The sequence below is a fragment of the Ranitomeya variabilis genome, chromosome 4 (assembly GCF_051348905.1).
Source record: "Ranitomeya variabilis isolate aRanVar5 chromosome 4, aRanVar5.hap1, whole genome shotgun sequence".
NCBI lineage: Eukaryota > Metazoa > Chordata > Amphibia > Anura > Dendrobatidae > Ranitomeya > Ranitomeya variabilis.
Window position 1 is genome coordinate 534,727,053 of NC_135235.1, and position 144,179 is coordinate 534,871,231.

The window sequence follows — 144,179 nt, forward strand, 5'->3', positions numbered from 1 at the left end:
ACAGAATTCTTTTTGGTTAAGCAATTTTTGAAGGGCCTGAAGAGGGAGAGGTTTTGTCCGGATTTGAGGTGTCCTATTTCTATTTCTTTGCTAATTGATATTTGTTCTGCCCTCGTGCATGTTTGTAGGAATTTTGAGGAAGCGCTTTTGTTTAATTCCATATTTTCTATCTCCTTTTTTGGGGCACTAAGGGTCAGTGAGGTAGTATCAGCTAAGAAAACTGTTTCATCCGGGCTTATGCTTTCAGACGTCAGAATTTTTGAATCCTTTCTTCTCTTGTTTATCAGGAAGTCTAAAACAGATCAACTGGGGAGAGGATCTGAGCTAAGATTGAATTCGTTTCCTGAAGCTAAAATTTGTCCTGTGGCTAACTTGTCTAAATGGATTTCGTTTAGGCCTCCGGCAGAAGGCTCCCTATTTATTCATAGAGATTCTTCCCCGGTGACGGTTTTTCAATTCAATTTTATTTTGAAAAAGTGTTTGGCATTTTTGGGAAAAAGTCACCTCAAAATTACTTCCCATTCTTTCAGAATAGGTGCGGCTACAGAAGCATCAAGGGCTGGCCTATCTGACAATAGAATAAAAAGACTGGGAAGGTGGGAGTCTGTCATGATTCCCAATGGCAGGGAAACATCAAAACACAAAGATAACGGACGAGCTCTGGGTGATGGAATCTCGAGCTGACCGTGAGCTAAATCTACCACACAACTAATAGTAGCCAGGGAGCATACCTGATTAACCCTAGATGCCACGCGCCAGCCAGAGGACTAACTACCCCTGGTAGAGGAAGGAACAGACCTGGCTTACCTCTAGGAAAATACCCCAAAAGATGATAGCAGCCCCCCACATGTAATGACGGTGAGTTTAGAGGAAAAGACATACACAGTATGAAGGTAGATTTAGCAAAGAGAGGTCCACTTACTAGATAGCAGAAGGATACAAAAGAGGACTTCACGGTCAACTGAAAACCCTATCAAAAAACCATCCTGAAATTACTTTAAGACTCCTGTGTCAACTCATGACACAGGAGTGGCAATTTCAGCCCACAAGAGCTTCCAGCTACAGAGAATAACAAAACTGCAAACTGGACAAAAGATACAAAACAAAAGGACAAAGTCCACTTAGCTGATCAGCAGACTAGTAGCGGGAACATGCAACCGAAGGCTCTGGTTACAATGATGACCAGCAAAGAAATGACTGGAGAGCAAGGCTAAATAGGAAACTCCCAAACACTGATGGGAGCAGGTGAACTGAGACAGCAAAGACACACAAGTCACCAGTACCACCAGCAACCACCAGGGGAGCCCAAAAGCGGATTCACAACAGTACCCCCCCTTTAAGGAGGGGGCACCGAACCCTCACGAGAACCACCAGGACGATCTGGATGAGCCCTATGAAAGGCACGAACCAAATCCGAGGCATGAACATCAGAGGCAGTTACCCAAGAATTATCTTCTTGACCATAGCCCTTCCATTTAACCAGATACTGAAGTCTCCGTCTGGAAATACGGGAGTCCAAGATCTTCTCCACAACGTACTCCAATTCACCCCCTACCAGCACAGGAGCAGGAGGTTCAGTAGAAGGAACCACCGGTACCTCATACCTCCGCAACAACGACCGATGGAATACATTATGGATAGCGAAAGATGCCGGGAGGTCCAAACGAAAGGACACAGGGTTAAGAATCTCCAAAATCCTATAAGGACCGATGAACTGGGGCTTAAACTTAGGAGAAGAAACCCTCATAGGGACAAAACGGGAAGACAACCACACCAAGTCCCCAACACGAAGGCGAGGACCAACACGACGCCGGCGGTTAGCAAACTGCTGAGTCCTCTCCTGGGACAACTTCAAATTGTCCACCACTTGTCCCCAAATCCGATGCAACCGATCCACCACAGCATCAACTCCCGGACAATCCGAAGATTCCACCTGACCAGATGAAAAACGAGGGTGAAACCCTGAATTGCAAAAGAAAGGGGAAACCAAAGTGGCAGAACTAGCCCGATTATTAAGAGCAAACTCTGCCAACGGCAAAAAGGCAACCCAGTCATCCTGATCCGCAGACACAAAACACCTCAAATAAGTCTCCAAAGTTTGATTAGCTCGCTCCGTCTGGCCATTAGTCTGAGGATGGAATGCAGACGAAAAAGACAAATCAATTCCCAACCTGGAACAGAATGTCCGCCAAAATCTAGACACGAACTGGGTTCCCCTGTCAGAAACGATGTTTTCCGGAATCCCATGCAGGCGAACCACATTTTGAAAAAACAGAGGGACCAATTCAGATGAGGAAGGCAACTTAGGCAATGGCACCAAATGGACCATTTTAGAAAAACGGTCACACACCACCCAGATGACAGACATCTTCTGAGAAACAGGGAGATCAGAAATAAAGTCCATAGAGATGTGCGTCCAAGGCCTCTTCGGAATAGGCAAGGGCAACAATAACCCACTAGCCCTAGAACAACAAGGCTTGGCCCGAGCACAAACATCACAAGACTGCACAAAAACACGCACATCTCGAGACAGGGAAGGCCACCAGAAGGACCTAGCCACCAAATCTCTAGTACCAAAAATTCCAGGATGACCTGCCAGAGTAGAAGAATGAACTTCCGAGATGACTCTACTGGTCCAATCATCAGGAACAAACAGTCTACCAGGTGGACAACGATCAGGTCTATCTGCCTGAAATTCTTGCAAAGCACGTCGCAAGTCTGGGGAGACAGCAGACAAAACCACCCCATCCTTAAGGATAACATCTCTAAACAGGTGAGATCAGAGCCATTCAAGGATTAGAAGGAGAGAAAGGCAAAGGCTGTAATTAGAGCTGAAATACAACTGATCCAACTATGGAGCAAACATAGGAGAAAAAAAAAAAAAAACTCTACAGACTTCTTTTTCTCTCCTTTCTTCTGCCAGTAACTTTAACACGGGCCGGTCATACTGTCATGATTCCCAATGGCAGGGAAACATCAAAACACAAAGATAACGGACGAGCTCTGGGTGATGGAATCTCGAGCTGACCGTGAGCTAAATCTACCACACAACTAATAGTAGCCAGGGAGCATACCTGATTAACCCTAGATGCCACGCGCCAGCCGGAGGACTAACTACCCCTGGTAGAGGAAGGAACAGACCTGGCTTACCTCTAGGGAAATACCCCAAAAGATGATAGCAGCCCCCCACATGTAATGACGGTGAGTTTAGAGGAAAAGACATACACAGTATGAAGGTAGATTTAGCAAAGAGAGGTCCACTTACTAGATAGCAGAAGGATACAAAAGAGGACTTCACGGTCAACTGAAAACCCTATCAAAAAACCATCCTGAAATTACTTTAAGACTCCTGTGTCAACTCATGACACAGGAGTGGCAATTTCAGCCCACAAGAGCTTCCAGCTACAGAGAATAACAAAACTGCAAACTGGACAAAAGATACAAAACAAAAGGACAAAGTCCACTTAGCTGATCAGCAGACTAGTAGCAGGAACATGCAACCGAAGGCTCTGGTTACAATGATGACCGGCAAAGAAATGACTGGAGAGCAAGGCTAAATAGGAAACTCCCAAACACTGATGGGAGCAGGTGAACTGAGACAGCAAAGACACACAAGTCACCAGTACCACCAGCAACCACCAGGGGAGCCCAAAAGCGGATTCACAACAGGAGTCAAATAGATTCAAAATTTATGTTCGTCCGGATTTATATCCTGACTAATTGTTATTTCTCTTATATCCTGCAGTTGTTTGGATCGTTGGGCATTCATTTGTCTTCTGGGCTCAGAAGAGGGCCAGCCTTCGATCATATTCTGAGAATCTGTCGTTCCATTCTTCTAAAGTACAAGTTTTTTGGCACGGTATTCGTGGCCTGAAATGGCCTTCTTTAGTTTCTGAGGTAAAGAGTTGTTTGGAGAATTTCCCTTACCCGGATCTAATTATAGTGCACCTCGCTGGGAATGACTTGGGAAGAATTAACACTTTGAATTTGCTGGCCATTATGCGGTCAGACCTTACTTATTTAAGACAGACTTTTCCATTATCTGGTGTCGTTTTTTCAGAAGTCATTCCCAGGCGTGCTTGGCACTGTAAGCAACTTTCATTTTTGGATAAGATCCGGAAGAGGGTTAATTTTTCCATGAAGAAGTTTTTACCTCTTATTTCTGGGTTTTCGTTTAGACATACAGACTTAGAAGGTTTTTTACCAGGGATGTTCAGAAATGATTTGGTTCATTTGTCCGAGATCGGACTCGATATATTCAATCTTAACATGGGCAATATAATCGAAAAATGGCTGTGTGGTTTGGGGGGGGCCTCGGCTCTTTGAACCTTGGCCTTTTGGGTAAAAATCACTCAACTTTGAGTGGATTTGGTTTATGGAAGTTTATGGACATTTGGACTTATGAACTTATGGATATTATTTATTGGTTATTTATTCAATTAATTGGATTTTGTAACCCAAAATAAAACCTCACGGCCATTTATTCCAACCATTAAAGGTGTCTTGTGTTTTCTTTTTTATATTTATAGTTTTAGGCCTTATGGGGACATGTAAGCCCCCCCGCTCAGACAACAGAAATATAGCGGGGGTCCCATGTCCACATAGGCCTAGTACATTCTTTTTGCCATGGCCCATGATTTTTAAGGGTCAATTTGAGGTCAACGTATTTACAGTTGTTGTATGTAAAAGCAGCCAGATCTGGTTCTGGCTGGCTTTTTGCCCGCCTAAAATTTTGACAGATGATTGGTTGTCAATCAGTTGCTGGGCAGAATTTGTTATTATATATACCTGTGCACCGGCGTTAGATACTCAGTTCGCCGGTGCTTGAAGAAAAGAAGAGCCCGCCCTCCCTCCCTTTATGTTATCACTCACCTGTCGTTTGGTTTTATTTGTGGGTAAAAATCACTCAACTTTGAGTGGATTTGGTTTATGGAAGTTTATGGACATTTGGACTTATGAACTTATGGATATTATTTATTGGTTATTTGTTCAATTAATTGGATTTTGTAACCCAAAATAAAACCTCACGGCCATTTATTCCAACCATTAAAGGTGTCTTGTGTTTTCTTTTTTATATTTATAGTTTTAGGCCTTATGGGGACATGTGTCCTTAGGGTTACAAATCATAAAAGTATAGTATGTGATCTCCACAATATAGATAGAAGCCAAACAGTTACCTCTGATGGAAGGTGATGTTCCTAGACCGTTACTGTAGCTAAACTCACCACCGCAGTGCCAAGCAATTAAAATGTTCGCAGAGGAGTGTTTCAATTCAGGAGCTACTTCCTGAACCAAAATTGCTCGTGAATGAGGACTTATTGTGTTTTATAACAGTATTAAGGCTACGTTCACATTTGCGTTGTGCGCCGCTGCGTCGGCGACGCAACGCACAACGCAAACAAAAACGCAACAAAACGCACGCTAAAACGCTGCGTTTTGCGACGCATGCGTCCTTTTTCGCCGAAAGTTGGACGCAAAAAAAAATGCAACTTGCTGCGTTCTCTGCGCCCAATGCTTGCGGCCAAAAAACCGCATGCGTCGCAAAACGCAGCACAACGCATGTCCATGCGCCCCCATGTTAAATATAGGGGCGCATGACGCATGCGGCGACGCATGCGGCGCTGAACGCTAATGTGAACGTAGACTAACTCCCCAATTGCACCAACTATTTCTTGCCTTTATCAATCTATCTGTATACATCAACACCCACAAGTCTGTAGACATGGGTTAATGCCAGCTGGTAAAGAAATGTTTCATCGAATTCATTCCCCTTCAAAGAATATATATTTTTTGTATGAAAAAATAAGGGGTTTATGCTGGTGAATATTCTTCTTCTAGCTAAGTTTTCACTTACAGCTTCAATTATCCATTAAAAGGACATGGCATGCACCGTATATTGTTATCTAGTCAGCCCCTTCCTTGATCACTAGCAAAAGATTTTGGCCACTTGTCTACTGTTCTAAACTTTGCATTAGGTGACACCTTAAGGAACGTTCCCAATAAATCCTATATACTATGATATATGATGGTCCTCATTTTCCAGAGCCTGGTTCCTGGGATTGCTGAGGGTCATATGGATACTGTGATATATGATGGTCCTCATTTTCCAGAGCCTGGTTCTTGGGATTGCTGAGGGTCATATGGATAGGGGATAAATTGTTATTTTGCAAATAATTTTAAATAAGCATTTCTTAACCCTTAAATACTCAACCACTCCTTTGGTTCTTGCCGGTCCACCCATAAGTCATGTGGTCATAGTAGCCAATCACTAGTCTTAACAGTATGCAGATATCACTTCCAGTGATCAACTGCACTTGTCACATGACTGTTTGTCTTGATGTGATCACTTCTGGGGTCCCTTGGAGACGTGGGGAATACAAGGGGTAGGTAAAGGTTAGTTCATTATTTTAGAACAATGCCTATCCTTTGCCAATTAAAAAAAAAATCCAAGAAATCACCATCAATGACCTGTGAACACATGCACCTCCCCTATGGGGTAATCCTGTGTACTACATTAGAACATTCTGTTATGTCAGAGTAACAAAGGTGAAAGAATTACATAAATGCATGATATTCATACATGTTATACAGAAGGCATATAGGACTTCCCTGATGGTCATACCAGGTGCAGGAAATGTTACTTTCGCAGATGATTCCAAAATATGTCATAAAATAATAACTATAAATGCTCCATAAATATTAAAGGTTTAAAGGGCAGTAACAAAATTGGAAACCTTATTAAAATGTATTAAGTAATTAATAAAAAGAATGTCATCATATTACATGGCAACAGAATAAGACGTAACTATAGCATGTAATTATGATTAATATTAAGGTTAATTAAGAAGAAATTAATTAGCAGTGGTAAAGAAAATTATAACCTTAATGTTTTACAGTCACATGGAGGCTTACGTGAACAGCGGATGTCCCATTATGGTCTTAAAGATAGATGTGTCACTGTCTTTATCATTGTTGGCCACATTTAGATTGGCTCCATTATAATCAGTGACTCCAGCGTAGCTGCTCTGTCTGTAGGGTGTCTGAGGTTGTCTCAATCCACCTCCTGGTTTATCACAGGCTACTCTACTCCCCCAGATGTGTCCAACCGCCACACAAGCTCACCAGAAAGTCAGAGCATGGAGAGCTATGGATATATAAGCACATATAAAATAAACTGTTCAGAGGCAAAATGTAAAGGTGTTTTCACACTGTGCTTTGTCCTACCTTCGTTAGTCTTGTCAGGGCTTATGTGTGAACCCCCCGCAAAACAGGATTCAGACGTATACGCCTATTGAAAGTGGACACTCAAAAGTAGTAGGCTACGTTTGAGTGTCCGCCTCCAGTAGGCATATACACCTGAAAATGTTGCACAACAGAGCACACGTTGGCTCCTTCGGCACCATTATAGTCAATGGCCCCGTATACACATACGCCAGAATCCCGTTTTGCGGGAGGTTCAGACATAAACACCAACAGGGCCAATGAATGTAGGTTAAAATGCAGTGTGAAGGCACCCTAAGACAATATAATACAAACCTATACGTATAAGCACATACATGGCCTACATTCAATATTAAGTGCACTGCGCCAGTGTATAAATGGATTGCATAGCCAGGCAGGGAGTCAAATCTTTGGAATGGAGACAAGACAAAGTCTGACGATCTTTCTTCAACCCTTCTGCCAAACTGAGTCCAACGCTAGTGACAATTTCCCAGAAAGACATCTTGGGGCAAACTGTTTAGCTATTATGGAAAATCTATGGAAACCATAACCCCATACTGACGGCATATATGGATGTGAGACATCATCAGCTCTTCCACTACCATTGCCAGAGAATTCTTGTCTCCTTGTTAGATGGGTCCTTTGAATAAAAGTAAATTGAAGAAGACAGATCTGAATTCTGCATTCATATCATTTATATAAAAGCACAAAGGATCTTCTTCAGATGATGTTGCATAGGCGTCTCATGGCAAACATGTCATGCCATGTTGTCTCATTAGGACGATTCCTGTCCATAAGTCCTTTTAGAGCAAATGCCCATTGTTGATGGGGTCCTGAGCTCTACCAGAGGTTTTAAAACAAAAACAGATTGTAGTGGTTTCTGTTTAATAGAAGGTTGTCTCCAACTTCTAAAAACCAAGATTCATAGACCTAAAACAAGAGTGAAACCAGTAGCGCAGCAGCCATATTATCAGTTTAATCTTTAGGTCCTTAATAGGTGATTGAGAAGAGGCTATGAATAGAGAGTTCCTTGAAATGCATTTTTCTATACACTGATGAGCCTAGAAGCTCATGGAGAAAATTATGGTGGACCTGTCACTTACCACACAAATGTATACATATATATATAACCTGGTGTAAATGTTGCTGTTCTCTTCAATTTCGAGTTGTTCTTCTTTTGTTCCTCTGCCTTTTCATTCTTGAGATATACCCAACTCTTCTCTGTGTATTATCTGTCAAGTGGGTGTGTTCCTCAAGTCTTCCCTATGGAAGCCTTATTGAAGACCACACCTTGGATAACAAGTCTAACATTACAATCAGGGAAGAGGAGGCCATATCTCAGGAATCGAGAGGTGCAGGATTAAAAAAAGAAACAACAGCAGAACACCAGATTCAGGAGTACAGTGGCTTTTACACCAAGTAAAAAAATTCCATATAGTATTTAAAGAAAATGACAGGTCCTCCTTAGAGCTGATAATGGAGCAATTGAAGTGGACTGTAGCTGTTTGCAACAAATAATGAAAAAATATATTTTTTTAGGCTTCTACCTTCAGCTAAATTATAGGGAAACTGTAGGTGGCCTATGAATGGATGGAACAGCAAAAATAAATACATATTCGGTACATACAAATTCTAACACACTGCAATACTTGCATTAACAGTGTGTATTCATTTTCCTCCTAGATCCAACACGACCCATTGTCTTGATACTGTTAGCAATATTGCCACATTGTTACGTATGTATGATCTTAGCTGTTCTCCTTTTCTCTTTGGGTTGGTACTGTAGTTGTGAGGTCAAGGACTCATGGTAGGAATGCTGCACGAGCGTCTCATGATTAACCGGACCTCTATATCAGGTAGATTGTCCTTTTTGGTGTGGGAACATGCCTCGTCCGCAGCCGCCATGTGGAGGTCAAATCTTAGGGACACTGATTTCTTTCTCAGTTTAGGATTGTCCTTGAAGAAGGAGCCTTCCCACTGTCTGATCATCTCGTCCACTTTTTCTGTCCTGTAAAATAGATACCGAATACATGTATTTATACAATATCCCAAGAATGGACCTTATACATTTCAGCTGCATCCTTCAGGAATGACAACAATGGCCATGGCATTAAAGGGACAAATGTAGGGATTGCCTCACAAACAGACAGGAACATATTTTAGAGCCCTGCTTTATGTAGCACAAGCGATCGGATGATCGCAGCTTCTAGTCTCTCATGGAGACTATTGAAGCAAGTAAAAAAATGTTTTTTTTAAATATATAAAAAAAAATCAAAGTTCAAATTACCCCCCTTTTGCCCCCTTCAAATAAAACAATTAAAAAAATCTAATATACACATATTTGGTATTGCCGCGTTCAGAATTGCCCTATCTATCAATATAAAAAAAGAATGAATCCAATCGGTAAACGGCGTAGCGAGAAAAAATTGAAACAGGATTACATTAAATGCAATAACAGGAGATCAAAAGATCGTATCCACACCAAAATGGTATCAATAAAAACATCAGAGCACGCAAAAAATAAGCCATCACTCGGCCCCAGATCCCCAAAAAATGGAGACATTACGAGTCTCGGAAAATGGCAACATTTATTTTTACAAATTTTTGAATTTTTTTTCACCAATTAAATAAAAAGGAACCTAGACATGTTTTGTGTCTATGAAGTCGTAATGACCTGGAGAATCATAATGGCAGGTCAGTTTTATCATTTAGTGAAAATGATAAAAAATAAATAAAAAAAACAATTGTGGAATTGCACTTTTTTGGATTTTTTTTCCCATTTTCCAGTACATGATATGGTAAAATCAATGGTGTCATTCAAAAGTACAACTCGTCCTGCAAAAAACAAGCCCTCACTTGGCAATATTGACAGAAAAGTAAAAAAGTTATTGCCGTGGGAAGAAGGGGGGCAAAAAATGGAAATGCAAAAACGGAAATACTCCTGGTCCTTAAGGGGTTAAATTGCCCATTCCAAGACATGGACTGGAGGTAAGTGAGCAGCCAATTCTACCCAGCTCTATCAGCTGCTCGTAAAACCCAGACCCATAATCCGAGCCCATTAAAACACCTCTCAGCACTAATATTTTGCGTTTTCGTGCGGTTGCCGCACACATCAAATCGCCGCATGCGAATGGTCTTCCAACAATCTTGAAGGAGATCCCAGAGATGCTTAGCACTTGTTGGCCCTTTTGCCTTCACTCTGCGGTCCAGCTCACCCCAAACCATCTCGATTGGGTTCAGGTCTGGTGAGTCTGGAGGCCAGGTCATCTGGCGTAGCATCCCATCACTCTCCTTCTTGGTCAAATAGCCCTTACACAGCCTGGAGGTGTGTTTGGGGTCATTGTCCTTTTGAAAAATAAATGATGGTCCAACTAAACACGAACTGGATGGAATAGCATGCCGCTGCAAGATGCTGTGGTAGCCATGCTAGTTCAGTATGCCTTCAATTTTGAATAAATCCCCAACAGTGTCACCAGCAAAGCACCCCCACACCAGCACACCTCCTCCTCCATGCTTCACGGTGGGAACCAGGCATGTAGAGTCCATCCGTTCACCTTTTTTGCGTCGCACAAAGACACGGTGGTTGGAACCAAAGATCTCAAATTTGGACTCATCAGACCAAAGCACAGATTTCCACTGGTCTAATGTCCATTCCTTGTGTTCTTTAGCCCAAACAAGTATCTTCTGCTTGTTGCCTACCTTTAGCAGTGGTTTCCTAGCAGCTATTTTACCATGAAGGTCTGCTGCACAAAGTCTCCTCTTAACAGTTGTTGTAAAGATGTGTCTGCTGCTAGAACTCTGTGTGGCATTGACCTGGTCTCTAATTTCAGCTGCTGTTAACCTGCGATTTCTGAGGCTGGTGACTCGGATTAACTTATCCTCAGAAGCAGAGGTGACTCTTGGTCTTCCTTTCCTGGGGCGGTCCTCATGTGAGCCAATTTCTTTGTAGCGCTTGATGGTTTTTGCCACTGCACTTGGGGACACTTTCAAAGTTTTCCCAATTTTTCGGACTTGCTGACCTTCATTTCTTAATGTAATGATGGCCACTCGTTTTTCTTACTTAGCTGCTTTTTTCTTGCCATAATACAAATTCTAACAGTGTATTCAGTAGGACTATCAGCTGTGTATCCACCAGACTTCTGCACAACACAACTGATGGTCCCAACCCCATTTATAAGGCAAGAAATCCCACTTATTAAACCTGACAGGGCACACCTGTGAAGTGAAAACCATTCCCGGTGACTACCTCTTGAAGCTCATCAAGAGAATGCCAAGAGTATGCAAAGCAGTCATCAAAGCAAAAGGTGGCTGCTTTGAAGAACCTAGAATATAAGACATATTTTCAGTTGTTTCACATTTTTTTGTTAAGTATATAATTCCACATGTGTTAATTCATAGTTTTGATGCCTTCAGTGTGAATGTACAATTTTCATAGTCATGAAAATACAGAAAAATCTTTAAATGAGAAGGTGTGTCCAAACTTTTGGTCTGTACTGTATATACAGTGGGGCAAAAAAGTATTTAGTCAGTCAGCAATAGTGCAAGTTCCACCACTTAAAAAGATGAGAGGCGTCTGTAATTTACATCATAGGTAGACCTCAACTATGGGAGACAAACTGAGAAAAAAAAATCCAGAAAATCACATTGTCTGTTTTTTTTATCATTTTATTTGCATATTATGGTGGAAAATAAGTATTTGGTCAGAAACAAACAATCAAGATTTCTGGCTCTCACAGACCTGTAACTTCTTCTTTAAGAGTCTCCTCTTTCCTCCACTCATTACCTGTAGTAATGGCACCTGTTTAAACTTGTTATCAGTATAAAAAGACACCTGTACACACCCTCAAACAGTCTGACTCCAAACTCCACTATGGTGAAGACCAAAGAGCTGTCAAAGGACACCAGAAACAAAATTGTAGCCCTGCACCAGGCTGGGAAGACTGAATCTGCAATAGCCAACCAGCTTGGAGTGAAGAAATCAACAGTGGGAGCAATAATTAGAAAATGGAAGACATTCAAGACCACTGATAATCTCCCTCGATCTGGGGCTCCACGCAAAATCCCACCCCGTGGGGTCAGAATGATCACAAGAACGGTGAGCAAAAATCCCAGAACCACGCGGGGGGACCTAGTGAATGAACTGCAGAGAGCTGGGACCAATGTAACAAGGCCTACCATAAGTAACACACTACGCCACCATGGACTGCGATCCTGCAGTGCCAGACGTGTCCCACTGCTTAAGCCAGTACATGTCCGGGCCCGTCTGAAGTTTGCTAGAGAGCATTTGGATGATCCAGAGGAGTTTTGGGAGAATGTCCTATGGTCTGATGAAACCAAACTGGAACTGTTTGGTAGAAACACAACTTGTCGTGTTTGAAGGAAAAAGAATACTGAGTTGCATCCATCAAACACCATACCTACTGTAAAGCATGGTGGTGGAAACATCATGCTTTGGGGCTGTTTCTCTGCAAAGGGGCCAGGACGACTGATCCGGGTACATGAAAGAATGAATGGGGCCATGTATCGTGAGATTTTGAGTGCAAACCTCCTTCCATCAGCAAGGGCATTGAAGATGAAACGTGGCTGGGTCTTTCAACATGACAATGATCCAAAGCACACCGCCAGGGCAACGAAGGAGTGGCTTCGTAAGAAGCATTTCAAGGTCCTGGAGTGGCCTAGCCAGTCTCCAGATCTCAACCCTATAGAAAACCTTTGGAGGGAGTTGAAAGTCCGTGTTGCCAAGCGAAAAGCCAAAAACATCACTGTTCTAGAGGAGATCTGCATGGAGGAATGGGCCAACATACCAACAACAGTGTGTGGCAACCTTGTGAAGACTTACAGAAAACGTTTGACCTCTGTCATTGCCAACAAAGGATATATTACAAAGTATTGAGATTAAATTTTGTTTCTGACCAAATACTTATTTTCCACCATAATATGCAAATAAAATGATAAAAAAACAGACAATGTGATTTTCTGGATTTTTTTTTCTCAGTTTGTCTCCCATAGTTGAGGTCTACCTATGATGTAAATTACAGACGCCTCTCATCTTTTTAAGTGGTGGAACTTGCACTATTGCTGACTGACTAAATACTTTTTTGCCCCACTGTATACATACAGTGGCATGTAACAGTTTGGGCACCCCTGGTCAAAATTACTGTTATTGTGAACAGTTAGGCAAATTGAAGATGAAATGATCTCTAAAAGGCCTGAAGTTAACAAGGTTGTCTGAACCCGAAATCCCCAAAATCATCACTCCAGTATTGGATAGCAGAGCAGTGTCCTCATCTGTGGAAAGCAGCATGATCACTGCACTCCACACCACATCCACAGTGTTGACAGAGATTGACATCTGCCCCACATCACATCCACAGTGGTGATAGAGCATTAGGGTAAGTTCACACAGGGCATTTTGCTGTGTTTTTTATCCTAATTTTCAGCTGCTTTTTACAGTACCAGCAAAGCCTATGTGATTTCAGAAATCTCATGCACACACATTGGTTTTTTGTGTCATCAGGATTTTGTGCTTTGCTGCATTTTTTGGACATAGAGCATGTCACTTCTTTCAGTGTTTTTTCAGCGTTTTTGCAGCGTCTTTCACCCATTGACTTGAATGGGTGTTGCAAAAACGCAGTAAAAACGCAGGTATCATTATTTGCTGCGTTTTTGCTGCTGAAAAGTCAAGGACATTAGCATGGACAAAGAGAAAAAAAACGCACAAAAAACTCCGAACCCAATTCCACAACAAAAACGCACCTAAACCTGCGTTTTTGACACAGCTTCTTTCCTGACAAGAAGATCAGGTTTTGCTGCAGAAAAAAACCCAGCAAAAACGCCCTGTATGAACTTACCCTTACATGTCCCCACACTACATCCACAGTGGTGACAGAGATTCACATGTCCACACACCACATCCACAGTGGTGATATAGCGTCACATGTCCACACACCACATCCACAGTGGTGATATAGCGTCACATGTCCCCACACCACATCCACAGTGGTGACAGAGATTCACATGTCAACACACCACATCCACAGTGGTGATAGAGCGTCACATGTCCCCACACCACATCCACAGTGGTGACAGAGATTCACATGTCAACACACCACATCCACAGTGGTGATAGAGCGTCACATGTCCCCACACCACATCCACAGTGGTGACAGAGATTCACATGTCCACACACCACATCCACAGTGGTGATAGAGCGTCACATGTCCCCACACCACATCCACAGTGGTGACAGAGATTCACATGTCCACACACCACATCCACAGTGGTGAAAGAGCGTCACTTGTCCACACACCACATCCACATTTGCGATAGAGCATCACATGTCCACACACCACATCCACAGTGGTGATAGAGAGTCACATTTCAACACATCACATCCACCAGGGCCGGACTGGGACTAAAATTCAGCCCTGGCATTTGAAGTTACACAGGCCCACTTGTCACACGGTGACTGTATAATACCTTTGTACACTTGTAGGCAGGGCCGGTTTTAGGCAAAGTGGGGCCCTAGGCAAAGTTTAAAATGGGGCCCCAAATGCTAACATATTGCACATCACACAAAAGCATTTCGGTTGTATTTACTTACATGCGCTGATCTCAGGCCGCTAAATGAGTTTGATCGACCATACTGAAGTTGTTCAATGCTTGTTTCCCGGCCTCTTTCCACCGTCTGAGACAGAATGATGGGACAGAACGATCACTAACAGATCACCATACAGTATCATGTTATCAGCAGCACATCTACAGTTTACGCTGGCGATGTGCTGCTGAGAACAATGATTTTTGTTCCGGCAAAAACAATCTGAATATGCAGCATTTTACTTGTTTAGTAAAATATACCCCATAGTCCTCCATATATTATAATGTGCACCATAGTCCTCCATATATTAAAATACACTGCTCAGTCCTCCACAGAGCATAATACACTCCTCATAGTGCTCCATATAGTATAATGCACCGCCATAGTCATCCATGTAGTACAATTCACTTCCCATAGTATAATGCACCCCATAGTTCTTCATATAGTATAACGTATTCCCCATAGTCCTCGATACAGTATAATGCAGCCCACATACAGTATAATGCAGCCACCACCCTACAGAGTATAATGTAACCCCCCATAGAATATAATGCAGCCCCCCAATAGAGTATGATGAAATCACCCCTCATAGAATATATATATATAATACAGCCCCCCCATAGAATTTAATGTAGCCCCAAATAGAATAGAATACAGCCCACCTCCCCATAATATAAAATGCAGCCCCCCATAGTATAAGACAGCCTCCCCCATAGAATATAATATACCCCCATAGTATAACACAGCCTCCCCTACAGAATATAATATACCCCCGCAATAGTATATAACACAGCCACATAGTATATAACATGGCCTCCCCCATAGAATATAATATACCCCCTATAGTATATAGCAAAGCCCGCATAGTATATAGCACAACTTGCATAGTATATAGCACAGCCTGCATAATATAGCACAGCCCGCACAGGGGTATATAGAGCACAGCCCGCACAGGGGTATATAGAGCACAGCCCGCACAGGGGTATATAGAGCACAGCCCGCACAGGGGTATATAGAGCACAGCCCGCACAGGGGTATATAGAGCACAGCCCGCACAGGGGTATATAGAGCACAGCCCGCACAGGGGTATATAGAGCACAGCCCGCACAGGGGTATATAGAGCACAGCCCGCACAGGGGTATATAGAGCACAGCCCGCACAGGGGTATATAGAGCACAGCCCGCACAGGGGTATATAGAGCACAGCCCGCACAGGGGTATATAGAGCACAGCCCACACAGGGGTATATACAGCACAGCCCAGCTCACACAGGGGTATATACAGCCCAGCCCACATAGGGGTATATACAGCCCAGCCCACATAGGGGTATATACAGCCCAGCCCACATAGGGGTATATACAGCCCAGCCCACACAGGGGTATATACAGCCCAGCCCACATAGGGGTATATACAGCCCAGCCCACACAGGGGTATATACAGCCCAGCCCACACAGGGGTATATACAGCCCAGCCCACACAGGGGTATATACAGCCCAGCCCACACAGGGGTATATACAGCCCAGCCCACACAGGGGTATATACAGCCCAGCCCACACAGGGGTATATACAGCACAGCACAGGGGTATATACAGCCCAGCCCACACAGGGGTATATACAGCAGAGCCCACACAGGGGTATATAGAGCAGAGCCCACACAGGGGTATATACAGCCCAGCCCACACAGGGGTATTTACAGCCAGTGCAGCGGCCCACTACTGGCACCGGCCCTTCTGGCATTTGCCAGAAGTGCCCGATGGCCAGTCCGGCCCTGACATCCACAGTGGTGATAGAGCGTCACATGTCCCCACACTACATCCACAGTGGTGACAGAGATTCACATGTCCACACACCACATCCACAGTGGTGATAGAGCGTCACATGTCCCCGCACCACATCCACAGTGATGACAGAGATTCACATGTCCACACACCACATCCACAGTGGTGATAGAGCGTCACATGTCCCCACACCACATCCACAGTCGTGATAGAGCGTCACATGTCCCCACATCACATCCACAGTCGTGATAGAGCGTCACATGTCCCCACACCACATCCACAGTCGTGATAGAGTGTCACATGTCCACACACCACATCCACAGTGATGATAGATCGTAACATGACCCCAAATAACCCCTGACATATGAGTACTGTGAGGTGAAGAGTCTGTAGTTATGTGTGTATATATATCTACATATATACCACATAATACATTTCAGCTGCTGCAGAACCTCAGTCTATACTGATGTGTGTATGGATGTGTGAGTGGATGGATCGATGAGTGAACGAGGGGGGATGGATGGATTGATGAGGGAGCAATGGACGGATGAGGGAGGGATGAATGGATGAGGCAGGGAGAGATGTATGATGGAGGAATGGATGGAAGAGGGAGGGAAGAATGGATGGATGAGGGAGGGAGAGATGGATGACAGAGGGATGGATGGATAAGGGAGGGATGAATGCACACATCACATTATACTCACCTATATAGAAGCCTTTCCTTACTGGTTCCTCCAATCAGCTGAGTCATTCCTCTGCTGCCTTGTACTGTGTGCTGCATGGGGAGGCTGGAGTAGGAGGCAGGAGAGGGGGGGTCTGGCAGTGACTGGTGTCGGTTACGACCACTAGTCGATGAAATCTCTAGTCAGTGAGTGAGCAGCTTCTCCAGAATCTGGAGACAGCTGCTCACACGATTGCGTGTGATAACTAGGACACCATGCAGAATGCTGACAGGGAATATATTACAAACAGTCAGCATTCTGCATCCTAGGTGCACACACAAATTTTACAGAAAGCCCTAATAACCCTTTAAAGATTACAGATTTCATTTGTAATTTAGGGGAAAAAAATATTGTACTTTTTACATTTTAAAAATTACAAAAAGGAAAATGGGCAGATACAAAAGTTCGGGCACCCTTGGAGATTTGTATTTTCAAATAACTTTGACCAAGGTTTCAGATCTTAATTAGCATGTTAGGGTAATGGCTTGTTCTGTGATGCAAATTTCCCAGCTTTTTAAAAACCCAGGCTCCTCTAACCTTGTGCCAAAGAACAGCCAGTGGTTCTTCTAAGTAGCTGTCTAGCACTCTGAAAATGAAAATGTTGAAGGTCCACAAAGCAGGAAAAGTTTATAAGAAGATAGCAAAGCGTTTTTAAGTTGCCCTTTCCTCAGTTTAAAATGTAAATAAGACATGGCAGTTACCAGGAACAGTGGAAGTCAAAATAAGGTCTGGATGACTAAGCAAAAATTCAGTGAGATCTGCTCTTAGGATTGCTAGACAGGCAAATCAGAACCCTTGATTGACTGCAAAAGACCTTCAGGAAGATTTATCAGACTCTGGAGTTGTGGTACATTGTTCTACTCTTCAGAGACTCCTGCACAAATATGGCCTTCATGAAAGAATCATAGAATGATAGAGTTGGAAGGGATCTCCTGGGTCATCTGGTCCAACTTCCTGCTCAAAGCAGGATTCACTAAATCATCCCAGACAGATGTTTGTCCAGCATCTGGTTGAAAACTTCATGGAACGAGAACTCACCACCTCTCGTGGCAGCCTGTTCCACTCATTGATCACCCTAACTGTCAAAAAGTTTTTTCTAATATCTAATCCGTGTCTCCTCCCAATCAGTTTCATCCCATTGCTTCTAGTCTTTCCTTGTGTAAATGAGAATAAGGATGATCCTTCTACAATGTGACAGCCCTTGAGATATTTGTAGACAGCTATTAAGTCTCCTCTCAGTCTTCTTTTTTGCAAGCTAAACATTTCCAAATCCTGTAACCGTTCCTCATAGGACATTGTTTGCAGACCGGTCACCATCTGGTCGCTCTTCTCCGAACTTGCTCCAGTTTGTTGATGTATCTTTTAAAATGTGGTGCCCAAAACTGGACACAGTATTTCAGGTGAGGTCTGACCAAAGAGGAGTAGAGGGCAATAATGACTTTGCATCATCTAGACTGTATGCTTCTGTTAATACATCCCAGAATTGCATTTGCCTTTTTTGCTGCTGCATCACACTGTTGACTCATGTTCAGTTTATGATCCATTAGTATACCCAAGTCTTTTTCACATGTGCTGTTGCTTAGCCCTATGCCTCCCATTCTGTAAATGCTTTTTTCATTTTTTTTGCCCAGATGTAGTACTTTGCATTTTTCCTTGTTAAAAACCATTCTGCTAGTTGCTGCCCACTGGTCCTGTTTATTTATATCTTTTTGAATCCTCTCTCTCTCTCTTCTCTAGTATTAGCTATCCCTCCTAGCCTTGTGTCATCAGCAAATTTAATTAGTGTATCCTTCAATTTCTTCATCTAGATCATTGATAAAGATGTTGAACAATACATGGCACAGGACAGAACCCTGTGGTACCCCACTTGAGACATTCTTCAAACTGGATGTGCAGCCATTTACGACTACTCTTTGGGTCCGATCACTAAGCCAGTTATGAATCCACCTAACATTTGCCTTGTCCATTCCATACTTAGTCATTTTTTCAATAAGGATAGTGTGAGATACTTTGTCAAATGCTTTGCTGAAGTCAAGATATACTATATCAACAGCATTTCCCTGATCCACCCAGTCAGTGATTCTGTCATAGAAGGAAATTAAGTTAGTCTGACATGGCTTATTAGTTTCAAACCCATGCTGACTCTGGTTAATCACTTCATTCTTATCCAGGTACTTACATACATGTTGTTTAAAAATTTGTTCAAAGATCTTTCCTCGTATGGAAGTCAGACTCACCAGCCTATAGTTCCCTGGGTCCACCTTCTTCCCCTTTTCGAAGATAGGAACGACATTTGCTCTTCTCCAGTCTTCTGGGACTTCTCCTGTTCTCCAAGAATTTTCAAAGATTATGGAGAGTGGTTCAAAAATTTCTTCTGCTATCTCTTTCAGTACTCTGGGATGTAATTCATCTGGACCTGGAGACTTGAATTAATTTATGTTAGCTAAGTGTTTCCTCACTATCTTTCTGTTTATAGATATCCTGGATTATTCTACTCCTTTAATTGGACAGTGAAGATCAGTCGATGTTACATTTCCTTTCTGAGAGAAAACAGATGCAAAATAGGAATTTAAAAGTTCGTCCTTCTCAACATCCTTTCTTACCATTTCATCCTTTTCATCCTGTAAAAATCCTATAGCATCTTTGACTTTTCTTTTGACATATCCCCAAAATCCTTTTTTATGACTTTTGATGTTTCTTGAAAGCCTTAATTCATTGTCAGCTTTAGATAATCTGATTCTTGCACTGCAGGTTCTGCAGACAGCATTATATTCTTCTTTAGATATGCCTCCCTCTTTCCATTTGATAAACATTTCTTTCTTCCTTTTTAGCATGTGATTAAGTTCTGTGTTCATCCATCCTGGTTTCCTTAAATGCTTTGTATTCTTCCCTCTTTTTGGAATTGTTAACGATTGTGCTTTGAGAATCTCATTTTTTAAGCTTTCCTAACCTTCCTTGACAGTTTTGTCCCAAAGGATATCCAGCCATTGGATCCCTCCGATTCTCTTTCTGAGTCCCTTAAAATCTGCCTTTCTGAAATCTAACCTTGAAGTCTGAGTCTTCACAGGTCTTCCTCCTCTAGTTATCCAAAATTCTAAAATAGCATGTTCGCTACCTCCTAGGGTCCCAGCCACTCTTACCTCCTCAACCATTTCCTTCCTGTTTATAAGGATCAGAAGAAAATCACTGTTGCGTCCTCACCATAAAATTCAGCTTCAGAAGTTTGCAAAATAACATCTAAACAAGCCTGATGCATTTTGGAAACATTCTTGTTGACCGAGGAGGTTAAAAAAGAACTCTTTGACCACAATGATCAAAGTTATGTGTGGACAAAAAAGGCACAGAATTTAAGTAAAAAAAAAATCTCGTCAACCACTAATCATGGGGGTGGATCAATCATGCTTTGGGGCTGTGTAGCAGCCAATGGCACAGGGAAATTTTACAGGTAGAGGGAAGAATGGATTCAATGAAATTTAAACAAATTCTTGATGAAAATATAGCACCATCTGTAAAAAAACTGAAGTTGAAAATAGGATGACTTCTACAAATGGATAATGATCCTAAACACACGTCAAAATCCTCAATAGACTACATCAAAAGGCACGAGCTGAAGATTTTGGAATAGCCCTCACAATCCCCTCATCTGAACATCATTGAAAATCGGTGGTTAGACGTCTAAATAGCAGTGCATGCAAGATGACCCAGGGATCTCACAGAACTGGAAGAATTTTCCAAGCAATTGAAAGACTCTTGGCTGGCTATAAAAAGCGTTTACAAGCTGTGATAGTTTCAAAAGGAGGTGCTACTAGATACTAACCATGCAGGGTGGCAAAACTTTTGCATTGTCCCATTTTTCTTTTTAGAATATTTAAAATGCAAAAAAATTTCAAATTTTTTTTTGTGCCTAAAATACAAAGGAAATGTGTCATCTTCAACTTTAGTCGTTTTAGAGATCATTTCATCTTCATCTTGCTTAACTGTTCACAATAACATCATTTTGATCAGAAGTGCCCAACCCTTTACATGCTTACCGTATATATTATACACTGCTCAAAAAAATAAAGAGAACACTTAAACAACAGAATATAAGTCCAAGTAAATCAAACTTCTGTGAAATCAAACTGTCCACTTAGGAAGCAAAACTGTTTGACAATCAATTTCGCATGCTGTTGTGCAAATGGAATAGACAACAGATGGAAATTATTGGCAATTATGAAGACACAATAAAGGAGTGATTCTGCAGGTGGGGACCACATCTCAGTACCAATGCTTTCTGGCTGATGTTTTGGTCACTTTTGAATGTTGGTTGTGCTTTCACACTCGTGGTAGCATGAGATGGACTCTACAGCCCACACAAGTGGCTCAGGTAGTGCAGCTCATCCAGGATGGCACATCAATGCAAACTGTGGCAAGAAGGCTTGCTGTGTCTGTCAGCGTAGTGTCCAGAGGCTGGAGGTGCTACCAAGAGACAGGCCAATACACCATGAGACGTGGAGGGGACCGTAGGAGGGCAACAACCCAGCAGCAGGACCGCTGCCTCAGCCTTTGTGCAAGGAGGAACAGGAGGAGCACTGCCAGAGCCCTGCAAAATGACCTCCAGCAGGCCACAAATGTGTAGGTGTCTGCAGAAATGGAAACCAACGCCATGAGGATGGTCTGAGTGCCTGACGTCCACAGATGAGGGTTGAGCTCACAGCCCAACACCATGCAGGACGCTTGGCATTTGCCACAGAACACCAGGATTGGCAAATTCGCCACTGGCGCCCTGTGCTCTTCACAGATGAAAGCAGGTTCACACTGAGCACATGTGACAGACATGACAGAGTCTGGAGAAGCCGTGGAGAGTGATCTGCTGCCTGCAACGTCTTTCAGCATGACTGGTTTGGCAATGGGTCAGTAATGGCGTGGGGTGGCATTGTGGGGTGGCATTTCTTTGCTCGCCAGAGGTAGCCTGACTGCCATTAGGTACTGAGATGAGATCCTCAGACCCCTTGTGAGACCATATGCTGGTGCGGTTGGCCCTGGGTTCCTCCTAATGCAGGACAATGCCAGACCTCATGTGACTGGAGTGTGTCAGCAGCTCCTGCAAGATGAAGGCATTGAAGCTATGGGCTGGCCCACCTGTTTCCCAGACCTGAATCCGATTGAACACATCTGGAACATTATGTCTCTCACCATCCACCAACGTCACGTTGCACCACAAACTGTCCAGGAGTTGGCAGATGCTTTAGTCCAGGTCTGGGAGGAGATCCCTCAGAAGACCATCCGCTGCATCATCAACAGCATGACCAGGTGTTGTAGGGAGATCATACAGGCATGTGGAGGCCACACTCACCACTGAGCATCATTTCCTTGTCATGAGGCATTTCCACTGAAGTTGGATCAGCCTGTAACTTCATTTTCCACTTTGATTTTGAGCATAATTCCAACTCCAGACCTCCAGAGATTAGTTGTGATTTACGTTGATCATTTTTAGGTTTTATTGTTCTCAACACACTCCACTATGTAATGAATAAAGATTTACAACTGGAATATTTCATTCAGTGATCTCTAGGATGTGGGATTTTAGTGTTTCCTTTAGTGTTGAGCGATACCGTCCGATACTTGAAAGTATCGGTATCGGAAAGTATCGGCCGATACCCGAAAAGTATCGGATATCGCCGATACCCGATACCAATACAAGTCAATGGGACACCAAGTATCGGAAGGTATCCTGATGGTTCCCAGGGTCTGAAGGAGAGGAAACTCCCCTTCAGGCCCTGGGATCCATATTAATGTGTAAAATAAAGAATAAAAATAAAAAGTATTGATATACTCACCCTCTGACGCGCCCTGGTTGTAACCGCCAGCCTCCGTTCATAAGAATGAGCGCTTGAAAGTCCTTAGATGACGTCGCGGCCTGTGATTGGTCGCGGAGCGGTCACGTGACTGCCACGCGACCAATCACAAGCCGCGACTTCATCTAAGGTCTTTCAAGCGCTTGAAAGACCTTAGATGACGTCACGGCTTGTGATTGGTTGTGTTGCGGTCACGTGACCGCTCCACGACCAATCACAGGCCGCGACGTCATCTAAGGACTTTCAAGCGCTCATTCTTATGAACGGAGGCTGGCGGTTACAACCAGGGCGCGTCAGAGGGTGAGCATATCAATATTTTTTATTTTTATTCTTTATTTTACACATTAATATCGATCCCGATACCGATTCCCGATACCACAAAAGTATCGGATCTCGGTATCGGAATTCCGATACAGCAAATATCGGCCGATACCCGATACTTGCGGTATCGGAATGCTCAACACTAGTTTCCTTCATTTTTTTGAGCAGTGTATTTATATATACAGTACAGAGCAAAAGTTTGGACACACCTTCTCATTTAAATTTATATACAGCTGCCTTTACTGCAGGTAACGAGTTGATTAGGAGCGTCTAACTGGTCTGTAGCAGCCAGAACTCTTAATGGTTGGTAGGGATCAGTTATCACAGTTATTTCTCACTGCAAAATGCAAGTAAATATACATATATACTGTGTATATATATATATATATATATATATATATATATATATATATATATATATATATATACAGTACAGACTAAAAGTTTGGACACACCTCATTTCAAGATTTTTCAGTATTTTCATGACTATGAAAATTGTACATTCACACTGAAGGCATCAAAACTATGAATTAACACATGTGGAATTATATACTTAACAAAAAAGTGTGAAACAACTGAAAATATGTCTTATATTCTAGGTTCTTCAAAGTAGCCACCTTTTTCTTTGATGACTGCTTTGCACAATATGGTTTCACATAATTGTTTTCTTGTGTCCACAAGACTGGGGAGGTTTCCACCCCTCTTTTTTTGAGCTGTGCGCACAGGAGCCGTTCTGTCCAGCGTGTCCACATGGACATTCCTTTTCTGAATCCTGCTCATACAGGTATTGTACACATGACCAGGTTTTAAATACATCAGATAGGGATTACATACATTAGCTAGGACTGCTCTCATATGGGTATACCTTGACGTTTGGTAGAGCGGCTTAATATACATTTTTTTGCAAAAAACGTATCAACCAAATACCCTGTTTTTTCCATCTTTTTACCAGCACTTGCTGTCTACTTGGATTTTTTTGCAACAGAGTGCTTTTGGTTTTACTGTGCTTTTTTGTGTTTTCAAGTCTCTTGGTGGTGTGAACTTGTCTCTACGGGCTTGTTCACCGTGCGCGCAGCTCATGTGTTCTGGTTTCACATAATTGTTTTCTTGTGTCCACAAGACTGGGGAGGTTTCCACCCCTCTTTTTTGAGCTGTGCGCACAGGAGCCGTTCTGTCCAGCGTGTCCACATGGACATTCCTTTTCTGAATCCTGCTCATACAGGTATTGTACATATGACCAGGTTTTAAATACATCAGATAGGGATTACATACATTAGCTAGGACTGCTCTGATATGGGTATACCTTGACGTTTGGTAGAGCGGCTTAATATACATTTTTTGCAAAAAACGTATCAACCAAATACCCTGTTTTTTCCATCTTTTTACCAGCACTTGCTGTCTACTGTGATTTTTTTGCAACAGAGTGTTTTTGGTTTTACTGTGCTTTTTTGTGTTTATATATATATATATATATATATATATATATATATATATATATATATATAAATATACAGTACAGACCAAATGTTTGGACACACCTTCTTATTTCAAGATTTTTCTGTATTTTCATGACTATGAAAATTGTACGTTCACGCTGAAGGCATCAAACCTATGAATTAACACATGTGGAATTATATACTTAACAAAAAAGTGTGAAAAAATTGAAAATATGTCTTATATTCTAGGTTCTTCAAAGTAGCCACCTTTTGCTTTGATGACTGCTTTGCACAATCTTGGCATTCTCTTGATGAGCTTCAAGAGGTAGTCACCGGAAATGGTCTTCCAACAATCTTTAAGGAGTTCCCAGAGATGCTTAGCACTTGTTGGCCCTTTTGCCTTCACTCTGTGGTCCAGCTCACCCCAAACCATCTCGATTGGATTCAGGTCTGGTGACTGTGGAGGCCAGGTCATCTGGCATAGCACCCCATCACTCTCCTTCTTGGTCAAATAGCCCTTACACAGCCTGGAGATGTGTTTGGGGTCATTGTCCTGTTGAAAAATAAATGATGGTCCAAATAAATTCAAACCGGATGGAATAGCATGCCGCTGCAAGATGCTGTGGTAGCCATGCTGGTTCAGTATGCCTTCTATTTTGAATAAATCCCCAAGAGTGTCACCAGCAAAGCACCCCCACACCATCACACCTCCTCCTCCATGCTACACAGTGGGAACCAGGCATGTAGAGTCCATCCTTTCACCTTTTCTGTGTTGCACAAAGACATGGTGGCTGGAACCAAAGATCTCAAATTTGGACTCATCAGACCAAAAGCACAGATTTCCACTGGTCTAATGTCCATTCCTTGTGTTCTTTAGCCCAATCAAGTCTCTTCTGCTTGTTACTTGTCCTTAGCAGTGGTTTCCTAGCAGCTATTTAACCATGAAGGCCTGCTGCACAAAGTCTCCTCTTAACAGTTGTTGTAGAGATGTGTCTGCTGCTAGAACTCTGTGTGGCATTGACCTGGTCTCTAATCTGAGCTGCTGTTAACCTGCGATTTCTGAGGCTGGTGACTCGGATTAACTTATCCTCAGAAGCAGAGGTGACTCTTGGTCTTCCTTTCCTGGGGCGGTCCTCATGTGAGCCAGTTTCTTTGTAGCGCTTGATGGTTTTTGCAACTGCAGTTGGGGACACTTTCAAAGTTTTCCCAATTTTTCGGACTGATTGACCTTCATTTCTTAAAGTAATGATGGCCACTCGTTTTTCTTTACTTAGCTGCTTTTTTCTTGTCATAATACAAATTCTGACAGTCTATTCAGTAGGACTATCAGCTGTGTATCCACCAGACTTCTGCTCAACACAACTGATGGTCCCAACCCTATTTATAAGGCAAGAAATCCCACTTAGTAAACCTGACAGGGCACACCTGTGAAGTGAAAACCATTTCCGGTGACTACCTCTTGAAGCTCATCAAGAGAATGCCAAGAGTGTGCAAAGCAGTCATCAAAGCAAAAGGTGGCTACTTTGAAGAACAAAGAATATAAGACATATTTTCAGTTGTTTCACACTTCTGTACTGTATATATATATATATACACTCACCGGCCACTTTATTAGGTACACCTGTCCAACTTCTTGTTAACACTTAATTTCTAATCAGCCAATCACATGGCGGCAACTCAGTGCATTTAGGCATGTAGACATGGTCAAGACAATCTCCTGCAGTTCAAACCGAGCATCAGTATGGGGAAGAAAGGTGATTTGAGTGCCTTTGAACGTGGCATGGTTGTTGGTGCCAGAAGGGCTGGTCTGAGTATTTCAGAAACTGCTGATCTACTGGGATTTTCACGCACAACCATCTCTAGGGTTTACAGAGAATGGTCCGAAAAAGAAAAAAAATCCAGTGAGCGGCAGTTCTGTGGGCGGAAATGCCTTGTTGATGCCAGAGGTCAGAGGAGAATGGGCAGACTGGTTCGAGCTGATAGAAAGGCAACAGTGACTCAAATCGCCACCCGTTACAACCAAGGTAGGCCTAAGAGCATCTCTGAACGCACAGTGCGTCGAACTTTGAGGCAGATGGGCTACAGCAGCAGAAGACCACACCGGGTACCACTCCTTTCAGCTAAGAACAGGAAACTGAGGCTACAATTTGTACAAGCTCATCGAAATTGGACAGTAGAAGATTGGAAAAACGTTGCTTGGTCTGATGAGTCTCGATTTCTGCTGCGACATTCGGATGGTAGGGTCAGAATTTGGCGTAAACAACATGAAAGCATGGATCCATCTTGCCTTGTATGGAGCATCTTTGGGATGTGCAGCCGACAAATCTGCGGCAACTGTGTGATGCCATCATGTCAATATGGACCAAAATCTCTGAGGAATGCTTCCAGCACCTTGTTGAATCTATGCCACGAAGAATTGAGGCAGTTCTGAAGGCAAAAGGGGGTCCAACCCGTTACTAGCATGGTGTACCTAATAAAGTGGCCGGTGAGTGTATATATATATATATATATATATATATATATATATATATATATATATATATATAATACTTTTTGGACTTTTCGTATTCAATCATTTTTCCCATTCTTTGTTTATACGTGCTAGATTTCTTAAGGTTGTCACATCGGATCTCTACAAAATAGGTATCAATCTTATTGTGGGACATGTGTCTATTCGACTGTACTGCTACTTCCATGAAAGAAACATGCTGACGATTTCCATTTAACAATGTAATACTTACTGCACTGTGCCTGTGGCCTCTGCTCCATCTTCTGCAATATTTCCATTAAATATTGCTGGGTTTTTGTCTTGCTCTTCTGGTGATTCCCTGTAAACCTTTGAACTTTTATCCACATGGCCTATAATGGTAAAAATATTACACATTTAGCGACTTACTATGTTCTTTCTGGCTTGACTTAGTTTTCATGTTGTGAATGGAAAAAGACCAGATACAGAGGCACAGAACCATTGTGTCCCACACATCTCCTTTGACCTACCTATAGAACTCCTCTCACTCTTACCTGAAGGTAGGGTAAAGTCTATTTTGCTTGTGGATGATTTGGGTTCCTGAAGTTGTCTAGTGCCATATAACCTATGAATAAAAATAAGTCAATGAAGTTCAATTTGATGAATCAACCATTACAAAATTGTAAATTTTTTTAAACTGTTCACCAATTTACATGCCAAATGTTTGGCACCAACAAACATATCTAATTTGATGCTCCACTATTAAAGTGTTAATTTAGGGACCTTGTTTGGATCCGTAATGATATCTAGATTACTACTCTTAATTGGTTGAACAGTAAGTAATAGTAGATGTCTGTTTTGGAGAACCATATTTCAATTAAAAGGTCCCTTGATAATAATTTCACAAGTGTCTCCTCCTGAAACCTACAATGATCAGTTATATTCTAGGTAAAACCTCTAAGTAAGTGAATCATTTTCCTGCAGCACACCTACAGGGGAAATTAAGCATTACACAGTAGTTTGCCTTTGTAAAGCACAGTAAGTCTCTGTAACCACTCAGGCTGTATGCCCATGTTGCATTATTTAAGCCTTTCCCCTGTGTTTTTCTGCAGTGGAAATGCTTAAAAAACGCTAACAAAACGCATCCCATTACTTTTTGTTTCATTCCGCAATTGCTGTGCCCATGCTTCAGGTGCCCCCGAAGATTTGAATGACAACTGTGTGGCGTTTGCAGCAGGGGGGAAAGACAGGTATTTTGGAGAAGTTATAAAACGCTTTATTTTGGGACTACATGCACCACTAACTAAAAGAGCCACCTTGTCAGAATGCAGCATTACTGCTGCACAAGGTGGCTCTTTTAGTTTATAACGGCTGGAGGGGGTGACAGGTTCCCTTTAATCATATTCCTCTTTCTCATTTAGTTTATCCCTCCTGCGATTCCCACCTGGTCATTTTGTGAGTGAATTGTATAACTGTAGTTTTCTTTTATCCCTGTCTGTTTCCCCTGTCTGTCTGCTTTTTGTTAACCTATACCCATCTGTCCCATACTTCCCTGGGCATGAGAGGAAATATATCAGCATGCATTTAGGAGCATAACAAGGTACAAGACCCCATCTTCAGGGGTAATCTAGGGAACAGGGATAGCTTAGCGCCCTCCTAGCTTGAGGGACAGGGAAGAAGCCCATGAAATCATGCAATAGAATCGTGACATTATACTTGCATTTGACTAATTTGGGGTACAATATGTAATACAGCATAATCTAGTTTCCCCCTTTAATGGCTGCGTAGTTTAATTTAGATAGATGCACCTTAACTCTTCACCCTCCAGCAAGTTGCGATACGCTGAGATCTCCTGCTCCAGCTTCATGTTGGTGTTGAGGAGCATCTTGTGCTTCTGTAGCTGTGTCCGGACTCCTTCTCTCACCTCTTGGAGCTCTTGTTGTAAATCGGCAATCACAGCAGAAAGAGACTCCAGCTGCTTCTGGTGCTGCTGCTCTGTTTCATGTAGAGTGAACTTTAGTCGTCTTTCCTTTTGTAACGATAATAGAAAATGCATTAAAGGCATCCTCAGCAGAAACACAAATTTACGGTGTAAATATGTATAAAATGTCTTTATGTCACATTAACACCGGGACCTATGTTGGCAGCGTTTGCTTCTGTTGCCGGGCACCGCTATTTTCTCTCTGCTGGTGATGGAGGGAATGTCACTGTTAGTGTCTCTGGGAGGCAAACTAATGGGTGAGTGTGTTGTCCGACAGCCCAACTGAAGTAATCAGCTCTCTTCTGTGGCCTATCTCGCAGCGTCACACCCTACTTTATCTCCCATCATTCAGTTTGGAAATTCCAGATATTGAGCTTGAAAGCTCCCTGAATTTTTTTGTTCTTGGGTTCCTGAGATAGACCCAGCTTGTACCTTAACCTCGTCTGAATCTATTTCCTCTATTCGGACCTAGGCCTGATTGACTACTCTCTGTCGGATTACCTGACATCTGACCACTGGCATCTCTCTGATTTCTGCTTGTGATTTCTGCACCTGTCCTTTGTCTTGTCACTCCTGTTTCAAACATGGCTAGCTAGACTTGTCAATCATGCATTAGGCGTGCTGCTCCTGCCAATAGACACTGTGTGGAAACAACCCTTGTTGTAAGTAACGATCACTGTATAGGTCTAAGTGTGAAGGTTGGGGTTTCCACTGGGATTGGCCAAATGGAGTGGGCTAGTGCCAAGTCTGTTTGAGCTAGCCTTGAGCTAGAGTAACTCACTCTGCCAGACATAACACGTCATTTTTATGGCACTTTGCAGTTAGTTGGTCAATGGGGATGTATAATATTATACATGATATTATTAATATTATATCATCCTCCAGAATTATTCCTGAAGGGTATAAACCCTATGATGCAGTAAGTTTGGGTATCTGAATCCATGGTTTCTCCAAATTTGCAGCCATAATAGTTTTGTTAAGAAAGCCGGTGTCAAAGTTACCTTGCTGCACTTCTGCTCTGGCAGACACTCCTGCCCTGGTGTTCTTGGTAGAGATAATGTGTGCTCATCTGCACAGTCAGGTTGAAGGAAATTTATTCTGGTGAATGGTCAGGATCAGCTGCCTGACCAATCACAGAACAAGTTCAGCTGCGAATTAGGATCTCTGGAGTTTTGTAGGCTAAGGCCGAGGTCACACTAATGAGAGAAACTCGCGCATCAGTACCCGGCACTGCCGCCGACACTCAGGACCAGAGCGTTCAGCTGCATGTATTTCTATGCAGCCGCACGCTCTGGTTCTGAGTGGCGGCGGCAGTGCCGGGTATTGATGCAAGAGACTCGCGTGTGTTTCTCGCATTGCACTCGCAAGTGTGACCCCAGCCTTAACTAAATCCTCAAAAAAGTGTGTAGGAGTACAGTTTGATTCACAGAAGATACACCATATAAAACTTTACTTTCAGTGGTTAATAGTTAAAATTCAAAAAATATTCATGTTTCACAGATATACTGTATATGTAAACAAGTGGCCTAAATCTCAGGTCTGGCAGCAAGGTGGGTCAGTGGTTAGCACTGATACTTTGCAGTGCTGGTGTCCTCGGTTCAAATCCCACCAAGGACAACATTTACAAGAAGTTTGTATGTTCTCCCCGTGTTTGTGTGGATTTTGTCCCACCAGCCAGGGAATTTATATTGTGAGCCCCAATGGGGACAGTGATTGATGATGGTGTTTGTAAAGCGTTGCGGAATATGATGGTGGTATATAGATAAGTATAATGAATGCCTAATCTGAGAACAGCATAATGTAGTGGCAGAAACTCTGATTCTAGCGATGTTTAACTTACTGGATCATTTGCTGTAGTTTTGATAAAATCACAGTGTTATCAACAGGTGATCATCATTAGAGGACTAGTACACCTGCTGCCATGTAGTCCCTCATATTCATGAGCTCTGCATAACCTTGTCGCACCACTGATTGGCAGATTTCTGCCTATGCACAGTGTATGCAGAAAGCTGCCAATCAGTGGTGTGGGTGTTTGTGGCATGGGTTATACAGAGATCAGCATCCAGAGAACTGGTGAATTTGCTGTAGATAAAACAGTTTTTAATCAAAACTTCAGTACCCAGTAAATTAAATGATACATTGCTGGGATCAGTCCCTACCTCATTCTGCTCTCAGAGAGGATAGCAAAAACCTGATGATAGACTCCCTTTACGTTTTCTGTGTTTTTGTACCCTGTACCAATATTTGTATTCTATTTAAGTTGATCCACTTCAAAATCCATAACAAAAACCCTTAAAATGCTCTTTGAACACGCTTCCTATTGATTCAGTGGAAGTCCACATTGCTGTTTATACACGGCAAGAATATTTTGAAAATTGCCTTGTGGAATCTGCTCTGAACTTGACACTGTCTCGTCAAAAGCCCTCAACAAACCTTTTGATAGATAAAACGCTTCAAAACTACTTAAGGTGCGTCGTATCCGAAACCCTGTCAAGAATTGCATGGATTAGTGATGTATATTTCTCTTGAACACAACATCGGCTTCTTCAGCCTCAATACAACTCTTTGTGAACGTATCTGAACAATACCAGGAGGAACAGTTTTCCTGGTTCTGATCCTGGCTTATTTCATTTATTTCCTGAACACTCTCCAGTCTCCAGCAGTCAGCAGCTGCTCTGCAGATCCAACCTGGGAGCCCATGGAACGAAATCCACATCACTGTAGAGATCCTAAATAATGGCCAGCATAAACTTTGATGGTGGAAGCAAAAGGCATTTTGAATACTGCTTTTCTATACTAGGACTTCATTGAGATCATCAAGCCTCTACTGGACAAAAGCCCAATGTATCGGTCCACCTGTTTATACATGTCTGATGGAAACTGACCCCAACATATGAAGTAATCCCATAATTTAGAATCCTGCTGCTTTGAGACAATGTGCCACATTGAGATGAGAATGGCTCTGTTATTAGAAATACTCACCATTGCTTGCAGAGATTCGATTTCAGCCTGTAGGGTTTTCCATTGCTTCCTAGCTTCATAAAGATTGGCCCGGGCTTCCCTCAGTTCTTCTTCGTCTTTCTGCATTTTCCGCCGGGCTTCTTCTTCTTCCAGCTGGATGGAAATGAAGTGACAGAATCATAATGTATCTGATCTGCGAGCACGATAGGTCAGACGATAAGCGCTGTAGACTGACAGGGAAAATTGGACAATGACAGATGACACATATCATCTCAAGGACACAACTTCTTTAATATTTATATTGCTTCAGTCTTTACCACGGCACCTGCTTTGACAAATCAAAGAAGTATAGCAGACAGATCTACTGTATGTATGAAATGCCCAGCTTATGGGTGAAAAACCAATAATTCCCCACGAGGATCAGGAAAAAATACAGTAATATTGCTTTAGCGCGCATCTGTGTGACCACACATGGGAATGGTCATCAGATAGCCTAGATTATTGTACGGCTATAGACAGTGGAGTAACTTGAAGCTCATGTTCCCCAATGCAAAAGCTATAAGGAGGCCCCCAATTACTGCAAGTCTTTAAGAGTATTGGTCTTTTCGTATAAGCTAAAGAGACTTTTGGGGCTTCTTAGGCTCCAGAGCCCTGGTGCGATTGGAACCCCTGCACCTATTGTAGTTAAGCCCCTGTTGACTATCTATGGTAATTTATCTGCTTTTGCAATATATTGCAGCTGTTTGGCAGATCAGCAGCTTTAAGAGAGTTTACCGGTTTTAGAATATGGATGTACAGGCCATCAACTTTAAGTTGGTCGGTGTCCAATTCCTGGCAGCCCCACTGATCAGCTGTCTGAATGGGCCGTGAGATCGGTGTGGGCACTGCGGCCTCTTCAGTGTTTACATTGTATTGTCTACTTAGTAATGGCTGTGCAGGGTCGACTGCAATTTTGTGCCATTGAAGTGAATATTCTGGAAAAGTTGGATTGCAACCAATATGAGCACTAGAACAGAAATCACATGGATCGCCCAACTATTCCAGAATCCTGAATGGCTTGCTGATTTTGGTTCCCCCCCAGCTTTACCAGTCAGAAAACATTTTTTATATGAAGAATTTTCTCCCTGTAAAAGAGAGCAATCAGAACGATTTTGACGAAGGAGGTAAAAATCTCCTTAAAGAGAAAATGCCTGCTAATGTTTGTCAAGAATTGATATTAGATCTCGTCCTGCCAGGATCCTCCAGTATTGATGACGCAAGGTGATAAACAGAAATTCTATATACATTTAATTCTTCATATAAGATGTGACAATTCATAGAACATCTGCTGGTAAAAGTCCTAAAACTACTCACTGTAGACTATAGATTGTTACCTTATTCTTGAACTCCATTCAATAAGATCATATCCCAGTAAGCCCAGTTAATGAGTACCTATCATTTAATTTTTCTACTCCCTTACACATTCTGCAGATCAATGAGGGTCCGAGTCCTGAGACGGGCTATGTTAGGGCATAATATGGTGTGTGGAGTGTGGTGTTGGGGCATCATACGGTGTGTAGAGGTATCATACTAGGTGTGAGGACTGTGTTGGAGCATCATACTGTGTGTCTGAGGGGGCTTTGGGGACATCATACGGTGTGTGGAGGAATCATACTGTGTGTGGGGGCTGTTGGGGTATCACACCATGTTTGGAAGTATTATGCTGTGTGTGGAGAGAGCCATGGTCACAAAGGTCATGACCGCGACTGGGCCCGTACGGGTGGGGGCTAACCGATACCAGCACAAACTTCAGCTTAGGATTTGTGCCCGGCATTGCATGTTGCTTACCAATCAGAGGTCAGCAATAGACATGATCGAATATCGTCAGATCCCTCCTTTTTCAGCTCACTAATAGAGCTTACCGAATAGCTGCAGCGGGAACCTGACTTCCTGGATCGCTCCCGGGGATCAGATGTCCAGCCCGCAGCTGCATGTGTCGCGGCTGTTTGACAGTCACAACTCACAGGCTCTTCATGCATGTGTTGTGACTGTCACACAGCCATGACACATGCAGCTGCGGGGTCGGACACCTGAATACCGGGAGGGATCAAGGTATCCGTGTTCCCAATGCAGCTATTTGGTAAGCTCTATTAGTGAGCCGAAAAAGGAGGGATCCGATGATATTCGCTCATGTCTAGTCAGCAGCTAATGTCGATGTGCATGTGACTGGGGGCGTGTGGCAGTGACGTCATTTGTAGAGATGAGCGAATTTGTTCTGGTCCATGCTTATTCAACCATCTATAGCGTTTACCAAATAAACTGCAGAGGGAACTCGGATACCTGGAGTGCTCCCGATGATCAGCTGTTCGGTGCCGCAGCTGCATGTGTCACGTCTGTGTGAAAGTCACAATGTATGCATGGAGAGCCTGTGTGTTGTGACTGTGACACAGCCGTGACACATGCAGCTGCGGCACTCAACAGCTGATCATCGGGAGCGCTCAAGGAAGCCGGCTTCCCTCTGCAGCTTATTCGGTAAGCGCTATAGCTTGCAAAATAAGCACGGACCCGATCAAATCCGTTCATCTCTAGTCATGTGCTCCAGTCGCTTGCTCTCCGAAGTCAGCTGCCGGCTTCAGAAGAGGATGCTGTACGGCGGGGGAACGAATAGGAGGTGAATATAATTGTTTATTTTTTTCTGTGCAATAAAGAACAGCACCAGAACTGGAAATATATACCAGGATGGGGTATACTATGTATTTACCAGCATGGGGCTCAGGCAGGATAAGGGACATACAGGTGCTTCTCACTAAATTAGAATATCATCAAAAAGTTAATTTATTTCAGTTCTTCAATACAAAAAGTGAAACTCATATATTATATAGAGTCATTACAAACATATTGATCTATTTCAAGTGTTTATTTCTGTTAATGTTGATGATTATGGCTTACAGCTAATGAAAACCCAAAAGTCATTATCTCAGTTAATTAGAATACTGAAATGTATGTACAGTAAATGCACTCAATACTTGGTCGGGGATCCTTTGCATCAATTACTGCATCAATGCGGCGTGGCATGGAGGCAATCAGCCTGTGGCACTGCTGAGGTGTTATGGAAGCCCAGGTTGCTTTGATAGCAGCCCTCAGCTCATCTGCATTGTTGGATCTGGTGTCTCTCATCTTCCTTTTGACAATATCCCGTAGATTCTATGTGGGGTTAAGGTCAGACGAGTTTGCTGGCCAATCAAGCACAGTGATACTGTTGTTTTTAAACCAGGTATTGGTACACAGTGGACCTACACCAGCAGATGACATGGCTCCCCAAACCATCACTGATTGTGGAAACTTCACACTAGACCTCAAGCAGCTTGGACTGTGTGCCTCTCCACTCTTCCTCCAGACTCTGGGACCTTGATTTCCAAATGAAATGCAAAATTTATTTTCATCTGGAAACAACACCTTGGACTACTGAGCAACATTCCAGTTCTTATTCTCCTTGGCCCAGGTAAGACACTTCTGGCATTGTCTATTGGTCATGAGTGGCTTGACACAAGGAATGTGACACTTGTAGCCCATGTCCTGGATGTGTCTGTGTGTGGTGGCTCTTGAAGCAATGACTCCAGCAGCTGTTCACTCCTTGTGAATCTCCCCCATATTTTTGAATGGCCTTTTCTTAACAATCCTTTTAAGGCTGCGGTTATCCCGGTTGCTTGCGCACCTTTTTCTGCCACACTCTTCCCTTCCACTCAACTTTCCATTAATATGCTTTGGATAGAGCACTCTGTGAACAGACAGCTTCTTTAGCAATGACCTTTTGTGGCTTACCCTCCTTGTGGAGAGTGTCAATGGCTGCCTTCTGGACATCTTTCAAGTTATCAGTCTTCCCCATGATTGTTGAGCCTACTGAAACAGACTATGGGACCTTTTTAAACGCTTAGGAAGACTTTGCAGGTGTTTTTGTGAATTTTTCTAATTTACTGAGATAATGACTTTTGGGTTTTCATTGGCTGTAAGACATAATCATCAACATTAACAGAAATAAACACTTGAAATAGATCACTCTGTTTGTAATGACTCTATATAATATATGAGTTTCACCTTTTATATTGAAGAACTGAAATAAATTAACTTTTTGATGATATTCTAATTTAATGAGAAGCACCTGCATATACCAGGATGGGGGATATATATATATATATATATATATATATATATATATATATATATATATATATATATATATATATATATATATACACTAGGATGGGGCCCATGATAAGGGACATATATACCAGGATGTGGGATATATATATATATACCAGGATGGGGCCCAGGATAAGGGACATATATATACCAGGATGTGGCATATATATATATACCAGGATGGGGTCCAGGATAAGGGACATATATATACCAAGTTGTGGGATATATATACCAGGATGGGGCCCAGGATAAGGGACATATATACCAGTATGGGGGGATATATATATATATATATATATATATATATATATATATATACCAGGATGGGGCCCAGGATAAGGGACATACACTCACCGGCCACTTTATTAGGTACACCATGCTAGTAACGGGTTGGACCCCCTTTTGCCTTCAGAACTGCCTCAATTCTTCGTGGCATAGATTCAACAAGGTGCTGGAAGCATTCCTCAGAGATTTTGGTCCATATTGACATGATGGCATCACACAGTTGCCGCAGATTTGTCAGCTGCACATCCCAAAGATGCTCCATACAAGGCAGGATGGATCCATGCTTTCATGTTGTTTACGCCAAATTCTGACCCTACCATCCGAATGTCGCAGCAGAAATCGAGACTCATCAGACCAAGCAACGTTTTTCCAATCTTCTACTGTCCAATTTCGATGAGCTTGTACAAATTGGAGCCTCAGTTTCCTGTTCTTAGCTGAAAGGAGTGGTACCCGGTGTGGTCTTCTGCTGCTGTAGCCCATCTGCCTCAAAGTTCGACGCACTGTGCATTCAGAGATGCTCTTAGGCCTACCTTGGTTGTAACGGGTGGCGATTTGAGTCACTGTTGCCTTTCTATCAGCTCGAACCAGTCTGCCCATTCTCCTCTGACCTCTGGCATCAACAAGGCATTTCCGCCCACAGAACTGCCGCTCACTGGATTTTTTTTCTTTTTCGGACCATTCTCTGTAAACCCTAGGGATGGTTGTGCGTGAAAATCCCAGTAGATCAGCAGTTTCTGAAATACTCAGACCAGCCCTTCTGGCACCAACAACCATGCCACGTTCAAAGGCACTCAAATCACCTTTCTTCCCCATACTGATGCTCGGTTTGAACTGCAGGAGATTGTCTTGACCATGTCTACATGCCTAAATGCACTGAGTTGCCGCCATGTGATTGGCTGATTAGAAATTAAGTGTTAACAAGAAGTTGGACAGGTGTACCTAATAAAGTGGTCAGTGAGTGTATATACCAGGATGTGGGATATATATACCAGGATGGGGCCCAGGATAAGGGACATATATACCAGTATGGGGGGATATATATATATATATATATATATATATATATATATATATATATATATATACCAGGATGGGGCCCAGGATAAGGGACATATATACCAGGATGTGGGATATATATACCAGGATGGGGCCCAGGATAAGGGACATATATACCAGGATGTGGGATATATATACCAGGATGGGGCCCAGGATAAGGGACATATATATACCAGGACGTGGGATATATATACCAGGATGGGGCCCAGGATATGGGACATATATACCAGGATGTGGGATATATATATATATATACCAGGATGGGGCCCAGGATAAGGGACATATATATACGAGGATGTGGGATATATATACCAGGATGGGGCCCAGGATAAGGAACATATATACCAGAATGGGGCCAGGATGAGGGACATATATGCCAGGATATATTATGCCACTGGAGGGAGTTGTTGATCAAAATACATCTATTGTTATTATATATACTTAAGGTTGAATAACAGGAGTAGTATGATTTATATACTTTATAAAACACAGTAAATGTGTTGTGATTTTGATTAGCTACTACAGGTAAAAATACATAGACTCACAGAATGTTAGAGTTGGTAGGGACCTACATGGTCATTGTGTTCAACCCCCTGCTCAATGCAGGATTCACTAAACCATCTCAGACAGATGTCTATACATGTTACTATAAGCCCTATCATAACATGTATTACCAGAAGCAGCTAGTAAACAGATGTAATTCTGCTCAATATTAACTGAAAAAATAAAATAATAATAATAATAACATTGAGCAAAATTAAGTTTGGCCTGTTGGTTCAGCCCTTTACAACAGTCAGTCTCTCATGTGGCCTTTTGGGAAAATTACTACTGTTCTAGGGGATTCAGAATCAATAAGGACCTTTATGCATTACACGAAGAGCCCATTCATTTCAGTGTGCTCTGTGTAATTTCCCCAATGGTGGCCCCATGGGGTAACTGCACAACTTTCTATCAGGTTCCCCTTACAGATTACCCTTGACCTCTGGCAGAAGGACAGCCTGTCAACAGATTATCATCAGGGGACCCTTCTAACAAAAATTAACAACCCATTATCAAAGTAGTTTCTACCTGATGTGACAGCAGCGTGGGAAACTTTCACTGACATAGGAAACACGGAGACTATAAATTGATTTCTTCTTTCAGACCGATCGATGATTACAATCCATCAATGATTTTTACCGTCATTTCCCTTTGGAGGCCTTTTAAAGACGAAATGAACTTAGCAAGTTATGGTGGGAACCATTTCTTAAACAATCCTTAAAGTCACGCAAAGGGTTAAGAAAATCTGTTCGAATACGGTTTTGATGAGTCGAGACTATAGGATACAAGGAAGGGCCAATAGTACGGCAGCCCATCCAATATACCTTAGGATATAGTATCAATTGGAAGTTTGATGGCAATTCCTTCAATGGCCTTTCCCTAAGTCACGTCAACATCCGAATATCAAGGCCTTACGGTAATATGATGGGTAACTGTATGAAACATGCTATATTTATTGGTGCTGCATGCACATACATATACACACACATATATATATCTATATATCTATATATATGAATTTATCTGCAGTGCTACTGCACTCCCTCCCCAGCTTCCCCTGCATTGAGGAATCACAGGACCAGGAGAGGCTGAGTCAGTCTCGCAATGACTCTGCATCCCTGTCCTGGGAAGTGCCTCCTCACCGCTCGCCTTGTGTGATGCCGTTACCTGGCTCCTGGATGGAAGGTCATCGGCGATGGGACTTCTGCTGATGAGAGCCTCATAGTGTGTCCTGATCTCATTGAGGAGCTGGGACAGCTCCATCCTGCTCCCATCCTCCACCGTAGCAAACTGAATATCATCGATGGGATGTTTTAACTGCTGCACAGCCTTGACTTTCTGCAGTGGGAGAGGGGAAAGAAAGAGAGAGGGAGGGAAGGAGACATGGAGAAAGTCATCAATGAATGAAACACCATCAGCAGCTACAATGGCTGCTCATGGAAGCGTTACATTGAAAAAAATCCATTTAAAATAGGAAAATCACCAGTAAACATAAGGGTATGTTTACACGGCGCTTTTTTTTTGCATGTTTTTTTTTCCGTCTGAGTGTAGGAAGGAAAAACTCTGCACATTTTGCATGTTTTTATTCCTTTTTCTTTGTGGTTTTTCATGCGTTTTTTTAAGCATTCAATTGAATAGGCTCGAAAAATGCAGCAAAAACATCAAAAGAATTGACATATTGCAGTTTAAAAGAAAAAAAAAGCAACGCAGCTCAACAAATGCAAGGAAAAAAAATCAGCACTGTGTGAATGAGATTTTAGAAATCTAATTTATTTTGTTGCTAGTGTAAAACACAGTATTTTTGCTGCATTTTTAGTTCAGAAAAAACACAAAGTGTGAACAAGCCTTAAATAATCCTTCTGGCTAAGGGCGACAACCACTATGGCTGATTCTGCAGCGATGGCACCCGTTGCTGCATTACTGGCAGATTTAGTGATCAGGATACACGACATGCAATAGTCCATGTAGGAGATGTAATGGGGGCTCTATGTGTTGGTATACGGGGCTCCAGAATAATATATTAGTATATGCAGGGGCAGACACTAACAGCTTGGTGCCCCTGTGCAAGAAATGTGTCTGGGCCTCCCTCCTTTTATGGCAATATATGGCTATATATATATATATATATAGCCACACACACACACATACATGTATGTATATATATATATATTACATAGTCTCCTTTATTATGTATATTACCGTCCCTTATTATACAGTGCCCTCTCTTGTTATGTATAGTACCGTCCCTTACATATTGGATTATATAGAGCCCTGTTTTTATTATATACCATCCTGTCTCGTTAGCTGTATAATGCAATAATGGCTGATGGAGCATGGGAAAGCTTCTTTTCTAATGGAGGAGCTGATGGACTGGTCGTCTGGTCACCAGCTCCTCCATCAGCAGTCATTTTATATCTAAAAAGAGAGGGGACTATGTAATAAAAAAAGGCGCTGTGAATAACAAAATTAACAAGAATACAATATGTAATAGACAGTACTGTAGATAACAGCAGAGGAAGCTATATAATAAGGGATGGCACCATATATAACTAGAGAGGATGGTCTGTAATAAGGGACGATGTTATACATAATAAAAAAGGAAACTATGTAACTAAGGATGGTGTTATACAGAATTAGTGAGTACACTCTATACTAAGGGACTGTGTTATACATAATAAGTACGTACATTCTATACTAAGGAACTGTGTTAGACATAATAAGCAATAATGTCTTCCTCCAAGTCCATTATAAGTCCCCCTTCATCCCATTCCAATCCCCCACACCCCTCATTGTTCTCCTCTCCCGCATCCCATTATTGTCCTTTCCCCCACTCCATCATTGCCCTCTTCACCACCTCCATCATTGCCTTCACCACCACTATCATTGCTTTCTCCCCCACTACCCCAAATCATTGCCCATTCCTCCACATCCATCATTTTCTCCTCCCCACCACCCCATCATTGTCTTTTCCCCACCACTCTCATCATTGCCCATTCCACCACCTCCATCATTTCCTCCTCCCCCACCACCCCATTATTGCCCTTTCCACCACCACCATCATTGTCCTTTCCACCATCATCATTGCAATCTCCCCCACCACCCCCATCATTGTTCTTTCCACCACCTTCATCATTGCTTTTTCCCCTACCACCCCATCATTGGCCTTTCACCACCTCCATCATTTCCTCCTCCCCCACCACCCCATTATTGCCCTTTCCACCACTACCATCATTGTCCTTTCCACCACCACCATCATTGTTTTTTCCCCAACCACCCCATCATTACCCTTTCCACAACCTCCATCATTGCTTTCTCCCCTACCACCCCATCATTGCCCTCTCCATCACCCCATCATTACCCTTTCCACCACTTCCATCACAGCCAGAAGGAATAGAGATTATTTCCTTCCTGAAGCTGGGCATTCAGTACTGCAGCCACACAGCTTTTTGGCTTGTGGCATTTAGGCTACTTTTTTTGTGAAATAGAAAAATCATTGTGATCCTGCACTGTTAAAACAATAAACAGTTTAAAAACTAAATATTTATCAGACAAACCTCTTTATTGAAAAGGAATTAAAATATGCAGGGAAAAAAGCATGTTTTTCAGCCTTATGTGTTTCTGAGTTTTTAGTCACAGAAATGCTAAATTTAGAACAGTATGGCAAAACTATACTCTAGGTATCATTTTAATGCAATGTTGCTGCGACCAAAAAAGTGATGTTTTTTCTCGTTATGCCATTTAGTGATCGGGTTAATTCTTTTTTTATATTGATAGACTGGGGCGATTCTGAATGCGGCAATACCAAATATGTGTATGTTTGAGTTCTTTTTTTTTGTTTTATTTTGAATGGGGTGATTTGAACTTTTGTATTTTTTTATTTTTTTTAATATTTTTAAATACATTTTTCTTTTACTTTTGGCATGCTTCAATAGTTTCCATGGGAGACTAGAAGCTGCCATAACCCGATTGCCTATGCTACATAAAGGCGATGATCATATCGCCTGTATGCAGAATTGCTGTCTTGCTATGAGCGCCGACCACTGGACAGCGCTCATAGCAATAAGGCATTGACAACCATAGAGGTCTGCAGGAGGCCTCTAGTTGTCATGACAACCCATAGGTGACTCACGATCACGTGACGGGGTCAACAATGGGTGGATGCGATTGCCAGAAGCACATGTTAAATGCCACTGTCAGAGTTTGACAGCAGCATTTAACGGGTTAATAGCCACAGGTGGATCGCGATTCCACCCATGGCTATCCTGGGCACATGTCAGCTGTTCAAAACAGCTGACATGTGAGGGAAAGGTGTGGGCTCACCGCCGGAGCCCACATCAAAGGGGGAGACACGACATGCGCAGTACTAGTATGGCACATGTTGTTAAGGGGTTAAAAATCCATGGAATTTTTGCCAATAAATGCTGTGTATAAAACCATCCTTTGGCCACACTTTACACACTTTTTTCTGGTTTTAGGGAGTAGATTGATCACCACTGTTGTACATTAACTGCTCATTGATTTTTCTGAGAACTCCATGATGTTCCTTCTCCCTGTGGAGGCGCTGCAGTGAAATCAATCACTTGCTGCGAGATTCTGTGGCACATGTTATATCTCATTGTTTTCACAAGCTGTGATCCACTTGTTCTGGAGGACCCTTCTAAACTGGACATCCCTTTAAAGTAAATAAGCGTACGCAGCACTGTGTCTTTCGTGTCGGTGAGATCGCGGCCATGACATGTACTGTAGCAGCTAATGACGATACCATGTTTGTTACAAGCTGCTGGCACATTGTTCAACACTTGCTACAACTCGCCCATACGTGGCTCTTTCCCCAAGGGAAATGCAGCTCGATACTCCCTGAACGTATAATTATAACTGCAAACTGTTTTTTTTAGCTAATCTCCGTCCTCTTTACTGTGGGAACATGAAAAATAATTAAGCAAAATACCCTCGTAAATCTGCATTTGCATATAAATACTGGAGATGTAATCCATAGATTATATACTTGTAAAAAAATGTGGGCACTGAACACTGTGTGCGTTGTGAGCACCGACACTTGTAGAGCACACACTCACATACAGATATAATACAAAAGGGGAGACGTATCAAAACAGGCACAAGGGAAAAACCACTCTCTGTTGTTCTAAAGACCCCCATACGTATTAAATAAGGGTTGGCCGAATGCTCGCCTAAGCTGATGGTTAGCTTTCCCTCTCCCCACTCATCCAAGCACAAAGACTCAGCTTAGTTCTTGTGTTCTCCATAGGGAGAGCAGAGTAAAACCCCCTATAAACAGTAGACACACACACCGGATCGATAGTTGGGTCGACAGCTATCTCCCCCAACTCTACCATATACAGAATCGGGGGGCCCAGAGCTCCTGCGTTCCCTATGAGAGCCGCTGCTAGACTCTTCTGGTAGTGGCTTCTCTCCAGGGAGAACAGAAAGATCAGCTGTTGGAAATCCAACGTGCCCCATCCTTCTCTTCCCCCCCCGACAACAATTGTTGGGGCAGTGTCCCTCATACACATTAGACTGCTGGCCAATCTACGCGTTTGGCTATCTTTAGTCCAATTCGTATGGGGCTTTAAGACGTTAACAGCAATGGCTTATCTGCCCAAGAACCAAAAGATCCGGCAATTCAATTCCGACTGCCCTATCTATCCTCCTCCAATATTATATGTTTGGGGTAGAGTCAGAGTGCCACTGTACATACTAGATAGTCTGCTGATCCTTCCGTAATTGTCAGGTTTGACCAAGTTTGATCTGATGTGTATGAGTTCTTTTATTAGAGGGGGAACTGTTAATAATAATAAACAGTTTTTTAATTGTGCATCTGGGCAGAGATTCTTCTTACAATGATTGTCTATCTTTCAGGGCACTTTTTGTTCAACGAGATTGCATGTATATTGGGCTTAAAATGATTTTTGCAATTGGGTTTTATTAAAAATGTTTGCACTGTTCGTTGTCTGCAGCCTCCATGTTGTACTGTTTATTGCTGGCTGCAGAATGAGTTAACTGAGATTCCATCAGTTGGACCGCTATGATTGTCTGACACGGAGTTTGTAACTCTTTTATGCGACTTTTTCTGAGCTCCTCCAATCTGTTTTATGACCACAGATCAAAGAGATTGGCCATTATTTTTTATTGATGGTCTATCCTTAGGATAGGATTATTAATATCTGATCGGCAACCCATGCAACCTCGCCGATCAGCTGTTACCGGCAGTGCCTGGAAGTCCTTGGATGCTGTTGATGCATGTAGAAAAGCCGCGGAGACACCATCACGTGTTTCTCAATGCAAGCAATGAATAGCCAGGTCTTTCACCGGGAAGGAACAACCACAGGAAGGGCAGTATCCAATAAAGGAAAACCACCTATGCCAAAACATGGTATCCTTCCACAGACAGCTGTTTCGGGGTATTTGCCCCTCATCAGTGTGGAGTAGGAATCTGGCTATTAGGAGCAGTGCCTAGTGAAAAGACTATAAACATAAGGATGAATGACCTCGGGGAGATCAAAACATCCAATGCTGTTAAGACCCAGTAACTCCATCAATTCTATAGTGAGAGCCACTAAAAGCCAAATGGTGAAAAATGTTCAACAAAACCGAATTGCAGAAATGATTTGCAGCTCTAAATAATGATGCATGCATATATACATGCAAGGAAAGAAGAAATAAAAATATGCCCAAAGGTGGCCAATGGGTTCAACACTTTGCAAGAATCTACAACACCCAGCTTGCCTCTACAATCTGCGACTGTTGGACATGCTGCCTGTTGTATCTTTGCCACTGCTGAAGAGTCACTGTATAGAAACCATGCTGGTACGGGGGTTCTTAATGTAGCCCAGTGTTCTCCACCAGAAGATGCAAGGAAACTGACTGGCTGATAAAGTGCTAAGGCAATGTTTCTAAGACATGTATCACCTGTGGGTTTTTCCTAAAATCTAGGTCTGGAAAAGAATCACAGATTTCTGTTGCACTAAGGTCAGTGGATCCTCACACCAATGATCATCATTTAGTGGAGCTAATCTGTGGTTTTTCTGTGCTGAATCCACCGCATTTAGGTGTTGCAGATTTCAGCTTTCAGCAGAATCGCTCAGCACTCAGACCTCAGACATTGAGGATGAATTATCTGTTTTACTTGGGATATACAGCAACCATAATCATTACATGGCAGATAAAAGAACAAAACTGACATTAACAAAACCTGAGAGGTCATACAATACAGTCCAGAGAGAAACCACACACATATCACAGCGCCATCTGCTGTTTGCTTAGCACAGCCCCACCAATATAAGCCTGCAGCTGTTGTGTACTCATACATCAGGAACATGTTAGTAGAATTTTAGTACATTCTGTCAGCATTTAGCTATGGAATCTGAGCCTAAAAATCCTGACAGCACAATATGTGGACATAACTTGAACAATATTTTACCACCATCTGAGCAGGTCAGGGCAGACACCTTCTATAATGCCCTGAGACGTTCTCAACAAGAACACCAGAGGACTCATCCATCTCAGATATACTGATATTATACATCATCTACAGCTGCTCAGTACATCACAGTACATCCATAGGTCAACACACCTTACAGTAATATATAATGTAGCGCTGCCCCAACACTAGGGGGTGCCATTTCTCATACCTCTTGATGATGTGAAGTAAGATCTTGTATTTCTTCTTCCTTATCTTTAATTATAATTTTGAAAGCCAAGATGTTCAGTGTAAATTCATCCATTATTGCTTTCAGGACTTGATTTTTCTGTATAATCTGCTCCTTTACAGAAGCCTCTCTGGAAAAGCTGTAAAAAAGACATTACGTATCTGTAATTGTCACAAAACTGGAGTTTGGGGATAGTTGCTTAACTTTACAGCTTGCTTTTCGATTGCTTTAAAAAAATGGAAGAGATAATAGTTTATTTTTATCAACTAAATGCAAAGTAAATGAAGAAAAATGAAATCTAAATCAACATATTCTTTTGTGTGATTGTCCTTTGCTGTCAGAGCAGCTTTAAGGCACCAATTCTTCTAGGTGCACTTGTGCAAAGTCTTTTAAGGAACTCGCCACGGAGGTTGTTCCAAATATCTTGGAGAAATAACCACAGATCTTCTGTGGATGTAGGCCTGTGCAAAGCCTTCTGTCTCTTCATGTAATCACAGACAGACTTGTTAATGTTATGATCAGGGCTCTGTGGGGGTTATATCAATGACTATAAGTCATGTAAATGTTTTTCATTATACAGTATTGCACAGCACTTAGATAGGTGCCACTCGTATTATATTGTAAATCAATGTTTATAAGCTGTTGCAAAATTGTACAATGTTTTTTTACTATTTTTAGGATACATAACAGCTTACCTTTCTTTAAAATGAGCGAGGTCCATATTATAATTGTCAATTTCCAAAGAGGTGTTTGCATTTTCTGCAATCAGTTTAGAGATCTGTTGGTAGAACATAACATGATGATGTAGCATAGGGCTCTCATTTATCATATTCATGTGCAGTAAGTGATCAGATTGAATATTTCCGTACTTTGACCTCTATTAGTGCCTTGTGTGTGAATAGGGACGTACAATGGAGCCTACATATCACAATTTTACAAGTGATTCTGTCATGCATTGTTTCATGTACTTGGCTGGATTATGACTCTGGATTTATTAGTACGATACTGATTTGAAGATCAAAATTGCCCCATTTAGAGAGGCTGCTTCTGGCTTTAGTTTGTGGGTCAGGGAGCTGAAATAGTTAATGAGATGGGGAATAAGAATAGGTGTAGGTGCGTATTTCTTTTAGTAGCCATCTGAGAAGCCGCCTGGGTCTGTTTTTTTGTTTCATTTTAATTGGCGGATAGCTGTTTCTAGTTGGGTGCGAGATATGGCCTGATTTAGGAGTCTAGGGACTGAGGGCTGGGAGAGAAATAGAGTTAAAGGCGTTGTCAGAAGGCAAATTCATTTTGCTACTACTACCTCCCTATCTATTTAGTCCCATAAACGAAGCTATTTTCTAATACACTTGTTTTAAAAATTCTCTATCTACACTGTCTAACTGCTTTTGTATATTTTTCTATTTCCTTTCTGATGATGCTTCTTTTGAGCATCCCGGTGCATGCTAGGATACTCAAACAAAGTGTCATCAGGAGGCAGGGGTTGCAGTCACTGTCACAGCCATTGCCCCCTCTCTGAAACCAAGTGTCACCAGGGGGCAGAGGCTGCAGTCACTGTCACAGCCCCTACACCCTCCCTGAAACCAAGCATCATCAGGGGGCAGAGGCTGCCGTCACTGTCACAGCCCCTACCCCCTCTCTGAAACCAAGCATCATCAGGGGGCAGAGGCTGCCGTCACTGTCACAGCCCCTATCCCCTCTCTGAAACCAAGTGTCACCAGGGGGCAGAGGCTGCCGTCACTGTCACAGCCCCTACCCCCTCTCTGAAACCAAGTGTCACCGGGGGGCAGAGGCTGCAGTCACTGTCACAGCCCCTACCCCCTCTCTGAAACCAAGTGTCACCAGTGGGCAGAGGCTGCAGTCACTGTCACAGCCCCTACACCCTCCCTGAAACCAAGTGTCACCAGGGGGCAGAGGCTGCCGTCACTGTCACAGCCCCTTCCCCCTCTCTGAAACCAAGCATCATCAGGGGGCAGAGGCTGCCGTCACTGTCACAGCCTCTGACCCCTCCCTGAAACAAAGCATCATCAGGGGCAGAGGCTGCAGTCACTGTCACAGCCACTACACCGTCCCTGAAATGAAGAGTCTTCAGTGATGCTCATTTCAGGGGCTGTTCTGTCTTTGCTCTGCCATGTCTCCCCTGTGCACAGCATACCCTGCATCTGCGGTGTCACTATACCTGGCAGAGACCAGCGACGTCATCTGAGTGGGTGGCGCTGGCCCCCTGCACGCCGGGTACAGTGACACCGCTATGCTGCCGGCTTATTACTATTCATAAGCCGACAACAGAGCGGATGCTGTGCACAGGGGACAGAGCGGGGACAGCACTGTGCACATGGAGGGTATGTGCACACGTTGCGGATTCTGCTGCAGATTTTTCCGCAGCGGATTTGGAAAATTCGCAGTGCAAAACCACTGCAGTTTTCACTGCGGATTTTCCTGTGGTTTCTTCTGCGGATTCCTCTGCGGGTTTTCAACTGCACTTTCCTGTTGGTGCAGGTTGAAAACCGCTGTGGAATCCGCAGAAAGAAGTGACATGCTCCTTCGTTTTTTCCGCAGCATGTGCACTGCGGTTTTTGTTTTCCATAGGGTAACATTGTACTGTACCCCGCATGGAAAACTGCTGCGGATCCGCAGCAAAAACCGCAACGTGTGCACGTAGCCGGAATTATAACACTTTGAGTATCCCAGCATGCACTGGTGATATTCAAACTAATCATCATCAGGTAGGAAATATAAAAAATTACAATAGTTGTTAGACAGTGCAGTTAAGGAATGGTAGGGAATTTTTAGGCACGTTGCACTTTTTTTAGCGTTTTTTTAATGTTTTTGCGGCGTTTTTCCGTTGTGGAAACACTTAAAAAAACGCTTACATAAAGCATCCCATTATTTTTATGCATTCCGCAATTGTGCCCATGCTGCGTTTTTTGCCACAGCGAAAAAGCATTGCGGGAAAAACCGCAGCATGTTCAATAATTTTGCAGAAAATTGGCGATTTTGCCACCATAGAATTGTATTTGGATCATTAGAAAAAAAAACCCAAAAAAATGCCAAAAAAATGCGACAAATCCGTGCTAAAAACTCTAAAAAGACACAAAAAAAGGATAGAAAAACAAAACGCAAGCGAATTTCCTGCCATTATAGTCCGGTTTTGATCTGGAAAATTCTGCATACATTCTGCAACGTAGGCCTTAAAGCAAGTATATTAGAAAATAGCTTAGATTATGGGACTAAATACTGTGTATAGGTTCTTAGAAGCAAAATTACTTTGCCTTCGGACTGCCTCTTTAAAGAAAGCATTTACTGTTTGCGGGTTGTCAGAGGGAGGATTGTTGTATAGTTGTTCAACGTGCTGTTGAAATAGGCGGGTTTGCCTTATTGCTTTTTGTTATGCTTTAATTCTGTGATGTTTAAAAAAATTTCAATAAAATCTTATTTTTCATAAAAAAAAATGAAATTAAAATCTCACCCCTCCCCCCCCCAAAAAAAAACAAAAAAAAAACTTGTCCCATTTAAGTAAATGGGTCTGCAAGAAAAAACAAAACAAAACAGGACACAGATAACAACAATATCGCATCCTATTTGCTGCCTGTTTTTCACATAATGTATATGAGGAGAATCTTGAGAAGCCTCAATCGTTTTTTTGTCTCAAAACCAAAGAAATGAGCCGGAGCACAAGTTGGCATACATGCAAAGTGTAAGAGTATGTTCACACTGTGGCCATTTCACTGACAAAACTCAAGAAAAAAAACACAAAATGAGAATGTACCCTGTAGCAAATAAATGAGTAAATACTTAGTAATAATACACATAAATGATACAGGTTTACTTATTTAAAAGACTATTTGTGATTAAAAATTATTACTATTTACCTATTTACTTACTTACTGCTCATTTTGTGTTTTTTCTTCTTGGGTTTTATTAGTTTTTCTCCTAATTGGAGAACAACAGATGACATACAAATGGTAAATAAAGCAGATGAATATTGGGTCCATTCCACTGATGAACATTAGTTCATTTTTTTGGAATATGAGAAAAAAATGATGTGTGAATCCTGCCTGAAAGTTCTATATGTATCCAAAAGCCTACACCTTCAATGAGCTTTTTATAGAAAAGTCTTCTTATGTAGCATATAATTTTTTTTTGCCCCCGCTTAGACACAAGCGCCTGGTATGTCTGCTACCTCTTTACCGCCTAAAATTACAGGCCTGGTTAAACATCTAATTGGAAAGGATAGACTAGTTTTAATTATATGAAAACAGATTCACCTAATATAGCCTGGCCATTTCAGTGCATTTAAATAAGGGAGTTGTTCCAAGTTTGTAGATCTATAAGATAAAAGATACCTTCTGTAATGACACTGCCTGGTGTCGTAGAGAGGCAGCCTAAGGGTACTGTCACACAGTGGCACTTTGGTCGCTACGACGGTACGATCCGTGACGTTCCAGCGATATCCATACGATATCGCTGTGTCTGACACGCAGCAGCGATCAGGGACCCTACTGAGAATCGTACGTCGTAGCAGATCGTTTGGAACTTTCTTTCGTCGCTGGATCTCCCGCTGTCATCGTTGGATCGGTGTGTGTGACACCGATCCAACGATGCGTTCGCTTGTAACCAGGGTAAACATCGGGTTACTAAGCGCAGGGCTGCGCTCAGTAACCCGATGTTTACCCTGGTTACCATCGTAAAAGTAAAAAAACAAACAGTACATACTCACATTCCGGTGTCCGTCAGGTCCCTTGCAGTCTGCTTCCCGCTCTGACTGACTGCCGGCCGTAAAGTAAGAGTAGAGCACAGCGGTGACGTCACCGCTGTGATCTGCTTTCACTTTACAGCGGCACTCAGTCAGTGCGGGAAGCAGACTGCAAGGGACCTGACGGACACTGGAATGTGAGTATGTACTGTTTTTTTTTTTTACTTTTACGATGGTAACCAGGGTAAACATCGGGTTACTAAGCGCGGCCCTGCGCTTAGTAACCCGATGTTTACCCTGGTTACCCGGGGCCTTCGGCTTCGTTGGTCGCTGGAGAGCGGTCTGTGTGACAGCTCTCCAGCGACCACACAACGACTTTCCAACGATCACGGCCAGGTCGTATCGCTGGTCGTGATCGTTGGAAAGTTGCAGAATGTGACAGTACCCTAAGGGGGCGCTAGCGGGAGCGCAGGGAGAGGGAGGAATGAGGCACGCAGTGCACACAGGACCTGAACTAGGCAGGACACGTGATCACTGCAGGGGCGACGGGGTGGAGCTACTGCGCAAGAACAGAGGGTCTACCAAAAACGCAGGACACAGAGTACTAAAACAGAGATGTAGTCAAAGGACAAGCCAAGGGACGGGAGCGAGGTACCAAGGGGCAAAACAGCAGATCAGTCAGAGACAAGCCAAGGGGTCAGAAAGCCAAGATAGACAGAGACGTACCAAGCAGAAAACAGGGGCAGTAGTCAGGGGGCAAACCGGGTCATACACAGCAAGGCACACACGCACAGGGGCACAACGATTAAAGACGAATAACCTGGGTCAGCTATCTCAGACTGAGTAGACGGAAGTATAACCGACTAAGAACCCAGGAACTACCAGCATGAAATAGCCACCCCAGAACCAAAGAGAGGCAGACTAATTTAACCCAGACCTGACCAGGAAGGAGCCAGAACCAGTCCATCTAGAGTCATGACACCTTCTGATTACTGGTGGTCTAACCAATGGGACCTCCACCTATCCTGAGAACAGGCTTTGAACAGTCTCTTGTGAGTGGAGTGGTGTTAGAGCATGTGCATCTATGCTCCATTTATTCTCTATGGGGTTACCGAAAATGGCTGATTAAAAGGCTCAGATATCTCAGGTAGTCTAGTAGAGAATGAATGTAGCTAAGGACCGCATGCTCAAATGCTGCTCCAATCAGACAGGACTGCTGAGAGGCTCGTTTTTGTAATTGGTTTGCAGCCCAGTAGCTGGACACCCTAGTAAACAATAAAGGTACCGTTACACTAAACGATTTACCAACGATCACGACCAGCGATACGACCTGGCCGTGATCGTTGGTAAGTCTTTGTGTGGGTCGCTGGAGAGCTGTCACACAGACAGCTCTCCAGCGACCAATGATGCCGAAGTCCCCGGGTAACCGGGGTAAACATCGGGTTACTAAGCGCAGGGCCGCGCTTAGTAACCCGATGTTTACCCTGGTTACCATTGTAAATGTAAAAAAAAAACCCACTACATACTTACATTCCGGTGTCTGTCACGTCCCTCGCCGTCAGCTTCCCGCACTGACTGTGTCAGTGCCGGCCGTAAAGCACAGCACAGCGGTGACGTCACCGCTGTGCTCTGCTTTTACTTTACGGCCGGCGCTCACAGTCAGTGCGGTAAGCTGATGGCGAGGGACGTGACAGACACCAGAATGTAAGTATGTACTGTTTTTTTTTTTTACATTTACAATCAAACACAACAAGATCGCTATCCAGGACTCTGCAACGTCACGGATCGCTGTCGTTCTCGTTGGAAAGTTGCTCAGTGTGACGGTACCTTAAGTTATTTCCTATTGTGTCAATAGGAGATAACTTCTAAACTTGATACATCCCCTTTAAGCTCTGGAAGAAGTTACGCACTGCACTTCAGTGTTACCATAGGGACCTTGAATTTCATTCACTTCTGTATCATACTTGCTTACAGCCCTGATTTTTCTGGGATAATCTCAAAATCCGGACAGACATTAATCAAAGCACCACCCAAAAGTAGGCACTTGGAGGAATCTCTGGACATTCATGGTGGAGAAGTCTAAATCTCCAGAATTTACCATTCTAAATGTTGGTAAGTTTGCTATGTGTACGTGTTAATGGACTTGATTATCAGCAGCCATGATGTAAAAAATAAGTATAAATGGAGATGTGTCGATATGACAGCTCTGAACCACCTTTTACACAGTAAAACTAGAGAAACATCACTGAATGCACCAAGCAGACATTTTTTCAGCACAGTGATGGGATTTATACTCGATTAAAGGGAAAGCTCCTACTCCCCAAGTTCACTGACAATAGACTGCATTAATGATGTACATGCAATCAATTTTCTCTGATATTTACATATTCCAGTAAGGTAATTACATCTCGAATTACCAGTATGAAATCTGTCATAGATCAGTGTAGTAATTACCGATTAATGACTCTCTGATTGTAATATATGTACAAGTAATGCCAGCATTTTGCAATAGTCCACAACTCCTCAGGACACTTTTACAGATTATTGTTTGTCTTGCTTTGTTAAACGCAGAGATAATGATCAGTAAAAAATCATTAGTGAATCACTTACTAATTATTAAATCAATTGGCTGGCACCAGTGCCATGATTTCAGCTGGAAGGTGTGACATTTTAGTGCCATCAACTTGAAACCAATAAATGTGTAGTATACCCATCAAAGCTAAGCTTAAAATGGTTCTCTGATAATAGAAAAAAATAAACAATGAAAATGTCATTAGAAATACATTTCAACATACTTTTAATTAGAAAATCATGCTTGTTTTTTCTTTGGGAGGTAACTGTAGTATGACCACCATCTTATTACTCTGACAGAATCCTGCTCTGGAATGTTAATAGGACAGGAGCCTCGGAGCATGTGCAGTAGAAACCTGTCCTTCCCCTCATTTGTAGGAAGATGTGATCTAATACTGGAGATAGCAGGGGTGCTGAGGTAAGAAGAGACTGCTCACACTGCTGTCCACCATCTATCAGATCTAATACTGGAGATAGCAGGGGTGTTGAGGTAAGAAGAGGCAGCTTACACTGCTGTCCACCAGCTATCTGATGTAATACTGGAGATAGCAGGGGTGCTGAGGTAAGAAGAGGCTGCTCACACTGCTGTCTACCATCTATCTGATCTAATACTGGAGATAGCAGGGGTGCCGAGGTAAGAAGAGACTGCTCACACTGCTGTCCACCATCTATCAGATCTAATACTGGAGATAGCAGGGGTGCTGAGGTAAGAAGAGACTGCTCACACTGCTGTCCACCATCTATCAGATCTAATACTGGAGATAGCAGGGGGGCTGAGGTAAGAAGAGGCTGCTCACACTGCTGTCCACCATCTATCTGATCTAATACTGAAGATAGCAGGGGGGCTGAGGTAAGAAGAGGCTGCTCACACTGCTGTCCACCATCTATCTGATCTAATACTGGAGATAGCAGGGGGGCTGAGGTAAGAAGAGGCTGCTCACACTGCTGTCCACCCTGTCTATCTGATCTAATACTGGAGATATGAGGAGTGCTGAGGTAAGAAGAGGCAGCTGACACTGCTGTCCACCATCTATCTGATCTAATACTAGAGATAGCAGGGGTGCTGAGGTAAGGAGAGCCAGCTCACACTGCTATCCAACTTTTCTTCCTGATCTACTACTGGAGATACCAGGGGTGCTGAGGTAAGAAGAGGCTGCTCACATTACTGTCCACATGCCTATCTGATTTATTACAGGAGATATCAGGCATATGAGGTAAGAAGAGGCTGCTCACACTGTTGTCCACCCTGTGTATCTGATCTAATACTGATGATACCAAGGGATGTGAGGTAAGAAGAGGCTGCTCACACTTCTGTCCACCATGTCTATCTGATCTAATACTGGAGGTACCAAGGGAGGTGAGGTAAGAAGAGGCTGCTCACACTGTTGCCCACAGCCACCATTTCTATCTGATATAATACTGGAGGTACCAAGGGAGGTGAGTTAAAAAGAGGCTCCTGCTGTCCGCAATGTCTATCTGATCTAATACTGGAGGTACCAAGGGAGGTGGGGTAAGAAGAGTCTGCTTACACTGTTGCCCACCATTTCTATCTGATCTAACGCTGGAGGTACCAAGGGTGATGAGGTTAAAAGAAGCTGCTCACACTGCTGTCCATCCTAGCCTTTCTATTTATTACTGCAGATGTTGTTCAAAGGTGCTGAAATAGTAAGAGCCTGCTCACACACACTGCTTTCAACCATGTCGTTCTGAATGTTGAGGATCTGCTGTGACCTGGAAATAACTTATACCACATACTGTCAATCTCCAGGTCACAGCAGTGTAGATTCCCATGGCATGCGCTCATAGACACCTGTCCTATTAATAGTCTAGAGCAGGTTTCTGACTGTGTAACAAGATGGCAGCTTTATTCACATACTAGGAAGTGATTACATCCCTTAACAAAATGAATGTTTTGCTAATTAATGGAATTAAAGGTGTTTATAAATCTATTTAATGGCATTTTCTTTTTTTTTCGGTCTTTTTTTCTCTTCCCAGTAAACTCTAGGTGGAACCCACCATTGTTTATCATACATGAATGCTCACCAGCCAGTTGGACACTGCTGTCCCAGAATGATGCCCAAACCCAAGCTATCGGCTGATTGCTCTGTATCTGACTTCTTCATCTCCAGCGCAACTTATATGCCTGAAGAAGATACCGGAGGCCACATGGTGATTATTGACTCTAATGTGGTTAATATAGTGTGGTCTCGAGTGGTTGACCACACTCCATCAGGAATATTGGTCCTGTTACTGTTAGAATTTACATACAGGTGTTGATCAGAGGGAAAACCTCATTATTATGCCAGGTTCGCATGACACTATAAAAAATTGTTTGAGTTTTATCCAGAAAACTCCACCATTTTTTTCCACTTGTCATCCGTGTGTAGTCCATACACATTTTTTTTTATACAGCAGCAGCTATTAATAATTTACAAGACTGTTTATAGTTTCCTGTGTTACACAATCATAATATATCTGTAAAAATCAAATGCTGTGCACTGGCTCCCTATGACGTCTGATATTTTTTTAGAAACCCATAGACCTGAATGGTCGAGTCTTATCCAACACAAGAAAAAAGCTTGTGCACACTGAAAATTTCTTTTCACACGCAGATTTGGTCAGTGGAAAAAAACATGCTCATCTACTCAACCCCATTGAATAACACTGGTCTGAGCCCTCGGATCGAAAATGTGGTTGTGTGAACATGCCCTAACAGGCATTGGAAAATGTTACCATTGGGACAGACTACTCATGGGTGATATATTAGTTGGAGGAAATCCAAATGGCCACGCAACCCATTAGATCAATATAGTCTTGATGATTTGCTGAACTATAGACTACAGGGACGCTCTAAATCTTTACAATGTAAGTATTCAGAAAATTAATCCTGACATAGGTTTAAAGGAACCTGTCATGTAAAATAACACTATTGACCTGTAGATATAAGGTTAACCTGCACATTAATAACACTCTGACACTGCGAGGTGCCCGTACTGAGAGCCCACTGCCAGGAGGAAATGAAATATATTCCTCCCAGCAGAGTTTGCCGTTCAGTTGCAAGGGTGGTGTCTGCACAGATTCAGTCACCGTTCTGTAACTCGCTCAGCATTAGGGCTGGCTGTCAGTGAATGGCGAGGGGCGAGGATACAGCCGCAGCTCTCTATACACAGAATGGTGACTGAAACCACTCCGGCTCCACCCCTATGACTGAACACCAAACTCTGCCGAGAGGAAAAAAGTTAATTTCCTCCCAATAGCTGGGCTCTCAGTGCAGACGCCGCACTGTTATGGACTGGTAATTTAGGAGCGACATGCGACTAGCTCTCAGCAGGTGGTAACTATACAGACCGCAGTTCCTGATCTTAACACAACACTAGCAGTAGCCGTGGGATATTCCTGTCACTCCCTGGACACCTCGTCACAGCCGGAGAACTAGCTGCCCCTAAAGGTAGAAATAGGAAAGCTATCTTGCCTCAGAGAAAATCCCCAAAGGATAGGACAGCCCCCACAAATAATGACTGTGAGAGGAGAAGGAAATGACATACGTAGTATGAAACAAGATTTAGCAAAGGAGGCCACTTCTAGCTAGATAGATAGTACAGGAAAGAACACTGTGCGGTCAGTAATAAAAACTAGAAAAAGTCCACCGCAGAGATATGCAAAAATCTCCACACCTGACTAAAGGTGTGGAGGGCAAAATCTGCAGCCCAGAGCTTCCAGCTTAGCTGAATAGATCCATACTGATAAGCTGGACAAATGAGCAAAACATAGAATGTGCTGAACAATAAAGTCCACAACAAGTGGACTGCAAAAGGACAAGCAAGGACTTATCTTTGCTGAACTGCACAGAGTGTCAGGGAAATCCAAAAGAGCAGTGACTCCAAGCAGGAACAATTGGCAACTGGCATTGATTGAGAGATAAGGCCAGACTAAAATAGCCGAGCCAGAAAGACGATCAGTGGAAGCAGCTGCTGATGCTAAATCCAAGAAGCAGCTATACCACTCAAAACCACAGGAGGGAGCCCAAGAGCAGAAATCACAAAAGTGCTACTTACAACCACCGGAGGGAGTCCAAGAGCGGAATTCACAACACCACACTGTGTGAGAAAGCTATTAACCTTCATATTAACTCCATGACAATGGGTATTCATGATGCCCGTGAGTTTCACTTAAAATTGACCATTAAACTTTAATCTCTGCTGACTACCAGCCCCCCCGCACTCCTTTTGCCCTGTACCCCAATAATTACACAACAAACGTCCGTTTGGATAAATTGGCCACAGCAGCCTTTTTATTAACATTAAAACATAACAGTTTATTAACATTAGAACCCCAGTGAAAGGTGGTCCTCGAAGCCCCAAGAATCAACCAACTTATATCCAATTTCCATAATTTGGCCTCCAGGTCGTGTCCTTGCCTCTAGCCGCTAAGCACCAGCTCAGAGACGCTTAAAGACTCGCCCGGCCAATATCCGCCAAAATCCCAATGCCCCAGTCTTCTCGACTGTATAACCACCACTTACCATTTAATTCTCTAAGCCACACCAGGGGGAGTCCAGGATCTCACACATCCCCCCCTTCCATGCCGCCATTTCTTATCACCACCAACTTCGAGGACCTCTTTCCCCCCCCCGCCACCAACACCAATGTACTGACTCCTCAGACATTTGTGTCCCGCCACACCAGCAGCCCTTTCTCGATACCCTCCTGTACTGCTAGACACCATAAGTCCAAGCCGATGGCATTCAAATGGACACCATCCTTTCTCCAATACTCGCCTGTCCCCGACTCCAAATCCAAATGGCGAATTACAAGGGCCCCGTTCCGCACCATAAAACGGGACACCGCCCTGTTAACTTTTATTCTGGCCCTGTTGATACCCTTTACCGACCGTGCCCCGAACCAGACTTTTCTAGGAACGATATCCGACCATATTACCAACAAGCGCGGGAACATAGCCCACAACCTTAAGACATCAAACTTAATATCGTTGATCAATTCTTTACAAGGGCGTTTACCAAGATCGTTGCCCCCCAAATGGATCACCAATAAATCCGGCACCTGGTCCAAACGCCCAAACTTGTGAAATTCCGGCAGAAGCTGCTTCCAGTACATTCCACGTTTACCAATCCAACGTATGACTGCCGAAGACTTTTCCACACCGAGCTGTCTCCCTTCAGGGCGAACGGCCGCTCGCACCGCTGCCCAAAAGACGAACGAGTGGCCCATAATCCATGCGAGTAAAGGCCTGTTCCCTGAAAAGAAAAAAGACAACAAACCAAAACATAATAACCGCGAAGCACAACCCGTTCAAATCAACTCCCAATTCAAAAAACACCCTTCAGACCAAGGACGGGCGAATATACGACCTAAACCTGCCGGATTCCCAACGGCCGATCCTTCGCACTACGTCCTCCCCTAAACCTCGTCTGGCTGCTTCCGTAGCTTCACCTATTCTGAACGAATGCCCCGAATAATTCTCTGCCGAAATGCCCCCTCGCGTCAAGCAGCGCTTAAATATAGTAACGAACTGATATCGAGATAAAAACGACCCATCTCCGTGCAACAACAATGGCTCATCATCCCAGACCTCTCCCTTTGAAAATTCCCTAAAACATAATACAGGGCATAACGGGGAACCCACAACCTCAAAGAGCACAATTTTACACCCTTTCCCGACCAAATCCGTTTTCGATTGACGCCGCCAAATCACCAACCTATCCCCGTGCAAAACTACATCCCGGCCCAGCAATCCCCCTTTTTTATGCCTGGAGGGGCTGACCAACTCACCCAAACGAAAAGCCCCAAAAAATGCCAGAGCAAATGCCAGCTTAAACAGGATAACCTCCGATTGGTTAGAACAAACCCCTGGCAATTGTTCGCCTATCCGCAGTAAAATCTCATAAGAGACAGGGCGTTGTCCATCTAAACTTTTCCAACCCTTCCGCCACCCTTTCATCACCTGAAGAACCATAAATGACTTAGTCACGTCACGTAACCCCCTAAATTTAAATCCAAATGCCAAACCAGCCAAAAATTGATTAACCTTAGATACCGACCATCCTGAATCCCATTTCTGACCCAGGAGCAACAGCAATTTTTCGTCGTCGTGCACGTCTGTGTCCAGCGACGACCCCCAATCCACCCAAGTATTCCATGCCTTAACATAGTGTGACCAAGTCCCTGGAGCCAGTGACATGGACAATAACCCTCTTACTGCCCCAACGGAAGCTTCCATAAGTCCTCTGGGCAGAACACTCGCATGAGATCCACTTGAGACACGACATCCGGAACCCGATCCCACTGTGAATGAGAAATAGCGTGAGAAACCAACGAGTTGTTAAACGGCCGGAATTCAGCAGTGACCCATAAATTACACCGTAGACCCAACCAAACCATATGCTGCAAGACTCTTAGCAATGCCGGATCTGCGGATGACAGTGAATTTATTGCTTACGCAGCACCCTCACATTCACAACTAAAACAAATCTTCGTGTTACGAACTTCCGTTCCCCATAAAGATAAAGCAACTGCAATGGGGAACACCAAACACAGCAATCGATTAGCAAAAAAAACGTTGCCAACCCACGACGGTGGCCACCGACATGCTAGCCAACTCTCTTTAAAGACCAAATGAAAACCGTGCTCGTCCACCGGGCCGATCGCAAATCCCAAATCCTCCGCATGCACTACCGGTGCGATCCATAGCGACCTCCCATTATATGATTCCAGAAAAAGCATCCAAACCTTCAGGTCATCTTTCAAGGCCCTCCGAAGCCTGATAAAATGTGACGGGGCCCGAACTCCTACTGTAGCCAAGGACAACCTGCGACAAAAAGCCCTACCCATCGGCATGATACGGCATGCGAAATTCAACTTCCCTAGCAGTGATTGAATCTCGCGCAGCGTTACCTTTCTTAGTTCATAGACTCTCCTCACCTCCATTCTCAAACCCGCCAATTTGTCATCAGGCAAACGACATACCATTGCGCCCGTATCAATCTCGATGCCCAAAAAACTCAGACACATTACCGGACCAACCGTCTTGTCAGGAGCTAACGGAACGCCGAACCTTCTCGACGCACTCTCCATTGAGTGAAGCAAAATTGAACAATCCGCGGAATGCGCTGGACCCACAAATAGAAAATCATCCAGATAATGGATGCAGGTCCGAAGTCCAGATACATCTTTCACCGTCCATTCCAAAAACGTACTGAACATTTCAAAATACGCACACGATAGAGAACAGCCCATCGGCAAACAACGATCCACATAAAAACCCCCGTTCCAGAAACACCCTAGCAAATGCAAACTATCTGGATTAACGGGTAACAAACGAAACGCAGCCTCAATATCGGTTTTAGCCAACAAGGCTCCCTGCCCACAATGCCTAACCCATTCCATAGCTGTGTCAAATGATGTATAAAGAACCGAGCACAGCTGTGGGTCAATTCCATCGTTAACCGACAAACCTTTTGGGAACGAAAGGTGGTGAATTAGCCTAAATTTGTTAGCCTCCTTTTTGGGCACTACCCCCAATGGGGACACTCTCAAGCCCTCCATAGGGAGGGACTGAAATGGGCCGGCCATTCTTCCAAGTGACACCTCCTTGTTCAACTTTTCTGTTACTACTTCAGGAAATTCGTAGGCTGATCTTAAATTCTTTTTGGACAACTGCACCTTAACGTCCACAAAAGGCATTGAAAAACCATCCCTAAAACCATTTCGTAAGGTTAACGCTGCTTTTTTATCAGGGTATCTATTTAGGAACCGTTCCATCTCTGCCAGACGCACTGGCGTCACCCCTTTTATCAAATCCGTCTGACCCTTTCTGCTTCCCTCCCTTAAAACATCTTGCTGCCCCGTGATTACCTCCACATGAGGAACATTCGTGCTTAAATTTGCACTTTGCCCCAAACCTGCAGGTCCCTTCGTTAAAAGCGAAACACAGTCCCCTCTGCATGACCACCGAGTGCCCTGACTGTCCTGAACCCCCGGTGCCTCCAAGAAATTACTGAGTTCCCTGACTTAACCTGACCGGTGCTGTCACCCTCATCCACAAGGAAATATCCTTGTGGTCCCACCGGATATTTGGACGTACCGCTTTTCGTTGGCGGAATTGCTCGTCATATCTAATCCAGCCTTGGCCCCCATAAACCCTGTAGGCCTCCCCGATGATATCTAAATAACAAAACAAGGGGGCACAAGTCTCCAGCGATTTTTCCCCTATTACGCTAGCAAAAATTGCAAAAGCCTGTAACCAGTTAGAAAAAGTATGTGGGATCAACCTAAACCGTCTCCTCTCCTCATCCTCCTTTTTAGAATCATCCCTACGTGCCTTATCTAAATTGAAACGCTCTAACGGGAGCAGGGAAAATATTTCAACGTACTCCCCTTTCCAAATTCTCTCTTTCACTTCAGGTTTCAAATGTGCCCCCAAAGGCCCCTCAAAACATACGTACACCTCCCCTCTAGCCGAATCATCTACCCGTACCGACTCGTCTTTTTCTTTTTCCCCACTTTCCACCGATGCCGTGATTGCCTGCTGCAACACCTTGCTACTTACCACCGATGCCACCCCAGTCGCCAATGGAGCCCCCAGCGAAATACTAGATCCTGACCTGAATGAGTCCCCGACTCCCTCCGCCTCCAGGGCCCCCCTCTCTCTAACATTACCCAGCCACGCTGATAACGGCGATGATTCAATCTGTCTACCCCTCGTCTCCCACATTTGGAATAAATCCTTTAACCCTTGCATTAAAATACCCGCACCAAGACTAACCCCCCCCACGGGAACCTCCCCTCTACACAAATCAACATTAGGGGCTAGTGATGGCATTAAAGAAGAAAAGACGGCACTCTCACCTGGCTGCCTGGGTGCTGTGTTCCCAGCAGCCGCTGATCCTGTGTCCAGATGCGATCCGTCAGTTTGCGGTCCTCCTTGATGGTGCGGGCTCGCCGTTTCACGGGCTTCCAAGGGCCAGTCTTGAGATGCCGCCGCGCTGATAGGACCCACGGAGTGGTCCCGCTCCACGGATGGGGGCCACGGCTGTTCAAGGCGCGCAGCGGGACGACCCTGCTCCGCTGACCTGTCCCCCCTTGATGAATCCTCCCCTCTGTGCTCTAGTGCCCTCAGCCCCTCTGTAGCCCACATTACTCCTGTATGCCCCCCCCCCCCCTGGCTAGATCCCCATGAGACTGGAGGATCTCCAGCGCTTCCTGCACTGAAACAGTTAATATCAGCAGCAGCCAGTGAGTGGGCGGAGCTAAGCCAGCGCCCATCACTGACTGCTCTGCGTTCTGGGGCCTGTGCTGCTGCCGCCTGGGAGCCTCTCACATCACGCTGAGCGGCGGCCCGGATGGATGGGCTCACCGCCCCTCCTGCACCTGGCTCCTGTTCACCGGCCGTTCCCGGTAAGTGTGCAGCCCTCCCACGCCGCACCGCTGGTGGAGGCGCCTGCCGTGCAGGCCCCCGCCCGCTCCTCTGCACCAATCGTCGCTGCTGAGCCGGGCCCGTTCCTGGCTGGGCACCGGCCGCTCCCCTACCCGGATCCTGTGGCGCAGACGTTCCTTCAGATGAAGGGGAGGCCGACACCTCCCCCCGCTGCAGGCCCCGCCGATTTGTGTGATTCCTCCCAGCTCCTTGGCAGTGCCTGCTATAGCCGCGGCTAGCTGCTGAAGCCGGAGGGTCCCCTGAGGGGCTCCTCATACAGCACCGGGCCCTGGGGGTGATCTCGGGGCTCAAGTGCTCCGGAGGCTGAGACCTCCGAGGCCGGCGGCCCTCAGTCAGGGAAGGAGATGACCCGGATCCCCCTTCAGGAAGCAGGCCTTGTAAGGACGCCTGCAGCCAGCCTGCACCCCTGGTTCTAGCTGCATCACGGAGGTGCTGTAAAACTGCTTCCACCTCCATTATCTCTAAACCCACAGAGCTTACTATCTTGTTCAGAGGGGCACCAAAATGGTTGATCCTCTAAGATGGGTGCCCCCTTTTATAGTCAACCCCCCCCATCACCCACTCCTTCCTGCCCATTTCACCCCCAACCAATCCGTAAGCCCCGATTCAAATAATATCCTCTCCTCACTCCACATTATCGCCCCCTCCTTTCTGCTCACTCCCTATAGGCCCACTCAACCCTGTCATGTCGTCCTCCCTTAAAGGCCTGCGGCCTAGTCCGTCCTCACTTATCTGCAGATTAATAGGATTAATTTGCATGACAGGTTCCCTTTAAAGGGACTCTGTCAGCACAGAATGACTGTTCAAACCAAGTACAGGTGCTCGTTGCTTAATGGCGGTACCAATCATTTGTATGCATTTTCCCACCTGCTTGTATTCCATCTATCCCCACCCTGCTATGGCTCTATGAAGCCAGAGCTGTTAGTCAAAGAAAAGGGGAGTGGGGGGTGGAGATTGAGGGAAAACAATCAAGTGGGAAAGTGGAGTTAAAGAGGTTTTTCTATGAACAAAAGTACATTTTAATCAACGGATCTTGAAATAATAATAAGTTCCACAAATGGATGTGTTTAAAAAAAATATCCCTCTGCTGAGATAATGTTAGAAATGTGCCCTGCTGTGTACTGTGTAATGGCTGTGTCTGACTTACAGGAGCATGGTCTGATCATACCACAGCTCCTGGGCGGGGAAGGAAGCTAAAGAGAGTATACAGACAGGACAGAAAAGGGTCACAGCTGAGTCCCTTTAACCCCTTAACGAAGTTGGGTGTAATAATACGCCCATGTCGCACTCTCTCCCTTTGATGTGGGCTCCGGCAGTAAGCCCACATCTTTCCCAGCTGTTTTGAACAGCTGACATGTGTTAGGGGTCGAGTTCCCACCTCTGCACAGGGGGAATCTCGGGCCATCTCTGCTGCGGTTTCCCATTCTTCTTCTGCCGCAGTGGAGCCTGCTCAGCGGAGACGTCGGTCCCAGCGTCTCACTCAGTCTGACTCTGTACAAAGAGTTACTGCTGCTTTTCCTGCTTCTGTCATGGAAGTCAGTGCTGGGCAGCGGCGAGCAGACGCTTCTGGGACTAAGTCCTGCTTTTCTCGTTCTGAGCATGCCCAGAGTAAGATCTCTCAGTGGAGATCGAGGGTCACATGATCAGATACTGCAGCTAAGGCCATTGGTCCTTCAGGAAGGTCCTGTAGGTGCTCACACTCTGTGGCAGCCTCTCATTGGTCCTTCTAGGAAGGTCCTGTACGTGCTGCAACTATTTAAGGCTCGCATGGCCGCACACCCATGCGCTAGTATTGTTCTATGTTATGTGCTTTGCGCCAGTGTGGTCATGTGAGTTTGTGTTCCGGGACCCGGCTGAAATAAGCCCCTAGAATGCTGGCACCTCCGGAGAGGAGGTTTTGTGTGAATGTATTCAGGGACCTGGCTGAAATAAGCCCCTAGAATGCTGGCACCTCCGGTGAGGAGTTTGCATGCATGACCACTGACTGCTCTCAGTTGAGTAGTTAGCCTGTGCCTCTGTGAAGTCTAACAGGGTGCAGTGCTTTGAGTTTCGGCTACTCTGTGAAGTAACAGGGTTAGCTCATACCGCCATATAGTTCCGCCGTTTGCAAGCAGCAGATACTCCTGCACGGTGGACCCCGGGCTGCGAACGCATCTATTATAATAAAACCTCTATATTTACTCGGTGCGTTCCGCTAGCCCTAACAACATGTGTCTGGAATAGCCGTGGGTGGAATCACGATCCACCCACGGATATTAACCCGTTAAATATCGCTGTCAAACACTGACAGTGACATTTAACAAGGACTTCTGGCAATCGCGCCAGAAATCCACCCATCGATGACCCCTGTCACGTGATCACGGGTCACCAATGGGTTTGCATGACAACCAGAGGTCTCCTGCAGACCTCTATGGTTGTCACTGCCGGATTGCTATGAGCACGGCCGTTTGTTGGCGCTCATAGCAAGTGAGGTATTGTGCTACATCTGATCATGGCCTGGGGTTATGGCAGCTTCTAGTCTCCCATGGAGACTATTGAAGTATGCCAAAAGTAAAAAAAAACATTTTTAAAAATATAAAAAGATTAAAACAATATAAAAGTTAAAATCACCCCCTTTCCCCCCATTTAAAATAAAACAATAAAAAATCAAACATACACATATTTGGTATCGCTGCATTCAGAATCGTCCGATTTATCAATTAAAAAAAGGATTAACCGGATCACTAAACGGCGTAGCGAGAAAAAAAGTCAAAACCCCAGAATTACTATTTTTTGGTCGACGCGACGTTGCATTAAAATGCAATAACGGGTGATCAAAAGATCATATCTGCACCAAAATGGTATCATTAAAAACATCAACTTGGCGTGTAAAAAATAAGCCCTGACCCGACCCGAGATCACAAAAATTGGAGCTGCTACGGGTATCGGAATATGGCGCAATTTTTTATATTTATTTACCGTATTCATTTATTTTTTGCAAAGTTTGGAATTTTTTTTCAACACTTAGATAAAAAAGAACCTAGACATATTTGGTGTCTATGAACTTATAATGACCTGGAGAATCATGATGGTCAGGTTTAGCATTTAGTGAACCTAGTAGAAAAGCAAATAAAAGAACAGCACTTGGAATTTTTTTCCCGTTTTTCCAGTACGAGAGAAAGAGGGGAGTGAAAAACGAAAACACAAAACCGAAAATACATCCGGTCATGAAGGGGTTAAGGTTCTATTTAATATTGATCTTAAAATTTTAACATGAGCAGAACCATGTAATACTCACAGACTGGATGAGATCTTGGCTTTCTTTTTTCTTCTTTTCCCAGGCAGAAGTGTGTGGTTCACTTGTCATTACCTGCCTGTCAATTTTTTTGTGCAATTCAATATTTGACTGTTCCAGGAGATAACAATGCTTCATGAAATCAGCAAGTCTGTCATTCAGCTGTCTCATTGTCTTCTTTTGATCAGATGATGGGAAACCATTCTCTGTTGACATGATGACAGACTCTTTCAATCTGAAATTCAGATGATTCAGTGTCAAAAATGAAAGAATAGGAAATAAAGGGTTTATTTAGTTGTTTAATTCAGAAATATTTCCTTGTATCTTATTATGGAATGTCTTCTGCTCAGAAGAATGGTTAGAGAGCGTCTGTCCCTCTGGAGAACCTGTCCTTTTCTGCATTACACAGACAAGCCATTGACTTGAATAGACATTACATAATGCTACTTTTCTACTGCGTTGACCCTACAGAAAAAAAAACCTTGCTTCAAAATTTTCCTACAGATTACTGCAGATCCCTGGGTTCTCAACAGAGGTGACCCTTTGTAATCAGCTTATTGCCAATGGTCCTTTCTAAAGGTGGCCAAACACCTGCTTGACCAGTCAGAATATGGTGGATCAATTCTCCATTGGATCGTTTGTACAAACTGTTGCTTAGTTTGGTCGCAGAAGAAACTTGAGAGTAAATTATAAGGGGTAATTCAACTTTTATCTACACAGAACATGAGGTACATGCATCAGCTTCTTAATACAGCATAACAGGAAGTCTAAAGGATCTTTTTACCAGACAGAAATTGAAACCAAAGTACAACAAGTATATGTGTTACATTCAACTAAGCATATAACAGTAACATAGCCATCTACTGTCAGAAAAGTGAAACTCCTCCTGCACACAAATAAGTCTGTATCTGTTGCATATCTGCCAACACAAACAACCCGTACTTCAACATTCCAGACATAGCTGGCAGATAAAAAAGTGTAATACTTTTATACTATGCGATAAGTGGCTTTCTGAATTGTCCGATTATGCTATACATCTAAATTCAATCATTCATTGCTGAAATTTTACATCCAGGCAGATCAAATTTTTGGCAAGAAAAGTCTGCCTTCAGTCACCACTAACAATCATTAACGTAACATTATCAAATCAAAATGGTCAAAATCACTAATTTTGGTTGATTTTCATCTTACGTGTAAAGGCAGCTTAAATTCTTACCATACAGCATTCTGTGCACAATCATTATATGAAGCAGGCTCAGGAGCTGAGCCCGCTCCTTGTAGTGCTGTGTTACAAAGTTGTCACCCGACAGTAGCTTATGTGATCATAGTTAGCGAACTCCTATTGCTTCAGTTTAACCTCTTAAATGTTGCTGTCAAAAGTCACCATGGTATTTTAAAGGCTTCCAACATGGGGGCCATCACTTCTGACAACTATCGCCATCCAGCGCAATATGACTGCACATTGAAGACTCTAGTGTCTGCCTTCTTAGAACTTCTGTTGCAGGAGTTCATAGGAAATCAACAATTTCACAATGCTCTGCAATATCATATATTGCAGCATATTGAATAGGTGATCAAGTGAGCTCAGGTTCAAGTCCCCAATGGGGACAATTAAGAGATGTAATACAGAACATAAAAATATTAATTTTAGTATATACATATACATATATAGGTGTCTATTATATTATATAGAATCATTACAAACAGAGTGATCTATTTCAGTGTTTATTTCTGTTAATGTTGATGATTATGGCTTACAGCCAATGAAAATCCAAAAGTCATTATCTCAGTAAATTAGAATACTTTATAACACCTGTTTTGTCCATTCTGCAAATGCCTGGGCATGTTCCTGATGAGGCAGGGGATGTAGTCCTGAGGGACCGCCTACCAGATATGGATTAAAGCATCGGTCAACTCCTGCACAGTCTGTTGTGCAACGTGACATTGGTGGATGGAACAAGACATGATGTCCCAGATGTGCTCAATTGGATTCAGGCCTGGTGAATGAGCAGGCCAGTCTATAGTATCAATGCCTTCCTCATGCAGGAACTGCTGACACACTTCAGCCACATGAGGTCTAGCATTGTCATGCATCAGAAGGAACCCAGGGCCCACTGCACTTGCATATGGTCTCACAATGGTCCTGAGAATCTCATTCTGGTACCTAATGGCAGTCAGGCTACCTCTGGCGAGCACATTTAGGGCTGTGTGGTCTTCCAAAGAAATGCCTCCCCACACCATTACTGACCCGCTGCCATGCTGAAGGATGCTGCAGGCAGCAGAATGCTCTCTACGGCATCTCCAGACTCTGACACGTCTGTCACATGTGCTCGGTGTGAACCTGCTCGCACCTGTGAAGAACAGAGGGTGCCAATGTCGAATTTTGGTGTTCTCTGGCAAATGCCAGTCGCCCTGCACGGTGTTGGGCATTAAGCACAACACCCACTTGTGGCTTCGGGCCCCTATACCACCCTTATGGAGTCTGTTTCTGACAGTTTGAGCAGACACATGGTTGTTGTGGCCTGCTGCAGGTCATTTTGCAGGGCTCTGCTACTGCTCCTCCTAGGTACGATCATGCTGCAGGGTTATTGCCCTCCTAATGCCCCCTTCATGTCTCCTGGTGTACTTGCCTGTCTCCTTGTATCTGTCCATGCTCTAGATACTGTTCTGACACAGCTACCCTCCTTAGTGTCACATTGATATGCCATCCTGGATGAGCTGCACTACCTGAATAACTTCTGTGGGTTCTAGACACCATCTCATGATACCGTGTAGTTCCTTTAGGGGTGAGAGCAATTACAAAATGTAAAAGTGACGAAAACAACAGACAAAAGCCATGAGAACAGAGAATTGGTCTTTCGTCACCCCCTGCAGAATCTGTCTTTTATAGGGGTTGTCTAATTGCCTATCATTTCCACATGTTGTCCATTCCATGTGCCAGCAGGAGAAAATTGATTCACAGTCAGTGTCACTTCATAACTGGACAGTTTGATTTCACAGAAGTGTGATTAGCTTGGAGTTACATTCTGTTGTATAAGTGTTCCCTTTATTTTTTTGAGCAGCAGAATATAAAAGTTTAGATCAGCAGCACCCTTTTCCCTAAACGTAAATGGCGAAATGTTGAAAAATAAAACTATAAAAATATTTATCTCATAAAGTGAACACTGATTTATCAATTGCCCTAAATGCCACAAGAAGTTATTAAAACACGGTATGCACCCCAAAATGGTATCAATAAAAAATACAGCTTAACATGCAAAAAATCCCTCATATCGCTCCATTGACAGAAGAATAAAAACAATGGCTGAATTTATGCATACAGTGTTTTGTAAGAATAAAATAGTGTCTTTTATCCTACTTCTGGACTAACTCTACATTCTATGGGAGTGAGGGTACCAATTTAGTATCTTTCTTCTGCAATTCAATTCTAAAAAACAGTGGAAAATGTAAGGAATACAAGAATGCAATCATTCGTAAATCTCTTATAGACATAGTTTAGTTACAAACTGTGATTACAGACAATCATCTCTGGAAGTATTCCTGAGCTCATGCAGTGATTTGCATGACCTGATCATGCCTTATTTTAATTCAGTGCCACCTGAGGGCCCAAAGATTACAAACATCCAACATTGACCATCGGTCTTGTTTGTTGTTCACATGGATTTCTCCAGAATCTCTGAATATTATTATATTATGTGTTGTAAATGGTATGATATTCAAAGTCTTTGTAATTTTACTTTGAGGAACATTTTTTTATATTGCTCCACAATTTTTGGGGACAGTTGTTCACAGATCATAGAATGACAGAATGTTAGATTTGGAAGGGACCTCACGTATCATCTTGTCCAACCACTTGCTCAATGCAGCGCAGGATTCACTCAGCTTTGTGCAGATCTATGACCTTGTCCCTGACATCCTTATAGAGCTCTTTGGTCTTGCCCATGTTGTAGAGGTTAGAGTCTGACTGATTAATGAGCCTGTGGACAGGTGTCTTTTATAAAGGTGACTATGTAAGACAGCTGTATTTAATGCAGGTAACGAGTTGATTAGGAGCGTCTAACTGGTCTGTAGGAGCCAGAACTCTTAATGGTTAGTAGGGGATCAAATGCTTATTTCTCACTGCAAAGTGCAAATACATTTATATAATTTATACAATGTGATTTTCTGGATTTTATTTTTGATATTCCATCTCCCAATGTTAAAATTATAGACAGCTCATGTCTTTGTTAATGGGCAAACTTACAAAATCAGCAAGGGATCAAATATTTATTTCCCCCACTGTATTTCCTTGCATAGAACCAGGTAATACATTGCGTACCTGGAGGTAGACACATGTGGTGTCGAAACATGTCGTCCATAAGGGATTGAATGTATGCAATATTGTTACTGAAGAAATCTGGAACTTTTTAATGGAATAATAAAAGGTATATTTTACCCTACCATTGGACTGATCGCTGGAGAAAAAAAAGTATATATATATATATATATATATATATATATATACAGTATATATATATATATATATATATATATATATATATATATATATATATATATATACATATATATATACAGTACAGACCAAAGTTTGGCCACACCTTATCATTTAAAGATTTTTCTGTACTTTCATGACTATGAAAATTGTACATTCACACTGAAGGCATCAAAACTTTGAATTAACACATGTGGAATTATATACTTAACCAAAAAGTTAAAACAACTGAAAATATGTCTGATATTCTATGTCTGATATTCTAGGTTCTTCAAAGTAGCCACCTTTTGCTTTGATGACTGCTTTGCACACTCTTGGCATTCTCTTGATGAGCTTCAAGAGGTAGTCACCGGGAATGGTTTTCCAACAATCTTGAAGGAGTTCCCAGAGATGCTTAGCACTTGTTGGCCCTTTTGCCTTCACTCTGCGGTCCAGCTCACCCCAAACCATCTCGATTGGGTTCAGGTCTGGTGACTGTGGAGGCCAGGTCATCTGTCGAAGCACCGCATCACTCTCCTTCTTGGTCAAATAGCCCTTACACAGCCTGGAGGTGTGTTTGGGGTCATTGTCCTGTTGAAAAATAAATGATGGTCCAACTAAATGCAAACCAGATGGAATAGCATGCCGCTGCAAGATGCTGTGGTAGCCATGCTGGTTCAGTATGTCTTCAATTTTGACTAAATCCCCAACAGTGTCACCAGCAAAGCACCCCCACACCATCGCACCTCCTCCTCCATGCTTCACGGTGGGAACCAGGCATGTAGAGTCCATCCGTTCACCTTTTCTGCATCGCACAAAGACACGGTGGTTGGAACCAAAGATCTCAAATTTGAACTCATCAGACCAAAGCATAGATTTCAACTGGTCTAATGTCCATTCCGTGTGTTTAGCCCAAACAAGTCTCTTCTGCTTGTTGCCTTAGCAGTGGTTTCCTAGCAGCTATTTTACCATGAAGGCCTGCTGCACAAAGTCTCCCCTTAACAGTTGTTGTAGAGATGTGTCTGCTGCTAGAACTCTGTGTGGCATTGACCTGGTCTCTAATCTGAGCTGCTGTTAACCTGTGATTTCTGAGGCTGGTGACTCGGATAAACTTATCCTCAGAAGCAGAGGTGACTCTTGGTCTTCCTTTCCTGGGGCGGTCCTCATGTGAGCCAGTTTCTTTGTAGCGCTTGATGGTTTTTGCAACTGCACTTGGTGACACTTTCAAAGTTTTCCCAATTTTTCGGACTGACTGACCTTGATTTCTTAAAGTAATGATGGCCACTCGTTTTTCTTTACTTAGCTGCGTTTTTCTTGCGATAATACAAATTCTAACAGTCTATTCAGTAGGACTATCAGCTGTGTATCCACCAGACTTCTGCTCAACACAACTGATGGTCCCAACCCCATTTATAAGGCTAGAAATCCCACTTATTAAACCTAACAGGTCACACCTGTGAAGTGTAAACCATTTCCGATGACTACCTCTTGAAGCTCATCAAGAGAATGCCAAGAGTGTGCAAAGCAGTCATCAAAGCAAAAGGTAGCTACTTTGAAGAACTTAGAATATAATACATATTTTCAGTTGTTTCACACTTTTTTGTATATAATTCCACATGTGTTAATTCATAGTTTGGATGCCTTCAGTGTGAATGTACAATTTTCATAGTCATGGAAATACAGAAAAATCTTTAAATGAGAAGGTGTGTCCAAACTTTTGGTCTGTACTATATATATCTACTATATAATTGTCTAAGGGTCACTTCCGTCTGTCTGTCTGTCCTTCTGTCTGTCTGCCTGTCTCGGATATTCATTGGTCGCGGCCTCTGTCTGTCATGGAAATCCCGCGTCGCTGATTGGTCTCACCAGCTGCCTGTCATGGCTGCCGCGACCAATCAGCGACGGCCATAGTCCGATTAGTCCCTCCCTACTCCCCTGCAGTCAGTGCCCGGTCCATACTCCCCTCCAGTTACCGCTAACACAGGGTTAATGCCAGCGGTAACTGACCACGTTGTACCGCGGATAACTCACTCCGTTACCGACGCTATTAACCCTGTGTGACCAAGTTTTTACTATTAATGCTGCCTATGCAGCTTCATACTCCATTCTCCCCATGGAAAACATTGGGAGGAATAGCGGTTGGTCGATCGAGCAGTATCTAAATTATATGGGTGCAGTATGTTTACAGGTACCATTAGTGTTATATCAGTTTTTACTGTATTTGCTCTTCCTTAGATATGGTATGTGCAAAAATACTATATAGATAGCTTAAAATCACTTCACACACTCAAATCATACTTGAACATAAGATATTAGCTCAGTTGACGACATGTAGATGAATTCCCTTTAGAAAATATTTGCTCAATCATTAATCTACCATCATGCTGGAAGTCTCCTTGATAATTTGTCGCCAAACAGATCTCTGTAATGTACAGAAGCTATTACTCGCTTCTCTAAATAAAAGAATAAAAAACTAAAAATCACAAATAACTATACTAAGCCTATTTTGAGCAAATTGTATATAGCCAGTTCAAAAGGGGTGTATTCAAATTCACGGAAGTCCATAATGTAATATGACGTGGAGGACAGCATGGAGACTAACGCAACCATTACACAACACCTACAGCAGGAGCTGATAGACTGCTGGCCCGCTCTTTATGTAGTTTCCAAATTATATGGCCCAACATTTTTTGGTGCCATTTTGTATTGATGTGGTATACGGTGCGATGTGTGCATTGGAAGATGGAGGCCAGTAGAAGTAATGGTATATACTTTATAGAAGAATGGGGTCCTCATTTTAGTATTGGTCAGCTTCTCTGTGAGGGATATTTTGTCAAAGAGCTAGTTCGGGAAGACGGGCCTGCTGGTTTTTATTGGGAATCCTCTATATGTGGCAGAAGGTCCTTTATGCCCCATCAGGCACTAGGGCCTAAATATGATCGCTACTTCTATATCTCCTATATCCTGCTTGCTTTTTCCTAGCGATCCTCTATATGTGTCAGAAGGTCCTTTATGCCTCGTCAGGTACTAGGGCCTAAATAGGACCTCTATGCCTATACAGGTCCTTCTCAAAAAATTAGCATATAGTGTTAAATTTCATTATTTACCATAATGTAATGATTACAATTAAACTTTCATATACTATAGATTCATTATCCACCAACTGAAATTTGTCAGGTCTTTTATTGTTTTAATACTGATGATTTTGGCATACAACTCCTGATAACCCAAAAAACCTGTCTCAATAAATTAGCATATTTCACCCGACCAATCAAATAAAAGTGTTTTTTAATACCAAACAAAAAAACCATCAAATAATAATGTTCAGTTATGCACTCAATACTTGGTCGGGAATCCTTTGGCAGAAATGACTGCTTCAATGCGGCGTGGCATGGAGGCAATCAGCCTGTGACACTGCTGAGATGTTATGGAGGCCCAGGATGCTTCAATAGCGGCCTTAAGCTCATCCAGAGTGTTGGGTCTTGCGTCTCTCAACTTTCTCTTCACAATATCCCACAGATTCTCTATAGGGTTCAGGTCAGGAGAGTTGGCAGGCCAATTGAGCACAGTAATACCATGGTCAGTAAACCATTTACCAGTGGTTTTGGCACTGTGAGCAGGTGCCAGGTCGTGCTGAAAAATGAAATCTTCATCTCCATAAAGCATTTCAGCCAATGGAAGCATGAAGTGCTCCAAAATCTCCTGATAGCTAGCTGCATTGACCCTGCCCTTGATGAAACACAGTGGACCAACACCAGCAGCTGACATGGCACCCCACACCATCACTGACTGTGGGTACTTGACACTGGACTTCAGGCATTTTGGCATTTCCTTCTCCCCAGTCTTCCTCCAGACTCTGGCACCTTGATTTCCGAATGACATGCAAAATTTGCTTTCATCAGAAAAAAGTACTTGGGACCACTTAGCAACAGTCCAGTGCTGCTTCTCTGTAGCCCAGGTCAGGCGCTTCTGCCGCTGTTTATGGTTCAAAAGTGGCTTTACCTGGGGAATGCGGCACCTGTAGCCCATTTCCTGCACACGCCTGTGCACGGTGGCTCTGGATGTTTCCACACCAGACTCAGTCCACTGCTTCCTCAGGTTCCGGTCACCTCTTCTCGTTGTACAGCGTTTTCTGCCACATTGTTTCCTTCCAACAGACTTACCATTGAGGTGCCTTGATACAGCACTCTGGGAACAGCCTATTTGTTGAGAAATTTCTTTCTGGGTCTTACCCTCTTGCTTGAGGGTGTCAATGATGGCCTTCTTGACATCTGTCAGGTCGCTAGTCTTACCCATGATGGGGGTTTTGAGTAATGAACCAGGCAGGGAGTTTTTAAAAGCCTCAGGTATCTTTTGCATGTGTTTAGAGTTAATTAGTTGATTCAGAAGATTAGGGTAATAGGTCATTTAGAGAACCTTTTCTTGATATGCTAATTTATTGAGACAGGTTTTTTGGGTTATCAGGAGTTGTATGCCAAAATCATCAGTATTAAAACAATAAAAGACCTGACAAATTTCAGTTGGTGGATAATGAATCTATAGTATATGAAAGTTTAATTGTAATCATTACATTATGGTAAATAATGAAATTTAACACTATATGCTAATTTTTTGAGAAGGACCTGTATCTCTTATATCCATGCTTGCATTTTACTGTCGATCCTCTATATGTGGCAGAGGGTCTTTAATGCCCCATCAGCCACTAAGGCCTAAATAGGACCTCTACATCTGTATCTCCTATATCCATGCCTGCTTTTTACTGGCACTCCTCCATATGTGGCAGAGGGTCCTTAATGCCCCATCAGGCACTAGGGCCTAAACTTGATCGCTACTTCTATATCTCCTATATCCTGCTTGCTTTTTACTGGTGATCCTCTATATGTGACAGAAGGTCCTTTATGCCCCGTCAGGCACTAGGACCTAAATAGGACCTCTATGCCTATATCTCCTGTATCCATGCTTGCTTTTTACTGGCGATCCTCTATATGTGGTAGAGGGTCCTTCATGTCTCATCAGGCACTAAGGCCTAGCCTAGTGCTCTATCTCCTATTTCCATACCCCTAGCTGGGTCACACCTGTCCTAGATCTACTTCATCTCCTATCTTTGCTGTCACATTGAACCAGATGTCTCCTCACTGAGCTCTGCTTGTGACCGTAGGTGTCCACTACTAGATCCATTACGGTTCAGGACAAAGACAGAGGAGGTGTTGCAGTACCTTGGTTGGGTCTTCTGGGCCTGGAGTCCCTCCTCAGTATAATCCTGCATCGTTCTTATGTTACGGAGCTGGCCACACAGTCTGTGTGAGGGTAAACACAGCGTTATGATGTAAGCAAACACGTGAACTTCGATTCCTTCATACGTTCTGTTTGTTTTGGGAGGAACCAGTCACTGTTTTTAATCTTCCAGACAGCAGTTATATTATTATGTACTCAGCCAAGCTCCATACAATACACCTTCTAGTTAAAGGAAAAGCATCACCTTTTAATTGCAATATTTTACCAGATACGGACATAGGTTCTTGTTCTTTAATATGTATATAATTTCTTACTATCAATCGGTGAGTATCTGAATCCTAGCAAATAATACACTGGGATATTTTGTTACTTTTAGGCATGTTCTGTGTCCTGTGCAGAGGTCACAGTGCAGAGAGGGGTAGAAGGTGAGTTGTGATCATCATGTACTGTGCAAGGTGGATGCTATGTTAGCCATCTATAAGTGATACCTATCATTGCAATCCTGTCTATGATAATGACATGACAGCTAAAAAGTGGTCTCTACTCATGTCTTAGGCTAAGTTCACATGTTCAGTAATTATCCGTTTGAAACAGATCATGGATCTATAAGCTATTTTAGCAGGACAATAAAGTTGTGCAGACACAATTTTTTTCTCCAGCTATAAAAAATATATATTGTTTTAACATTGTAGTGTATACAAAACGGAATAAATATCCATCCATTTTTCTTCTATTTGAACCGCATCCATTTTTTTTCTTATCGGATCCATTTCAAATAGATGATTACTGGACATGGGAACTTAGCCCTGGTTGTCAAAATATAAAATGATGGATTTTGTAATAGATAAAGACGTGGAAAATAAACAGTCACCTAAATTCTTTAAAAGACATGTTGAACATAACTTAATTTAAACAATAAGTCATTTTCTGATGATGCATTTCCTTAATGGGAATGTGTAATAATAAAATGACCTATTGTTTAAATCAGGTTTGTGTGTTAAATGATCTGTATTAAAAAAAAGAAATCTTGCAATTTGGGGCTTTTTTAGGCTCTATCTTGCTGTCGTTTAACGAAACAACACATGTACATTAGACGCAATAAACGGAGTCTGTTCCTATATTTTGTATTGATGTATCTAATGAGCATGTGCAAAGATCATTATGAAGGGAGAGGGAGCAGGGTCAGCTGTGATATCCCGTATTGTGATGGGTGGATCCTGGGTTATCAGCTGTGTTTAGGGTTTACCTGTCATTATAATCCTGCCTCTGCTGATAAGGGAGCCTGCTGAAAACGCTTCCTGAAAATTCACGAAGTATGAGTCTAAAAAAGCCCCAGTAGCCAGTTTGAAAATTGCAAGATTTCGAATTTTGTTTTTTTAGTACAGACAGTGTTCGGAAAAAAATGTGCCAATAAATAAATTTAACACAAAGACCTTATTTAGTCAATAGGTGATTTTTTGTTTCACTAAAAATTTAACCACTTATTGTGACTGCTCCTCTGGCCGAATGTGACTTTTGTCATAACATATGCAAAGTATACAAGGCAAGAAATGCTCATGTGTCAAACAGTGTGCAATAAGAAATTGGTGCAAAATTAAGTTTGTACAGATGGTGCTGGAACCACATATACCATATGTCTCAAATTAAGGCAGTCTAAGCCAAAAATTCCTAGATTGTCACATTATTTTGACACACTGTTGAATCATTCAGGCCCATCATTAGGGCTCGCTCACACTAGCGTATAATTTGTACAAGATTTTTTTTATCAGATAGCATTTGGACCAATATTATACTCTGGGACAGTGCAGATCTTTGATTTTTTTTTCTCATGCCACTTCGTCACGAGAAAACAATTACAGCATGCCATGAGTGACTCTACAAATGGAACAACGTGTACCCGTACAAGTCAATGGGTGTGTGTAAAACATCAGACTGCACTCAGATGCCATTCGAGTGCAGTCCGATGTATGCTTACAGAGACAATGGAGAAGATGGAGAAATTAAGTTCTCCATCTTCTACTCACTTGTGCTGCAGTTGCAGCGCCCCAGAGTCCTGGTCGTTGCAGTACTGTGGCTCCGCCACTAAGGGGAGCTATGGTACGTCTGATGGCACTGAAGGAGTTCATCTGACCAGGTATCACAGACACCAAGACATTTCACAGTCGGGCCTCCAGGGGGAGCTAAGGGTTCTATTCATTAGGCCACTCCTCACATACTGGTAAAACTGGGGGTCAGGCAGGAAGTTAGGGAGAAAGCTGACTGGGTTGGAACCAGGCAACACCTTGTGGCAGAGGGTGTTGTGGGGGAAGATTCGGTAGGGCCCCTGTCGGGGGTGGGATCCTGACAGAGGTCTGGCAACTTGAGAGAACGTCACGGGACCGTGCCTGCTCAGCATAGCGGCGGTGCCCAAGGAAGGATTAGAAGCGAGATAGATTGTGCTGAGTGAGAAACGAGATCAAAGCAACAAGGAGAATACCAATAGGAGTCGTGCTGTGAGACCGAGGCAACATCCTACTGAGGCGCACAACCGGCGGCCGGAACGCCGAGGAAGTATTCATACATCTAGCTTCAAGCAATACTTCAAACCAACGGCAGGACAGTCAGTCATAGGCGGGCTGTCTCACCTAAATCACCTACGAAGACATAGGGGGCAACTTGTGGAGAGGGGCGACTCTAGGGTCCCGGAAGAGCTCCGAGCCTACCCGTCATACGGGTGCCGTCCTAACCGTAACATCAGGGAGGGACGGAAGATTAGCAGAACATCATCTAATCGAGTTGTGAGGGAACTTAAGAAACAGACACAACAGTTGTGGGGACTTTCTGTAAGCACAGCAGGGAAGGACCGCAACACATAGCGCTAGCAGGAAGGCACAGATTTCCACCTGCAAAGAGAACTCTGGAGGTGCCATTGGACCGGCCGGACTTGCGCAGCCTGGTTAACCGTATTCCGGATTGAGGACCCAGAGATCTTCAGTAAAGAGGTAAAGAGACTGCAACCTGGTGTCCTCGTTATTTACTGCACCGCACCACCACCATTATCCACATCCATTACTGTACGCCCCTCAGCAGGGTCACGGACCGGGTCTAGCCACCGTGACAACCCCAGAGCAGAGACTCAGAGGCCCGGTACCGGGTACCCCTCGGCCCTGCGGCAGTGGGGGCGCTACAACTTGGCGTCACGAACAGGATCTACTTAAGCCTGAAGAATCAGGTCATGTGTGCCTTGGAACTGTGATTTATTGTGCTTGGACTGTACTTTATTGCAAAGACTGTGTGTTATTGAGAGGATTGTGTATTGTCGTTTGCCGCCAGAAGTTCCCGCCAAAAATCGCCACCATTGCTACACCAAAGGAGAAGGAGGGCGTGCCATGGGAGGAGACTACCAAAGTGGCGCCAGAAGCGGCGACCGCCCCCTGCGCCTCTTGCTGCAAAGCGAGGACCTGCCTCAAAGCAGAGGACCACCCCTTGATTTGCAATGGCGGGAAGCGGGTGATGGAGAAGCTCGGCCCCGGCGAAATGGCGGAGTCAGATGCATGCACTGCCACCGACTATCAGACAGCGATGATGAACAGCAAGTGCCTGAACGAGGAAGGAGCAATCCCGGCTTGCCCTCATCCACTAGAGGCGGACCCACGTCCACCGCAGCGGAAGGACCTGAATTCCTTGGAACCGGTAACGGAGCTGAGCCTACCTATCCCGACCTCGGAGCCAGCGGAGGAGGAACCATGGAGGGCGGAGCCGCATCCGGAGACCACATTGGAGGAGCCGCGGTCCGGGCTGCAGCCGACTCCAGTGTCCTCGTTAGTGGACCGGATCGACATCGGTGGAATCACATCAGGCGCAGGTATGGAAGACGCCCCTGCTCCCCCGTTCGATCCCGCTCTCGCGACCGACCCTCATCCCAGTAAAAGCCGCCTCCTCTCGGCAGAGCTCGTGGTGTTACCCCCCGACGCAATGGGGAAGCTGGTACCACCGCTGCCGACCCGGATGGGAGAACCCATAGACGTGGGCCCAGACGGGGTGATTCTCCAGTGGGACACCCCCCGGATTGGGCCAGATGGAGCTCGGGAGGAAGGTATCACCCTTGCTGTGCTTACCTGGGAACAATACAAACAATGTTTGATCCTACATTGGAGAAGACAAAAAGAGGCAGAATTAACTGACCCACCGAGAGTACAACGACCACCTCTTGCGCGTGGTAGGAAAGACGTGGTAAAGCGGGGAACTGTGTTGGCCTTTCACCCGAAGAGGGGATGGGGCTCCATACAGGAACCGGGGCTACCAACTGACGTCTTCGTTACTAGTCACAACGTAAAAACTCCCTGCTGCAGCCGAGATGGTGACCCGTTGCAAAAGGGGGATCAGGTGACCTACACCCGTCATCGGAATGCGCAAGGATGGTACGCTCGGAACGTTCACCGATGTGAACCTGAGGGGGCGTCATCTGTTACTTCAACTGGGATTGAACCAGACGTGACAGACCTTACTACTATTTCCGCCGTACGTCTTATTGCAGCAACTGAGCTGGCGGCTAGAGTCCGCCTTCGAATCCAGACATCAGGTGGTCTGACTGCACCCAAGGGACCAACTATTGACACTGGCACCGCATCAGTCGTGGACCAGGGGCCGGGGCCTGCGCAGTCAGGAGGTGTCCACTTTCGGCTGATGTCGTGCACCTTACTATGAGGATAAACCTCGATACCATGAGAATGTAAATAGTTACTGTTCTACTGTTTTGCTGCTAAAACCCGTTTAGGGTTATTCTTAAAGGGATCCCTTTGTTGACCCGGGATCCCTACTGCTTTTTGGTTATTTTCTATTTTCTTCTTTGTTATCAAGAACTGCCGCAATCATGAACAGTGCATGATACAAACTGCTTGTAAATAGTTTGCACCTTATTAAAGGTGCTCCCTACTGGTTTTACTTAAAGAAGGACTCTTTGTGAAGATACCGCACCGGAGCCTTTGCTGAGTATGGACTGGTAGCTTGAAAAGATGCGCTACCTCATAAAGACTTGGTCCCCTCTTAAAGGGGATGTTCACTTGTTGCACGTAAAGAATGGTATTGCTTTAAGACAGATAGATAGCAATAATGTCTCGACAAAAAGAAAGTGATGATGATGCTTACATGTAAAAGTATATGTATCCAACTAGTTGATTGTAAGGAATGTTTGATAATGTTGATAGAAGAATGAGGACAGAAAAGTGAACCCGTACGGGGTTAGTCAGCGAGTCCTCTTTGGAGCCATATGGGGATGGCTCAGTGATTTCAAACCGAAAGTAAATGTTATGTTCTATACTGTGTATAGTAGTTGAAAAGGCAGTAGGCCCGGGCTGAAAGGGGCGGTCCTGTAAAGAAAGGAGAGGCAGTAGGCCTGGAGCAGTTAGGACAGGCGGTCCTGCAGATTTAACGAAGGAGAATGAAAGAGAAAGAGTTAATTAATATTATAATGTTCAGAATAATTCTTTAGTGGGTTGGCCTGTACGCCCTTGAAGAAGAAGTCAGTTTCATAATGTTTTATAAGTAAAGTCTTTAGTGGATAGGGAGTATACATCCTTAAAGGCAATGTCAACTTGTTATTCAAAAGTTTGCACTAAGTAGAATACCCGGTTGGGTAACAGGAGTTATTTATAGCCTGTAATTTATAATGTTTAACCATGTTTGTAACGTTCAAGTGTCCTCACCTCCCATAAAGGGAAGCTCTGTTCAAGCTTACTTATTGTTATTGCATTTTCAAAATTGTATGTCTTTTTCTAACCTGTATTGTTGTTTTCTTCCCAGTCCAGGAGTACTGGATTTAACCGGGGGGGAGTGCAGCGCCCCAGAGTCCTGGTCGTTGCAGTACTGTGGCTCCGCCACTAAGGGGAGCTATGGTACGTCTGATGGCACTGAAGGAGTTCATCTGACCAGGTATCACAGACACCAAGACATTTCACAGTCGGGCCTCCAGGGGGAGCTAAGGGTTCTATTCATTAGGCCACTCCTCACATACTGGTAAAACTGGGGGTCAGGCAGGAAGTTAGGGAGAAAGCTGACTGGGTTGGAACCAGGCAACACCTTGTGGCAGAGGGTGTTGTGGGGGAAGATTCGGTAGGGCCCCTGTCGGGGGTGGGATCCTGACAGAGGTCTGGCAACTTGAGAGAACGTCACGGGACCGTGCCTGCTCAGCATAGCGGCGGTGCCCAAGGAAGGATTAGAAGCGAGATAGATTGTGCTGAGTGAGAAACGAGATCAAAGCAACAAGGAAAATACCAGTAGGAGTCGTGCTGTGAGACCGAGGCAACATCCTACTGAGGCGCACAACCGGCGGCCGGAACGCCGAGGAAGTATTCATACATCTAGCTTCAAGCAATACTTCAAACCAACGGCAGGACAGTCAGTCATAGGCGGGCTGTCTCACCTAAATCACCTACGAAGACATAGGCGGCAACTTGTGGAGAGGGGCGACTCTAGGGTCCCGGAAGAGCTCCGAGCCTACCCGTCATACGGGTGCCGTCCTAACCGTAACATCAGGGAGGGACGGAAGATTAGCAGAACATCATCTAATCGAGTTGTGAGGGAACTTAAGAAACAGACACAACAGTTGTGGGGACTTTCTGTAAGCACAGCAGGGAAGGACCGCAACACATAGCGCTAGCAGGAAGGCACAGATTTCCACCTGCAAAGAGAACTCTGGAGGTGCCATTGGACCGGCCGGACTTGCGCAGCCTGGTTAACCGTATTCCGGATTGAGGACCCAGAGATCTTCAGTAAAGAGGTAAAGAGACTGCAACCTGGTGTCCTCGTTATTTACTGCACCGCACCACCACCATTATCCACATCCATTACTGTACGCCCCTCAGCAGGGTCACGGACCGGGTCTAGCCACCGTGACAACCCCAGAGCAGAGACTCAGAGGCCCGGTACCGGGTACCCTTCGGCCCTGCGGCAGTGGGGGCACTACACAGTTCTCTCGAGGGAATTGGATCACAGTAAGATGACGCTTGGATCAAACTCTGACAGAGTTTGATCTGAGTGTCACTAGCATAATCGGCCCGATTCTCTCGCTTGAGAGAATCTACACTAGTGTGAACGTTTCCTTACATTAGATCTTGCCAATGCAGAACTTTCAATTGATGCTGTCCCTTATGCTGTACCTGAAAAGTGACCAAATGACAAAAATATACAGACACATACATCCAGTGGCCAAATATCAGTGCCAGATAGCTTGTTAACACTGACCCATTGCCAAGTAAATATGCTAAGGATTGGAGATGCATTCTGTTCAGTCGCCTTCTCATAGCTTCAGGAACGAAGTGTGGGATTAGGGGTACAAGCCCTGATGTTACAGGCTATGAAGGTCTGTGTGGCTTCTTAGGTCACACACGGTTACGGACAGCCCTGGTGTCATCTCATTATGTCAGCTACATACTCCTTACTGAAATATTGTCCTTCTGTACTAGCTCAAGCAAGACAAATTAATGAAGAGGCGTGTATATTTTAATATACATATTTTAAAATGTCCCCAGGTTGTGACATTGATTTACAACCTCACAATGTAAACTATAGTAGTGCCACTAGCAGTTACACTTAAATGAATGGTGTGTCTCAGTGTAGATCACTGAAACGCGTGGTGATTTTTCACAATATATCTCTTGTTGCAAAAATCACAACAGTAAAACAACCACTTATGTTTCAATCGCCTCATAATATGACATCCACTTGTATAGTAAAACATTTCCACACTGATATGGGCTCAGCTAGACATGTTCCATGTGTTGTGTACATATCGATCTGGTATAACCTGGCAGTATGGACGTCTGTTTATTTAGTGTCCTGCCCTTTTTAGTTCACCGACTCTCAAGTGCAGCACTTTCCAAAACAATTGTTCTTACTACTTACAGATCTTGTGAGAAGTGTCCTGGGATTGTTTCGTTGTCTACTTCAATGTCATCATGGTGCCTTCAGACAAGATAAGATCCAGCAAATCACTTCAGAGATGAGCATATTCCTCGGAGATCGGCCACGCTCTACCTGAAGGAAAGTTTACTTTTCCTCTGATTGCTGCTTGTCAGAAATGTTCCTTTCCCTGAGAATGTTGTTCGTCAAGTTTCCAACCAGTTCTAGATCCCCCTTCAGGTATTAGTACAACAGAACAGCAGTATACAGCAGAGCCAATGCGCGCGGATGGATATATTTTATTCTGAGGAGTAGGTTCAATATCATGGACCTTGGTACACAGCTATATCTCGGAATGTCACAAATGGCTTTAGTGCCACTTCAATATGATGTCACATTGTATGGGGTTAATACACAATATAATATTAATAAAACAGGAGTGCACAACCTGTAGCCCAGGGGCTACATGCGTCCCTCGATGACTTTTTGTGTGGGCCCCAACTACATGGTCACAGACATGCCTGAACCTGACAGTGACTGGTGGCTGCGCATATGTATTTTCCATGTTAGGGAGTAGAGGAGTGTCAGGTAACATCGTAGAGATGGGTATCTAATAATGGTGCACTATGTGGTCGTGTCGGTGACCATGTCATCATCTAGGTAAGAAGAAGATGAAGTGGCCATACATGAGTGCTGCCATAATCATTGCAGTTTATGGGAGAAAGGAAACACTCAACTATGTCAGTGTCTCGCATAAACTGCAATGGAGAAAAATGAATCCATGGTCTCTTCATCTCAGGATTGTGAACAAGAGAGAAGATGACCTCTACCTCCTGATAGGTGGATGTCATAAAAATATTAGATATTTCTGTGTGATATTTATGATGTTTTCTTGGAGCCAATGAGGTTGGTTAAATCTGCCAATGTGCCCCTGAATAAAGAATCATTGTGTATAGTGAGCCACCCACATAAAGTCCTTACACAACACAATTATTAGGTAAATTATCATCTATCACTGGGACTAGATTACAGAGGATGGGGAAACCCAGTCGCACCACATGGAGTAGCATGGAGAAACGGAAGAGCATGCCCTACATTGCAGCCTTCAAAGGGGTTGTTGCTCAGCTTTTCTTGAGCCCTTAAAGATAACTTTGTCTAATTAGGCATGTGAATTATTTATAAAGGTGGAAATTGTGAGAGGACAATAATGATAAGTGGGGTAATTAATGACATTTGAATGAACTATGGTAGGTGAGATGAAAGTAGAGATACATTGATGATAACTTGACAACATGAAGCCCATTGTCCCTAAGCCACAGAATTGTGAGGCGCCATATTCTTCCCGGTTAGTCGATGCCGAGAGCAATGACACAGGGAGGTATAGACATAATTATTGCACAATTATGTAAATCTCTAACGTACGCTTTAGAACATGCCTTTACTTGACCCTAAATATTTTTTTCTTGTATTTGCTGCTTGAATGTGAGGACTGCGGGGTCTTTTTCACTTATACATTCAGAAGAGGACTGCAAAGCTTGACCTGTAATGATCCTCTGAGTTTTGAGAGTCTTACAAGTATGCAGCCTTCTTGGAGCTTGTAGTTGGCAAAGCGTGAGTTGTGGATTACATATAGGTTCTCTCTGTATGACTCTGTGTCTAGAAATTTGAGCTTTGTCCTGTAATATTGCATGGCCGTGAACAATTAAAGGTAAAAGCTGTGTGACCGGATACAATCATTGTTAGGGTGGTTTTGTGTTTTTTAGCACAGCCTATTTTTTTAAAAAAATGTTTTAGTATGTCATTCCTTTATATTTCCTGTAATTTTATATACATCCCTGCTTTTCCAAGAAATGTTGTGTACAAAGGCAACTATCTACCATAAGTAACTGTCAAACAACCATAGGAGTTTAGCAGCAGCTTTCAAGTTTTTTATTTTATCTCCTGGAAAAAAAGGGATCAATTGGCAAAATATAGCATGCCGATCCTTCTCTTAACGTCATGTGTTGCAGGAGAGTCAGAAAATCTCTATAGACACGAGATAGTTGGTTGGCCCCACCAGAACTGGTAGATTTGGACCATTTTTTTCACTAATGTGTATGGGGTCCATTATGATGTTTTATTATTAGCTTCTCTACTCTCTGAACAAAAGTTCTTACCATAGAAGCAGACCCCGCACCTGCAATTGGGTTCTTAATGAAAGGGGGCGCAACCGAATATCTTATTTTGATAATTGAGGAACCTTTTCACCACAGGTTCGATGACATTAAGAAACAAGGGTGGTGACAGCTGAACATGGCTTCTGAAAGTAGATATAGGCAAGTAAGTATCAGTTCGGCTTGTCTCAGGTAAGGGATATCAATCAGAAAGGGTCAACATTTTATTCTTTAGTATGGGGGGCCCTTTTTTTCTATCTTCTTTTACTATTATAATTTCTTTATTTTGGATGTATCATGATGAATGGGCTACTAATAAAAAACCTTATTTTGATTGCCAATCATCCTTCTTTTCCGCAGTGCAGCCATTTCTTTGTGACACATCAAATCTGGTAAAATTACTCCTGGAAGAGTTCATCTCCAGCTACGAGGAACCAGCAGTGGACTTCTATACTTATGTAGATGTTGTGCCTTCACACAACACTCCCTGGTGAACACTACCACTTACACCACCTCTTTCCCTTAGGGAATCACGCTTTTCAATTCTGTTCTTCTTTCCCCATTCAGATCGTCCCAATATCTTTGTTTTAGCATTTTTAAGACCTAATAAGTGCTGTTTTATGAGATATCCTACATTATCCAAAAACCCACTAACTGACTAGATTTTGCCCATATCTTGGTAACTTGTTTTGTTCTTTCCTGATAAGTATAATAATGAGATAACAATAATTAATTGCTGAATAAGGTTTATTAAGAAGTGAAAGCAAAGAGATACGTTATGCCCATTTCCCAAGCGAGCTGTGCATCATCCGGCACAGACTATGGTGAAGGTGATGATGAAATGGTTAAATCTTCAATTTCTCTTCAGTTGCGTTCACTTTTTGTGATACAATTTTGCCGTTGACCACTTCTTCCACGATTGTTGTCACTTTTCTGGTTTTACTTGGTTCTTAAGAAAAAGAAGAATATTGTTTATGGAAAGCCGTACTGTTTGTGACATTTATTGAGAATATATTGTTAGAAATGGTTCTAGATATACTTTTTAGTGTATAGGTGCTATAGTGATCTAAGGACCAGCGAGTATATAGGTATATTAAGATGTATGATAATAGGTACAAGATAATATGTAGGTACCAGAAAACTGTAGGTACAAGGTAGTAATGAGTTACTCTTACTCTGTAGGTAGAAGTTATTATGTAGCTACTATGGCCCTTTTATGTACATGTTAGCATGTATGCTTTATGGCACTGTAGGTACAGAGTGGTATAATGGGATTATGGTATTAGGTGGTAATTAGGTACTATTGTGCTGCGGATATAAGGTACGGTAATATGTAAATAGTACGCAATGTCTATGGCACTGTGGGTATAAAATATTATGCAGGTACTATGACACTGTAGGTGCAAAGGAATATTAGGCACTGTGTTTTCAGCTGTACACCGTCCCTCCAGCATAAGCTGCAGCTGTGGCTATCAGTCCAACACACTGTAGGTGCAGGTACTATTGTACTGTACAAAGACACATGTAGGTGCTATGGCACTGTAGGTATGAAGTAATATGTAGGTGTTTCAGCACTATGTATTAATGCTGGTAGGACTTAAGTAGTCTGTAGTTATTATAGCAAATGTAGTTATCAGATGGCATGTTGATATTACTGATAATAGTTTCTAATCACAATGGTAGTGTAGACACTGCTTAGTATGTACTACCTTTACACTGTAAAGTGCATCGATGCAGCAGGCTATAAGAACTAGGCAGATACTGTCGATACAAGCAGATACTAATAGTATAAAGAAAAAATTCTTTTCAGCTCTGCCAAGGTTTGGTGGGGTTTCTGGATCCAAAAAAATCAGGGAGGGATACACGCCTGGCAGATTCCCAGCTCGTTACTGGGTGGAGTAGTATTTTGAATCAAATGTACAAATCCAGCAATTAAAAAAAAAAGAATTAAAAAATCATATTTATTACAAAATCTTTTAAAACATAGTGAAAAAATGTAGGGACCGGTGAATAAAATCACTAAATGACGTGTTTTGAAGCGCAATGGTTCTTAGTTATAGCCTATTTTATTCCCCGAAAGGCTTGAATAGGCTATGATTTAGAGCCATTTTGATTTGAAATACATCATCCATGTGATTTTACTCACACTTCCCTTCATTTTTTTCACCATAGTTTTAAAGATTTTAGAATAAATATGACTTTTTAATTCCTTTTTGGGATTTCTGGATTCCTAGTTTTCATTCATAGTGCAAGCAGATACTGCTGTTTTATAGATTGTAGGTTGTGTTTGCTAGATACGTTTATACCATGGACTGTAAAGAATGAAGCTGCGGTGATACTGTATATATTCAGTAGAACAGTAATGCGATGTTTCTCTCTGTCTAATATATTCAGATTATAAACTTACCTTTGGAAGGGATTGTGACTTCTTTGCGGCACCATCTGGAAGAGAGAATTAAAAACATATATCATATTAGTACTTCGCATATTTCCTGAGATGTTTTAATAAGACCAATTGTCTTCAAACCCTATGTGGAGCATCTATTATCCTACTTACGATTCTCCATCGATTAGTCTGCGGTAAGTCTCAATCTCCATTTCCAAACGAGTCTTGATGTCTAGAAGAAGTTTGTATTCTGCATTCTGTCTTTCCAAATCAGCGCGGAGCTGGCTCAATTGTTCTTCCAGATTTCCGACGTATTCTTGCAGTTGTGACAACTGAGTGTTGTAGCAGTGCTCTGTCTCAGCCAATGAGCACTCCAATGATTTTTTCTGTTAAAAAGTCAACAATGATGAATTTTTCTTAACATCGGAATACAATCTACATATATTCAAAATATTTAAGACTAGTTCCTAAGGAATTGATTCATAATTACCATGGCAAGTTGGGCCTGTAGCTCAATTTCCAGTTCTTGAAGAGTACGTCTTAGATCGGTCAATTGGGTCTTGTGGCACTCAATCATCTCGCTGCTATGTGAGATTTCGTGGTTAAGTTCAGCACTCTGAAACATAAATCAATATTAAACCAGAATTGATATGCCAACGTTTTTGACATTTTTAGCAATTTCGATATAATTTGAACAGTTTGGTTTGACTTGTCCTTGTTTTGATTATGTAATTAAAATATCTAATGGTCAAGAAAACATCTTCCCTGTCTTCTCAGTGTCCAGCTTGTTGGATGAAGGTCAACTTCTCCAATCTTTTATTGGGGAGAAGAGAATAGGCTATTGCCAGTGACCTAAGTCCCCTGAAGGAACAATGATTCTACTCGATCCTTCAAGTCTGCAATTGTGGAGCAATTTAGAGACCCCAATATTCTGTTTGGGACTAAAATTATAACTTCAGAAAACTACTATATGCTTTGTTTGACCAATTTTTGACTTCACACAATTTTATATGAAAATATTTTGGGAAATCTCCTGCAATATTAAGCCCTTCTGTTGGCAATTGAGCTCAAAATATTCTCATATTGGAGACACCTATCATTATCTCACATGTAAAGCGCTTGGAATAAATGGCGCAATAATAACAATAAATAATAATATCATCTGGAGGAATTGTACTGTCTCTGTAGAAAGTTCACTAACCAAAGCATTTACATTAAGAAAAGCAATCAAGCAGAATAAATGATTATGGCACAGAGAAATTTTAACTTGGCTTGTCAAGGGACATAATAATTCAGTTGTCATTAAAAGTCTACTTTTTCCTGTAATATTTTGCAATGTCTGCTCAATATAGTCTCACCTTTTCATTAAACCATTCTGCGGCTTTCTGTCTGTTCTTCTCAGCAATTTCTTCATACTGAGACCTCATATCGTTCAGAAGTTTGGTTAAGTCGACTCCTGGTGCAGCGTTCATTTCCACGTTAATATCGGCTCTTTCCCCTTTAAGGGCGTTCATTTCCTTTCAGACATTGAAAAAAGTAATATGTATGGTCGATTCACCAAAAAGACAGCTATATATGCGTAAGACAGAACTATTATATTTAAAGGTATCTTTAAACGTCGGGAACAAAGAACATGATCCTTGTCATAAATAAGGCCCAATTATCAAGAAATGTCAAAAGAACAACACAAAATACTGAATACCGCTGCATGGTTCCTCTTCAGACACTCAATTTCTTCTTTCAAGCTCTCAAGCTGTGGTTCAAGAGCGGACCTGGCAAAACTCAGCTCATCCAACACTCTACGGAGACCACAAATGTCCGATTCCACACTTTGGTACAGACAAAGTTCATTCTCATACCTAAAACCAGATAATACATGAGAGTTGTTAATAGGTGACACTTGCACCTTGTAACATTTGGATACATTTATTGCTGATTTTTTTATATTTATTATGTCCACATTGGATATTACACCCAAGTCTGGACTGATAATGAATATGCTGGATCTGTTTTCCACAGGTCTTACAACAGCGATCCCCAACTTTACTTTGAGAGCCACGTTCAGCTCTAAGAAAGAATCGTGATCCACATTAAGAGCCCCCCAAGCAGTTTCATTCAGTCCTGCCTCCTTCCCCACAATAGTGATAACCTGAGCCTCTAATACTAATATAATGAAGCCCAAATCTTCACTATGAAAATCACACCAAGGCAGTATACTTACATCCAGAGATTCCCACCTCGCCCTCATTAGGTATTTGCACTCCCACCATGCTATGGCATCCAGCTTCAAGCAACCTTCTAACTGGCAGTATAATCCTATCAGTAGTTTACCATATTTATCTCTCCAACCGGAAGTATATTTTCTTCAAGATCTGCTCTTTTTTGAGGGGCTACTCATAAACGTCACCATCTGGAGACCTGCTCTTCATAACTTTTTGTTAGACCTGGTGCTTATGCACCAAGTTGGTACATAGCCGTAAGCCGGACATCATGGACCTGTGATCCAAGCTGGTACATAGCCGTCAGCGAGACATCATGGACCTGTGATCCACATGTGGCTCCCAAGCCTGATTCTGCTCCTTTCCATTCAAAATATCCTTTGCACACGGACATCACTTTGCTCTTGGTACATTCTTTTGTTTTCTCTGGTCAGACTGGCTCATCAGAGTGCCAAAAACAAGTATGGAAGGAAAGATTCAGCACCAAATCAATTTATAAGTAATCTGTAGAGACCATTTCTACTTACTTAATTCTGAAGTCTTCTGCAGCCAATTTGGCATTGTCGATTTGCAGGACTAGATTTGCATTTGCAGAACTTTCAGCTAAGATCTGTAATTCAGATAGAACCCATTTTAGTATAGTGACATAACATATGCTGTTCTATACATGACACTCTGTGTGCATCTAGTTTGCGATTTTGTCCAGTTCCATAATTATAAAGATTTGTATTGTGAAGCTTAAACCCAACAGTTCTACGTCCAATCTAGTAATGCCACCCAGAAACGCATGAGATCTAATTGTAGGGTCAAATCAGATAGTATGATTGATCAAAACCCTATAAAAAATAAAATCATCCATAACTTTAATACCAGGTCCTGAATATTTTATATCTCAGCCCGAGGCCATACAAGTGATATTGACTTTCTTCTAGGCAAATTTGGAGGGACTCTGTTTTCTCCAGGATCTTTTCATTCATTTATGACTTGTTTAACCACATCACAGTGTCAATAGAATTGATGGTTAAATGTTTATTCTAATAAAGACTACTTTTTTGTCCTTGTCCAATTATTGCATGTAGACTCGGTATTCCACTGTAATAGGATACTCTTCATTGGGAATCTGTCACCAGCTTCTTGCTACCCATCTGAGAGCAGTATTATGTCGAGGCAGAAACCCTGATTCCAGCTATATAGATCTTACTAATTATCTGCTGCAGATCTAGCAGTTCTAAACCCAACCACACCCTTTATTGATAGCTTTCTGTATAGACTGCGCATAGGGAGAAAACTGCTAATGAGTGGTGGGGGCGAGATTATACAGAGGACTACATGGCAATAGGTTTACTAGTCCTCTAGTGATAATCTCCTGATAAAACCGTTAATTTATCAAAACTACAACAAGTAGCCCAGTGAGTGATACATCGCTGGATTCAGGGTCTTTGACTCTATGTTATTCTGCTCTCAGGACTGTTGGAAAAGAAACAATGGTAATAGATTCCCTTTAAGTAAGATCTTTATTCTCACCCAAACTACTTGCATAGACATAGTATGTTTACAGAGACACAATCAGGTTAATTTTGTAAAGTCTTCTCTTCAGAACTTAAAAAAAAAAATATTAGATTGGTGACTTCTGAAGCGTATTACGTGTTAAGCTATCCAGTTCTAAAATGACTGACATGGCTTCAAGTTAATTTGCTACTCAGAGATTGTAGACATCATAATCGATGATGTGAGTAGCAGAAGATCAATGTAATCTCCTGGACATTGTAATAAATGATGGTATAATAACTGAGTATTGATGATACCCCCATCTCTTAAGCCTAAGTGTTCTAGAATCCAAAGATCTCCAGACATTCAAAGGATGGGCCCAAAATCTGTTTTCATTGTCAGATGGTGATTGCTTATTTGTCCAGATGAGTGATTACATGGTATATAAAGCCATAAAATAAAGGCAGTGTCAACCCTATTTGGTTTTGCATATGTACGGCAAAATTGTTGAGAGCAAAGTACCATTATTCACTCACCTTGCATTTCAGCTCCTCAATGATACGGAAGTAATGACTATAGTCCTCTACTTTTGGCTGGTGTTTAATGTACCATTCCCTGATCTTTGCTTCAAGGTCAGCGTTGGCATCTTCCAGGGCTTTAACTTTGTCCAGGTAGGAAGCCAGTCGAATGTTGAGGTTTTGCATGGTCTCCTTCTCTCCTCCATGCAGGAGACCATCATGTGAGCTATGACTTCCAACTGAAAAGTGTTCAGATCCCAAAGCCAAGTCTCCAGCCAGGCTGCTGACCCTATGACCACTGACGCTGCTGCAAGACGATCTTACGGATCCACTTTTCCAGTGAGAAGGCATGGTGCAACCTCTTCAGTCTTCGAAGATCTAGTAGGAAGATATCAGTGGATCATACAACACTACTCAACCTGCAGATATTTATACAGAACTGCTGAGGTGGGTGGACTGTCAGCTTAACTTTATATTATACAATAAAACATCATGTAAAGCCTGGTTGGATTATTACAAATTTCACATAAGATAGATATCTCTTTTTTACATAAAATTAGTTTTATTGTCACAGGGGAGATTTTGGGTGTTGACAAACAGCCGACAATTACTAAGGTAAATAATAATTACTGTATAACATGTGATTTTATATGGCAGGTTTCTAATTATGTGTGCAACTGACATTTGAAGGATTATTTTCATCACTGTGAAGACGCTGGACTGATCCTGCATTAAAATGACATTTAAATTCCTGCCTTTTTATGTTTTTTAGTTTAGTAATAGATATGAGCATATACTGCAGGTGTCTACCTTGTCGGCAACTACATGTATGCTATAGGAGCAGACCATGTGTCAGCTATGGAACCCCTGGAGATAAGCAGTCCAGAATAGGTTGGCAACATCCCTATACTTATGAGTGGTGAATAACTGCACTAGCATCTCTTCTTTATAGGTCTTTGATACCTGTGGTCTACATTGGTGTTACATTGACCAAATAATCAACGAAAGGAGTTTTGGACAAACAAGCACCAAGTCCTCTTTTCACATCTGGTATGGACCTGCTTCAGAGGAGGCCTCATTTTAGGCCATGCTCACACAATAGCATTTACAATGCATTTTTTGTCATGATTTTCCAAAAAAAGCAGTTTTTTACTGCACTGTGTTTTTGAAAAATCAAGCCAAAAAACACATCAGGAACTTATCATGTAAGCAAGCCCTCACTGTTTGTTATGGGCACCTTTACCTCTTTATACAGTAGGTACTGAAAATATTCATACTCCTTTAAATTTTTCACTCTTTTATTGCAGCCATTTGGTAAATTCAAAAAAGTTCATTTTTTTCTCATTAATGTACACTCTGCACCCCATCTTGACTGAAGAAAAAACAGAAATATAGTAATTTTTGCAAATTTATTAAAAAAGAAAAACTGAAATATCACATGGTCATAAGTATTCAGACCCTTTGCTCAGTATTGAGTAGAAGCACCCTTTTGCGCTAGTACAGCCTTGAGTCTTCTTGGGAACGATGCAACAAGTTTTTCACACCTGGATTTGGGGATCCTCTGCCATTCTTCCTTGCAGATCCTCTCCAGTTCCGTCAGGTTGGATGGTGAACGTTGGCGGACAGCCATTTTCAGGTCTCTCCAGAGATGCTTAATTGGGTATAGGTCAGGACTCTGGCTGGGCCAGTCAAGAATGGTCACAGAGTTGTTCTGAAGCCACTCCTTTGTTATTTTAGCTGTGTGCTTAGGGTCATTGTCTTGTTGGAAGGTGAACCTTCGGCCAAGTCTGAGGTCCAGAGCACTCTGGAAGAGGTTTTCACCCAGGATATCTCTGCACTTGGCCGCATTCATTATTCCTTCAATGACAACCATTCGTCCTGTCCCTGCAACTGAAAAACACCCCCATAGCATGATGCTGCCACCACCATGTTTCACTGTTGGGATTGTATTGCACAGGTGATGAGCAGTGCCTGGTTTTCTCCACACATTCCCCTTATAATTATCACCAAAAAGGTCTATCTTTGTCTCATCAGACCAGAGAATCGTATTTCTCATAGTCTGGGAGTCCTTCATGTGTTTTTTATCAAATTCTATGCAGGCTTTCTTGCACGGAATAGAGACTTCTGTCGGGCCACTCTGCCATAAAGGCCTGACTGGTGGAGGGCTGCAGTGATAGTTGACTCTGTGGAACTTTCTCCCATCTCCCTACTGCATCTTGAGCTCAGCCACAGTGATCTTGGGGTTCTTCTTTACCTCTCTCACCAAGACTCTTCTCCCACGATTGCTCAGTTTGGCTGGATGGCCAGGTCTCGGAAGACTTCTTCCCTTTAAGGATTATGGAGGCCACTGTGCTTGAGTACTGCAGAAATTCTGTTGTAATCTTGGCCAGATCTGTGCCTTGCCACAATTCTGTCTCTGAGCTCCTTGGCCAGTTTGTCATGGTTCCCAATGGCAGGGGAACGTCAGGACACATAAATAACGAACGAGCTCTTGGGTGATGGAATCTCGAGCTGACCGTGAGCTAAACCTACCACACAACTAATAGTGGCCGGGGGGCGTGCCTACGTTTTATCCCTAGACGTCTCTCGCCAGCCGGAGAACTAACTTACCCTAGTAGAGGAAACAACAGACCTGGCTTACCTCTAGGGAAATTCCCCCAAAAAGGAGACAGAAGCCCCCCACATATATTGACGGTGAGTTCAGAGGAAAAGACATACGCAGTATGAAGGTAGGTTCAGCAAAGGGAGGTCCGCTTACTAGATAGTAGAAAGATACAAAAGGGAACTGCACAGTCAGCTGAAAACCCTTTTAAAATACCATCCTGAAATTACTTTAAAACTCATGTGTCAATTCATGACACCGGAGTGGTAATTTCAGCCCACAAGAGCTTCCAGCTACAGAAAAAGACTTAACTGTAAACTGGAACAAAAATGCAAACAAACTTAGGACTAAGAGTCCAACTTAGCTGATCAGTAGTCTAGGAGCAGGAACATGCAACAGAAAGGCTCTGGTTACATTGATGGCCGGCAAGGCAATGACTGAAGAGCAGGATTAAATAGGAACTCCCCACTACTGATGAAAACAGGTGAACTGAGAAAGAAAACACACCCGAGTCACCAGTACCACTAGCCACCACCAGAAGGAGCCCAAAAGCAGATTCACAACAGTACCCCCCCCCCTCAAGGAGGGGGCACCGAACCCTCACAAGAACCACCAGGGCGATCCGGATGAGCCCTATGAAAGGCACGAACCAAATCAGAGGCGTGAACATCAGAAGCAGTTACCCAAGAATTATCTTCTTGACCATAGCCCTTCCACTTAACCAGATATTGTAGTCTCCGTCTGGAAATACGGGAGTCCAAGATTTTCTCTACAACATACTCCAATTCACCCTCAACCAGCACAGGAGCAGGAGGCTCGGTAGAAGGAACAACCGGCACCTCATACCTCCGCAACAACGACCGATGGAAGACATTATGGATAGCGAAAGATGCCGGAAGGTCTAAACGAAAGGATACAGGGTTAAGAATCTCCAAAATCCTATAAGGACCGATGAACCGAGGCTTAAACTTAGGAGAAGAAACCCTCATAGGAACAAAACGGGAAGACAACCACACCAAGTCCCCAACACGAAGACGTGGACCAACACGACGACGGCGGTTAGCAAAATGCTGAGTCTTCTCCTGGGACAACTTCAAATTGTCCACCACCTGTCCCCAAATCCGATGCAACCTATCCACCATAGTATCCACTCCAGGACAATCCGAAGACTCCACCTGACCGGAAGAAAAACGAGGGTGAAACCCCGAATTGCAAAAGAAAGGGGAAACCAAAGTGGCAGAACTAGCCCGATTATTGAGGGCAAACTCTGCCAACGGCAAAAAGGCAACCCAGTCATCCTGATCCGCAGACACAAAACACCTCAAATAAGTCTCCAAGGTCTGATTAGTTCGCTCAGTCTGGCCATTAGTCTGAGGATGGAACGCAGACGAAAAAGACAAATCAATGCCCATCCTAGCACAGAATGCCCGCCAAAATCTAGACACGAACTGGGTCCCCCTGTCAGAAACTATATTTTCCGGAATACCATGCAAGCGAACCACATTTTGAAAAAACAGAGGAACCAATTCGGATGAGGAAGGCAACTTCGGCAAGGGTACCAAATGAACCATCTTTGAAAAACGGTCACACACCACCCAGATGACAGACATTTTCTGAGAAGCAGGGAGATCAGAAATAAAATCCATAGAGATGTGAGTCCAAGGCCTCTTCGGAATAGGCAAGGATAACAACAATCCGCTAGCCCGAGAACAACAAGGCTTGGCCCGAGCACAAACATCACAAGACTGCACAAAAACTCGTACGTCTCGAGACAGGGAAGGCCACCAGAAGGACCTAGCCACCAAATCCCTAGTGCCAAAGATTCCAGGATGACCTGCCAACGCAGAAGAATAAACCTCCGAGATGACTCTACTGGTCCAATCATCAGGAGTAAACAGTCTACCAGGCGGGCAACGATCAGGTCTATCCGCCTGAAACTCCTGCAAAGCCCGTCGCAGGTCTGTGGAAACAGCAGATAATATCACCCCATCCTTAAGGATACCTGTAGGTTCAGAATCACCAGGGGAATCAGGCTCAAAACTCCTAGAAAGGGCATCTGCCTTCACATTTTTAGAACCTGGTAGGTATGAGACCACAAAATTAAACCGAGAGAAAAACAACGACCAACGCGCCTGTCTAGGATTCAGGCGCTTGGCAGACTCAAGATAAATCAGATTCTTGTGATCGGTCAATACCACCACCTGATGTCTAGCCCCCTCCAGCCAATGACGCCACTCCTCAAAAGCCCACTTCATAGCCAAAAGCTCCCGATTACCAATATCATAGTTTCGCTCGGCGGGCGAAAATTTTCGAGAAAAGAACGCACAAGGTCTCATCACGGAGCAGTCGGAACTTTTCTGCGACAAAACCGCCCCAGCTCCAATCTCGGAAGCGTCGACCTCAACCTGAAAAGGAAGAGCAACATCAGGCTGACGCAACACAGGGGCAGAAGAAAAGCGGCGCTTAAGCTCCCGAAAGGCCTCCACAGCAGCAGGGGACCAATCGGCAACATCAGCACCCTTTTTAGTCAAATCAGTCAATGGTTTAGCAACATCCGAAAAACCAGTTATAAATCGACGATAAAAATTAGCAAAGCCCAAGAATTTCTGAAGGCTCTTAAGAGAAGTAGGTTGCGTCCAATCACAAATAGCCCGAACCTTGACAGGATCCATCTCAATGGAAGAAGGGGAAAAAATGTACCCCAAAAAAGAAATCTTTTGAACCCCAAAAATACACTTAGAACCCTTCACACACAAGGAATTAGCCCGCAAAACCTGAAAAACCCTCCTGACTTGTTGGACATGAGAGTCCCAGTCATCCGAAAAAATCAAAATATCATCCAGATACACAATCATAAATTTATCCAAATATTCACGGAAAATGTTATGCATAAAGGACTGAAAGACTGAAGGGGCATTTGAAAGACCAAAAGGCATTACTAAATACTCAAAATGGTCCTCGGGCGTATTAAATGCGGTTTTCCACTCATCCCCCTGCTTAATTCGCACCAAATTATACGCCCCACGAAGATCAATCTTAGAGAACCACTTAGCACCCTTTATTCGAGCAAACAAATCAGTCAGCAGTGGCAAAGGATACTGATATTTGACTGTAATTTTATTCAAGAGTCGATAATCAATACATGGCCTCAAAGAGCCATCTTTTTTAGATACAAAGAAAAAACCGGCTCCTAAGGGAGATGAAGAAGGACGAATATGTCCCTTTTCCAGGGACTCCCTAATATACTCTCGCATAGCAACATGTTCAGGTACGGATAAATTAAACAAACGACCCTTTGGAAATTTACTGCCTGGAATCAGATCTATGGTACAATCGCAATCTCTGTGAGGAGGGAGTGAACCAAGCTTAGGCTCCTCAAAAACATCACGATAATCAGACAAAAATGCCGGAATCTCAGAGGGAATAGATGATGAAATGGAAACCAAAGGTACGTCCCCATGAGCCCCCTGACATCCCCAGCTTAACACAGACATTGCTTTCCAGTCAAGGACTGGGTTATGAGATTGTAACCATGGCAATCCGAGCACCAAAACATCATGTAGATTGTACAACACAAGGAAGCGAATCACCTCCTGATGGTCTGGAGTCATACGCATAGTCACTTGTGTCCAGTATTGTTGTTTATTACTAGCCAATGGCGTAGAATCAATACCCTTCAAAGGTATAGGGACTTCCAGAGGCTCTAGATTAAACCCACAGCGCCTGGCAAAGGACCAATCCATAAGACTCAAAGCGGCGCCAGAGTCGACATAGGCGTCCGCGGTAATTGACGATAATGAACAAATCAAGGTCACAGATAGAATAAACTTAGACTGTAAAGTGCCAATTGAAACAGACTTATCAACCTTCTTTGTGCGTCTAGAGCATGCTGATATAACATGAGTTGAATCACCACAATAGAAGCACAACCCATTTTTTCGCCTAAAATTCTGCCGTTCGCTTCTGGACAGAATTCTATCACATTGCATATTCTCTGGCGCCTTCTCAGAAGACACCGCCAAATGGTGCACAGGTTTACGCTCCCGCAAACGCCGATCAATCTGAATAGCCATTGTCATGGACTCATTCAGACCTGTAGGCGCAGGGAACCCCACCATAACATCCTTAATGGCATCAGAGAGACCCTCTCTGAAATTCGCCGCCAAAGCGCACTCATTCCACTGAGTAAGCACAGACCATTTACTGTTGTGAATTTGGATTCTGGGCTCCCCCGGTGGCCGCTTGTGGAATTGGACTTGTCATCCTCTTTCCTGTTTCACCTGATTCCATCAGTAGTGGGTGTCGCTATTTAAGCTCATTTCTCTGGTGGTTTCTTGCCGGTCAACAATGTTATCTGATGCCTCTCAGTGCTTGTTCCTGCTTCTAGACAACTACTGATAAGTTGGACTTTTGTCCATGTTTTGTTTGCCTATTTGTTCCAGTTCGCAGCTGAAGTTTTGTTACTGTGTCTGGAAAGCTCTCGTCGATCAGGGATTGCTACTCTGGCGTTATGAGTTAATGCCAGAGTTTAAGGTAATCTCTGGATGGTGTTTTGTTAGTATTTTTCTGCTGACCATGAAAGTATACTATCTGTCTTCTGCTATCTAGTAAGCGGACCTCAAATTTGCTAAGACTATTTTCCTGCTGCGTTTGTTGTTTCATCTGAACTCACCGTCATTATATGTGGGGGGCTACTGTCTTCTTTGGAATATTTCTCTAGAGGTGAGCCAGGTCTTATATTTCCCTCTGCTAGCTATTTAGGTCTTAGGCCAGAGCTGGGCATCTAGCGATAAATAGGAAATGCTACCTGGCTATTTCTAGTTGCGCGGCAGGCTTAGTTCATGGTCAGTATAGTTCCATCTTCCGAGAGCTTGTTCCTCTATAGGCTTGCTATGATCTCTGCCTGCAGAGATCATGACAGTTTGACCGGCCAATAAAGTGTTAAAGACCCAGGTTGAGAAAGGAGAGTTATAAGAAGTCTGCTGGAATTTTTTTTTTTTTTTTTTTTTTTCCTCCAGTCTGCCTTGCTGCAGTCTTTTTTCTCTCTCTCCTCCTAATCTCTGTATGCGCTGTGTGCACCTGACAATAATGGATCTCCAGAGTGTAACTGCGGGTTTGAATAATCTCATCACGAAAGTACAAAATTTACAAGATTTTGTGGTACATGCTCCGGTATCTGAGCCGAGAATTCCTTTGCCGGAGTTCTTCACAGGGAATAGAGATAGCTTCCAGAATTTCCGAAATAATTGTAAGCTTTATTTGTCCCTGAAGTCTCGTTCAGCTGGAGACCCTGCTCAGCAGGTTAGGATTGTGATTTCCTTGCTCAGGGGTGACCCTCAAGATTGGGCCTTCTCATTGCCAGCAGGGGATCCTGCGTTACGCGATGTGGATGCGTTTTTTCTGGCCTTGGGCTTGCTTTATGAGGAACCTCATTTGGAACTTCAGGCAGAAAAAACTTTGATGGCACTATCTCAGGGGCAAGACGAAGCTGAAGTTTTCTGCCAAAAATTCCGTAAATGGTCTGTGCTTACTCAGTGGAATGAGTGCGCCTTGGCGGCAACTTTCAGAGAAGGTCTCTCTGATGCCGTTAAGGATGTTATGGTGGGGTTCCCTTTGCCTGCAGGTCTGAATGAGTCCATGACAATGGCTATTCAGATTGATAGGCGTCTGCGGGAGCGCAAACCGATGCACCATCTGGCGGTGTCTATGGAAAAGACGCCAGAAAGTATGCAGTGTGATAGAATTCTGTCCAGGAGCGAGCGACAGAATTTTAGACGGAAGAATGGATTGTGTTTCTATTGTGGGGATTCTACTCATGTTATATCGGCATGCTCTAGGCGTACAAAGAAGCTTGATAAGTCTGTTTCCATTGGCACTATTCAGTCTAAGTTTATTTTGTCTGTAACCCTGATTTGCTCTTTGTCATCCATTACCACGGACGCCTATGTTGACTCTGGCGCCGCTCTGAGTCTTATGGATTGGTCCTTTGCCAATCGTTGTGGTTTTGATTTAGAGCCTTTGGAGTCTCTTATTCCTCTGAAGGGGATTGACTCCACCCCATTGGCTAATAATAAACCACAATACTGGACACAAGTAACCATGCGTATCAATCCGGATCACCAGGAGATTATTCGTTTCCTGGTGCTGTATAATTTACATGACGATTTGGTACTGGGATTGCCATGGTTGCAGTCTCACAACCCAGTCTTGGACTGGAGAGCTATGTCTGTGTTGAGCTGGGGATGTAAGGGTATTCATGGGGACGTACCTTTGGTTTCTATTTCGTCGTCCATTCCCTCTGAAGTCCCTGAGTTCCTCTCTGATTATCAAGACGTCTTTGACGAACCCAAGCTTGGGTCGTTACCTCCGCACCGTGAGTGCGATTGTGCCATAGATTTGATACCGGGTTGTAAATATCCAAAGGGTCGTTTGTTTAATTTGTCTGTGCCGGAACATGCTGCTATGCGGGAATATATAAAGGAGTCTTTGGAAAAGGGACTTATTCGTCCATCTTCTTCTCCCTTGGGAGCTGGGTTTTTCTTTGTCTCAAAAAAAGACGGCTCTTTGAGACCATGTATTGATTATCGGCTTCTGAATAAGATCACTGTTAAGTATCAATACCCATTGCCATTGCTTACTGATTTGTTTGCTCGTATAGAGGGTGCTAAGTGGTTCTCTAAAATTGATCTTCGTGGGGCGTATAATTTGGTGCGGATCAGGCAGGGGGATGAGTGGAAGACCGCATTTAATACGCCCGAGGGCCACTTTGAGTATTTGGTCATGCCTTTTGGTCTTTCTAATGCCCCTTCAGTTTTCCAGTCTTTTATGCATGATATTTTCCGCGATTTTCTGGATAGATTTATGATAATATATCTGGATGATATTCTGATTTTTTCTGATGACTGGGACTCTCATGTCCAGCAGGTCAGGAGAGTTTTTCAGGTTCTGCGGTCTAATTCTTTATGTGTGAAGGGGTCTAAGTGCGTTTTTGGGGTCCAGAAAATTTCCTTTTTGGGGTATATTTTTTCTCCCTCTTCCATTGAGATGGATCCCGTCAAGGTGCAAGCTATTTGTGACTGGACTCAGCCCTCCTCTCTTAAGGGTCTTCAGAGATTTTTGGGCTTTGCCAACTTTTACCGCCGATTTATTGCTGGTTTTTCGGATGTCGTTAAACCACTGACTGATTTGACCAGACAAGGCGCTGATGTTGCTAATTGGTCCCCTCATGCTGTAGAGGCCTTTCAGGAGCTTAAGCGCCGTTTTGCCTCTGCCCCTGTGTTGCGTCAGCCTGATGTGAATCTGCCTTTTCAGGTTGAGGTTGACGCTTCGGAGATCGGAGCTGGGGCAGTGTTGTCGCAGAAAGGTTCCGACTGCTCCGTCATTAGGCCTTGTGCCTTCTTTTCTCGCAAATTTTCGCCCGCAGAGCGGAATTATGATGTTGGGAATCGGGAGCTTTTGGCCATGAAGTGGGCGTTTGAGGAGTGGCGCCATTGGCTCGAGGGGGCTAGGCATCAGGTGGTGGTATTGACTGACCACAAAAATTTGATTTATCTTGAGACTGCCAGACGCCTGAACCCTAGACAGGCGCGCTGGTCTTTATTTTTTTCTCGCTTTAATTTTGTGGTGTCATACCTACCGGGTTCTAAGAATGTTAAGGCAGATGCCCTTTCTAGGAGTTTTGACCCGGACTCTCCTGGTAATTCTGAACCCACAGGTATCCTTAGGGAGGGAGTAATTTTGTCGGCCGTTTCTCCTGATCTGCGGCGGTCCTTGCAAGAGTTTCAGGCGGATAGACCGGATCGTTGTCCGCCTGATAGACTGTTTGTTCCGGATGATTGGACCAGCAGAGTCATCTCTGAGGTACATTCTTCTGCATTGGCAGGTCATCCCGGAATTTTTGGTACCAGGGATTTGGTGGCAAGATCCTTCTGGTGGCCTTCTCTGTCACGAGATGTGCGAGTCTTTGTGCAGTCATGTGACGTTTGTGCTCGGGCCAAGTCTTGTAGTTCTCGGGCTAGCGGACTGCTGTTGCCCTTGCCTATTCCTAAGAGGCCTTGGACACACATCTCGATGGATTTTATTTCAGATCTGCCTGTTTCCCAGAAGATGTCTGTCATCTGGGTGGTCTGTGACCGTTTCTCTAAAATGGTCCATTTGGTTCCTCTGCCCAAGTTGCCTTCTTCTTCTGAGTTGGTTCCTCTGTTTTTTCAGAATGTTGTTCGATTGCACGGTATTCCTGAGAATATTGTTTCTGACAGAGGTACCCAATTTGTGTCTAGATTTTGGCGGGCATTCTGTGCTAGGATGGGCATAGATTTGTCTTTTTCATCTGCTTTTCACCCTCAGACTAATGGCCAGACCGAGCGGACTAATCAGACCCTTGAGACATATCTGAGGTGTTTTGTCTCTGCTGACCAGGATGATTGGGTTGCTTTTTTGCCATTGGCAGAGTTCGCCCTCAATAATCGGGCCAGTTCTTCCACCTTGGTGTCCCCGTTTTTCTGTAATTCGGGGTTTCACCCTCGATTTTCCTCCGGTCAGGTGGAATCCTCGGATTGTCCTGGAGTGGATGCGGTGGTGGAGAGATTGCATCACATCTGGGGGCAGGTTATGGACAATTTGAAGTTGTCCCAGGAGAAGACTCAGCGTTTTGCCAACCGTCATCGTCGTGTTGGTTCTCGGCTTTGTGTTGGAGATTTAGTGTGGTTGTCTTCTCGTTTTGTCCCTATGAGGGTCTCTTCTCCTAAGTTTAAACCTCGGTTCATCGGCCCTTATAGAATATTGGAGATTCTTAATCCTGTTTCTTTCCGTTTGGACCTCCCTGCGTCCTTTTCCATTCATAACGTTTTTCATCGGTCGTTATTGCGCAGGTATGAGGTACCTGTTGTACCTTCTGTTGAGCCTCCTGCTCCGGTGTTGGTTGAGGGTGAGTTGGAGTACGTTGTGGAGAAAATTTTGGACTCTCGTGTTTCCAGACGGAAACTCCAGTATCTGGTCAACTGGAAGGGTTACGGCCAGGAGGATAATTCTTGGGTCAATGCATCTGATGTTCATGCTTCTGATCTTGTTCGTGCCTTCCATAGGGCTCATCCTGGTCGCCCTGGTGGATCTGGTGAGGGTTCGGTGCCCCCTCCTTGAGGGGGGGGTACTGTTGTGAATTTGGATTCTGGGCTCCCCCGGTGGCCGCTTGTGGAATTGGACTTGTCATCCTCTTTCCTGTTTCACCTGATTCCATCAGTAGTGGGTGTCGCTATTTAAGCTCATTTCTCTGGTGGTTTCTTGCCGGTCAACAATGTTATCTGATGCCTCTCAGTGCTTGTTCCTGCTTCTAGACAACTACTGATAAGTTGGACTTTTGTCCATGTTTTGTTTGCCTATTTGTTCCAGTTCGCAGCTGAAGTTTTGTTACTGTGTCTGGAAAGCTCTCGTCGATCAGGGATTGCTACTCTGGCGTTATGAGTTAATGCCAGAGTTTAAGGTAATCTCTGGATGGTGTTTTGTTAGTATTTTTCTGCTGACCATGAAAGTATACTATCTGTCTTCTGCTATCTAGTAAGCGGACCTCAAATTTGCTAAGACTATTTTCCTGCTGCGTTTGTTGTTTCATCTGAACTCACCGTCATTATATGTGGGGGGCTACTGTCTTCTTTGGAATATTTCTCTAGAGGTGAGCCAGGTCTTATATTTCCCTCTGCTAGCTATTTAGGTCTTAGGCCAGAGCTGGGCATCTAGCGATAAATAGGAAATGCTACCTGGCTATTTCTAGTTGCGCGGCAGGCTTAGTTCATGGTCAGTATAGTTCCATCTTCCGAGAGCTTGTTCCTCTATAGGCTTGCTATGATCTCTGCCTGCAGAGATCATGACAATTTACGAAATCTTTGGCAGTATATTTCAGCTTCATCTTGCCCTTGAGATAGGGCCATCAAGGCTTTTTCAGCCTGAATCTCTAAATTAGGTTCCTCATAAAGCAACCCCAAAGCCAGAAAAAACGCATCCACATTGAGCAACGCAGGATCCCCTGGTGCCAATGCAAATGCCCAATCTTGAGGGTCACCTCGCAGCAAGGAAATTACAATCTTAACCTGCTGTGCGGGATCTCCAGCGGAGCGAGGTCTCAGAGAAAGAAATAATTTACAATTATATTTGAAATTCAGAAAACGAGATCTATCTCCAGAGAAAAACTCTGGTATAGGAATTCTAGGTTCAGATATAGGAGCATGTATAACAAAATCCTGTAAATTTTGAACTTTAGTGGCAAGATTATTCAAACCTGTAGCCAAACTCTGAGGATCCATTTTAAGCAGGTGAGATCAGAGCCATTCAAGGGTTGGAAGGAGAGGGAGACAAAGACTGCAATTAGAGCTGAAATGCAACTGATTCAACTATAGAGCAAGCACCAAGGAAACAAAACAAAAAAAAATTTGCAGACTTCTTTTTCTCTCCTTTCTTCTGCCAACAGTTTTAACACTTGGCCGGCCATACTGTCATGGTTCCCAATGGCAGGGGAACGTCAGGACACATAAATAACGAACAAGCTCTTGGGTGATGGAATCTCGAGCTGACCGTGAGCTAAACCTACCACACAACTAATAGTGGCCGGGGGGCGTGCCTACGTTTTATCCCTAGACGTCTCTCGCCAGCCGGAGAACTAACTTACCCTAGTAGAGGAAACAACAGACCTGGCTTACCTCTAGGGAAATTCCCCCAAAAAGGAGACAGAAGCCCCCCACATATATTGACGGTGAGTTCAGAGGAAAAGACATACGCAGTATGAAGGTAGGTTCAGCAAAGGGAGGTCCTCTTACTAGATAGTAGAAAGATACAAAAGGGAACTGCACAGTCAGCTGAAAACCCTTTTAAAATACCATCCTGAAATTACTTTAAAACTCATGTGTCAACTCATGACACCGGAGTGGTAATTTCAGCCCACAAGAGCTTCCAGCTACAGAAAAAGACTTAACTGTAAACTGGAACAAAAATGCAAACAAACTTAGGACTAAGAGTCCAACTTAGCTGATCAGTAGTCTAGGAGCAGGAACATGCAACAGAAAGGCTCTGGTTACATTGATGGCCGGCAAGGCAATGACTGAAGAGCAGGATTAAATAGGAACTCCCCACTACTGATGAAAACAGGTGAACTGAGAAAGAAAACACACCCGAGTCACCAGTACCACTAGCCACCACCAGAAGGAGCCCAAAAGCAGATTCACAACACCAGTTCCTTTGACCTCATGATTCTCAATTGGTCTGACATGCACTGTGAGCTGTGAGGTCTTATATAGACAGGTGTGTGCCTTTCCAAATCAAGTCCTATCAGTTTAATTAAACACAGCTGGACTCCAATGAAGGCGCATAACCATCTCAAGGAGGATCACAAGGAAATGGACAGCATGTGACTTAAATATGAGTGTTTGAGCAAAAGGTCTGAATTAGTGATGAGCGAATATACTCGTTACTCAAGATTTCCCAAGCACGCTCGCGTGACCTCCAAGTATTTTTTAGTGCTCAGAGATTTAGTTTTCCTCACCTCAGCTGAATGATTTACATCTGTTAGCCAGCTTGATTACATGTGGGGATTCCCTAGCAACCAGGCAACCCCCACATGTACTTATGCTGGCTAACAGATGCAAATCCTTCAGCTGCGGCGATGAAAACTAAATCTCCGAGCACTAAAAAATACTCGGAGGACACCCGAGCGTGCTCGGGAAATCTCGAGAAACGAGCATATTCGCTCATCACTAGTCTGAATACTTAAAAAAATGTGATATTTCACTTTTTCTTTTTTATTAAATTTGAAAAAATTTCTACATTTCTGTTTTTTTTCAGTCAAGATGGGGTGCAAAGTGTACATTAAAGATAAAAAAATGAACCTTTTGAATTTACCAAATGGCTGCAATGAAACAAAGAGTGAAAAATTTAAAGGGGTATAAATATTTTCCATACCCACTGTATATCCCTGTTTGTTAAGCATTTCTGTAACATTAAATGCTTAGTGCTACACATGCTTTGTGGAGGTCATGGTCTAAAAAAGATAGGCTAGGGTTTACCATGCCTTCCAACTTGTGACGAATAGAAAGAGGGAGAAATTATTTGGCAAATTTTGGCCCCTGGCAACACCCCAATCCACTCCCATTGACTATTTCTTTCTACCCTGGCAGGAGGAGTTGTCAGATGGGTGCTTGTAGTGAGAGAAGTGAGAGCAATTCAGCAGATGCAAGAGACTTCAGGGCAAAGACCCAAATCTTGGACTGTCCACTGTATTCGGGACGGTTGGGACTAGAGATGAGCGGATTGGCATCCAGGTCAGTGCTTCTTGGCGACTGGATGGGAGGCCGTGAATCTCTTACCTTCTGGCATCCCCGGAGTGGCTTTTGATTAGCCAGGGTCGGCACAACGTCAACTGTCCGTCCTGCTCAATTCTAGTTGGGATCTGTGTATTATACTTTGTTAATTAATTCACAATAGGAGCCGCCAGTATGTTCTTATCGTTATGTAACTTCACAATATGACATTTTTTGTGTTTGTAAGGATGTGTTCACACATATTGCAAAAATAATGTTTTTTGTTTTCTGCAGATTCCGCATCACACCACACAATAACAATCATTTCTGATTATTGCTGCATTATTTTAGGCCTTCTACCCCTTATTTGTGGCATTTTGGTGCAGATTTAAAGCCACGTTTTAGTTTGTTTTTCTATTGTACAGAAAAGCTTTGATTCTGCACTTGAAAAAGTAACTGCAGTTTTTTACATTTTTTTAGGCTCCTCCTAGAAGCCGCTAGAGAAAAAAAGCACCATCTTTTAGGCGTCGGGATTCTCCCGCTGCACGGGATAGATCCCAAGCCTTATCTGCCTCTGCGGTCTCCCATGTAGCTTTGGCCACTGCGGAGTATAGACGTCGGTTCCAGCGTCTTGCTCAGGCTCGTGCTGTTCGTTTGGTTACTGCTGACTCTCCAGCCAAGTCTATGGTAACCAGGGATAGGCAGCAGCGACCAGACGCTCTGGATTTTAAGTCCAGAAATCACCTTACTGAGCATGTCTGTGATGTGGTGTCTTCCTGTTAGTGGTCGGATGTCTCCGGCTCTGGTGATGTGGCAGCTCCAGATTGGCCCACGGGCGATGTCTCGCCCAACTGGGCGTAAGTGTTTGGGGTCGAGCCTTATGTATAAAAAGTCCCCAGCAGTGCACTAGTATCATTTAAAAGTATGTATGGCTATGTGAGCGGAGTTTCTACCCCTCTGTCTGCAATTGTTGTGTGTCTGTCTAGCTTGGGACTGTACATGTAGGCAGGCAGCTAGCGACAGTGGGGACAATTAGCCATTGGCTTAGCATCTCGTTCCTACATGTTTGCGGTTAGAACAGTAGAGTTCCAGAGCAAGCACAACCCTAGTCGGGTAATTTAGCTCTGAACATCTGTTCCGTTTCTGTGTGCGAGTGACACAGCTCAATTGCAGAGCTGCTCTTTCTTTTCTGTGTGCGAGTGACACAGCTCAGTTGCAGAGCTGCCCTTTCATTTCTGTGTGCGAGTGACACAGCTCAGTTGCAGAGCTGCCCTTTCATTTCTGTGTGCGAGTGACACAGCTCAGTTGCAGAGCTGCCCTATCATTTCTGTGTGCGAGTGACACAGCTCAGTTGCAGAGCTGCCCTATCATTTCTGTGTGCGAGTGACACAGCTCAGTTGCAGAGCAGTGCTTTAGTTTCTGTGTGCAAGTGACACAGCTCAGTAGCAGAGTATCTCTTTTTCGTTTCTGTTCTGTTTCTCTCTGCGGAATAACAGAGCTTGGAACTCTACCTCCTGTTCACACTGAGTGGCGGCAACTCTGTGTGTACAAGTAATCGCTCGCCGTGTGTTCTGTCATTGCTCACTAGCAGCAGTTCAATATCTTTTGCACAGTGGACCCCGGGTTGTGATTGCACTTTACTATTTACTTTATTTAGTGCAATCCGCCAACCCTAACACCATCTTTAGACCACTAGGGGCACAGTGCTCATGAAACACAGCAACATTTCTGTGCAAAAAAAACCCAGCAGAAAATACGCAGCATTTACTTTACATGTGAACATGGTCTAAATGTCTAAGCAAAGTGGATGTAATTCCATGAAATCTCTGCCCTCGATGAATCTAAAGGCACTGCTGAGCTCTGCGGTTTGGGTGTGTTTTTTTCCCTCTATAGGCTTCTATGTGGAGCCTGAGAAAAAACGCAAGAATGAGAAATTATTGTTGCATTTTTAAGAGCAGAATCAAAGCTTTTCTGTTCTATTAAAAAAACATAAAAAATGTGCATTCACTGCTGCACCAAAACCACATCAAATATGGGAAAAATGCATAAAATAAATGCAGCAAACATGCAATAATCAGAGAAGATTGTTCTTGCATCGTTTATTATTTTTGTAGTTTTATAAGAACAGAAAAATCTGACTTTTTCTTCAACTCAGTATACAACTGCAAAGAAATACACTGCTGTGTCCAATGTACATGTATAATCTGCTTTTAGGTTAACTAGCTGCAATATAGGTCAAGATTACCAAAATCTCCTATGTGCATTGTTATGACTGAGCTGTGGCTCATCCATAGGGCTGCTGCCTGTGAACTTGGGGATGCGAATTTGCGTCCTGGGAGACCTCCACACGGTAGATGTGAATAAATATAATTTATGCAGAGAGCAGTCCCGCCCCCTGAGAAGGAGGAGCTACAGAGAGATGAAGACATTTGAGAGAGGTGAGATAGAAGCCAGGATAAAAGCTTTGACGTGCCAAGACACGGGACTGAGCCCTCAAATCGGGACAGTCCCGTTGAGTCCGGGATGGTTGGGAGCTATGGTTTTCCTATTCTCTTCAAGCATTTCCATAGTTATTATGAGCTTTATTTTAAACTCTATGTATATAAAACTCCTTATTCCATTTTTTAAAACTTTTTGTTAATACTTATGCCCTCCTATTTGTAAGTTGACAAACCCCTTACTTCTCACCACTAGTGTAAATTAATTGTTTCTTTTATTACATGTCATATACTGTGTTGTACTCAGTTCCACCTCATTTGTATGTAATCTAACATGTATGCAGGTCAGTGCATTGTAGTATTAAGTTGTCACCACCTGATCTCTCCATTGATCAGAGGATGTATATAGAGCTGTTGTCCAGGTAGTAAAACAGGCTGTGGATGAGGCACCTTGACATGCAGAGATTGTCTGTACCGAAGGAAGACAATAATGGTATTAAGGAAATGGCTTGATAAAGTCAGAATCTCAGTGGAACCTGCAATGGATGCTGTAGCTGCTGAGTAAGATGTTAATCATGAAGCCAGTTACATAGTATGTTTGAAAAAGGACACATCCATCAAGTATATAGCCTGAATCCTTGTAAAGTGCACAGGGTGAGAGGCAAGGTGATGGTGTAGGAGCATATCAACTATGAAAACTTGTTGCTTTTGCTGTGTGAGTGAGTTTCTTAGAATCAATGTGGACTTCATAACTTGGCAGCTTTGTCATAGCTTCTGCTTAGCGTCCAAGGCACAGGCTTTGTTAGAATATGATTCTGGTGAAGGTTGGTGCTGATTCCATACAACAACACTAATCTATAGCGCAAGTAGCTGTGGTCATGGAAGGAAGTGTTTTAGCACCAGAAAGAGGGATGTTGGACGTGAGTGGAAAACCTGTTATAGCCTATTGTAACAGACATCAGCTTGTCCATGGAGGTCATGTCGATGAACTGTAAACCAGAGAAAACTTGTTCACTTGGAAATCTTTTGTGGACAGGAGGCTAAGCAGATCACTCATTGAAGGAGAAGTAGTTTGCTGGAGACAAAGGATGCGTCATCCTAGGCGATTGGCTCTGGGAGGCAGCTATAGAAATATGTAATTGTGGAGGGAGCCATGGAGGGGAGAATGGTGCTGAGTTTATAAGTAGGGGTAACTAGGAAGGAGCTGCAGAGTAGGCTTGGTTACCTGGTGAACTCAGAAGTGGCTTTTTTAGTTCAGCTGTGTTGTGGGCATTAATAGAAGCATCTACTTTGAGGGTATAGTCTGGGATAAGAGAAATTGGTCCATGAGAGCAGGTCAGGTTTATGAGGAATATACACTTTGGTTTTTATGGAAAGTGTATTACAAATTTAGGGCTGCTGTGAGTTAACAGTGGCCTGGAGTGAAGCACTATTCAATTTTCTGGGACACCGGAGAAAGAAACTTTTAACATTTAATCGTAGATATTAAAATCTCACAAACAAATCTTTAAAGGTCTTAAACATGGTTATAAAACAAGTATCACCTATAAATCTTTAACCCATTAAATACTGGGTAATTTAGGATTTAACCCATTAGAAAATCATACCGTTTAATTGGTTTGGTTGGTTGTATGTATATTGCTCAAAAAAACAAAGGGAACACTTAAACAACAGACTATAAATCAAACTTCTGTGAAATCAAAATGCAACACTGTTTGGCAATCAATTTCACATGCTGTTATGCAAATGGTATAGACAACAGATGGAAATTATTGGCAATTATCAAGACACACTCAATAAAGGAGTTGTTCTGCAGATGTTGACCTCAGACCACATCTCAGTCAGTACCAATGCTTTCTGGCTGATGTTTTGGTCACTTTTGAATGTAGGTTGTACTTTCACACTCGTGGTAGAATGAGACGGACTCTACAACCCGCACAAGTGGCTCAGGTAGTGCAGCTCATCGAGGATGGCACATCAATGCGAGCTTTGGAAAGAAGATTTGCTGTATCTGTCAACGTAGTGTCCAGAGGCTGCAGGCGCTACCAGGAGACAGCCTAGTACACCAGGAGACGTAGATAAGGGCAACAACCAAGCAGCAGGACCGCTACATCAGCCTTTGTGCAAGGAGGAACAGCACTGCCAGAGCCCTGCAAAATTACATCCAGCAGGCCACAAATCTGCATGTGTCTGCACAAATGGTTAGAAACTCCATGAGGATGGTCTGAGTGACCTACGTCCACAGATGGGGTTGTGCTCACAGCCCAACACCGTGCAGGACGCTTGGCATTTGCCACAGAAAACCAGGATTGGCAAATTCGCCACTGGCGCCCTGTGCTCTTCACAGATGAAAGCAGGTTCACACTGAGCACATGTGACAGACGTGACAGAGTCTGGAGACGCCGTGGAGAGTGATCTGCTGCCTGCAACATCTTTCAGCATGACCGGTTTGGCAGTGGGTCAGTAATGGTGTGGGGTGGCATTTCTTTGGAGGGCCGCACAGCCCTCCATGTGCTCGCCAGAGGTAGCCTGACTGCCATTAGTTACCGAGATGAGATCCTCAGACCCCTTGTGAGACCACATGCTGGTGCAGTTGGCTCTGGGTTCCTCCTAATGCAGGACAATGCCAGACCTCATGTGGCTGGAGTGTATCAGCAGTTATATTGAAGCTATGGACTGGCCCGCCCGTTCCCCAGACCTGAATCCAATTGAACACATCCGGGACATCATGCCTCGCACCATCCACCAACATCACGTTGCACCACAGACTCTTAAGGAGTTGGATGCTTTAGTCCAGGTCTTGGAGGAGATCCCTCAGGAGACCATCCGCCACCTCATCAGGAGCATGCCCAGGCAATGTAGGGAGGTCTTACAGGCACGTGGAGGCTGCACATACTACTGAACATAATTTCCTTTTCTTGAGGCATTTCCACTGAAGTTGGATCAGCCTGTAACTTCATTTTCCACTTTGATTTTGAGCATCATTCCAACTCCAGACCTCCGTGGGATATTAGTTGCGATTTACATTGATAATTTTTAGGTTTTATTGTTCTCAACACATTCCACAATGTAATGAATAAAGATTTACAACTGGATTTCATTCAGTGATATCTAGGATGTGGGATTTTAGTGGTCAACATTACTAATAGACACACATATCCTTACAAAAAACTGACATACGGTACAGACCAAAAGTTGGGACACACCTTCTCATTTAAAGATTTTTTTGTATTTTCATGACTATGAACATTGTACATTCACACTGAAGGCATCAAAACTATGAATTAACACATGTGGAATTATATACTTAACAAAAAAGTGTGAAACAACTGAAATTATGTCTTATATTCTAGGTTCTTCAAAGTAGCCACCTTTTGCTTTGATGACTGCTTTGCACACTCTTGGCATTCTCCTGATGAGCTTCAAGAGGTAAAAACTTTTTCTCCACTCATGGTTAGTGGTTGGGTGCAGCCATTTATTCTCAAACTACTGTGTTTTCTCTTTTAAAATCATAATGACAACCCAAAGCATTCAAATGACCCTGATCAAACGTTCACATACCCTGGTGATTTTGGCCTGATAGCATGCACAGAAGTTGACACAAATGGGTTTGGATGGCTACTAAAGGTAAAATCCTCATATGTGATCTGTTTGCTTGTAATCAGTGTGTGGACATAAAAGCTGAGTGAGTTTCTGGGATCCAGACAGACTCTTGCATTTTTCTTCCAGGCACTGACGTTTCTGGGTTGTGAGTCATGGGGAAAGCAAAAGAATTGTCGATGGATCAACGGGAAAAGGTAGTTGAACAGTTTAAAACAAGAAAGGGATACAAAAAGACAAAGGAATTGATAATGCCAGTCAGCAGTGTTCAAACTGTGATTAACAAATGGAAAATCAGGGGCTCTGTAAAAACAAAACCACAGTCAGGTAGGCCAACAAAAATGTCATCCACAACTTCCAGGAAAATTGTTCGGGATGCAAAGAAAAACCCACAAATAACATCAGCTATAATACAGGACTCTCTGAAAACTTAACGGTGTGGTTGTTTCAAGATGCACAATAAGGAGGCACTTGAAGAAAAAAGGGCTGCATGGTCAAGTCGCCAGAAGAAAGCCATTACTGTGCAAATACCACAAAGTATCTTGCCTATAATACGCAAAACAGCACAGTGACTCAAAACGTCTGGAACAAGGTAAGTTGGAGTGATGAGACCAAAATTTAACTTTTTGGCCACAACCATAAACATTACATTTGGAGAGAGGTCAGCAAGGCCTATGAGGAAAGGAACACCATTCCTTCTTCAAAGCACCGAGGTGGATTGCTGATGTTTTGGGGATGTGTGAGCTGCAAATAAGTAAATAAGGCAGCACACTGCGGCGCTGAAACATGCAAACATGAAACATGAAAACTGAACTTCATTACTGCACTAGAAATATGAAAAATGAGAGCGTTTAGCGCATAAAAATGGCCAATTTTATGTGTACCTGGTAGCCACTTTAGGGCATCTCTCGTATACCAGGTCCTACGATTTCCTTTCCTCGCTGAGAATAAACGTCTCCATCTGAATGGGTACCTGTGAAAACCTCTTCTTAGACTAACATTCTCTCTCTCTGTGGAGGGGTAATGGATCTATTGCGATTAAAACACCTGTGGCTAGGAGGCGGAGTGCTCGGTCAGAAGGCTAAAGAATACATTTCAAAAAACTGACCGTCACATCCAAACAGACTAAGTGTGAACAGGTGCTGAACCTAGAGTAACCAACTCATATACAGTCAAGTAAATAACTTAGTCTATGTTTGGATGTGACGGTCAGTTTTTTGAAGTGTGAGCTACAAAGGCACAGGAAACCTGATCAAAGTTGAAGGAAAGATTAATACAGCAAGTTATCAGCAAATACTGGAGGCAAATTTGCACTCATCAGCACAGAAGCTACGCATGGAAATGTAGTTGGACGTTCCAACATGACAACAATCCAAAACACAAGGCCAAGTCGCTGTCATGTCGGACGCTGTTCAGACCAGGTCGTCCGACAGACAGCGGTAATTCCGCTTTTGACCACTATTTGCTCATTGGCGTCTGCTAGATTTTATCTAGCTGTTCCGGGGTTAATTTACCTAATCCTTGGATTGGAAGCTGGGCCATGCCCACTGCCTTTAAATAGTTCTCCTGATTTTTGGGCGTCGCCGATTATAGCTTCTGTCTTGTGCGTTGCTATCTCGGTCTGGTGAGGAGAGCTGGTGGTTGGAGATTCGTTGCTGTTGGTGTATTTTCCTTTGTCTTATTTATTCCTTCCTATATTTGTATTTATTTTGCCCTGCACATTTATAGTGTATTCCTGAGTGACTGCGGCGTGGTGTATATTTTCCTTTATCCTTGTCTGTGCTAACTGTGGGTATTGGGGAATAACATCTTCACTGGGTGGTGGGCGGAGGTTTCAGCCTAGGGCTGAGCTCAGGAGACAGGGTGAGGTTCGAGGCCTGGACATGCACACCATCAGTGTAAACTCCAGGTAGAGGGTCAGTCAGGATTTCCCTAGTCTGAGGGAAACTGCAGGGGCCCGGGTTATTAGCTCTCGCTCACCTAGTCTCTCCCTGACATTATAATCTGCCCAACAACACACACACAAAAAAAAAAATAATAAAAAAGGGGTTTCTTTTTTTTGTGTTTTGCATGGATCCCATGACTTCCATAACCCGCCAGTTGGAGGCGCTGTCCCTACAGGTCACAGAGTTAAGGGGGGCAGTACAGCAACAGGGACTAGCAGTGTCTAATGTGCAAGCTGGAGCGACAGGAAGAGTTGCTGAGCCTAAATTTCCTTTGCCTGAAAAATTTGCTGGGGAACGCAGTAAATTTGTTTCTTTTCGTGAAGCTTGCAAACTATATTTCCGTATGCGCCCGATATCTTCAGGTAATGAGGATCAGCGTGTGGGCCTAGTGTTGTCATTGTTGAGTGGGGATCCCCAAGCATGGGCGTTTTCTTTGCCATCTGATTCTGCTGCATTTGACTCTGTGGAGAGTTTTTTTTCCTGTCTTGGGAAAATCTACGATGAACCTGACAAAATGGCTCTAGCAGAATCTAAGATACGCTCTATTTGCCAGGGGGAGCGAGTTGCAGAGGATTACTGTTCTGAATTTCGTCGCTGGGCGATCGATACACAATGGAATGATCCAGCATTGCGGAGTCAGTTTATACATGGGATTTCTGGAAGGGTTAAAAAAGCCCTTCTGATGTATGAGACTCCTGCTTCTCTAGATTCCGCCATGAGTCTGGTTGTCCGCATTGATCGCCGTTTGCGTCAGGGGGAGCATGTGACACCGCCTATGGGAGAGGGTTTAAGTTCACGTGAGGTTGCTGCAGGTGAGCCCACGGAGCCTATGCAAATCGCAGGGGTGTCACATGTGAAGCGTCCAGTCCCTGAGCTCAGGAAGCAGGGAGCCTGTTTTTACTGTGGTAAAACGGGTCATTTTATTAACATCTGTCCTCTGCTGCCTAAGAAAAACGGCGGAAAACTTCTAAGCTCAGAGGGTGTGGAGGAGACCAGTCTGAGCTTATGTATATCCTCCATGGTGGTTTCTCAGTGCATGCTCCCTGCTAAGGTTTTTGTTGCTGGCAGTGAGCTGCCAATTACTGTTTTTGTGGATAGTGGTTCAGCCACAAATCTCATTGATGAGGAGTTTGCGCGCACAGCAGGTTTTAGGATTGGAAAACTGTCTCATCCTATCCGCGTGGTCACCATCAATGCTGCTCCTCTCTCTCAGGGGGAGATTACTGAATTTGTGGCTGAGGTGAAACTCCACATTGGAGTTCTACATTCCGAGCGGGTTACATGTAAGGTGCTCAGGAATCTTCCTGCTCAGGTGGTTTTGGGTTTTTCTTGGTTGTCTATGCACAACCCGGTAATTGACTGGAAAACTCAGGACATAATTCGGTGGAGCGAGTTCTGCCAGGAGAATTGCCTGGCCACATGTGTGGCTGCAGTGACTTCGAGCGTTCCGGAGTCACTTCAGGATTTTGTGGATGTGTTCTCTGAGAAGGGTTGTTCAGAGTTGCCGCCACATCGTCCTTATGACTGTTCTATCAGGTTTAAACCAGGGGCCAAATTGCCTAAAGCAAGGATGTTTAACATCTCCGGTCCGGAGAGACAAGCGTTAAAAGATTACATTGCTGAAAGCTTGAGCAAAGGGCACATCAGGCCGTCATCCTCGCCGGTGGCAGCAGGGTTCTTCTTCGTGAAGAAGAAAGATGGCGGATTACGCCCGTGTTTGGATTTCAGGGAGTTGAACCAGATTACGGTTCGTGATCCATACCCTATGCCTCTGATACCAGATTTGTTCAACCAGGTGGCAGGTGCTAAGTGGTTTACCAAGCTTGACCTCAGGGGGGCGTACAACCTCATAAGAGTCCGTCAAGGTGATGAGTGGAAGACGGCTTTTAATACCCCTGAGGGTCATTTTGAAAATTTGGTGATGCCGTTTGGGTTGACTAATGCACCTGCAGTGTTCCAACATTTCATAAATGATTCATAAATGATGTGTTCTCGCATGTTTTGGGGAAATTCGTTATCGTGTACCTAAATGACATTCTCATATATTCTTGTGACCGTGATACTCATTTAGATCATGTCAGGCAGGTGTTACAGCTTCTCAGAGAGAATAAGCTTTATGCTAAACTTGAAAAATGTGTATTTTCTGTTCAAGAGTTGCCTTTCTTGGGTTATATTGTGTCTGCTTCTGGTTTTAAAATGGACGCTGCTAAGGTGCAGGCGGTGCTGCGTTGGGAACGTCCTGATAACCTGAAAGCACTTCAGCGGTTCCATGGGTTTTCTAACTACTATAGGAAATTTATCAAGGATTTTTCCATCATTGCTAAACCGCTAACTGACATGACTAAAAAGGGTACCAATTTCTCCGTTTGGCCTGAGGCTGCTGTGCGCGCATTTGAATTTCTTAAGAACAGTTTTGTTTCAGCCCCCATTCTTGTGCAGCCAGACGTATCAAAACCTTTTGTTGTGGAAGTCGATGCGTCTGAGGTAGGTGTGGGGGCGGTACTATCTCAAGGCTCATCTTTGAGTGGTTTACGTCCGTGCGCCTATTTCTCCAAGAAACTGTCGTCCGCCGAACGTAACTACGATATCGGCAACAGGGAGTTGTTGGCAATTAAGTTGGCCTTTGAGGAATGGCGACACTTCTTGGAGGGGTCGGTACTTCAGGTAACTGTTATTACCGATCATAAGAATCTGCTGTATTTGGAGTCTGCCAAGCGTCTGTCCCCCAGGCAGGCTCGCTGGGCATTGTTTTTCACGCGGTTCAATTTTGTGGTCACTTACAGACCGGGGTCTAAAAACACTAAGGCGGATCCTCTGTCCAGGTGTTTTCCGGGGGGAGAACTTCGGGAAGATCCAGTACCCATCCTCCAAAAGGGTGTTGTGGTTTTGGCTCTCACTACCGAGGTTGAGGCTGAGATTGCCGAGGCTCAGGAGGAGGTACCATCTGAGCTTCCCATCAACAAATCTTTTGTACCGTGTCATGATTCCCAATGGCAGGGAAACATCAGAACACAAAAATAACGAACGAGCTCTGGGTGATGGAATCTCGAGCTGACCGTGAGCTAAATCTACCACACAACTAATAGTAGCCAGGGAGCATACCTACGACTTCCTAGATGCCACGCGCCAGCCGGAGGACTAACTACGCCTGGTAGAGGAAGGAACAGACCTGGCTTACCTCTAGGGAAATACCCCAAAAGATGATAGCAGCCCCCCACATGTAATAACGGTGAGTTAAGAGGAAAAGACATACACAGTATGAAAGTAGATTTAGCAAAGAGAGGTCCACTTACTAGATAGCAGAAGGATACAAAAGAGGACTTCACGGTCAACTGAAAACCCTTTAAAAAAACCATCCTGAAATTACTTTAAGACTCCTGTGTCAACTCATGACACAGGAGTGGCAATTTCAGCCTGCAAGAGCTTCCAGCTACAGAGAATAACAAAAACTGCAAACTGGACAAAAGATACAAAACAAAAGGACAAAGTCCACTTAGCTGATCAGCAGACTAGTAGCAGGAACATGCAACCGAAGGCTCTGGTTACAATGATGACCGGCAAGGAAATGACTGGAGAGCAAGGCTAAATAGGAAACTCCCAAACACTGATGGGAGCAGGTGAACTGAGACAGCAAAGCACACACAAGTCACCAGTACCACCAGCAACCACCAGGGGAGCCCAAAAAGAGGATTCACAACAGTACCCCTCCCTTAAGGAGGGGGCACCGAACCCTCACGAGAACCGCCAGGGCGATCAGGATGAGCCCTATGAAAGGCACGAACCAAATCCGAGGCATGAACATCAGAGGCAGTTACCCAAGAATTATCTTCCTGACCATAACCCTTCCATTTAACCAGATATTGAAGTCTCCGTCTGGAAATACGGGAATCCAAGATCTTCTCTACAACGTACTCCAATTCACCCTCCACCAGCACAGGAGCAGGAGGTTCAGTAGAAGGAACCACCGGTACCTCATATCTCCGCAACAGCGACCGATGGAACACATTATGGATAGCGAAAGATGCCGGGAGGTCCAAACGAAAGGAGACAGGGTTAAGAATCTCCAAAATCCTATAAGGACCGATGAACCAAGGCTTAAACTTAGGAGAAGAAACCCTCATAGGGACAAAACGGGAAGACAACCATACCAAGTCCCCAACACGAAGGCGAGGACCAACACGACGACGGCGGTTAGCAAACTGCTGAGTCCTCTCCTGGGACAACTTCAAATTGTCCACCACTTGTCCCCAAATCTGATGCAACCGATCCACCACCGCATCCACTCCAGGACAATCCGAAGATTCCACCTGACCAGATGAAAAACGAGGATGAAACCCTGAATTGCAAAAGAAAGGAGAAACCAAAGTGGCAGAACTAGCCCGATTATTAAGAGCAAATTCTGCCAACGGCAAAAAGGCAACCCAGTCATCCTGATCCGCAGACACAAAACACCTCAAATAAGTCTCCAAAGTTTGATTAGTTCGCTCCGTCTGGCCAATAGTCTGAGGATGGAATGCAGACGAAAAAGACAAATCAATGCCCAACCTGGCACAGAATGCCCGCCAAAATCTAGACACGAACTGGGTTCCCCTGTCAGAAACGATGTTTTCCGGAATACCATGCAAGCGAACCACATTTTGAAAAAATAGAGGGACCAACTCAGATGAGGAAGGCAACTTAGGCAATGGTACCAAATGAACCATTTTAGAAAAACGGTCACACACCACCCAGATGACAGACATCTTCTGAGAAACAGGGAGATCAGAAATAAAGTCCATAGAGATGTGCGTCCAAGGCCTCTTCGGAACAGGCAAGGGCAACAATAACCCACTAGCCCTAGAACAACAAGGCTTGGCCCGAGCACACACATCACAAGACTGCACAAAAACACGCACATCCCGAGACAGGGAAGGCCACCAGAAGGATCTAGCCACCAAATCTCTGGTACCAAAAATTCCAGGATGACCTGCCAGCGAAGAAGAATGAACTTCCGAGATGACTCTACTGGTCCAATCATCAGGAACAAACAGTCTACCAGGCGGACAACGATCAGGTCTATCCGCCTGAAATTCTTGCAAAGCACGTCGCAGATCTGGGGAGACAGCAGACAAAACCACCCCATCCTTAAGGACACCAGCAGGTTCAGAATCCCCAGGAGAGTCAGGCTCAAAACTCCTAGAAAGAGCATCTGCCTTAACATTTTTAGAACCCGGTAAGTATGAAACCACAAAATTAAACCGAGAAAAAAACAACGACCATCGTGCCTGTCTAGGATTCAGGCACCTGGCAGACTCTAGATAAATCAGATTCTTGTGATCAGTCAAAACTACCACCTGATGTCTGGCACCCTCAAGCCAATGACGCCACTCCTCAAATGCCCACTTCATGGCCAAAAGCTCCCGATTACCAACATCATAGTTTCGCTCGGCGGCCGAAAATTTTCGAGAAAAGAACGCACAAGGTCTCATCACTGAGCAGTCGGAACTTTTCTGCGACAAAACCGCCCCCGCTCCGATCTCGGAAGCATCGACCTCAACCTGAAAGGGAAGAGAAACATCAGGCTGGCACAACACAGGAGCAGACAAAAAGCGGCGCTTAAGCTCCCGAAAGGCCTCCACAGCAGCAGGGGACCAATTGGCAACATCAGCACCCTTTTTGGTCAAATCCGTCAGTGGTTTAGCAACGCCAGAAAAACCAGTTATAAATCGACGATAAAAATTAGCAAAGCCCAAGAATTTCTGAAGACTCTTAAGAGAAGTAGGCTGCGTCCAGTCACAAATAGCCCGAACCTTGACAGGGTCCATCTCAATAGAAGAAGGGGAAAAAATGTACCCCAAAAAGGAAATCTTTTGAACCCCAAAAACACACTTTGAACCCTTTACACACAAAGAATTCTCCCGCAAAACCTGAAAAACCCTCCTGACCTGTTGAACATGAGACTCCCAGTCATCAGAAAAAATCAAAATATCATCCAAATACACAATCATACATTTATCCAAATATTCACGGAAAATATCATGCATTAAGGACTGAAAGACTGAAGGTGTATTAGAAAGGCCGAAAGGCATTACTAAATACTCAAAATGGCCCTCAGGCGTATTAAATGCGGTTTTCCACTCATCCCCCTGCTTAATTCGCACCAAATTATACGCCCCACGAAGATCAATCTTAGAGAACCACTTAGCCCCCCTTATGCGAGCAAACAAATCAGTCAGCAAAGGCAACGGATACTGATATTTGACTGTAATTTTATTCAGGAGTCGATAATCAATACAAGGCCTCAGAGAGCCAACCTTTTTTATATACAAAGAAAAAACCAGCTCCTAAAGGAGATGAAGAAGGACGAATATGTCCCTTTTCCAGGGACTCCTTAATATACTCTCGCATAGCAACATGTTCAGGTACAGATAAGTTAAACAAACGACCCTTTGGAAATTTACTGCCAGGAATCAGATCTATGGCGCAATCACAATCTCTGTGGGGAGGGAGTGAACCAATTTTAGGCTCCTCAAAAATATCACGATAATCAGACAAAAATGCCGGAATCTCAGAGGGAATAGATGACGAAATGGAAACCAAAGGTATGTCCCCATGAGCCCCCCGACATCCCCAGCTTAACACAGACATTGTTTTCCAGTCAAGGACTGGGTTATGAGATTGTAACCATGGTAATCCAAGCACCAAAACATCATGCAAATTGTACAACACAAGGAAGTGAATCACCTCCTGATGGTCTGGAGTCATACGCATAGTCACTTGCGTCCAGAATTGTGGTTTATTACAAGCCAAAGGCGTAGAATCAATACCCTTCAGAGGTATAGGGACTTCCAGAGGCTCTAAATCAAACCCACAGCGCCTGGCAAAGGACCAATCCATAAGACTCAGAGCGGCGCCAGAGTCCACATAGGCATCCACGGTAATAACTGATAATGAACAAATCAAGGTTACAGACAGAATAAATTTAGACTGTAAAGTGCCAATTGAAATAGACTTGTCAACCTTCCTTGTACGTTTAGAGCATGCTGATATTACATGAGCAGAATCACCACAATAGAAGCATAACCCATTTTTATGCCTATAATCCTGCCGCTCGCTTCTGGACAGAATTCTGTCACATTGCATTTTCTCTGGCGTATCTTCAGAAGATACCGCCAAATGGTGCACGGGTTTGCGCTCCCGCAAACGCCGATCAATCTGAATAGCCATTGTCATGGACTCATTCAGACCTGTGGGCGCAGGGAACCCGACCATAACATCTTTAACGGCATCAGAAAGGCCCTCTCTGAAATTTGCCGCTAGGGCGCACTCATTCCACTGAGTAAGCACAGACCATCTACGAAATTTTTGGCAGTATATCTCAGCTTCATCTTGCCCTTGAGATAGGGCTATCAAAGCTTTTTCAGCTTGAATCTCCAAATTAGGTTCCTCATAAAGCAACCCTAAAGCCAGAAAAAACGCATCCACATTGAGCAACGCAGGATCCCCTGGTGTCAATGAAAATGCCCAATTTTGAGGGTCACCTCGCAGCAAAGAGATTACAATCTTAACCTGCTGGACAGGATCTCCAGAGGAGTGAGGTCTGAGGGAAAGGAACAATTTACAATTATATTTGAAATTCAGGAACCGAGATCTATCTCCGGAAAACACCTCTGGTGTAGGAATTTTAGGTTCAGACATCGGAGTATGTATAACAAAATCTTGTAAATTTTGAACCTTGGTAGCAAGATTATTTAAACCTACAGCCAAACTCTGAGGGTCCATCTTTAAACAGGTGAGATCAGAGCCATTCAAGGATTAGAAGGAGAGAAAGGCAAAGGCTGTAATTAGAGCTGAAATACAACTGATCCAACTATGGAGCAAGCACAGGGGGAAAAAAAAAAAAAAAATCTACAGACTTCTTTTTTCTCTCCTTTCTTCTGCCAATAACTTTAACATTGGCCGGTCATACTGTCATGATTCCCAATGGCAGGGAAACATCAGAACACAAAAATAACGAACGAGCTCTGGGTGATGGAATCTCGAGCTGACCGTGAGCGAAATCTACCACACAACTAATAGTAGCCAGGGAGCATACCTACGACTTCCTAGATGCCACGCGCCAGCCGGAGGACTAACTACGCCTGGTAGAGGAAGGAACAGACCTGGCTTACCTCTAGGGAAATACCCCAAAAGATGATAGCAGCCCCCCACATGTAATAACGGTGAGTTAAGAGGAAAAGACATACACAGTATGAAAGTAGATTTAGCAAAGAGAGGTCCACTTACTAGATAGCAGAAGGATACAAAAGAGGACTTCACGGTCAACTGAAAACCCTTTCAAAAAACCATCCTGAAATTACTTTAAGACTCCTGTGTCAACTCATGACACAGGAGTGGCAATTTCAGCCCGCAAGAGCTTCCAGCTACAGAGAATAACAAAAACTGCAAACTGGACAAAAGATACAAAACAAAAGGACAAAGTCCACTTAGCTGATCAGCAGACTAGTAGCAGGAACATGCAACCGAAGGCTCTGGTTACAATGATGACCGGCAAGGAAATGACTGGAGAGCAAGGCTAAATAGGAAACTCCCAAACACTGATGGGAGCAGGTGAACTGAGACAGCAAAGCACACACAAGTCACCAGTACCACCAGCAACCACCAGGGGAGCCCAAAAAGAGGATTCACAACAGTACCGCTTCATCTCCGCCTAAAGGTTTTGGCGGAGCATCATGATGCTGTCCTGGCTGGTCACCCAGGGGTTAGAGGTACCTTGGAGTTGGTGTCACGTCGGTTTTGGTGGCCCAAGATCCGACAGGACGTGGTCTCATACGTGTCAGCTTGTACCACGTGCGCTAGGGCTAAGACGCCTCGCTCCCGTCCTGTTGGCACACTACTTCCTCTTGAGGTACCTAGTAAGCCATGGACGGAAATCTCCATGGATTTCATCACTGATTTGCCCTCATCAGCTGGAAACACGGTCATCTTGGTGATTGTTGATCGGTTTTCTAAAATGTCGCACTTTGTGTCTTTGCCTGCGTTGCCTAACGCTAAGACTCTGGCCCAAGTATTTGTGCAGGAGGTGGTCAGACTTCATGGGGTTCCGTCTGACATCGTGTCTGATAGGGGGTCTCAGTTTGTGGCAAAATTTTGGAGAGCGTTTTGCTCACGGCTGGGAATCAAGTTATCTCATTCTTCGGCGTTTCATCCTCAGTCAAATGGTCAGACTGAGCGTATGAACCAAAATTTGGAACAGTACTGCTTTGTCTCTGATAACCAGGAGGAGTGGTCTACCTTTATTCCTTTGGCTGAGTTTGCCATCAATAATCACCGCCAGGAGTCATCTGGGGAGTCTCCGTTTTTTTGTGTTTACGGGCTACATCCTCAATTTTGTACCTTGACTCAGAGGGGCTCTTCCGGCGTTCCGGAGGAGGACCAGTTAGGAACACAATTGTCATCAACTCCCTGAAGAAGCAACGTGAAACGCGCGTTGGAGTGTGGGATAGCAGTAATACCACGTGGGAAATGAATCCTGGTTAGTATATGGAGTTTTCATTATGCACTAGTCACTTTCCTATTAGGGTTTATTACATGTGATTTGGTTATGTGCACTTTATGGATATGCTTTAGTTATATACTTTCTATTTATTAAATATATTAAGCTATACTACTTGGATTTATATATATAGTTATAAGCACTTTATTTATTTATTAATATTTATAAAAATGAAATTTGATATATATAATATGGGTTTCCCTATTTATGGTACATGAACTTATATAAAAACCGTATGCTACTGTTATGGAATATTCAGGTTATGGGTGGTATTCTGCTCCCTTGGGTTTTTAGACTTGTTGTATATGTTTTTTAATCGTGTTTTTTGTGTCAGATTGGATTGGTGTTCCTAATAAAATTATCTATATTTTGAACATTATTTGTTTTTGTATTATTTATTTATCTTTCCTACATTTATATATTTTTGTTTCAAGCGGTTTTCTTTTTTCATTAATACAATTGTCATCAGTCTGGAGGAGAGTTAAACAGCGGCTGTTGAGTGTGGGTGCTAGGTACAAACGTGTGGCTGACAGTAGGCGTGTGCCAGGTCCGGACCTGAGTGTGAATGACTGGGTGTGGTTATCCACAAAAAACATAAGACTCAAAATACCATCCCTTAAATTGGGTCCACGGTTTATTGGTCCATTTAGGGTCACCGCCGTCATTAACCCAGTAGCGTACCGATTGGAGCTCCCTACGGTGTATAAGATACACAACGTGTTCCACATGTCTCTTCTAAAGAAGGTGGTGGGTTCTGTGGACGCGGCGCCTATGCCACCTCCAGTCTTGGTGGATGGTAATTTGGAGTTTGAAGTCTCCAAGGTGGTTGACTCTCGTGTAGTGCGTCGCACTTTACAGTACTTGGTACATTGGCGTGGTTATGGGCCTGAGGAGAGGTCCTGGGTACCAGCCTCGGACGTTCATGCTGACCGGCTGGTCAGGTTGTTTCACCGCCGTCATCCGGACAAGCCGGGTCCTATTAGCCGTGAGGGCCCTGGGGTCCCTCGTAGAAGGCGGGGTACTGTCATGTCGGACGCTGTTCAGACCAGGTCATCCGACAGACAGCGGTAATTCCGCTTTTGACCACTATTTGCTCATTGGCGTCTGCTAGATTTTATATAGCTGTTCCGGGGTTAATTTACCTAATACTTGGATTGGAAGCTGGGCCATGCCCACTGCCTTTAAATAGTTCTCCTGATCTTTGGGCGTCGCCGATTATAGCTTTTGTCTTGTGCGTTGTTATCTCGGTCTGGTGAGGAGAGCTGGTGGTTGGAGATTCGTTGCTGGTGGTGTATTTTCCTTTGTCTTATTTACTCCTTCCTATATTTGTATTTATTTTGCCCCGCACATTTATAGTGTATTCCTGAGTGACTGCGGCGTGGTGTATATTTTCCTTTATCCTTGTCTGTGCTAACTGTGGGTATTGGGGAATAACATCTTCACTGGGTGGTGGGCGGAGGTTTCAGCCTAGGGCTGAGCTCAGGAGACAGGGTGAGGTTCGAGGCCTGGACATGCACACCATCAGTGTAAACTCCAGGTAGAGGGTCAGTCAGGATTTCCCTAGTCTGAGGGAAACTGCAGGGCCCGGGTTATTAGCTCTCGCTCACCTAGTCTCTCCCTGACAGTCGCTCTGTCATTGGCTACAGCAGAACAAAGTGAAGGTTATGGAGTGGCCATCTCAGTCTCCTGTCCTCAATATCATTGAGCCACTCAAGCACACAGTTCACTCTAGACAGCCCAGGAATTTACAGAAACTGGAGGCTTTTTTTCAAGAAGAGAGTGCAGCTTTACCATCTGAGAAAATAAAGATCCTCATCCACAGCTGCCATCAAGACTTCAAGCTGTCATTGATGTTAGAGGGGGCAATACACGGTATTAAGAAATGGGGTATGTGAACTTTTGATCAGGGTCATTTGGATGTTTTGGGTTGTCAATATGATTTAAAAAGAGAAAACACAGTAGTTTGACAATAAATGGCTTCACCCAACCACTAACCATGAGTGGAGAAAAAGTTATCTATATATATAATCGTCTAAGGACCATTTGCGTCTGTTTGTAACGGAAATCCCGCATCGCTGATTGGTCGCGCCCGGCCGGCTGCTTTATTATTGATGCTGCCTATGCAGCATCAATAGTAAAAAGATATAATGTTAAAAATAATTAAAAAAAATAAAAAATCATGCTATTATCACCTTCCGGCAGTCCCTGAAGCCTTACCCATTCTCACAATGCTCTTGGCAGCTCCGTTCCCAGTAATACTTTGCGAAATGACCCCAGATGACGTAGGATCACGCGAGACCGCTACGTCATCACGGGTTATTGCCACAAAGCATCACTGGGAAGATCTGGCAAGATCATCGCTAACTCCTGGGCTGGATCCGGGGGCCGCCGGAAGGTGTGTATATAACAATTTTTTATTTTAATTATTTTTTAAACAGGGATATGGTGCCCACACTGCTATATACTACGTGGGCTGTGCTATATACTACATGGGCTGTGTTATATGCTCCGTGGCTGTGTTATATACTAAGTGGCTGCTATATACTTTGTGGCTGTGCTATACACTACATGGGCTGTGCCTGTGCTATATACTACATGGCTGTGCTATATACTACGTGGTTGTGCTATATACTATGTGCACTGTGCTATATACTACGTGAATTATGCTGTATACTACGTGGACTGTGCTATATTCTACATGGGCTGTGTTATATACTACGTGGACTGTGCTATATACTATGTGAATTGTGCTGTATACTATGTGGCTGCTATATACTACATGGCTGTGCTATACACTACGTGGGATGTGCCTGTGCTGTATACTATGTGGCTGTGCTATATACTATGTGGCTGTGCTATATACTATGTGGACTGTACTATATACTACGTGGATTGTGCTGTATACTACATGCACTGTTCTATATACTACGTGGGCTGTGTTATATACTACGTGGACTGTACTATATACTACGTGGACTGTACTATATACTATGTGGATTGTGCTATACACTATGTGGACTGAACTATATACTACGTGGGCTCTGTTATATGCTACGTGGGCTGTGTTAGTACTACATGGCTGTGCTATATGCTATGTAGCCATGCTATATGCTACGTGGGCTATGTTATATGCTACGTGGCTGTGCTATATACTACATGGGCTGTTATATGCTATGTGGCTGTGCTATATGCTACGTGGCTGTGCTATATGCTATGTGGCTGTAATATATACTACGTGGGCTGTTATATGCTACGTGGGCTGTGTTATATACTACGTGGCTGTGCTGTATGCTACGTGGCTGTGCTATATGCTACGTGGCTGTGCTATATACTACATGGCTGTGCTATATACTACGTGACTGTGTTACATACTACGTGGCTATCCTACATACTACGTGGGCTGTTATATGCTACGTGGCTGAGCTATATGCTATGTGGTTGCGTAATATGCTACTTGGCTGTGCTATATACTACGTGGCTTTGTTATATACTACGTGGTTGTGCTATATGCTATGTGGGCTGTGTTATATGCTACGTGGCTGTGCTATATACTACGTGGCTGTGTTATATACTACATGGCAGTGCTATATACTACGTGGGCTGTTATATTCTACGTGGCTGTGCTATATGCTATGTGGCTGTGTTATATACTACGTGGCTGTGCTATATGCTACGTGCGCTTGTTATATGCTACGTGGCTGTGCTGTATGCTACATGGGCTGTACTATATGCTACGTCAGCTGTTATATGCTACGTTTACGTTTACTTACTAAGTTCTGTCATACGTATTCTAGAATACCCCATGCATTAGAATTGGGCCACCATCTAGTCATTCATATTCTCTGTAAAAAGGCCAAGAAAGCAAAAATTCTGCCGGAGTATGTAAACTTTTGAGCACAACTGTAAATGGAAACATGACACAGTTTAGCTGTGCAAACCTATTGATTCTATTTCTACCAACTCCATGGAAAATCTAATACTTTTAATATTGACTATGAATAACTTTTAATATTGACTATATTGATATACATTTGTAATATATTATTCCTTCTCTCCTGTTTCACTCTATAGAAATCCAATGTATGTGACTTTTTTTTGTAATTATTTATACGCAATTTTTTAGTAAGGTGAATTGCTATATACAAGTAACCAAGCACTTAAACCATACTTAGGGGTGGATTAAGAGTAGTCAGGACCCCAGGCAGTTTAGAAGACTTGCCTATATATAGACCCTATATGGCCTGAACACTTGTGTACAGCTCACAGGCCAATGCAATATGCCCCCACGTAGCCCCTATACACAATATGAGCCCCCACACAGCCTCCCTATATACAGTATGAGCCACCATATAGCCCCATACATTCAATATGAGCCTCCACACAGCCCCGTACTTACAGTATGAATCCACACACAGCCCCTACATACAATGAGTCCACACACAGCCCCTACATACAGTTTGTGCCCCCACTTAGCTACCTATAAACACCTAAGCCCTACATAGCCTCCTAAATGTAGTATGAGCCCCATATAGCCTCCTATATACAGTATGAGCCCGCACATAGCCCCCTATATACAGTATGAGCCATCGGATAACCTCCTGTATACAGTATGAGCCCGCCCATATAGCCTCCTATATACAGTATAAGCCCGCACATAGCCACCTATATACAGTATGAGCCATCATACATCATACATGGTAGTGCGATGATGTAATCACGTTGGTACGTCACACCAGAGGCGACAGGAGTCCCCCTGAAGTCGCACTGCCATTCTGCATCGTCTTCAGTGTTGCTCCAGGATTACCCCCTGCCAGGATATGTGCGCCGTAGATAGGGGTACACATTATAGTGAGGGAAATCTGGCGATGGTCCCCCATGAGCCTCGGGCCCCGGGCATTAGTCCAGATTGCCCTCATTATAATCTGCCTATGACCAAACTGTATAGTACTCTAATGGGTAAACTCCTAAATTACCCAGTACGTTAATGGGTTAAAGATTCACAGGTGATACTTGTTTCATAACTGTGTTGAAGGCGTTTAAAGATTTGTTTGTCATTTTTTTTAAGAGTCAGGTCAGCTCGAAACACGTCAATATACTGTTTTATACATTCTTTGTTTTAATGGATTTACATGAAAAGTAATTGGATTTTAAACCAACGTGTGTTGGACTTCAGACCGTCATTGGACTTCAAAATAGACCTTTTATGAGTTTGATTTTCACCTGCTGATGTAAGAAGGTAGTATTATGTGTGCCAAAATGAAAAACTTGCTGAGTAAGCTGTGAGAATTAAACTCTTATATGTGTTTTACTAGCTCCTTGTTAAATTAAGTGTCATTAATCTTTAATTGACAGCATTTTGGCAGCGAATGAAAATTTGTATTCTCAATTATACACGTTTTAGGTTTTTTACTTAAAGGGGTTTTCCACTATTTCATTTTATGTTCTCGAATACTCTTAAAAGAACAAACACAGATGTACTAATCCTCCCTAGGTCCAGTTCCAGCTGTACACCACTGCTCTGGTCAATGTATACTGACTGTAGTGGTGATGTCACGATTGCAGTTCACTTTGCCTCTGCCAATGTTGATGGCATGAGCCTCTGAGCTCAGTGATCGACTGCAGTGATGACGTCCGCTTTAGTTGGAGACTAGACTGGAGCCATGACAGAAAGAGCCAACGCTGCAGCGTTTCTGCACCCATTGATTTCCATTGATTCAGTCAAATGCACAGCAAAACCTCAGGTTTAAAAAGATCTGCGGTTTTGCTGCGAAGTTGCATGCCAGAAAGGCTGCAGATCAGGAGGAGGAAGAGTGTGTGGGCGGAGTGTGGGTGGAGACTATGTGTGGGCAGAGACTGTGTGCAAAGAAGATGTGCGTGTCTGTGTGCGGGTGTTTGTGTGTATCTGTGTGTGTCTGTGTGTGTGTGCGCGGGGTTGTGTGTGTGTGCGGGGCTGTGTGTGTGTGTGTGCGGGGCTGTATGTAGGCAGGCATCGTCCAATGGGACTACTAGTCCCATCCAGCTATGCCTGCTACAGTGACAGCTAGCCGGATGATGGGACAGTAGTCTCATCATCCGGCTACTGTACTCAAGTGTAAAAGAACCAAAAAAAAACCAGAAACACGCATATACACATACAGTACATACAACATACAGTACATACTCACCATACAGCTAATCCCCGACACCCTCGATCACCTGTAAGAAAAATAAAATAATACACCAACAGTATACTCCCTGTTCCGATGTAATCCATTTAATAATGAGTGTCCCGCAATGATCTCCCGTGGAGAGCTGTTGTAACACCCCAGGAAGATGGTTGTTACAGTGGTATTGCCTTCTTCATGAGGACGGTGATGCATGCCTTGAAGTGGGGAGGATCCCTTTAACATGTAACGTACACACAACACTGTTCTGACTTCAGGCCAGAAGGGGAAGTTCTAGACCCAGTTTCAAGGGAGTTTCCCTATATATATTCTGCCTGGGGGAGGAGTGAGTTAGTCTGTCAGAGAGATGGATAGAGTCAGAGAGTTTGAGGAGTGAGGAGTGTGGGGGAAGAGAGTCTAGAAGAGAGCTGGAGCCGTGCAGACACGTAGTTCTGCAGCTCCTGACAGGGCAGTCTGTGAGAGACTGTGAGGGGAGCAGAGGCATAGGAGAGGAAAGATACTGAGAGTGGAGCTGCGAGAGGGCTCACTCCAGAATCAGCACAGAAACCAGAGGGCTGAATTCCGAGGTTGTGGGGGTAACTGTATGCCCCACAGCAGAAACCGGCGTGCAGGAGATTTCAAGTCACCTGTCCACCACTGCACCCAAAGGTACAGCGGCATATAGAGCCCGGAGTCACTACTAGGAGGGACACCTGTATAAAGCCTTGAGTTGCCTGCCATGCGGGTAATGTCTGACTAAAAGGACAGAGAGAAAGAGAGGACCTTGTGTGAAGCCTTAGGCAGCAAGGGACTTCAACCACAGCGCAGTAAGGAAGGCTTCCAACCCCACCTGGCTAGGGGAATTCCATATCGCTTCCAGGCTGGCCGGACCTCACCATTACCTGTTATCCGTACCCTGGACTGTAGCTGCATACTACCAGTAAAGGTAAAGAGACTGCAACCTTGTGTTCTCCAATTCTTTCTGGCACTACACCATCTGTCATCTTTACCCACTACAACGAGAGCGCTGGGGACTAAGCTTCACCTGTGGGAAGCCATACCATCCCTGCTGCAGTGCCATCATCCCCAGTGGACCCCTTTAAGCAGAGTCGGTCATCCCTGACCGAACACCACAGGTGGCATCACGAACATTCTTTATTCAAAACAAGCCCTTTCAAGACCTTCCCTTTAACTTGGACGCTGTAATGATTATAAGGGATAACTCAGGAGACTCTTTGCATGGAACAAGACAACTACAGGACAGAGTTTTATAAGTGGTAAAGTCTATATTATCACACGGTGATTAAAACAGGTGCAGAGAGAAACTCAAGTTCACAACACTTGGTGTAAATATAAACGCAGCTTAACAGTCTATAGGAAACTTTAGAGGAAAGTGCAACCACGCAGAAAGTCTATGAAGCACAATTATTCTTGAGGATACTTGACACGAATAAGTCCTTGGTTGTCCAAACACAGATAGATATGCTTATAAGACAGTTCAAATAATATCTTAGCACAACCAGGGAGGCCTGGGTAATAGTCTCAGGTTTAAGCAGAGCAGCAACAGCTTACATGTCCAGCAAATGCAGATGGAAACAAACACAAGCAGCCAGATAGAGGATTACTGGAAACCGATGTATGCAGCAGAAACTCAGAGCTGAGTAGCAGGATCTCCACACAGGTTCACAGGAGCAGGTGCAGGTGCAAAGCCAGGGAGTCGCCAGGGTGGAGCTGGATGCAAGGCAGAATACTCTAGCACAGACTAAAGGCTGGGGTGGAGTTATATAGCAGGAAGACACAGTGCACATGAGACCAAAGACGCCATCTTGGAAAAGGGCAGTAATGCACAAAAGGTAATCAAAATGTTCAGAGTCCTGACAGACGCCCAGGGCCACGGACCAGGTCCCTGCCACAGTGACCACCCCTTTAAGTACCGCCGGCCCTGGCCCGAGTACCCCAGGGTAATAGCGGGCGCTCCACTGTAATATCAGCAGATGTGACTGCTCTCCAGGGGCTCCGGTGATACAGTGACAGGAGTTAATCTTCCACACTGTATTCCTCCGCCACCGTGAGTTCAGTAGAGTTCATACTGACACTTGTGGCACTGCTCTGTGGGAAAATTCTCACGCAGCAGTGCCTTAAAGTGAGAGCATGAACTCATTGAACCCTCAGTGATAACACTGCAGGAGCCATTGTCTCCTGTCAGTGTGTCACTGGAGGCCCTGTAGAGTGGTCACATCTCCTGATGAGACCGCTCTTTAGGGGAGATCGTCATGGGACAGATTTTATTAAATGGGCTACATCAGACAAGTGAGTATTTGTGTTGATTTATTATTTTTTCTTTTTTACAGGAGATCGAGGGCGTCTTAGAAATTAGGCGTTACATTAAAGATGCAAACTGTGTAGTGTTTTACTTCATTAAAATACTTTTTTCTGGCTGTGTGTTTATTTAACCCTTTCACAACTATAGGATTAGTAACAGATAGATATCTTATTGACGTCTCTCCATTACTAAGCCGGCTTGATGTCACCTTACAATACAAAGGTGATATCAACCCCACAAATCCCCATATGCCACCTCTACAGGGCAGTGGGAAGAGAGAGGATAAGTGCCGGAATTGGCGCATCTAAGTTTGTGGCCGGGGTGGCAATATCCATGACCCCTTCCTAGGCTATGAATATCAGCCCGCAGCTGTATGCATGCATAGCCTTTTCTGGCTATTAATTATAGGGGGACTCCACGTCGTTTTTTTGGGGGGTCCCTCTATTTTAATAGCCAGTAAAGTCTAAATATACAGCTGCGGGCTGAGATTCATAGATTCATTGGAAGATCCATGGGTATTAACCCAAAATTTTTGTTGGTCTACCTGACCGTGGTTTTGTTTTTACAAAGCCCCTGATTTTCCATTTGTTAACCACAGTTTGAACGCTGCTGCCTGGCATTATCAATTCCTTGGATATCTTTTTGTATCCTTTTCCTGTTTTATGCAGTTCAACTACCTTTTCCCATAGATCCGTTGACAATTCTTTTGCTTTCCCCATGACTCACAATCCAGAAACCTCAGTGGCTAGATGAAAGATGCAAGAATCTGTCTGGATCCCAGAAACTCACTCAACTTTTATGCACACAAACTGATTACAAGCAAACAGGTCACAGGTGAGGATGTTACCTTTAGTAGCCATTCAAACCCATTTGTGTCAACTTATGTGCATGTTTTCAGGCCAAAATCACCAGGGTATGTCAACTTTTGATCAGGGTCATTTGGATGTTTTGGGTTGTCATTATGATTTTAAAAGAGAAAACACATTAGTTTGACAATAAATGGCTTCACCCAACCACTAACCATGAGTGGAGAAAAAGTTTTGTTATCATTCATATTCTCTGAAAAAAGACCAAAAAAGCAAAAATTCTGCCAAGGTATGTAAACTTTTGAGCACAACTGTAAGGGTGCAGTGATCATATTGACATTACAGGTGTGTCACAGAATTTTATACCATTAGGCAGTCCTAGATTTTTAATTTTTACTCAGGGATATGGGTAAAAATGGCACCAAAATTTGTCACACAATTTCTCCTGAAAGTAGCAATGCCCCATATGTGGATGTTGCTGAGTGAAAATTGCAAATCTACCAATGTACTGCTTAGTACATTGTAGTGCCCATAAATTGTGCCTAGCTTGAGCTTCTGGAGACATGGGCCCCATAAATTAATAGGGCTCTTATTGCTAAAGAAATCTCAAACATGTGGACTCTATATGTGGTTTAGGCACATTGTGGGGCTCAGAAGGAATGGGTGCATTTTTATTGGAAACCTTTTACATAACATTTTGGACCACGTTTATCCTGCACTCTATGCTCAGCACTTACATCGTCGCTTCCATCTAAATCTCCGAATGACGTAATTCAGATGAAACCCCTGAGAGATCCATTCACTATAATGAGGCAGCAGTGTTACTCTGTGTGGCATCTTTTTAGCAGTGTCCTTCTTTTCAGAATTGTGCCAATTGTGGACACAGCCAAATCATAGGCCAGACAGTGTCCACAGTGTGTCCAGCTGCCTCATAATAGGGAGTCTTCCTCCAAGGTTTCCATCTGAATAGCATATTTTAGAGATTTACACGGAAGATAAATTGAGTCTAGCTTTACTGAGGCAAAATGAACAAATCAACAGCAGGTCAAGGATTGGTTTCATTTATTTTTTACGCCATTCCTTGTGCAGTATTAGTGATTAGACAACTTTATTCTTTGGGTTCACACACTAGAAAATGCTTTTTTTGCAAAACAAAGTTTTTACATCCTCATATCTTGAGAACCATAATTTTTCTCTATTAATGAGTCATGTGAGGACTTGTTTTTTGACAGATGAGATGATGTTTTATTCATACCATTTTTGGTCACTTGACATTTTTTTGATCACTTTCTATTCCAATTTTTGAGAATTAGAATGAACAAATTCCAACAATCCAGGAACTGGTTTTTTTTTTTAAACATTTTTTTATGTTGTTCACCATGAGGTAAAAGTGATAAGGCAGCTTTATTCTTCGGGTCACTAAGATTACAGCGATACCATATTTATATATATATTTTTAGGTTTTTCCTCTTTTACACAATAAAAACAATTTTATATAAAAAAAATGTTTGCCTTACTGTATTTTGAGAGCTAATGCTTTTTTATTTTTCCACTGATGGAGCTGTATGGTGACTTATTTTCTGTGGGAAAAGATGACGTATCCTATTTTTATTTACAATTGACTTTTTGATTGCATTTTATTCCACTTTTTTCAGTGATATGATGAAATAGTATAGTTTTTTGCCATGTTTTTTTTTAATTTTTTTACCATGTTCACTGATTAGGTTAACTAGTAGGACAGTTTTATAGGTTGGGTCATTCCAAATGTGACGATACCAAACGTGTTTACTTTATTCGGTTATTTTTCTTATGTCATGAATGGGTTATATCTGCCACATTTTTGTACGTACCGGTATCACCACCTAAGGACGACTCTCCAGGCTCTAGTTACCACTTCTCAGTTGGCATTGAAACCATCTGTAGTGCTGTAGTACTTCTTGCCACCATAACTGTGTTGTGTCTAAAGTGGAGCTTCTACTATAAGGGATGATGTCATTGGAAAATGTGGAGCCTCCTGTATTACAGTGCAGGAAGCATAGATGGGCTTTGTGTTGTAATTAAGATGGATGATGTACTGCAGGATGAGGCAGTATGCAGGGGGTTGAGACGAAAGATGTAATGCAAGAGGGAGCTAAAAGGACCAAATGCTCTGCAAGATGGGACTGTGTATAATGCATCGGCAGGGGCAGATTATAATGAGGTCAATCTGGGCGGTAGCCCAGGGCCCAGTGGTGTGGGGGGGCCCTGGGCTACTGCTCAGATTGACCACTGCCGTCAGGGCATTACTGCCCTGACTGACGTATTGGCCCGGTGGGCAGAGGGGGCCTGCATCAGGCCCCGTCTCATCTGCTCACCGGGCCCCTACCAGCGCTGCGACAGTTTAACGCTATTGACGTGTGGGCGCCAGCCGCCAGCCAATCGGAGGCTGGCAGCTGACGTCAGCCACAGCGCGCACGTCGCTGGCATCTGATGTCATTGTCACTTGCCAGCGAGTGCGCGCTTCAGCTGCGAGGAGGGAGCTTCGCCGCACGAGCGCGGTCAGGTGAGAAGAACTCAATTTTTTTATTGAGAGCGGCAATCCGGGGGACCCAGGCCAGAATGCTGGAAACTGGGGTCAGAGATGCTGGACATTGGGGTCAGAGATGCTGGACATTGGGGTCAGAGATGCTGGACACATTGGGGGCAGAGATGCTGGACATATTGGGGCAGAGATGCTGGACACATTGGGGGCAGAGATGCTGGACACTGGGGGCAGAGATGCTGGACACAGATGGGGCAGAGGTGCTGGACACAGATGGGGAAGATATGCTGGACACAGATGGGGCAGATATGCTGGAAACAGATGGGGCAGAGATGCAGGACACATTGGGGGCAGAGATGCTGGACACATTGGGGGCAGAGATGCTGGACACATTGGGGGCAGAGATGCTGGACACTGGGGACAGAGATGCTGGACACATTGGGGGCAGAGATGCTGGACACATTGGGGGCAGAGATGCTGGACATTGGGAGCAGAGATGCTGGACACTGGGGGCAGAGATGCTGGACATTGGGGGCAGAGATGCTGGACACATTGGGGGCAGAGATGCTGGACACATTGGGGGCAGAGATGCTGGACACATTGGCGGCAGAGATGCTGGACACATTGGGGGCAGAGATGCAGGGCACATTGGGGCAGAGATGCTGGACACTGGGGGCAGAGATGCTGGACACTGGGGGCAGAGATGCTGGACACTGGGGGCAGAGATGCTGGACACATTGGGGGCAGAGATGCTGGACACTGGGGGCAGAAATGCTGGACACATTGGGGGCAGAGATGCTGGACACATTGGGGCAGAGATGCTGGACACACTGGGGGCAGGACTGGAGACATGGGCAGAATGTAGATATGGGGCATGATTGGAGACACGGGGCAGAATGAAAGACATGGGTCAGGAAAGGAGACAGATCGTGCAGAATCATGGGGCAGGATGGATACGATGGAGACCGATGGGGCAGGATGGGGAGACCATATGGGACAGAATGGATACTCATGAGAGCAGGATGCAAGAACATATGGCTGGAGCCAGGGATGAGATACACGGGGCCAGGATTGGGGATATTATTATTACCATAGGGGCTAATTAAGGAATATTATTACTGCAGTGATGTATTTATTTTATTTTTTGAGTATACTGTTTTAAAATGGGGGGGGCGGTCCTGTTACTGTGCAGAGTGACACTATGTCACCTTTTTTCTTCATGTGGTGTAATGTAGAAGTTGGGAAAAATTAAGTAATGTGTTCTGCAAGCGGAGCTCAAGATAACTGTGTTATTTCCTGCAGAGATGAGTCCTGGCTGGATGAAGTGATGGCGGTATGCGCTGGATGAAAGATGACGGACTTCACCTAGAGACATCACTGGTGAGTCAGTGTGTTACCTAAACACTGAAACCAAACAATGTATACTATATACAGAGGTCCTGTGTATAATGCCACCAGTGATCACTGTATTACCTGTACACAGACACTGCATACTAAGTACAGATCTCCTGTGAATACTGGCACTTATGGTGATAGTATTGTGTTTTTTTATTACTGATCAGTATTGTAGTATTCAGTCACTATGTGGTGGTAATATGTGGTCTAGTCATGGTGTTGCGGTATTTGTCCTTTGTATGTGCTAAATATCTTCGATGATGATCAGTTAACTGGCTTCTAGTGATGAGCGAGTATACTTGTTGCTCGTGTTTTCCCGAGCACGCTCGGGTGGTCTCCGAGTATTTCTTAGGGCTCGGAGATTTAGTTTTCCTCACTGCAGCTGAATGATTTACAGCTACTAGACAGCTTGATTACATGTGGGGATTCCCTAGCAACCAGGCAACCCCCACATGTACTCAGGCTGGCTAGCAGCTGCGTCAACAAAAACTTAATCTCCGAGCACTTACAAATACTCGGAGATCACCGAGTATACTCGCTCATCACTACTGGCTTCCCCATACACATTAGAATGCCGGTCAAACCCATTGGTATCATAAGGTTAGTCTGACATTAGTTTAATGTGTAAGTGGGACCTGAAGATCACGCACAGCCATTAATTTATCATGTACGTGTTCTACCTACATTTTTCACAGTTATAACACATATCCATTATAGTCCATGTGGCCGTTCTCATATCTGTGCAGAAAAAGTAAAAAACTGAGACATATCCAAATTTGATCTGAGTTACGACGAGTCAACGTTGCACATTCAAGTCTATGGGTCATTGCCAAAAAATCCTGGTTGCATACATGTGCTGTCCATTTTTCATTTACTATTTGCTAAGAAAAGCTTGAAAAATCTCAATCTTGTATGTGATTTTTTTTATACCAGAAAAATACTGATGAAAATCTGATCCAGAACAATGATGGAACTCAGTCAATATTTTTCACTTACTGTATAAGGAAAAAATAAATGGACATCTTAATGAAGCCCAATTAAAGAAAAGCCCAGTGACTGAGCATGTTTGGTTATTCATCTGCTTGTACAAAGGATTGTGTTAAACAAAATGTATCTTTACATTCTTTTGTTTAGCCCTGAATCTGGGAGCATGTTTTTATATATGCAATTATTGGTATGGTTGTAAAGACAGATTTCCCTCAATAAAAATATCTAGTATAGAAGAGATATGCAAATATTTACTTTTTTTTTTTTTTAAATGGGTTGTCTGGGATTTTAACATTAATGGTCTTTGGTTAAGATAGGTCATGAATGACTTTAATTGTCATCAATTGATTGGGGGGATCTGACACCTGGCACCCCCCGAGCTGATTGTGGTGTTGGTGGCATCCGGATCTGCTTAGTTACGGAGCGGCACAGCATAGCTCCATCAACTGTATAGTGGCCACCAACTGGATGGATATTGCATATATGTCCACCATTTCAAATCAGTAGGAGGCGGATGTACAGTATCTGGCCACTGCCATTATTCCATTGATGAAGCTGTGCAGCTCTGCAACTAAGCACTTCCGGCTGCCGCTGACACCGAGAATAGCTGATCAGCGGGGTTGTTGGATGTCACACTCCCACCAATTGTATACAAAAAAAGTAGCACTCTATCGTATATACACGATATACAGGCTTTACTGAGAGAGGTGTCCACATTCACCCAGGAATTCAGACATCAGCCTATGAGAGGTATTCACATTGATACGTAGGGACCCATCAGTTTTGAGACCACCTTGACATTGGTTGATGGGCACGCATCATTTGCATGGGCACGTCTCATTTTTTCCTACTATTCAGAAGCCATATTGTTATTCATATTTCATATATTCACATTGACCAGCTTTAGAACGCTAGAGTGCAATTTTTTTTGTATATCGTGTATGGAGGTGGCTACTCCTAGTATGCACCTGTTTATGCTAGCTTGTAAGTGCCAGTCAGTCTTTTGCTTTTTTCATTGTTACTTCCACTAATTGATGACCTATCCTAAGGGTACCGTCACACAGTGCCATTTTCATCGCTACGACGGCACGATTCGTGACGTTCTAGCGATATCGTTACGATATCGTTGTGTCTGACACGCTACTGCGATCCGGATCCCCGCTGAGAATCGTACGTCGTAGCAGATCGTTTGAAACTTTCTTTCGTCGTCTAGTGTTCCGCTGTGGCGGCATCATTGCATCGTGTGACACAGGTTGTATACGATGTGCGCACAGTAACCAACGGCTTCTACATCGCAAATACGTCATGAAATTATCGCTCCAGCGCCGTGTATTGCAACGTGTGACCGCAGTATACGACGCTGGAGCGATAATCATACGACGCTGCAACGTCACGAATCGTGCCGTCGTAGCGATGAAAATGGCACTGTGTGACGGTACCCTTAGGATAGGCAATCAATGTTAAAGTCTCGGACAACTCCTTTAATCTGTAAGAAAGAAACAAAATAAATAAAATGCATAAATACCCTAAGTAAATAAGTAAAAGCAATAATGAATACAAATGACATTGGGTGCTTAGTAAATACCGTTTTTTTTTGTTTTTTTTTAAAAAGCATAAAGGCCATCCCACCAACATCAAAGTGTAACCAAGTTCCGGATGGTCATAATCTCTAATATTAAAACTTTACTCTGCCTCATATTGACGTCCTGTGTGAATAAGGGCATGCCAGTGTGAACATGCTCCTATTTTGCATGCATACTAAGTATACGATTTGTATAGTTGTATAGTCATGTTTCGACTAGTTTCTCATTCTCTTCTCTCAATTTGTGAAAATAATTCAGAATATGACCCCATATTGCAATCTTAGTATGTGACGATCGCTTGAGCAGGTAAGAGAGCAGAATCTTGTCAGTGTACCCATTGTATATTTTTAGGATTCAGCGATATGCAGTCACATGGAGTGACTGCAGGAATGTATGTGTAGTCTGGAAAAACCCTTTGGAGCAACCTTTGCCACCTTTTTCTTACTAAAATTTCCAATGATTGTGTGCATACAACTCTTATGCACAGCTATGCGTACCAAGTTCATGGTGTTGCTTTATGGTTACATATTACAAACAAACCCTGCGTACTATTATCCTGATAAAATGTGTTTCTCTCTGCTTCTTGACAACCTTTTTTATGGAAATGATTGCTTTGAGATATCAGAGTGGAGGGGCATGATGCGTATATACAGATAAATGACTAGAGCTTTGACCACAGGAAGGAAAGATGCAGGAAACATCAACTGAGCTCTGAACTTCCAGATCCACAAGCCAGCATTTTATAGGAAGCATGTCTTAATGAATGTGGCAATACAGAATTAACCCGTCAACGTGTGGCAACCATACTATCCAGCAGTAGGGTTGAGCGACTTTTACTTTTTCAGGATCGAGTCGGGTGTCGCGAAACCCGACTTTGTCAAAAGTCGGGTCGGGTGAAATCGGCCGATCATTGCGAAAAGTCAGGGGCCGACTGAAACACGAAACCGAATGCAAGTCAATGGGGAATAAAAGTCGGCAGTGAGTGGAGGACAGGAAAACGCCTACAGAGCCCATTTTAATGTCAAAAACATCAATTATTGTTACTTAAGCTTGTCAATCTTAATTAACCTTATAATAATAGTTAGGTATTGAAAATTGGGGGTCATTTGGTTAAAGTTGTGGGGGGGGGAGGGCTAGCTCAATTTTTTCTTGGGCCCAGGAAATGTGGAATACGTCACGGCAGTGGAGCAGGGAGAGGTAAGTATTTCAACTTTGCAAGTGCTGTGATCCTGAGCAAGCAGGGGGGCACACTCATTCGCATTGCCACTGGCACAGGGCCCCTCAAAGTACGGCGTTGTGTTTGACGGCGGGGGTGCCTCCCACCGGCAGTGACACTTTTGCGTACTATGACGGGCCCTGTGACAGTGACGTCGCCAACGAGTATGCCCCCCCACCTGATGAAGGAACCTGCACTTTCATATGCACCTTCCTCTTTGTCCCCGTGTAAGGTGGTATAGTATGCGGGAAGGGGGACCTGACTTTCAGCAGGGTCAGATTCTGGCTGTGTAGAGTGCAAGGGGAATGTAGTGGTCTGGGTCAATGTACCAGCAGACCCATCAAGCAGTGGCTGGGTAATAGGCAGGATGAGGAGGAAACACAGATATAGGCCCAAAATAAAAAAGGAGGCTAAAAGCAGAAAAAAATTGGTAACAGGAGTAAACAGGCAGCATTGCTTTGTTCAGTGGAGGACAACAACAAGCAGCAGCAGACACCGTTAGTAGGGCCCAACCAAACTAGTAGGCCAAATACAGTTTCAAATTCTCAATACAGGCTGAAAGCCTGTAGATTGAAACTCAGCTTTGTTTCTTTGAGGAAACCAAGAGGCAGCAGCAGACGTCACTAGGCCCAAACCAAGAACCAGGCCAAATGCAGTTTCATATTGTTGATAGAGGCCGAAAGCCTGTAGATTGAAACTCAGTTTTGTTTCTTTGAGGAAACCAAGAGGCAGCAGCAGACGTCACTAGGCCCAAACCAAGAACCAGGCCAAATGCAGTTTCATATTGTTGATAGAGGCCGAAAGCCTGTAGATTCAAACTCAGCTTTGTTTCTTTGAGGAAACCAAGAGGCAGCAGCAGACGTCACTAGGCCCAAACCAAGAACCAGGCCAAATGCAGTTTCATATTGTTGATAGAGGCCGAAAGCCTGTGGATTCAAACTCAGCTTTGTTTCTTTGAGGAAACCAAGAGGCAGCAGCAGACGTCACTAGGCCCAAACCAAGAACCAGGCCAAATGCAGTTTCATATTGTTGATAGAGGCCGAAAGCCTGTAGATTCAAACTCAGCTTTGTTTCTTTGAGGAAACCAAGAGGCAGCAGCAGACGTCACTAGGCCCAAACCAAGAACCAGGCCAAATGCAGTTTCATATTGTTGATAGAGGCCGAAAGCCTGGAGATTGAAACTCAGCTTTGTTTCTTTGAGGAAACCAAGAGGCAGCAGCAGACGTCACTAGGCCCAAACCAAGAACCAGGCCAAATGCAGTTTCATATTGTTGATAGAGGCCGAAAGCCTGTAGATTCAAACTCAGCTTTGTTTAGTAGAGGTAGAGTGGGCGCACCCACCTGCCCAGGCAAACGGCACTTGCACGGGTGCTTGCGCCAAGTGGTGACCACGGTCCTGTGGGGGGAGTCAGCCCATTTAGGGAGGTATAAAAATGGCCTATGGTGGACATTCAGCAGCTGCAAATGGAGGAATTGGCAAAGTCAGTAAGAGGAGGGCAAAAGCGAGTCATTTATCACTCAAGCTACGTGTCAGCAGGGGAAGGTGGGGCAAAAGAATTGCCAATCCATGATTGGTTCATTTTAATGAAGGTTAGATCATCTACATTTTGGGTAGCCAGACGTGTCCTTTTTTCGGTCAGTATTGAACCAGCAGCACTGAAGACTCTTTCTGAAAGCACACTGGCAGCAGGGCAAGCGAGCTCCTGTAATGCATATTCTGCCAATTCGGGCCAGGTGTCTAGTTTAGATGCCCAGTAATCAAAGGGGAATGACCTGTGAGGGAGAACATCGATAAGGGATGAAAAATAGTTTGTAACCATACTGGACAAATGCTGTCTCCTGTCACTTTGAATAGATGCAGCAGTCCCTGTTGTGTCAGCAGTCATTGAAAAATCACTCCACAACCTTGTCAGAAAACCCCTCTGTCCAACGCCACTTCAGATTTCGGCACCTCTAGCACCTCTGTCATGTTGCCCCCTATGGCAAGTGTGAGGACCATCACCGCCTCTGTGTGCTGGGAATGCCTGAACCAAACGGTCTACAAGAGTTGCTTGTTTGGTAGCCAATATTTGCTCAAGGTTCTCATGTGGCACGATGTTTTGAATTTTCCCTTTATAGCGTGGATCCAGGAGGCAGGCCAACCAGTAATCGTCATCGGTCATCATTTTGACAATGCGGGGGTCCCTTTTTAGAATACGCAAGGCATACTCAGCCATGTGGGCCAATGTTCCTGGTGTCAATTCACTGGTCCTGCTGGGTTGAGGAGCACTTTCTTGGAAATCCACATCACAAGTGTCCCGCAAGAAACCTGTACCTGACCTTGCAACGCCACCAGTTTCAAGTGGCCCCTGAGAAGCATCCTCCTCCCATACATAGTCATCCCCATCATCCTCCTCCTCATCCTCTTCGACCGC

At 43.7% G+C, this 144,179-nt stretch overlaps 2 protein-coding genes and 3 long non-coding RNA genes across 7 annotated transcripts; 3 read left to right on the plus strand and 2 right to left on the minus strand.

The window, feature by feature from the left end:
* Nucleotides 1-5,651: 5,651 nt before the first annotated feature.
* KRT222 (keratin 222) lies at nt 5,652-83,783 on the minus strand. Of its 2 annotated transcripts, XM_077252425.1 has the most exons (11): nt 83,629-83,781; nt 75,729-75,809; nt 66,045-66,276; nt 46,743-46,825; nt 46,030-46,186; nt 39,548-39,718; nt 32,342-32,473; nt 29,187-29,407; nt 27,933-28,003; nt 27,653-27,770; nt 5,652-9,229 (listed from the first exon to the last, which is right to left on the minus strand). In XM_077252425.1, exons 2-11 carry the CDS (start codon nt 75,776-75,778, stop codon nt 9,016-9,018), a joined length of 1,449 nt encoding a protein of 482 aa, XP_077108540.1. In that variant the 5' UTR covers nt 75,779-75,809; nt 83,629-83,781; the 3' UTR covers nt 5,652-9,015. The 2 variants fall into 2 exon arrangements, with proteins under 2 accessions (XP_077108540.1, XP_077108541.1); XM_077252426.1 differs by lacking the exon at nt 75,729-75,809 and having other exon boundaries at nt 83,629-83,783.
* Nucleotides 28,771-56,577, plus strand: LOC143765590 (uncharacterized). Of its 2 annotated transcripts, XR_013213428.1 has the most exons (4): nt 28,771-28,825; nt 52,718-52,855; nt 53,615-53,732; nt 55,310-56,577. It is a non-coding gene; the product is annotated as an uncharacterized LOC143765590 (long non-coding RNA). The 2 variants fall into 2 exon arrangements; XR_013213429.1 differs by lacking the exon at nt 53,615-53,732.
* A 242-nt stretch (nt 83,784-84,025) lies between the features above and the next one.
* Nucleotides 84,026-88,299, plus strand: LOC143765589 (uncharacterized). Its single transcript, XR_013213427.1, has 4 exons — nt 84,026-85,236; nt 85,878-85,944; nt 86,139-86,268; nt 88,173-88,299. It is a non-coding gene; the product is annotated as an uncharacterized LOC143765589 (long non-coding RNA).
* Nucleotides 86,277-92,800, minus strand: LOC143765588 (keratin, type I cytoskeletal 17-like). Its single transcript, XM_077252427.1, has 8 exons — nt 92,408-92,800; nt 90,911-90,993; nt 89,867-90,023; nt 89,523-89,681; nt 88,655-88,780; nt 88,336-88,550; nt 88,186-88,220; nt 86,277-86,727 (listed from the first exon to the last, which is right to left on the minus strand). The coding sequence occupies exons 1-8, from the start codon at nt 92,738-92,740 to the stop codon at nt 86,624-86,626; spliced, it is 1,212 nt and encodes a 403-aa protein (XP_077108542.1). The 5' UTR covers nt 92,741-92,800; the 3' UTR covers nt 86,277-86,623.
* Nucleotides 92,801-93,356: 556 nt separating this feature from the next.
* LOC143769126 (uncharacterized) lies at nt 93,357-109,705 on the plus strand. The gene is made up of 3 exons (XR_013214220.1): nt 93,357-93,439; nt 107,150-107,293; nt 109,567-109,705. It is a non-coding gene; the product is annotated as an uncharacterized LOC143769126 (long non-coding RNA).
* The last annotated feature ends 34,474 nt before the right edge of the window (nt 109,706-144,179 follow it).

Excerpts from the sequence above, each read along its gene's own strand:
- LOC143765588 (XM_077252427.1), bottom strand. The coding sequence starts at position 92,740 with ATGCCTTCTCACTGGAAAAGTGGATCCGTAAGATCGTCTTGCAGCAGC. Across the intron at positions 90,994-92,407 it reads TTGAGGAGCTGAAATGCAAG|ATCTTAGCTGAAAGTTCTGC; the intron begins GTGAGTGAATAA and ends TCTGAATTACAG. Across the intron at positions 86,728-88,185 it reads AGTCACAATCCCTTCCAAAG|AACCAAGTAAAACCAGAAAA; the intron begins GTAAGTTTATAA and ends CTTTTTCTTAAG.
- KRT222 (XM_077252425.1), bottom strand. The coding sequence starts at position 75,778 with ATGCAGGATTATACTGAGGAGGGACTCCAGGCCCAGAAGACCCAACCA. Across the intron at positions 46,826-66,044 it reads GCCAAGATCTCATCCAGTCT|ATCTCTAAACTGATTGCAGA; the intron begins GTGAGTATTACA and ends TTCTACCAACAG. Across the intron at positions 28,004-29,186 it reads CTGGAGGGTGAAGAGTTAAG|GTTATATGGCACTAGACAAC; the intron begins GTGCATCTATCT and ends TTTTATTCATAG.